General features: G+C 36.1%; 4 protein-coding genes across 5 annotated transcripts in view; 1 reads left to right on the forward strand and 3 right to left on the reverse strand.

Annotated features, from left to right (window-relative positions):
* Window positions 1–4,885: 4,885 nt before the first annotated feature.
* Window positions 4,886–71,599, reverse strand: LOC130242403 (protein Atg16l2-like). The gene is made up of 18 exons (XM_056474509.1): window positions 71,304–71,599; window positions 70,009–70,078; window positions 66,211–66,271; window positions 65,580–65,653; window positions 62,378–62,629; window positions 59,586–59,651; window positions 59,294–59,383; window positions 55,408–55,461; window positions 53,524–53,629; window positions 48,852–48,957; window positions 42,761–42,831; window positions 40,901–40,972; window positions 38,469–38,589; window positions 38,225–38,330; window positions 23,396–23,545; window positions 14,898–14,945; window positions 9,842–9,943; window positions 4,886–5,801 (listed from the first exon to the last, which is right to left on the reverse strand). Exons 1-18 carry the CDS (start codon window positions 71,431–71,433, stop codon window positions 5,708–5,710), a joined length of 1,773 nt encoding a protein of 590 aa, XP_056330484.1. The 5' UTR covers window positions 71,434–71,599; the 3' UTR covers window positions 4,886–5,707.
* A 2,306-nt stretch (window positions 71,600–73,905) lies between these two features.
* On the reverse strand, window positions 73,906–116,512 carry wdr62 (WD repeat domain 62). Of its 2 annotated transcripts, none has more exons than XM_056473304.1 (31): window positions 115,944–116,512; window positions 115,454–115,545; window positions 113,798–113,860; window positions 113,653–113,710; window positions 110,010–110,180; window positions 108,375–108,512; window positions 105,939–106,121; window positions 104,807–104,967; window positions 103,726–103,915; window positions 103,498–103,650; window positions 101,892–102,055; window positions 101,717–101,808; window positions 99,147–99,272; window positions 98,926–98,996; window positions 96,756–96,877; window positions 96,204–96,279; window positions 96,013–96,124; window positions 95,855–95,918; window positions 94,789–94,911; window positions 93,645–93,775; window positions 92,944–93,005; window positions 91,865–92,131; window positions 89,409–89,563; window positions 87,292–87,413; window positions 87,069–87,194; window positions 83,852–83,963; window positions 83,611–83,689; window positions 82,070–82,124; window positions 76,695–77,372; window positions 75,928–76,022; window positions 73,906–74,292 (listed from the first exon to the last, which is right to left on the reverse strand). In XM_056473304.1, exons 1-31 carry the CDS (start codon window positions 116,088–116,090, stop codon window positions 74,032–74,034), a joined length of 4,449 nt encoding a protein of 1,482 aa, XP_056329279.1. In that variant the 5' UTR covers window positions 116,091–116,512; the 3' UTR covers window positions 73,906–74,031. The 2 variants fall into 2 exon arrangements, with proteins under 2 accessions (XP_056329279.1, XP_056329278.1); XM_056473303.1 differs by having other exon boundaries at window positions 83,611–83,692; window positions 115,944–116,511.
* Window positions 116,513–117,958: 1,446 nt separating this feature from the next.
* LOC130242259 (melanocortin-2 receptor accessory protein-like) lies at window positions 117,959–118,834 on the forward strand. The gene is made up of 3 exons (XM_056474312.1): window positions 117,959–118,293; window positions 118,366–118,462; window positions 118,662–118,834. Exons 1-3 carry the CDS (start codon window positions 118,197–118,199, stop codon window positions 118,720–118,722), a joined length of 255 nt encoding a protein of 84 aa, XP_056330287.1. The 5' UTR covers window positions 117,959–118,196; the 3' UTR covers window positions 118,723–118,834.
* Window positions 118,835–120,299: 1,465 nt separating this feature from the next.
* The window catches only part of urb1 (URB1 ribosome biogenesis homolog), a 54,190-nt gene continuing 47,417 nt past the window's right edge, over window positions 120,300–127,072 (reverse strand). Inside the window, exons 37-41 of the mRNA XM_056473447.1 lie at window positions 127,055–127,072; window positions 124,659–124,856; window positions 124,145–124,386; window positions 122,240–122,800; window positions 120,300–120,623 (exon numbers count right to left, since the gene is read on the reverse strand). The exon at window positions 127,055–127,072 is cut by the window's right edge and continues 92 nt beyond it. Coding sequence (XP_056329422.1) covers window positions 120,451–120,623; window positions 122,240–122,800; window positions 124,145–124,386; window positions 124,659–124,856; window positions 127,055–127,072 — 1,192 coding nt within the window. The 3' untranslated portion in view covers window positions 120,300–120,450. The remainder of the gene's footprint in view (window positions 120,624–122,239; window positions 122,801–124,144; window positions 124,387–124,658; window positions 124,857–127,054) is intronic.

A 127,072-nucleotide genomic window follows, 5' to 3' on the forward strand; every position in this document is an offset into this window, starting at 1 on the left:
AGACAACAATGCACTTAATCTTATTTTCTCGTTCTTTACTTCATGTAAACAGCAGTTTGGCTTAGTATAATGCATTTTCTTTAACAGTTGCATAACACAAAGACAGGGGAAAAAACAATATGAACTAAAAAAACATTTTACAAAAATAAATGTGTTGCAAACAAACATACAGCAGTTCCCCTGATACTTGTGCTAGTTTGAGAACAATCCACATTTAGAAAGGTCAGGTTTACTGCAGTAACATCATTAAAAAACATCCTTTTTACAGTTATTTAGATCAGTTGCTCCAAGTATAGTGCCAAACACTTCTCTGTTTTAGTTATTCTAAGTGAACCAAAATGTCTAATAGAAGTTTATTCTTGTCAACAGATCATCTCTGTCTAATCTTATAAGGTGGATTAATCAGTTTTAAAAAGCCATTTTAGTAACACAATTATAACACTATGAATCATTTATTAAGCATTAGCATCTAGTGAATTCATTATTTGTTAAGCATTAACTCTACATTAATAAACGTTAGTAAGCAGTTTATAACTGCAGCTACAAATGCTGTATTCTTGACTTATAAACACATTTATAATGTGCTTAATAGCTGTACTTTCATACTTTGTTAATGATTTATTTTTTTATATTATTTATTTTTAAGATAATTTAGAATGAGTTAGTAAAATATTCAAATTAACATTTATGATTCTTATTATTCAAGCCTATATTAATAGTTAATTTGTATGTTAATAAATGCTTTTTTGACTCAACTTCATGCAGTTTTGTGACCTAATCTAAAGTGTGGACTATTTCTGCCTTATAAATCTGTTATAAATGACAATTAAAGGCTCAGTTAAATTCTAAACAGGAAAAACAACTTAACACTATTCATTTCTATTCATTTAAAGATACAGAAATTAAACTGTAGCAAATAAAAATAAATCTTTGTAACCTTATCTAAAATAAAATTACTGTACAGTTTCAACATTGCATTATATTATATTGTTAAATTATGATATTGTTGTTTTATCCAATTTTATGTCATATTTTGACACAGTCACAGTGATACAGTAATTTTACTTTTTAGATAAGATTGCAAATATTATTATTCATTTGATATTAAGCCTTTAATTGTCATTTATTAGGGATTTATAAAGCATAAATAGTCCACACTTTAGATTAGGTCACAAAACTGAGTGAAGTTGAGTTACTGAAGCCTTTATTAACATACATTGTCACTATTACTATATGCCTGAATAATAAGATATATGAATGTTAATTTGAATAATTTATTAATCATTTACTAACTCATTCTGAATGATCTTAAAAACCTCCAACTACTCTTAAATACAAATGATTGTAAACATTGCAATACTTCATTTAGTAATGAAAAATCAGCCAGTGACAAAGTATGAAAGTACAGCTATTAAGCACATTATAAATGTGTTTATAAGTCAATAATAGAGCATTAGTAGCTGCAGTTATAAACTGCTTACTAACATTTATTAATGTAGAGTTAATGCTTAACAGATAATGAATTCACCACATGCTTAATAAATGGTTTTTGGTATGTACAGTAGTTATTATAAAGTGTTACCACCATTTTATTCACTAATTCCATTTCAAGTTTTCAATAAGATTGTGGAAAACATGGCAAGATCATATTTAATTAGTATTCATATTTATATATTTACTTTGTAATTTACAAATTATTGTAAATAATTGGTGTGATAATGGAATGGAATGTCTCTTATTAATATTGATGTTAACCCTCAAAACAAAAATCTAAAATCTAAATGAACTTATACAAAATAAATGAATTAAAAATGGAATGAAAATGTGCAAATACTTTATATTCAAAATATGTTTTGTTTGTATGGATCAGGAGTGTTGCTAGACATAAAGCTCTACTGGGGCACGCACCCCCTTCCGCCCCTAAACTATATATATATATATACAAAACAAATATTTATTATAAATAAAAGTTATTGTTATTATTGTTTTATTATTGTTATTCTACAATTATTATTCTAAATAATCTTAAATGTAACTAGAAAACAATGTTTAGACACAACTGGAGTGATATGCTAAGATCATTTAAGAAATCTTTTGCATTAATATAAAAGCAGAGAATAAGGTTTATTAAGTCTTTACCTCCCTCACTCCTCATCCCTCCTTTTTGCTTCATACAAATAAATCTATCAGGAGGCATGCTCAGTAAGATCTCCATCAAATTATTTAAACTTTAGTTTTGTCGACTCGCAAAACAAAAAAGGCTGTTACGCAGGTTTTACAACGCATGAGTGGCACGTGAGCCTACCTTTTTGGCGTGCATGTTAACTACCGTGGTGCGAGAGGCGCGCGGCTTCTCTGCGCACACGCGGAGATGCGTCAGTTTGCTTTTTGATTGAACTACATTGCTTTCACCAGCGTTTGTTCGGTTGCACATAGAGAATAACGTCTTTATTTCGGAATTACCACCCTTAATAAATACACTTGCATATGAAGTAAATCATATCTCAAAGCATTTACTGGGGCACTGGAGATTCTTAAGGGGGCACGTGCCCCAGTAAATTGGGTGTAGCGACGCCCCTGGTTTGGATGTATTTGTATTATCTGTCTTTTGACAAACTAGCATGAATGTTGCTAACTTTTTTTTTATCTGATTTAAATAATAAATCATTACAATTACAAAGGGTGAATGCAAATGCTGTAACACAACTGTAAAATATGGTGAGATGCAAAACTAAGATTATTATTTTTTAATTGTTTTTAGAATTCACTCATTAGTGGAAAAAATATATGATTTAGTACAAAAAAAACATAAAAATAGGTTAAATTAATTACATATATATATATATATATATATATATATATATATATATATATATATATATATATATATATATATATATATATATATATATATATATATATATATAATATATAATATATTTTTTATAATAATTATTTTATAATAAATATAATAATTATTAAAAAACAGTTTTTAAAAAATTGCATCTTGACTGATATTAAAAAAAAGTCAAAATATTACTGTTTATCATCATCATTACTATTATTATTAATGAATGAATTAGTTGATTTTTATACTAGGGTAATATATGATCTGGGCATGTTCTTACTCTTGCTTGTATGTACAAATCAGTGATTTTGTGTAGCATATACTTAATCATTGCAACTGTGACATCAGTCAGTTTTAGGTTAATAAATATTCCACAATGAATCTCACTGATTCACTGACAAGTACAAGACGGACATTAGACTTTCCTCTTCTAACCTGCAATTAACATGCAAATGAATGCAGCAGATGGAATCATGTGGCGGTGTGTGTTTGTATGTGTTTGTGTGTGTGTGTTCTGCTGGATTTGTGTATCTCTGATGGCAGTGATTTGGGTGTTCAGAGTCAGCCAGAGCGGTGCGGTGTGTGATCCTCTTTTAAATGCTAATCTGAGTGCAGCGTAGCTGAGAGCATACTGGGTCTCTATGGCAGCGCTAAGAGTGTGGCGGTGAGCAAGACTTCCTCTCATTCATTTTTAAAACACGAGTCCCTTTTTTATAATAAATTAGCACTGTCGATCCAGTAGAACAGAGAACTTCCCTGGGGGAGCGATTAACAACGTACAGCAGGGTCTAAATGTTAGAGACCACCAGTGAAATCGCTTCGGTTTTGTACTTGATAATTAGATTTATTATTCACTTTTTTTTGATAGCGAAAAGAGAGTATTAGAGCTAAACATCTCTTTTAGTGTGTTTAATCGCTCACTGTCACTCTCTGATTGGTGGAATTTTCTGTACGGCATCATGGGTACTGTAGTTTTCCTGAATTGAATTAGTGTTAATTGATTCAATAGAATTAGTTAGGGTTCAATAAAAGATCAATTCACAATATCTGGGTTTCAATCACCCTGTTTTAATGCACATTATGAAGTTTCGCATGACAATTGAGGGATGAATAAAAATACCGTAATTTGCACCAACTTTTTTTAAAGGGCACAAAGTTTACCTCTTTTTTATGATTTAATATTAATATTCTGGTTCTTCTGAGTGTGCCAGTTTAGGTTCAGTTTAAAATATAGTTCAGATTGTTTTATTATAATGTGTTTTAAAAAGTGTTATTTTGGGGGCGTGTCCACAGCTCGCTGATTTATGGGTGTGTTGCTTCACATGTAAATTAGTTTCGACTTCCCGCCCAACGTAACAAGGGGGCGGAGCTAAGAGCTCCCTCTGTGTTTAGCAGCAGACAGACAGAGAGAAGAAGCAACATGAGTGAGAGGACCAGCACTCAGTCGTACATGTATGACTCGGACACAGACCAAGCAGAGACTGCAAAATCATTTGTGTCTTTGTACAGTTTTACAGCCAACTGTGTGCTAGTTTCAAGTGCTGAGCTTGTACACTGAGACTAATAATCACGCAGACTGAATTAACTTTTGACTGTTTACCACTGTTTAATGAATCTGAAATAACTGAGCATTTTTGTTTTGCATATATTTGTTTGGCAATACAGCAAAAAATAGATATTGTTAAATAATATTTAAATCAAACATTATAAATTAACAGTTTACATTCAAAGTTTTACATTAAAAATGTTTATTTTAAATCTTAAATAATATTTTCTTGATTTAATGAATAAATCCTTTATACCATAAACTAAAATAACAAAACGTGCCAGTTTATTTTACAAATATTAACATAAAATGATAATTTAAGAAATAAAATAATATTTTCTAGGAAAACATACATCAGTAATACTTATCCATGACTGTGACTTAGTTAAATAAAAAAAACTATATATATATATATATATATATAACATTGTAATATTAATCTAAAAAAATCTAAGTCGTTGATAAGCTATAAAGGATTTATTCATCAAATCAAAACAAAAACATTCAATGCAAATGGAAAATAAACTTTAATTTAAATGACTAATTTAAAACATTTGATTTAAATATTTTTAAGCATGTCTATTTTTTGCTGTATCAATTTACCTTGTCCTTGCTGAATATAAATACAATAATAATAATAAATGTACTGACCCCACTTACTTTGGAATGGTAGTGTGTGTATTTATATATTTCTATCTATAATATTCATCACATTTGTATTGCATTCAAGATTCAATGTCATTGTATGACAATATACAATGGGCTCTGGTCAGGCATTCAAAACGATGCGTCTGCTCTCTATTTTGGTCTCTAAAAATAGGACTGACATGTGAAAGTACTGGGGTTGAGTTTCCATGTAATCACAAATGTGTTGTCGTGTTTTTTTAAATACGCTGCTCCCGTTTTGTCCATGTTTCCCTTTGATATCAAATCCCGGAGGCAGAAATATCTGGTGTGCGTCAAGCGACCTCAGATCTCCACGTTTGCTGACAATTATAGCAAGTCATCAAGAGGCAGGAAAGCCTACAAATGCTTCGCCACGTTCTGCATCAGTAATTCATTTGTAACAAGGTTTCAAAACAAAACCCAGCCAGCTCTGCTCGACAGTCGCCAGAGCCCTGTATCATCAGCGCATGTGTTTGTGCGTTTGAATGACACGGCTTCTTAGCAACAACGACCATCACAACACTACGGCTCTTACTAATGACGGAGTGCAGAGCGTGAGCTTTTCCCAACATGGCTGTGTTTTGATGACATCCCAGCGAGTGCATCTGCAGACTTCATGATACGATGAAGGTGGCCGGTGTCTGTTCTCAGATATCACTCCACAGCACAGCTCGACGGCTCTTGTCCACGCTTACCACATATTCACCTGATAAAGACCAGGCCAAGGCACTTATCGGAGCACTGCAAACAGAATTAGGATGCAAAGTTCAAGAGATGATGATCATTTACACACAATTTACACTGTAGAAAGACTTTTAATGTCAATTTTCATCTCACATTTACCTAGTTGGCTCTACAAAAAGAAATACGTAGTGCATGTGGACTGTTAATTTGTATTTAACTGTTATTTATATACATATGGAAGTTTTCCTAACAAAGTTAACATGAAAATTCAATCGCCTAAAATATCAAATAATAAATCGAACTTTCTAAACAACAACCCAAATGATAAATCAAACGATCAAATAATAAATCAAAAGGCATTCTCAAATGAGAAATCAAATGTATCTGATATTTAATTTTTCATGAACAAATTCTGTAATAATTAAACGACAAATCAAATGCTTAAACTATATTCAAATGGAGGAATCAGTTTCTGCTTCCTCCTGATTACACACACACACACACACGCATGCATGCACGCGCGCACACACACACATACACAGCTGGAAGCTCACGATGGACTGATTACTTGGACTATAAAGACACCTCATTCACAGACTCTTTGCTGAGTCTTGTTTTTCCCTGTGAAGCATTACAAAGTGGTTTTCCCTGTTTGTCCTGCCATGTTTTGATCCCTTTCTTGCTGACCATTATTGTTGTTTTGCCTCTTGTGCTGTTTCTAATTCTGTGTCTAATAAATGTTTTGTTAACATTTGTCTCTGTTTTAGTTTTTTATTTTCAATTGACCTATGTTTGTTTGTTTGTTTGTTTGTTTGTTCTGATAATGTATTATTTCTTAGTACCAATTTCCAAATGAGTTTTTTTGTTCACTCAACTTCAGACATTTTAGATTCAGATGTTTTAAAAAAAAAATTGAGTAAACAAGAAAAAATGAAAAGAATTTTTTTTTGTTCATTCAACTTCAGTCAGGCATTTCGGTTCTGCAGACAAAAAATGTTGAGTTGGCACAACTTAAAAAGTTTCATTACAGAGGAGTTCACCTCTCCAAAAAACTAATAATCTTATGTTAACCCAACTAGTTTTTTGTATTATTCATTCATTCATTTTCTTGTCAGCTTAGTCCCTTTATTAATCTAGGGTTGCCACAGCAGAATGAACCTCCAACTTATCCAGCATTTGCTTTATGCAGCGGATTCCCTTCCAGCTGCAACCCATCACTGGTAAAACATCCACACACACACACACACACTACAGACAATTTAGCCTACCCAATTCACCTATACCAGATGTTTTTGGACTAGTGTGGGAAACCAGAGCACCCGGAGGAACCCCACGTGAACACAGGGAGAACATGCAAACCTAACTCCACACATAAATGCCAACTGACCCAGCCGGGGCTCAAACCAGCAACTATCTTGCTGTGAGGCGATTGTGCTACCCACTGCGACTCCATGCTGCCCGTTTTTTAAATTAAAAGTTGACTGAACAAGAAAAAGCTAAATGAAATAAGGATTCTATTGTTGTTGTTGTTGTACTGGCTTAAAATGTTTTAACGTGTATATATAGTGCAAATCATGGGCAAATCTGCTCTAGCAAACTATAAATATGTTCCTATTACGGATGTTTGGAGTTCACCCACAAAAACTCAACAGCGAACTACACTAAAAGATTGGTTCAGTTCCAGAATGAAAATGTCCAGATAATTGGCTCTCCCCACTGTCATTCAAGATGTTCATTTCTTCGGTCAGTTCATTGACTTCATTGAGTCAAAAAAAGGTTTTGGAGAAAACTTTCCAAGATTTGTCTTTATATATTCGACTTCTGGCGACGCAGTGGTAGTGCTGTCGGCTCACAGCAAGAAGATCACTGGTTTGAGCCTTGGCTGGGTCAGTTGGCGTTTCTGTGTGGAGTTTGCATGTTCTCCCTGCGTTCGCGTGTGTTTCCTCCGGGTGCTCCGGTTTCCCCCACAGTCCAAAGACATGTGGTACAGGTGAATTGGGTAGGCTAAATTGTCCGTAGTGTATGAGTGTGAATGAGAGTGTATGGATGTTTCCCAGAGATAAGTTGCAGCTGGAAGGGCATCCGTTGCATAAAACATGTGCTGGATAAGTTGGCGGTTCATTCCGCTGTTGGAACCCCCGATTAATAAAGGGACTAAGCCGACAAGAAAATGAATGAATGTATTGGACTTCTTTGATGCACATCCACCAATGAGGTTTTGTGCAGCTGAACGCACCAGGGCTCTTCCAAAAATGCTCAGCTCTGGAGAGGGGTCTGGCTGCAGACCGGGTGCAGGTGCAAGCTGAGCTGCATACAATGCCTAACCCTACCCCTCACAGTGACATCCCTGCCTCCATTGAGTACATTGTGTCTGTAAGTCTCAGCTTGCATATGTCTGCAGCTACTTCAGGGATGGGCTACTTCAGTCCTGGAGGGCCACCGTCCACAGTTTTTCTCCAACACTAATGAAACATACCTGAATAATGTAATCAGCAACTCAAGATTGCTAGAAAGCTACACTAAGGTGTGTTTGATTAGGTTGAGGATAAAATCTACAGGAAAGTGGCCCTCCAAGACCTAAGTTGCCCATCCCTGGCCTACTTTATTCTCTTAATGTGTTATGGTATGTTTTGTGCATAACATGCATTAAAACAATCAGAGTCTCAGCTCCCTTTAAGAGCGACTTGTGGTCACACCACTCAGCATTCACTATTTACAAGGTGGACTTTGTAAGTGGAAAAAAACGAACCCTTCACTAACAAGGAAATGGATCTACTCATATGCAAGGTTAAAGTGCATGAGGAGACCATCTGTGGAAAGAGCCGTATTCCACCATAGCCCCCTGTGGCGGAGAAGGCATGGGAGAAGGCAGCAGTTTTTAATTATGTAAACAATAATAATCTTTTACATTTTAATCTATTAGTTTTTAATATTTAAAGATGTTTCCGTGCTGCTGTGCATCCCTGTGTGTGTAATTAACAACATGTATGCATATTGTAAACCCTACAGGTGCATATCACTAACACACACACACACACACAAAAACAACAACTGTGCAGTCTATTTCAGTTGCCTCAAAATAGCAAAACTACTGGATTTTAAGCCTGACTTGAATCTGATTTGCAAGTTAACAAGCTTGCCGACAGAACGTGCTGTGATCTTGGGAAAATCATAGGGTGTATGGCACTCGGTAGACTTTATGTGTGAAGTCATGAACTACACATCAAAGAGGTTCGCAAGTGCATCATTAACCCCTCTCAGACATGCTAAATATTGTGGACCAGTCAGCCGACTCGACGCTAAGCATGGTCAGATGTGGTGACGAGCTACAAGCCAATGAGAGAGCTGTCTTGGGTTGACCGGCCATTGTGTTCACAAACTCAACAGAAATGTCTGTGATTGGTCATCGATGCACTTACTTCAACCTGCGTACACCAACACGAATACATGTTAAAGCCTATCTATCAGCAGAACTGTGCAGATATATGAGCGATCCATCTGCTAACAGATCAGCTGACTGACGATGCTTTCAAATGGTCCCTTGAATGCTTTGAGATGTCAAATGCTGCGTGTCAGTGATGTCATCGTCACACAAGCAGCCAATAGTGTTCTGCTCTTTCCGGTTGTTACTCCCTGAACATTTCATTCATTGTGGTTTGGGGGTTGGAAAGAGTTGTTGGATGACAGAGTTGTTTTCAGATTGTGTAGTGTGTGACCCTGTCTTCTGTGTTGTTAACATAGAGTTACATACTGTGAAATATCACATCGATTTCATTCATTCATTCATTTTCTTTCCAGCTTAGTCCCTTTATTAATCTGGGGTCACCACAGCGGAATGAACCAGCATATGTTTTACACAGCGGATGCCCTTCCAGCCGCAACCCATCACTCATTCACACTCATTCACACACATACACTACGGACAATTTAGCCTACCCAATTCACCTGTATCGCATGTCTTTGGACTGTGGGGGAAACCCACGCGAACATGGACAGAACATGCAAACTCCACACAGAAATGCCAACTGACCCAACCGAGGCTCGAACCAGCGACCTTCTTGCTGCGAGGCTAATATTTTGACTCATCCCTAACTTACCTGTGCATGTCAGGAAGGTGTTTTTCCAGGTTTTCTGTGTTCACGTTCCATATGTACACGGCACCATCTGCAGATCCAGCTGCCAGGAAACTGCCATCCGGACTGAAACAGAGAATATGTGACTGGTGACTTCAGACTGAAAGACATTACTCTGAAACTGATTCTCTCTTGCTGTACAGATCCCCGAGGCAATTGATCTGATATCACATTCAATAAAATGTCAGCAACCTAAAAAAGACACAGCCAAAGTCTGTTCCTAAACCCGATGAACAACCTTCCAAGGCTGTACTGCCTTCAACGATACCTTGTTCTGGACAAATTAGAAAACTGAGATTGTGTTATCATGAGGCCTATGAAAAAAGTATAAGATGGTGGAGTCCATGAGTAGTTGAGGCTCCATTTCAGAGAGTATGCTGTCTTAAAAGAAAGTTGTAGTCAATAACCATCTGGACTAGGATTGTAATGGTACACAGAAGTCAGTTTTGGGGTTACAGCTTGATATGGGTTCAGTACAACAGGAATAAGCAACAAATCCCAAGTGCTTTCTTTTCTCTCTTTGTTTTAATCAATCAGCTACAGGACTGAAAAGCCTCTTGAGATGCAAAGGTGCAAAATAAATAGAATAAGGAAAAGGAACCTTAGGAATTAGGAGATTGTGTATTAGACTTTCAATGGTTGAGCTTAACCCTCTCCTAAAACAACAGATAACAGTAATTGTGCATAGATTCAGTAACATTCGAAACTGAAATCTCTTTTAATCTTTTTTAGTGTCCATTCATAGCAATGAGTGCAGTGGACAGCAACTGTTCAATCATATGAGTGTATATAGAGACTGGACTTTACATGCACAGGAGATGAGATAAAATCATAATTGTTTTTTGTATGTAAACACAGTTGACAGATAGACATGACCACTATACATTCACAGTAGGGATGTTCATAATAACTGATTCACTGTTAACCAAAGGGGTGCGTTTTTAACCGATGAATGGTATTAGTTAAACGATTCAAAATTATTATTAAAGAATTTTTTATTGGCTGCATAAATGCGCAACACATGTTTGTTAACTCGTGGAATGGTAACATATGCGACCACACGTGCCTACAGACATATTTTGCCAAAGAAGCAAAATGATAGGATATTGCTGGTTATAGTTTGACACAGACGAGTTAAGATCAAACAAGCGCTGATGCTGATTGCCTTTGTCCTGGATCTGCGTCATAAACACTTCTGTTTCTTTGCACAACTGGAGAAAGAAGCCACCAAACAAAACTGAAATGTGCGCTGCTTTGGAACAAAGCCAGCCACAAGTCGGAGCGTCAGGATTTTCTCTCAGTTATAGTTATAGTTGTGATGGTTTAGTGTACAACCAACAAACCAACCTTTTCTCCATTTGGACAATTACAGTTATTAATAGTTCTTCTAAAATATACATTTTTAAAATACCCTACATAATCTACGAATCAAAGAAATCCAAAGATTTTCTTGATTTTTGCGTTAATAATAACCCCACACCAAACTGAACGGCTTTCATTTTACAGCTTATAAAACATGTATGCAAGTTAATGCAATATCATATGTACACAACAAAATTATTATATGCTATAGTAGCCTATACTTTACAAAAAGTCAACAATGAGCCTTGTCATTCATCACACGCAGCGCGCGCACATGAACCACGAGTGCGAGAGGAAATAAAAGCACACAAGCATAAACCACATGCTCAAGACATAATCTTTAAACGAATGACTTCTATTAAAAATGTTGACAGAGGTTTATGATATAAGAATAACAGCGGAGCAATAATTAAATGCATATTTTCCGCAGAGTGATCGATTTGAGGTAGCCTGCTATTTCTATTTGATGGGAAAAAAAAAACATCCGATGGGAAAAAACAGCCTATGCCGATTCTTAAACAGGATTCAGTCAGTGTTTTCGTTATTTATCGTCATTTAAGTGAAAAATATTTAGGGCAGGACTATTTATTTGATTCTTTTTATTTAGCTTATTCTTTTTTTCTATGCTGTTGGAAGATGTTCTGTTGTTAATATGTTGGCATGCTAAATAAATCAGTGTTTTAAGTGAAGTTTATTTATAAACAGATTTGGAGAGGATCACGTGCTTATGATTGTTCACAGCTGTTCCAACTTTAGCTCATGACTAATTATCCTATCAGACGATCCTTAACTGTAATTTTACTATAAATAACCAGAGTTTTCTCATCGCAAAATCTTCGTCTTGAAGAACCACCCCCCCACACCCACCCACCCCTACTTTCCCTCCTTTCAAACGGGCGACACGGTGGCCAGTGATTAGCGCTGTTGCCTCACAGCAAGACTGCCCCTGGTTTAATTCCTTTCCAAACCAGGCGACATTTCTGTGCGGAGTTTTGCTCTTTCTCCCCGTGTTTCCCCAGGTCCTCCGGTTTCCTCCGACAGATCAAAAACAAGCACCCTAAACAATTAATCCAAAATATTTTAGCCAAGCTCCGAGCACACCTTCTCAGCATCCATATCTGACTTTTAACTACACTAAGCAGGAGGGGGAGTCATCGAGATCTACCTGAGCTCAAACTCCCCTCTCGCCCTGCAACAGGAGGGAGCCCAGGGCTCTAGGATCTTATAAGCTCAAGGCTCTCTCCCGGGGCAGCACACCAAACAAGCTTTATTATCAATCATCAGCTAAGTGTGAACTCTTGAAAATGCAATATATCAGACACAAAATAAACACGTCAATTTTTTAAATTAAATAATAATTTAATATTAATCTGAGCTGTTAACGGTTAATATTTGGCAAACGAGCGGCAGTTGTCGTAGCAATACTGAAATGAGCTTCCCTGATTCACATCTTTTACCCACAGCACAACTCAATGTCAGTACCAAATGCAACGGACCATTCAGAAGAACTCTGCTTCTCTATAGAAGCAAGGTGGAGTGATACCATGGTGAAAATCGTCAATCCGACGCAGCATGAGTTCACGTAACTGCTCTTTTTTCAGTGATTTGTGCAATAATTAGGAGTTCACTTTGTGAAGTTTAGTTATAAACTAATTTGGAGAGGATCACGTGCTTATGATTGCTAGCGGCTGGATCCGCATTATCCAATTCTCAATGCACCAATCAGACGACTACTACAAATACCCTGGGTTATGTACCACCGCTATCTTCGTTTTGAAGAATCCCCCCATCCACCCCTACTCCTCCTTCTTCCTAGATGGGTGACACGGTGGCCCAGTGCTTAGCACTGTTGCCTCACAGCAAGAACGTCTCTGGTTCCAGGCTTTACCAAACCAGCAGACATTTCTGTGCAGAGTTTGCATTTTCTCCCCGTGCTCACGTGGGTTTCCCCCGGGTTCCCCGGTTTCCTCCCACCGTCCAAAAAACATGTAACATAAGTTAATTGACTAATCCAAACCGGCACTATAGACATGCTCCTAGTAAATGGTTATCTCTCAAGAGCAATCACTGGCTGTTCATTGGTTATTACAGCGGGGGAGTTCTCCAGATCTACCTGAGCTCAAACTCCCCTCTCGCCTTGCAACGGGAGGGAGCCCCGGGCTCGAGGATCTCATGAGCTCAGGGCTCTCTCCCGGGACAGCATGCCAAACAAGCTTATAATTAATCATCAGCTAAGTGTGAACTCTTGAAATATTAAATGTACTCGTTTATGCTGTATTGCAAAACATTATTAAGGTTATGAACAGGTTTAATGTTGGGGTGGGTTTAAGCAGTAGATCAACAGTGCGAATAAAAATGCATTTACATATTTACATATATTTAACTCCAGCTGGAATTACACAAAGGAATTTACAAGTATGATGTAAATAGACGATAAGTGCATTGTATCATATGATTCACTTCAATGTTTGCACAAAGTAGCTGTACACTTAATATGAAGCGTGTCCACGGTTCATTTGAGTGATGTGCACAGTCTCCTGTTGGCAGTGAGCTGTTTCTACTGTTGGCTAATGGAGAAGGTGTTGAGTTATATGCCTGGCGCACGAGATTGTAACGTTGCAACGTGAAGGTGCTGATGAATGATGAAGCAGCCATTAGGTTTGAGTTTACGTCTGTCTCTCTCTCTCTCACTCTCTCCTCTTTGAAGTGCTTTTGCCAGATCCAGCCGTGAAAAATGCAACAGCACAGTGCATTCAGGCCATAAAGTCTCCATGGAAACTGTATATGTCTATGCAGAGAGGTGCTAAAAGACTCATCTGTACGACTCCTTTCTCATCTCACATCATACGGAGTGTGTTGCATTTACTTTGTAACAATGCTGAGAAAATTGCGGGATCAGACTGTGCATGAGGATATAGTGGCTGCAAAGAATCTGGAAGCGTTGAAAATGAATCAGGGGCCATATTCGCAAAACATCCTAAGACTAAAAGTAAAGTAATTTATGACTTGCTAATTTAGGATATAAATGAACGTGTCAGTACTAAGAGTATCTTAAAAAGTGTTCAATGAAATAAATCTGTGAAACATTAGGAGTAGTGAAAAGGACAGCTACAGTAAGTCACTATGACCCAATCCCAAACGATCATCTAGATGTCAAATTTGCTTCTGGACAAAAGTGGCAAAGCTGAATTTATTTGCATATTTAATTGAATTTTTGACCTAAGACATGCACATATTTGGTAGAAAATCTTGTGCAACTTCTAGAATAATCCATATTTCCACCTGAGAGAAAATAAGACATGACTCTGGCTGAAACTAGTGAGTGACAAGAGTAACAAATAAAATCCACCTCTTCTTGCTGTCTTTACTCAGGGGGGCAAAGCCTGTCCTTCGTTCATTACAACAGCGGGATTGGATTTTCCATCTATGTGTAAATCCTCATGACCAAAGACTAAAGCAGAGCCCTGCAAGATAGAGCTGGTACAGACACTCTTAACAGCAGCCAATGTGTTTCAGTGCTTGTGAGCATTACTCGGCATGCCATCTTGAATAAGACACAGTACAGACATTTGCTGTTACAGCACAGACAGCGCTCTGCAAACTGGACATTGACGGATTGTTAGCGACAGCTCGTAGCGTCCTGTTTGACTTCACTCACCTGAAGATGGCCTTGGTGCTGTCACTTCCACATTTGAAGCCTTCCGCTCTGAAACAAGCAAGAACAGAGAATTTTGTGATTGTTTAAAAAAAATAAAATACAATAAATGTTCTACTCCAGGCTTTAGATGAACTTTTTTTTTGTTTGTTTTGTTCTGATTCTATTTATTTTGCTTCCTTTTAAGTGATTTGGCTCATGCTCAGTCTATATAACCAAAGAGCTAAGGATGACCAAGAGGCGACACTCAATAGAACGTTCCATTGCAACAGCAGCGCCCAGCAACAGCCTCGCGATTCCACCATTTTGGAGTGAAAGCGATCGGCTGTCCATTGGATGTTATTGCTGTCTCGATGGCAAGCAGCTGCTTTGTTTTTTATTTATTTATTTAAAAACTGCATGAAAGCTGAGATACAACCTGGAAGACGACAATACAACACTTACTATCACAATCATCAGCACTTTTAATAGTTTATTTTACAGACTTATAATACGCTGTTGTTCTGTTGGAGTTTTCATTCTAAAATGGCCGCCGCACCATCTAGTGGCTGTTTACAAAAGTGCACTAGAGTGTCGCCTCTTGGTGATTCTATGCTCTTCTGTGCTTCTGTGTTGACTTACTTGAATTAAAGCAGCCATTCTGCAACTAGCCTGGTTTCCATTCAAAAGTGAAGCAAAAAAAATACAAAAATCCAATCAGGCTATGTTCACACTGCCAGGCTTAATGCTCAAATCTGATTTGATCTGCCTCAGATTAGTTATTTTGCATGGCTGTTCACACTGCCCTTATAAATGTGGCCAATATCAGATTTGCAGTGTGAACAGATCCTGTTCCTAAACTGACCCGCATGCGCAAAAGTAGTTACGGACAGCACAAAATGTCTAATTATGCACACAGTGTGTATACTGTATGAAGTAAGCATGTTGTCAGATCATGCTTATATGATTATTGCCATTTTCACAGACAACCGTGGTGTATTTCATGAACTGTAAATGATTATTCTGCTATTACTAATGTGTATTTTGACATTTGAAATCTAAAATAAGTCTCTTGTGATTGAAAACACTGATCATTTGTGATTTATGACAACCGCGGGGCGAGTTTGTTTGACCACCAGTGTAGTGAACTCATCAAGGGTTATTGAGCATCCGCAGACTGAACGGTGAAGGCGGAGTTGTTTTATCTCCGTTTGCATCTAATTTTACTTGGTTATAAACAGCAGACACGTATAGAAGGGGGGGTTTGGGTGCTCGAGCACCTGCCCGTTTTTCTGTCGGAGAGAAAGTAATCCCTGCTTTGCACACGGATCCCCTATCCACAACACGCAAGACGCTCTTCAGCTTCGCGATTAACCCGTGCCCCAATTGTTAACAAGCACCAGTTTTGCCCTCAAAATCTTTTTCAAAATGAACAACCAACATTCAGTGGTAAAGTAATCGCCATGTGTGCCATTCTACTGTGAATTCTACTGTGAATGGCATCCAGGCCATCAGCAACTACAAACCCAGCCAGTCCACCCCCACAGCCACTAATGTCTCCTTCCTGAACGAGCTAAATGACTTTTATGCCCGCTTTGAAAGAGACAATACAGAACCCTACACCAGGAACACTACCTCAACCGACCACTCACCTATCACACTCACCTCCTCAGAAGTCTACACTGCACTGAGTCGGATCAATGTGCGTAAGGCTGCTGGCCCAGACGGTATCCCTGGGCGCGTCCTCAAAGCATGTGCAGAACAGCTCACTGGGGTATTCACAGACATTTTCAACCTGTCACTTAACCTAGCAACTGTGCCAACATGCTTTAAAACCACCTCTATTGTGCCAGTGCCCAAACACTCCAGCCCAACATGCCTGAATGACTACCGCCCTGTAGCACTCACACCCATCATCATGAAGTGCTTCGAGCGGTTGGTCCTGGCACATCTGAAAGACTCTCTGCCATCCACACTGGACCCACATCAGTTTGCCTACCGTGGCAACAGGAGCACAGAAGATGCCGTCTCCATAGCACTGCACTCTGTCCTCACACACCTGGACAATAAAAACACTTATGCACGAATGCTGTTTGTTGACTTCAGCTCAGCATTCAACACTGTCATACCCTCTAAACTAATGATCAAACTCAGAGACCTGGATATCAACACGTCTCTCTGCAACTGGGTTATGGACTTTCTGACTAACAGACCTCAGAATGTTAGATCAGGCCACATCTGCTCCACCACCGTCACACTCAACACTGGTGTACCCCAGGGCTGCGTGCTGAGCCCCTTCCTCTACTCCCTTTTTACCATCGACTGTAGGCCTGTGAACAGATCCAACACCATCATCAAATTTGCAGATGACACCACAGTGATTGGTCTAATCAGCAATAATGATGAGACTGCCTACAGGGAGGAGATACAGCATCTGGCCACTTGGTGCACCGACAATAATCTGCTCCTTAACACCAGCAAGACCAAGGAGCTCATTGTGGACTTCAGGAAGGGACGAACAGGCTCGCATGATCCCATCCACATTAATGGGATGGCCGTTGAGCCTGTCTCATCCTTCAAGTTCCTGGGGACCCACATCTCTAAGGACCTTTCCTGGACCACCAACACCTCCAGCCTGGACAAGAAGGCTCACCAGCGTCTATTCTTCTTGAGGCAACTTAAGAAGAACCAGCTTTCATCAGCCGTCTTGGTGAACTTCTACCGCTGCACAATAGAAAGCATCCTGACCAACTGCGTCACAGTCTGGTATGGAAGCTGCTCTGTTGCTGAGCGTAAGGCACTGCAGCGGGTGGTGAAAACTGCCCAACGCATCACAGGGACTACACTGCCAGCCATAGAGGACATCCAGAAGAAACACTGTCTGCGCCGAGCACGCAGTATTCTTAAGGACGCCTCTCACCCTGCTCACAGACTGTTTTCTCTCCTGCCTTCCGGCAGGCGCTTCAGGCTCCCCCGGACAAAAACCAGCAGACTGAGGAACAGCTTTTTCCCCAGAGCTGTCTCCCTTTTGAACTCTGCCCCTCACTGACTATTTTGCCCCCCCCAATACACCCCCCACACTCCTCTAACTTATACTCCTCACAATCACTGCACTATTTAACATTTGCACATTTAAATTTGCACATATTCATTGCACTGATTAATTTATTTGAACTGGACATACCCACAGCACATGGACATTTGTAATTATGTTTATCTATCTGCCACTTCTGATTATTAATAGTATCCTGTACATATATTCATTTATTGTAAATCTGTTCATAGCTAATACAACCTGTATATGATGTTGATAGTACATCCATCTGTAAATATTACCATAGTTTTTCTATAACTGCACTTTATAACTTATACCTGTATCCTGCACTTGCTGCTATTGCACTGCTGGTTAGACCTAAACTGCATTTCGTTGCCTTGTACTTGTACATGTGTAATGACAATAAAGTTGAATCTAATTTAATCTAATCTAATCTACTGTGATGCTGAGGAGTAGATGATGTTTGCAGCACAGAATGATGACGCATGTCGCTCAAAGATTATGTAAAAGTCACATGAAATCCGACATAACGGTAAACACTGTAAAACATCAGATCTGTGTCTGATTTAAGACTACATATGAAAGTGGCAGATCTGACCTGAAAAGATCAGATTCCATGCAGTTTGGGTTGTTCACACTGTCATCACCTGAGTCACGTGGGCACAAAAAAATCAGATTCCGGCCACATTCGGCTACAGTGTGAACGTAGCCTTAGGTGTGTTTCCATCAAGTTGTTGGAGTGGCTTGCTATAGTATTGGTAACCTAGTAACCAACAATAAACAAGGCAAGCTCAATGGAGACAGCTGATTGGTCACATAGGTTTGCTATGTCAGAGTTTATTTGGCAAATGTGTTTCCATCTCCGATTGTTTTGCATGAACCCTTTTTCAAGTCCAAAACCACCTCAATTTTTGTTTAAAATTTGGCATTTCCATCAGTTGTTTCTCAAGCAATACTCCAAAATGTGCTTTAACACAATCTGAAGGAAATCCAGCTACTAAGTAGAGCGACAGGTGTACTGGGGTACTGAATATGCATGACTGATCCTTTAAGGTGTTCCTCAAGGTTCCATTTTGGACCCAATTTTATTCATTCCTTCCCTTTTTAGTGTTTACGGCTTATTCCCTTTATCAATCTGGGGTCACCAAAGTGGAATGAACCATCAACTTATCCAGCATATGTTATACGCAGCGGATGCCCTTGCAGCTGCAATCCATCAATGGGAAACACCCACCGCTCATTCACACTTATACACTACGGACAATTTAGCTTACCCAATTCCCCTATAGCGCATGTGTTCGGACCATGGGGGAAAGTGGAGCACCCGGAGGAAACCCACGCGGACACGGGGAGAACATGCAAACTCCACACAGAAACGCCAACTGACCCGAATGAGGCTTGAACCAGCGATCTTCCTGCTGTGAGGCGACAGCGCTACCTACTGCGACACCGCACCACCAGGACCCAATGTTATGTTCTCAAAAAATAAATGAGCTTATTGCAAGAGTAGAATGGCCACAGTTTATTGTAAAGATCAAATATCACTGTAAAACAAACCATTTAATATGATTTTTGTAATAAACCCCTAATTTGCTGTTTAGTACTTTAGTCACTAAGGTAGTGTTTAGGTTTATGCATCGGGTATGAATGAGGATGTAGAATAAGGTCATGTACAATATGTGCTTTATAAATATTAATAAAGCACTCAATCTATGATAATAGGCATGTTAATAAGTAATTAGTTATTGAGAATTCATCCCTATGTCGAAGTGTTACCAGTACAATCAGCATGTTGTAATGAACTTTACATGAAGCTGTTTAACTTGGTTAATTTGTTTTGATCATTTCAGTGTTTATGAGTATTAAACAATAAAAATATATCAAAGGAACATGCACCATATGATATTTAGGCAAATAATTATGGTCATACACTGTATTTGCATCTATTTTTGATTATGCAAAAACAATATGTATTCTATCATGCTGACATGAGTATTCAGATGTCATTATTATAATGTGATATGCTGATCTGTTTATTACGTTTATTAAGTATCTACAGCTGAAGAATTATTAACCCCCCTAAGAATTTTTTTTTCTTTTCTCCCCAAATGATGTTTAACAGAGCAAAGAAATGTTCACAGTATTTCCTATAATATTTTTTCTTCTGGAGAAAGTCTTATTTGTTTAATTTCGGCTAGAATAAAAGCAGTTATTAATTTTTTTAAAAACATTTTAAGGTCAAAATTATTAGCCCCTTTAAGATATATTTTTTCCGATAGTCTACAGAACAAACCATCGTTATACAATAACTTGCCTAATTACCCTAACCTGCCTAGTTAACCTAATAAAGCCTTTAAATGTCACTTTAAGCTGTATAGAAGTGTCTTGAACAATATCTAGTCTAATACTATTCTGTCATCATGACAAAGATAAAATAAATCAGTTATTAGAGATGAGTTATTAACACTGTTATGATTAGAAATGTGTTGAAAAAAATCTCTCCGTTAAACGGAAATTGGGGAAAAAAATAAATTGGGGGCTAATAATTCTGACTTCAACTGTATGTTGAAAACTTATTTCCATCTTCATAGTTTCCAAAACCTTTGACGATTAGTGTACATCGTGCTGATGTCAGAGGTGATGTGGCAAAAAAAAATTCCAGTAATTAATGGTGCATCAGTGTGTCCTAATTATTCATGAGACTGTGTGTTCGTATCCTATAAGGACACTTTGCTAAATTATTCATGACAGCATGTGCTGTTTCGCTTCGACAGAACTGTGAGACACATTTTTATGGTTTAAAAGTCAGTGATTTGTAGTTTCTGCGTGTCATTAATTCTTGTCTACAACAAACCCACAGTTAAAGAGTTCACTTCATGAGTGTAACTGCTTTTGAACTGTTTCTTGATATAATCCGACTGATTTATCATGTTAATATTATCTTATTATAGGTCTTACGTGTTCGTTTTTAACATTGTTGCCTTTTCTAGCCACTGCTAGTATGTTTAATGCATGCTGTAACACATTTCTACCATGTTTTACCATGCTTTTATCATGTTTTAGAAATTAAAAAATCAGTTTTTTGGCTAAATGAAAACATTAGAACATCAAAATACTCATTATCATATATTGTGCATATACATACAGTCAAGCCTGCAATTATTCATACCCCTGGCAAAGACTGGAAATGACACTAGCTTCTCTGAGATGATGTATAAGAGACATCGTTGTGAATAAAAATATATCTCTCAGCTTTTATTTACATTTGAACAAAAAGTGGCATGTCCAAAATTATTCATATCCTTCTCAGTAATCAATAGAAAAACCTTTATTGGCTGTACAGCAATCACGCTTGCTATAATTGCTGACCAGCTTTTTGCATGTCTCTACTGGTATATTTGCCCATTCATCTTTAACGATGAGCTGCAACTCTTTTAGGTTGGAGGGTCTCCATGCCATCACCCTGATCTTAAGCTCCCTCCACAGATTCTCAATTGGATTTAAGTCAGGACTCTGGCTGGGCCACTGCAAAACGTTAATGTTATTGTCTGCTAACCATTTCATCACCACTTTTGCTGTGTGTTTTGTGCCATTGTCATGATGAAATGTCAACTGGTGCTCAAGGCCAAGTTTCTCTACAGACTGCCTGATGTATTGCTCCTTGGTTCCGTTGTCCACTGACTGAACATGCACATGGGTGATTTTTGGCTTCCGACAACATGCGCTCAGATTTTCAGTGAAAAACATGATAGTAATAAACCTTTGCGCTGTAGTCACTGGAACTTAAAAACACGTATATATGGTGTTATGTTCCCTGACTTGCGAGCAGCCATAATGCTCAGCCGCAGGTTCTCAATGAGCTCCTTCGTCTTAGCCATGACTGTCCGCAATCCAACAGCAGAGAGCTTCTGTTTTTCACCTGTTGAGTTGATTAAAACAGCTGCTCCCAATCAATCAGGGTAATTAGGATGCTGTAGAAGCACTTGGACTATTTGGAATGATACAGAAATTTTCATATTTTTGGGGGGAGAAGCCTGTTTCACTTCTGGTAAAAACAAGTAATGAGTAACTTTAAGTTAGAATTGGCCAGGTATATGAATAATTTCAACCTGGATTATTTATATACACATACACACAGTTGAAAACAAAATTAGAAGCCCTCGGTTAAATTTGTAATTCTTATTCAAATATTTACCAGAGCAAAAAAATACACAGTATTTCCAGTATATATATATATATATAAATGCATATATTTGTAATGATTTTTACAAAAAGATTAAAAGGTCAACATTATTAGCCTCTATAAGACATTATTTTTTTAATGTGGCAGAACAAATGGTAACCCTTTATTTTGATGGTTTATTTGAGTAATTGGGCGTACTCGCACTATCTACAGTTGCCTTGAACCATGCCGAAGCACACTTGTCCCCCCTCCCTCCCCTCTTCCCCGACAGCCTGCCCTCACATTGAATCCAAGCCTGAACACACTTCAGTTTAACAGAAGAGAAGCGCTCTCGCTCAACTCAGTGGAGACTTCTTTAGTTATATCCTTTTAGTGGTTTGATATGCAGTGACATGCAGTCAAATATTTACCGAACAGATCATCCACTTTTGACGCTCATAAATAATCAAGTCCTCGTGCTGCAGGTATTAGGTTTGCTGAAGGTGCAGCTGACGTGCAGTGAGGGGTTTGCGTCTTTAATAAATGACCACAGTTTGCGTTAATTGAACAGTAAGAATGATTATTAAATCCTTATGAAACAGCCCCTTAAAAGTCACGTCAAGTGAACAGCGCTCTGGCAGCCTCTTCCGACCGGGCCAGGGCCGGCCAACTGAACCGTGCCTGAGCCTGAGCCTGATTCAGAGCACTCACACTTCTCAAACGAACCAGGAAACGTGCCTGGGCACAGGTCGGATAGCATAGTGTGAGTGCGTCCTTAGTAAACTGTCTGCTTAATATCTGCTGATTCTGCTCCTTCAACAGACATTTAACTGACAACAAGAAACTTTGCAAGTACATGTCAACTTACACTAACCCCAACCCCAACCTAACAGTCTACTGATAATCTAATGAGAATTAGTTGGCATGTAGATGCAATGTAACTTAAATTCAACAAACGGACCATCAGAATAAAGTGTGACCGAACAAAATACTGTTGTCCAGTGACTTGCCTATTTAACCCAACTTGCCTAGTTCACCTAATTAAGATTTTAATTGTACTTTAGGCTGAATACAAGTATCTATAGTATAATATCATATGAAAATTATATAACTAGATAATATAGAAAATAATATAAATAAAGAATATATATATATAGACCCTCATTTATCAGCATTAGGTTCATTAACCGTTTTAACTGGACCCATGTAAGCTGCAGTTATAGAATCTTACTGGTCAGCTCACTACAGCTTTCACTTATATTTGGTGCATTTCTGTTTGCATGTGTCTCAGATGTGTGTTTGTACCTGAAGGCCACCCTGTCGTTGCTCTTTCTTAGGTCCACCAGCTGCAGGATGTTGTCCCTGGAGCAGCTGAGCAGCTGTCTGTGGTTCGGGCAAAGGTCCAGTGATGTCACTCTGCCCTGAAGAGGCACTTCCTGTGTGCAGGTCGCTGCCCTACAAACACATATTCACCACACACATTTACTTTGACTTTAAAGGCCAAAAATTAATCTATAGTAATGAAACAAACTATATCAGGCGAATCATGAAGATAATAAAACAATAAAAGATTACAGTAACAATTCACTCCACTCAAGTATTTATTAACACAAACTAATAATGAACAACACTTGTACAGAAGTGATTAATCTTAGTTATTACAGTTTTTCTCGATTGCTTAAACAAATTTCTTGAAAACAGTAAACACAAATCCTTAACGTCAATTTCCCAAACATCCTATGTTCAGGTCAAAATGAAGCTCTGCAATCAGAACCATTCACTCTTGCCTAAAAATCAAACTTTGCCCTCAGACATCACACACAAGACCTCAAAACACACACACTACAACATAGTCCTACACACTGGTGCAATAAATTAAAAACAATATTTTCAAAATGGGTGGCGCAGTAGGTAGAGCTGTCGCCTCACAGCAAGAAGGTTGCTGGTTCGAGCCTCGGCTGAGTCAGTTGGCATTTCTCTGTGGAGTTTGCATGTTCTCGTGGGTTTCCTCCAGATGCTCCGATTTACCCCACAAGTCCAAAGACATGCGGTACAGGTGAATTGTCCGTAGTGTATGTGTGTCAATGTGTGTGTATGGATGTTTCCCAGTGATGGGTTGCAGCTGGAAGGGCAATCGTTGTGTAAAACATATGCTGGATAAGTTGTTGGTTCATTCCGCGGTGGCAACCTCAGATAAATAAAGGGACTAAGCTGAAAAGAAAATGATTGATTTCCAAAACGTTTTCACATGATGAACACAAAAGACGCGACCAATGTTTATTTACTAGCATAATATTTATTCAAGTACTATAAAGTACACAGACATAATTTTTTTATTATTTATATCCACATCGCAAAACCATTCAATTCCTCTATGCTAAGGATACATTCTGAACTGAAAAACAAAATATAAAACAAAAAACACTGAAAACTGTGTGGTGATTCAGGGTATTATTTCATTATTATTTGTCTGAATTTTTCTGTAACACTGTACGCTTTCTGTAAATTTTGGCCAAAAGCATGTTTATGGTAGCTCTCTTGGTCCTCTGTTTATAAAGGGCCCCTTATGTTCTCCACCCTCAATCTATCTAAATAAATTTTACTGTAAGACAGCACACAAATTTCCAACATGGAATAGAGTGAATACCAAATACTGCAGTACTGATAGCTAAACATGATCCTATCCTAAAAGAAACACACATCAATGGAAAGCTTATTTATTCAGCTTTCAGATGATGTAGAAATTGACACTTCTGACTGGCGTTGTGGTCTGTAATAACAAATGTCAACCCATGGATTACAACGTGGTCAATCAAGGTTGATTGATTCAACAATTTTTCGTTTTCTTTGTCTAGGTCCTCCAACAGGTCTACCTCTTCCCCACCCCCTGTCTCCTGTACTCATCTTCCTCTTCCACTTATTATTGAAGACAGATAAACTCACCTGTTGCTTTGTTATACTGCTTACACCTGACTGGTAAGAGAATTAACAAATTACAAATTCTCTGTTTTAATGCATTCATCAGGGGTTGCCAGAGCAGAATGAACTGCCAACTTATCCAGCATATGTTTTACACAGCGGATGCCTTTCTAGCTGCAACCCAGAAATGGGAAACATCCAAACACCCTCATCCACGCATATATACTACGGCCAATTTAATTTATTCAATTCAACTCTACCGCATGTGTTTGGACTGTGGGGGAAACCGGAGCACCCAGAGGAAACCTACACGGGAGGAACATGGAAACTCCACACAGAAATGCCAGCTGACCCTTCTTGCTGTGAGGAGACAGTGCCCAATAGAATAGAAATGGGGCACAAGCTAACAAACACTTCTCATTACTGCAATCTGGCCTCAAATTCTTGTGTATCAAATATTAAGCACCATTGATGCTGAGGGCACATCTGCAAGTCTGAAATCTGACAACTGCAGCTCTCCATCAGGTTTAAGCAGACTGATGTCATGATAGTTGTCTCATTGCACCATGAGTGATGGACTTAATAAGACAAGAGAGGCGACTGCAGACGTGCAGCCTGAGGGTCAGTCTGCGGTTTCCTTTTATATGCTAACAAGTTATCATCTGGACAAGGACAAGACAAGGAGGTTTAATCTCAGGGCATTTAAAAGGATAGTTCACTAAAATAAAGAATAAATAAATTAAAATAAAATCGCCCTTTTACTCACCCTCATGATGTTCCCGTGTTATATAAACTTGTTTTTCGGTAACACTTTGAGCCCTATCATACACCAGGCGCAATATGGTGCCAGGCGCATCAGATGTTTCAGGCCAGCGCATCATTTTCATGTTTTGTGCCACATTGTTTAAATAGCTAATATATTTGCGCCATTTTATGGACTCATGGGTGTGCTGGTCTGAAAAGGTGTGTATGTGTGTGTGTGTAAAGGCAATTGTTTGTGGGTTGCTATTCTGAGGCAACAGAAATAGACTGCACCATTGACCAACTGAAAGCTGCTCTAAAGTCAATGGCAAAGAGTTTTTGTCATTTAAAGAGTTATGCACCTATGAAGGTCCAAACCATGCGTACACATTGCTTAATACACACAGGATGTACAGCAATACACAAATATCTTTAAATATGAAAACAATTAAAAGATTAAAATGTAAAAAATATAGTATTTTCTACATGAATATAAAAACCAATACCTCTACGCCTTCTTCACCTCAAGGGCTTTGGATTCCGGCTCTGTTGTAGTCTGTTTATTCTAGATAATTTGCATTTGTATAATGTTATTATTATTAGTAGTAGTATTTATTATGTACATATTTATATTTGTTTTAATAAAAACAAGTTTAGATTTGTTCACCTGTCGGCTTTTGGAGATGTATGCATCCCCATATGGGGCATAAGAATAGGACGTGTGTTTGGAGAAAATTCGTTTATTGACCGTTATTATTGTTCATTTATTCATTTGCTGGAAATATATATTATAAATAGTTTTGAAGCAAATCTTTGCGCTTAACAAACAAAATGACAAAATTGAATATTTAGGCTAATGGATGTTTTCAGTGGAGTGCGTTTCCTTACTCCACGAAAGTAAACGAGTAAAGAGTAAGTCCCGTTCTGTACAGGGGACAACACTGACAGATTTAGTTTTAGAAACCACCTAAAGTTACTAATAATGGCACATCTGATTAGTGATCATGTAATGAATGTCAATTCATCATTTACACTTGACGAAGAGTGGATTAAAGACTTCCAGTGGTTAAAGTCCGCTATGAAAATGACTAAAGCATTCACTGTAAAGTCGGTGGGACGAAGTTTTAGGTAACAGCAATTGCCATATCCACACATTTTAGGCACGAGATGTTCTATTTAATCCTTCATTTAATCGTCACGATGCTGTCATTTAAAGAGCTAAAGATCATGCATTCACTGAGATGAAACTAATATTGTAGCTCATGAAAAGACTAATGCTATTAAGATGGCGTATGCAAGTCAATATCATGTGTGCAATATCAGACACCACCCATGAGAACAGCACAGTTATTATCATTAACTCAGTTCATCTCATTCACGTCAAGCAGTGTGTGCAGGGCCGGAGAGCGCATGCAGATTTTAGTTTATTTGTTAGCTTTGATTAGTGTTGATTTCAAATGCAATAAATCTGTTCATATAAAACATGTAGTAACTGTGCTCATAATTTTTGGTGGGTGCGACTAAATTTTGAGTGGTGCGCCTACATTTTTAAAGTTAGGAGCACCTGTGCTACCAAGAAAAAAGGTTCATTTCGAGCCCAGATATATATTTATCTATATATATATTCATTTATTTTCTTTTTGCCTTAGTCCCTTTATTAATCTGGGGTCGCCACAGCAGAATGAACCGCCAACTTACCTAGCATATGTTTTACACAGCAGATGCCATTCGAGCTGCAACCCAACACTTGGAAACATCCATACACACTCATACACTATGGCCTATTTAGCTTTCCCAATTCACCTGTGCCACGTCTATGGACTTGTGGGGGAAACCGGAGCATCTAGAGGAAACCCACACCAACACAGGCAGAACATGCAAACTCCACACAGAAATGCCAACTGACCCAGCCAAGTTATATATAAATATATATACTACTTTATAGTCTTCGTTGTGTAAATAATTCAATAAATGTAATTGTTATTAACAAAATAATCGTTATTAAAGTTAAAAACAGTAGAATCTCTTATGCCTGATTGTTTTTAACATACTCATACAGTTACAGGCATCTAAAACTAAATGATAAATTATTACTAAATTCATTTTCTTTTTGGCTTATTCCCTTTATGAATCAGGGGTCGCCACAGCGGAATGAACCGCCAACTTATCTAGCACATGTTTAACGCAGCGGATGCCTTTTCACTGGGAAATTATTACTAAATTATATTATTCAATTATTATCCACACTCAAATATTGCGACTGATCACATTGTGATACCAATGCTGAAACAATATATTGTGCAACCCTATTGTACACAATTAAAACAGTTTAATGTAAATATTAGCAGTAAATAATCTCTGATTTTACTTTTTTGGATTGAACCATCCCTTTACAATATACGACATCTGAGCTGTCGTTTGGTAAACCACAGAAGCCTCATCCTCCTAAAGGTTGCATGAGACAATGATCTGAATTTCAATCACAGCAACAGGGTCGAATGTTTATTGGCTCTTCAGTCCTGTAAAAGCCACACATTTAGTATGTGCGCATTATAAGACATGTTTAGTGAACACGTCTGTTATTAAACTGCCACTTGAAAGTAACTCTTGCAAAAACAATTAAAAAATGGTCAAAGCACAGCATGGAGAAAAACACAAATGTCATAATATAGCACAAATCCTATTACAACAAGATGAGAGGAGAGACAATTATGTGGGCTGCCGGTTGCTAGGAGACAAGCGAGCCGTCGGCTCCTTGGCAGCTGAAAGCTGTGGTTGCTGGGAGTGAATGAGAGATGTCAAGGACTGAGACGTGGTGTAAATAATGGCTCTTTTTTCTACTTCTCTGGCGTCATCTATATTGTGCTGAAAGGTGAATTACGCGTACTGTGAGGCTTTGTGGCCTACGGAGAGCAGAACTTTGCTGGACTGACATCCTTGGTGCTATTATTTTACACCTCTCATCCAATCAGAGCAATCAAAACCCACTGAGATGCTGAATAACGGGGGTTATGCAACCAACGTGATGCATTATTACATGGCTGCCGAGATCGTTATGAAGAGACTTCCAGCGCAGCTTTACACAAGAAAGTCTGACCGGCTACATAAGATTTATGCAGCATTATGAGTATGCAGTGGCAAATGATGTAAGCTGTTGTAATGGGAGAGCTGTAATCAATCAGGGACATGTTTGATGTTGTAAGCAGCACTGGGAATGTTACTTTAAAGAAAGTAATTAGTTACAGTTACTTCTCATAAATAGTAACTGAGTTACACCATCATAACAATAATTAACTATCAGTGAAAGTATCTATTGTGTTTATTATGAGATGGCTAATAAACTCAATCAATTATAGTCATTAATAATTTTAGGATTGGAAAAAAAATATCTCATAAATCATTTTTGGTTTCAGCCAAGTTTTTCGCGGACCCCCTAGCGCTCTCTTGCGGCCCACCAGAAGTCCGCAGACCCCAGTTTGAAAAGCCCTGCTCTATATTGAGGCTGCTGTGGGACAATGTGTGACACACCTATTAAATATAATGTCTTATTATAAATCTCATTTCTGTACTGGAACAATAAAACAATACATTGTTTAGAAGTTGATAATATTAATAATTAATATAGCTGCAAGCAGCAATTAAGGGGCCAGGCACTTCAGAGACACAGTGAGCAAAGCTGTCCAGAGGCAGAATGGACATTTGAGCACATTTGTCGGGTCTGTAAACAAAAACCGTTTCGCCTATTGACACAACACTGGGTCAACATGATCTGACAATGATCTGAGTTAAATTTGGTGATATTTCGGCAAACAGTCTAGGAGGAGTTTGCAAAAGATTTCTTAAATAAAACCAATGTGGCGGAAAGGAAGTTTAGCCAAATATGGCATATTTGGTATCAATATTCTTAGCACGTCCTGAAGAATTAGTTGAGATCAATTTTTATCCCAATAAACATATGCAGTCTAAAGTTATTAGGAAATTTAAGAATCATTATTGATGGTTAGTGAACGGTTTATAACTCCTGACCACTAGGTGGCACTGTTATCAAATTTATGTGTTGGGGACATTGGGAGCTGCCAATGACAGACCTAAAGATCAGCATCAATATGTTTAAGCATTGCAGAGTTACAGCCGTAACGACATCCATTTTGCTGATCAATATGATTTCCATAACTTTTTGTCAGCATAGTCTGAAGATGATCAGAGTCAATTTTTTTTACAATTGAATAAACGGTGGAGAAGTTCGCAAAAGAATGTTTTTAAACAAAATCAATATGGCGGACAGGAAATTTGCCCAAATATGGCATGTTTAGTATCAATGTTCTCAGAATGATCCAATGAATAATTTGCCATCATTTTTATTACAATAATCCCATGCAATCAACATTTATTAGTCATTTTGGAATATTCATTATTGATGGTTAGTCAAGGGTTTATAACGTATGACCACTAGGTGGTGCTGTTATCAAATTTATGTGTGGTAGTTATTGTGAGGTGCAAGTGACACAACTAAAGTTCAGCATCAATATGTTCAACCATTTCAGAATTACAGTCTCAGGTGATCTTTGACATCGTGCCAGCACATTTGTCAGTGGCGTAACCGAAAACCGTGTCGCATATCAGCAATAATTTCCATAACTTTTTGTTAGCATGGTCTGAAGAACATATGAGTCAATTTTGGTGAAAAAGAAATCGAAAAAACAAGAAGAAGTTCAAAAAAAGAGGTTTTCAATCAAAAACAAAACAGTCTCGACAGGGAAACAAGGAAATTTAACAAGACACATGGCATGTCAATGAGGAATGTTAAAAAAGTTATTAGCACTTAAAAAAAATTGCTTATAATTTCTGGCCACAAGGTGGTGCTGGTCCAGAAGTTTTTGAGTACCTTCAGGGCATGCTGTCGAAGATGTTTTGTAATAATACGTGAATATGTTTGTAAAATGTAGCATTTTTTGACAAACGTCTAAATGGGCGACACCTAAAACAGCTGACCTGGGAAAATCAGACATCATTCGACTCGGAATGCTCTGTCAGATGTGAGGAGACCAGTTTTATGAGTTTTGGACAAAGGGTTGAGAAGTTATAAGCAAAAAAATAGTTTTCTTGTATCTCCAGACCACTAGGGGGCAGTGCACAGAAATGCGGCAGATAACCTCAGACCATGGTTGTCATAACACACACCAAGTTTGGTGTGAATACGTCAATGCGTTATGGAGATATCGTCTTAAGTCCATTTTCGCAAGCTCTAAGTTAGATTTGTTCGCAAGTTAAACGAAAATGGTCTGTAGAATCATCTGGAATTCCATAACTTTTCGTCAGCATGATTAAATGGGTTTTGCAAAAAATTCGAAATGTAGAAAAAATTTTCATGATGGATGCGTTTGAATCGGCTTGAGCCAAGGATTCAGAGGAAAAAAGAAATTATTTAGCCCATTCGGTTAAAGACTTATAAAGATAAACAGAAGTGAAACTTTGGACAAGTGGTGGCGCTAGAGAGTTTGAGTTAGAGACTTCAGGTTTGCTGTGGCTCATTTTGATGCTGCCCTCTATCATTGTGCCAAATTATACAACTTTCCTGCATGCAGTTATATAGGCTGCCATTCACATCCGGCGGAAGAAACAGAAGAAGAATAATAATAATAGGAACGCTAACAATAGGTGCCTCTGCACTTGCGGTGCTTGGCCTCTAATAAATGCGCAACTTGCCAAGTTTAAAAATAAATTATGCTTGTTAAAAAATGTTACAAAGATAGACAGTATTAAAAGACACAGTATAAACGGTCGAGATTAACGATAACGATTTGTAACAGCGGGAACTTTTATTTACTGTTATTTCTATCAATGATTTCTATCAAGTGCACTAACATGAAAAATGACTTGTCTTTTACAATTTATCATCACTTACACAACACAGTTATGCTTACATAAAGCATAAACTCAACTCTCTTGTAATGGTGTATATGACAGTCTGCAGAAAAGGATGGTTTACAGTCAAACAAGTTTACATGTTTAATTGCTTTTATTGTGTCCGTTTTTCGTATTTGTACTCACATTTGAACTTCTCACGAAAACGTTCCATTGTGCTATTGAATGTGCTATATTTTAAAGAAGTCTCTAGTTACTTTTCAGCCACCCTATATGTAGGGTTCTTTATATATGCACATGCATGCTTTATATCAGAATCAGAATCAGAAAGAGCTTTATTGCCAGGTATGTTCACACATATGAGGAATTTGTTTTGGTGACAGAGCTTCTACAGTGCAACAGGATAACAGAGACAGGACAAAAAACAGATCATAAATATATATTTAAAAAATAGAAGTAAGTAGTGAGTGCAAATATACAGATTGACAAGTGTATGTACATGTTTATTACTATATACAACGTTATATGTGCAGCTGTTATGTGCAAATTGGCATGTAAAGTGTGTTGTTAAATAAGTGTATATGTGTATAAAAGTGTACAGCAAGTAGTGATGCTGGTTCCAGAATTATTATCATCAAGTGTTCATGAGATGCATTGCCTGAGGGAAGAAACTGTTTCTGTGTCGGGCTGTTCTGGTGCGCAGTGCTCTGTAGCGTCCACCAGAAGGTAACAGTTTAAAGAGGCAGTGTGCTGGGTGTGAGGAGTCCAGAGTGATTTTGGCAGCCCTCCTGCTCGCTCTGGATAAGTATCCAATATCCAATATAAGTTGTAAATTTTTTGTTCTTAAATTTAGAATACATTTTAGTACAGACATATTTGATTACTCATGACTTATTTGTGAAAATGTTCGACAGCACATTTTATGAATGCTTAGTGAAAGAGACCCAATGACTGATACTACACTGTGGTTTTAAGAATTACTGAGATATTATCTGCTTTTTAGAAGTGTCAAACACATGCAAATTAGGTATTTGTTGACTATATGTCCTAAAAATCGCTGTGCATCTGAAGAAAAAGGTCAAATACTTCTAGCATGCTGTGAGGATGATGAGTTAATGATGGCAAAACATTTGGGTGAACTGTAGCTTTAAAGAATCATCATGGCAACCTAAAGCGTTGAAACATTTGGCCTAAAGTGGAATAAAAATCACATCTGGAAAACGAATTCCATGCAGAGCAGCACGAACGCCTTTGAGCATCAACTGTCAACATGGGTTTAAGAGGTTCTGTCTGTCCAAATGGGCCCATGGAGAAACCAATCTCACGCATTACCACCAGTGCGTTAACAAGCCGTCTCTCGCCAGCGATGACACCACACACACACACACACACACACACCTGAGGCTGCACTCTTTTAGGCCATCACATTAGCCAGACAGACATGTTGTGATGGACAGCGCTCAGTGCCAGTTTGAGCACTGCCAGCTGGGTTCATTATTCACATTTAATTAAACCAGACTAATCTCAAGCGAGTCCTGGAGACCTGGACGGTTGCTGTGAAAAGCACTATGGTACACATTTATGATGTCAAATTTTCTAACTTTCAGATCGCTACAATGCCAATAAACCACTGCTTGTTGAACACATCCTCCTCCTCATTTCAAGGCTATAACTCTCCAAGCAGAAAGAAATTTAATAGATGGTCAGTGTACACAAGCAGATTTAAGCCCTGTTTACACACAGTATTAATATCCGTCTCAGGTGATCTTAAAACAGAACAATTACAAGTTATACCATCAGTGTTTAAATCACAGATGCACAATGACCATTATTTAACACTATTTATGGTAACTTCCCTGACACATAACTGACCCTGATATAGCACTGTGCAAAAGTCCTAAACACTATGTGAAGTTTCATAAACTAATTTGGAGAGGAGCACGTGATATGATTGAGCACGTCTGGCCACTCATCTGTAATCAGTAATAATCCAATCAGAGTGATCCTAGTTTACTATAAATGGATCATTTTCTCCCTACTGCTCTATCTTCATTTGGAAGAATCCCCCCTTCCACCCCATCTCCTCCTTTTCCTCCCTTTTCTAAACGGGGAGCTCTCGAGACCTACCTGATCTCGGATCTCCTGATATGCTTATCAAATATCTCCAAGCTCAGGGTTCTCTCCCGGGACAGCATGCCAAACCTGCTTTATACGCCAAGCATATCTAAGTGGGAACTCTTGAAACCAGCTTTGTTAGCCTAAGACGTTGGCACAAAATATAATCAATACGTCTTTTTTAAATTAAAACAAACTGAAAATATAGGAAATATGTACAAAAAAAACAGCAACAGTAGAACATTTCCTCTTCAAGCAAAAGTCTACATTTAATGGGACTTCCCTTGACTTGAACTGTTTTGTTCTAACTGTCCTGATATTTTCTGAAATATATCTGCTGTGTAATTTCAGGCTTCTTTTAACTTTTTCCAGAGTTCTTCTTTAGGCTTAGAATGCCTTTTCCTTCTTGTTCTCTCCAGGTAATCTCATTCAGCCTCTATAATGTTCAGGTCTGGACCCTGTGAAGGCCATTTCATGACTGTCTGTGTTTCATCAGCTGTTTTCTGTCTCCAAAGAGAAATTTACTGCAATTCGCAGATCATTATCATGCTTAAAATGAAAACTATTGCCAGTGAAGTCCTTTCCGGATAGAATAGCATAATGGATTAAAACCAGCCTGATCTCACGAGGAAACGTAACTATTTTACGATTAGTAAGTTTAGTGGTTAATTTGTATAAATTCAGTCGTACGAAAATGTACAATTTTTAAAAGAAGGTGTGGCACGCAACCCCACCCATAAACCCAACCATCATTGCGGGATGAGCAAGTTATACTAAATTGTATGAATACAAATTAGCCGCTGAATCAAAAAGTTACAAATTGCCATGAGATATTCCTGATTAAAACCTATTTGTACTTTTCAACATTCACAATTCCATCAATTCAGACAATATTGCTAACAACACTAGTAGAAATGCAGCTCAAACCAGAACAGACAGCCTCCCTCCAATATTCTTTTACATGTCTTAAACAATTAAACCAAAATAATTCAAACTCTAACCAAACCTAACTCCTTTAGTATTTCTGTCGTGTTTCGTCTGGTGCAAACAGCCAAATTGCTTATCACTGCAAATCTCGTCACATAGCATGTCGTTAGGACACGGGGTTACAATGTAACCTGCTCACCTGATGTTTACATTTGTAATATTTATATTATTTGTTAATTAATAACCCCCTCATGTGGAACTCTGAATCTGCGGCTCATTTCAGAAGCTGCTACTGTCCACTGGAGGTCGCATTTTGGTCACGGCCTCATATTTTAAAAGCCTTTCTGACTAAATGAATAAAATACGCTATTTCCCACAAAAGGCAACCCGGGGTGCTGTAATATAATTGGCTAAAGTGGCATTGGGCAGGTTAAAGGGACCAAAACAAAGACAGATCTTCTTTCTAAGAAAGCACATTTTCAAAGCAGAATAACTGACTTTAGCATTGTTTTTCAGACAAACAAATGTGTTCACTGACCATGTTTCTTAAATATTATGCTTTATTATAGGTATTTTATACTTTAAAAGAATCTAAACTTACATAAAGCACTTTTAGGAGTTTCTAGATATTTGGAATAAAAACAGGACAAAATCTCTATGTAAGAAAACCATTTGTTGTAGTGCAATCAGCCATTTCTTGCCTTCTGGCTCTAGAAGGGACTGGCCAGTGGGTGTTGAATCTGGCATGTGGAGAACTGGATCCAACGCAGACATGAGGCTGATCAGATTTGTGGTGGTGAAGTGCAGGACCGCCTCCACTTCACACATGGTGAAGGAGGATCCTCCATATCCACTCCTGAAATGTCCCTCAAGGACCATTTTGGAAAAGATTGCTTATTGAGACCTAAATGATAGAAGACACTTCTGGAGAGGCCAGCATAGAAGCTCGGGTACTCCAGAACTATAAATATCCCTTGTGCGTTTCTTGAGGGAACAACTCTCTTGTTCAAAGCACTGACAGATCTGGTCTAGGGTCATTCTACTGTCATGTATGATTGCAGGGGCAAAGGAGAATTAGGGTGGAATCTTCAATTGAAATCTGAAACATGCTTCCTGTTTGTTTTCCGTTAAATTGGTATTGGGCGTGGCTACCATAATTAACCACGCCCCTCCAACTGTCAGTTTAGACAACAAACAGAAATGGTGAGGAGATGTCTCTTCGGTTGTAATAACTCTTCTCAAACCCAATTCCCGATCTTTCTGAATGAAATGCCTACTTTACTACATCCAATCAGCTCGCAGTATAAAAAACAAGCCACACCCACTGTTTTCTCATTTAATATTCCATTTCTCTAGAAATTGCATCACAATATAAAAAACCGCTTGCAGCTTCCAGTTTTCATGTGGACTTTAAAGATTAATATTGTAATGTTTACTGGGTGCTGTTGTTCAGTGGTGGAGGCAAATGACAGTTTCACACGTTTCAAAGAGATGGAAAGTAAATGAACGGCAGGCGAACATGATGCAGGTAAAAGCATCTTACATACGTGCGCATGCGCAGTCCATGAACGAAAGTGTTTTCAGTCGTTTTAGTGTGGATGAAGAAAAGAATTGAAATGATGGAGCTTTTTTTTTTAAAATGAAAACACCATTTTTAAATATATTTAAAAAAAATATCGCCGTTAATCTATTCTCAAAGTTGGGTTGGGAGCCGGGTCTATTCTACGAAAACTATGATGACTTTCACCTTGATATTTTAGCGCGGATGCCCTGGCCGAATTACACTGTAGGTGGCAAGAACGAGTCTTCGAACCTGTGTGTATTCCTACTGTGAAATTACCACATCAAACTTAACGTGCAAACATGGATGCAGTTCACTAGAGTGAATCTGATTAATGTTAGCTCCACATAAAACTATCAGGCACATCTAGAGTTGTTACGTTCGAGTAAAACATATACAAATAAAATGGACCGGGTGCTTTTCTTATTGGAAAATATGGCGAAAAGTCCTACATGACGGTAATAGTTTGATTGCAGTGTTTACTTCAATAATGCCTCTAATATCTGCCTACTCCACATGTCTTAATTCCATTTCTGTTTAGTTCAGTGATGACTTTAGTTGGATTAAGGTAATCAAAAATGGCTGTTTGGAGCTTATGTAGACCTACAGTTCAAATTTCATGTTTAACTGAATGAACAGTTAGTAAACAAGTACATCTTATTGAACATCATTTATTTTCATCACCAATTATCATAGTAGAACAGTTTCTCAAGCAGTTTTTGATGCATTTTGGAAACAGGAGATGAGCCCCTGGTCTTATGCGCCACCTGGCTTGAGAAACTCGTTCTCATTTAGTCATTATTTGGGTAGCACGCATATTCTGAATGCCTTCGGCAGAATTCAAATGAGCCATTTTAATCTAGATTACTTCCAAGATTACAGTGAGATTAATCTAGATTAAAAAATATCGATGCCCACCTATAATTTAAATTCTTGTCATTATGGTTGTACATGGAGAGTTGACTATTTTCTGAGGCAGTACTTGTTTTAATGATGTTTTCAGATCTAATCAGTAGGCATCAAACCTCTCACAGAGTCACACGAGGAACTGCTAATGATGACTGTCTAGTGCCAAAGCGTATGACCTCTTTTGATCAATCTGTTTTCTCTGTTAAGGGAGCCAGATTGTGGAATGATTTATCTGTTAGCCTAAAATTAGAAAGTAATATAAATATTTTTGTAGTGTTCTTAAAAAGTGGTTAAAAACAAAACACTTCAATGCATTTGGTTGTCCAGTGTAATTGTGATGTCCATGTCAAATAAACAAATAAATAAATTAATTAATAAATAAATAAATAAATAAATACAGTAATTAATTAATTAATTAAATAAATAAATAAATAAATTAATTAATTAATTAATTAATTAATATTTAAATAAATACATTAATTAATTAATTAATTAATTAATTATTTAATACATTTATAATTAAATAAATGAATACATTAATTAATTAATGTATTTATTAATGTAATTAATAAATATTTATTAATATATGTATTTATTGTTTGTAAATATGCAATAAATATACAATATTTATTTTTTATACAAATAATTTTTTATACAATAATTTATATACAATATTTTATATATATATATATATATATATATATATATATATATATATATATATATATATATATATATATATATATATATATATTTATATTTATATTTTATTTTATATACAATATTTATTTATTGTATGTAAATTTGTATTTATTAATGTAATTAATTAATAAATAAATTAAATAATTAATAATTAAATAAATAAAAACATTATTTAATTAATGTATTTATTTAATTAAATAATTAATCAATTAATTAATTTATTTATTTATTTATTAATTAATTAAGTATTTATTTAATTAAATAATAAAAATAATAATTAATAAAAATTTATAAAATTCAAGTTTTTTCAAGGATTTCCAGCAGCTGTATGAATCCTCAAAATCAGTTGATTTTACGTAACCAGAAAAATAAGCAGAGGGTGGTGATGTTCTTACCTGCTGTCCCAAAACCGTATTTTCTTGTCATAATGGCTGCTGATGATAAGGTATTCGGAACACACCACGTCGCTACAGAAAGACAAAACCTCAATGGTCTGTATGCCTGTGAGTGGTGCAGAGAGAAGGATATGAGAATTAATCATCTGTGCTAAATATGTTGAGCAATTTATTCCAGACGGATGTGAAATGTGCTCTTTGTTATAGTTAATGCATGAGGGGGTTTTGTTTTTCTGGCACATACAAGCTGCTCGCTGGAGGTCCCATATCTTCACAGTTCTGTCCGCACTGCCCGTGACCACCTGCCTCTGACTGTATTTAAATCTGGCCGCGGTCACTTTACGAGAATGACCCGTCAACGTGACCTACAACCACAATAAACATTCTTATTATTGAAGGTTTAACAGAATCTGAAACGTGTCAGTCCATTTTTAAAAGCAAATGAATGAGAAATTAGGATACACTTATTCAAAAATTACTGCTGCCTTTCATTTTTTAGTTGAATCAAAGGAACTTTTCTTTAGTCATCTCAACTTACATCAATTAAATGGGCTAAAAATATCAAGTTCAACTTTGCATAACTTCAAAAAATTAGTTGAAACATAATTAACCTGTTGAAATGAGTTGAAGCAACATAAAAATATTTGTTGTCTTGACTGTTTGTCATTATTTTTTTATTTTCAGGTGACAATGTTACAGTTTAAATATTCATTTAAGTGCATGTACTTACTATATGGTTAGGGTTAGAATGCCAGTTAATTTTACGGTTATTTGCTTAAAATGATGCATAATTAGTTGTCATTACTAAATAGAGGATGTGTAACACTTTAATTACTTTACCTTAATTAAAGTGTTACCATAAATTATATTTTGCATAGCGAAATTTAGGACAATTGTGTTTTGAATTGGTTAATAATTAAATATGTGCATACATGAGATTATTTGACTTTAATTATCCAATTAATGTTCAATAAATGAATTACTGTGGCTGATTCTTTTCAGGATTACAAAAGGACATTTTTGTAGAATCATAAATGCTGTCAATTTTAATCAACTGAGTTCATCTTTGCTCAGTAAAAGTATTACTTTTAATATAAATATATACATTATAATTGTATAATAAATATAGCAGTTCTATTTCTCTCCTTATCTCTTAACACATACATGCACACTCAGATGACATATTCCAAATATTCTGCATTCTGTGCCAACTATGTTTTTAAAATGGTGTCATTAAAATCTTCTCTCAAGAAATTCAGTGTGATTAATTATTTTGAGTCGAATTTCTGTGTGTAGCCTCACAGCAAGAAGGTCGCTGGTTCAAGCCTTAGCTGGGTCAGTTGGTGTTTCTATGTGGAGTTTGCATGTTCTCCCTGTGTTCGTGTGGGTTTCCTCCGGGTGCTCCGGTTTCCCCAACAAGTCCAAAGACATGCGGTACAGGTGAACTGGGTAAGCTAAATTTACCATAGTGTATGTGTGTGAATGAGTGTGTATGGATGTTTCCCAGTGATGGGCATCAGCTGCGTAAAACATATGCTGGATGAGTTGGTGGTTCATTCCGCTGTGGCGACCCAAGATTAATAAAAGGACTAAGCCGAAAATAAAATAAAATTACTGAATAATAATAATAATAATAATAATAATAATAATAATAATAGACAACGTAGTGGTGCAATGGGTATCGCTGTCGCCTCACAGCAAGAGTTGCTGGTTCAAGCCTTAGCTGGGTTAGTTGGCGTTTCTATGTTGAGTTTGCTTGGATGTTTCCCAGTGATGGGCTGCAGCTGGATGGGCTTCCGCTGCGTAAAACATATGCTGGATAAGTTGGCGGTTCATTCCGCTGTGGCGACCCCAGATTAATAAAGGGACTAAGCCGAAAATAAAATAAAATGAATGAATATTAATATTAATAATAATAATAATAATAGGAAAACAACAGCATACTGTTTCTCTTACTTTAGACATTATTTTGTGATTACAATTTTGTATTTATTTGTTTTGGAAGGTCTCAGTTTTAAAAAAGAATTATTGTTGACCCAGTTTTTCCTCTTCCGCTCTTTTATGACCCCTTTTTATTGACCTCCCTTTTCAGTCGTGACTGTTTTTTCAGACCGTTTCATAAGTTTTATAAGTCATATGTCTCATCCCAGTTATGCAATACCTTCTGAACTCTGTACCTAATAAAACCGACTATGTAAAGTGGTTTTTCTGTAAAAGGATATATTTAAAAGGCTGACATTTTACATGGTTGTAATGGTCAATGTATTCATTAACATGAACAAACAATGAACAATACATTTATCCATCTCAGCTAACATTAGTTAATGAAAATAAAGCTGTACAACGTTAGCTCATCTTAATGCATTAGTTGAACTATAATTAATAAATGCTGTATAGATAAATGTTCATCATTAGTTCTTGTTTGCTAATTAGCTTCATAATAAATACCCATATAATTTGTTTGCATCAGAAATCATGTGACATGCTGATTCCTGGGGAAAAAAAAACAAAAAAAAACTCCCCCATGCCAAACTGCCCTGTAAAACACTATGTAATCTGAGCAGGCGCTGCAATAAACATCAGTAACATGGTTCATACTGCTCCGTCTGATCAGATGATGCTCTAGAGTAATTCAGAGAGACAGGTTTGGGTGGGAGAGAGGTAAAGCGCTGTTACCTTGGGAACGCTGTCCTCTATCCTCCAAAATAAAGCCGACTTGTCATATGACGCAGCTAAAATCCGTGTTCCCTGATGGAAAAGCACAGTGACACGTCCCATAATGCATTAGAGCAGCAGCCAAAGCACAATCAACTCAACAGCCTTGCAGGAACAGTCTACTTATATTACTAGTAAAGATCAGTGGCTGAGGGCTCTTGTGGATCTAAGAGCTCATTGGTCGAGCGCTAATTAACAATGACTAAGTACAGATGCTCTTCAGATCAAACTAGTGTTTAAACTAGGGTCCAGACGCACACAGGAAGACACTTTGTAGATAATTTGATTTGATCATTTGAGTTTTTGTGGACAATTTGAAAGTTTTTAAGAGTAAATGCATGAGCTATGACATTTAGTTTTTTCATATCTGTAACTTTCAGCACATGCTTATTGGAGATATGTGCCCAGGGCTACATATTTAGGAAACCATATGTCTGGCTGCATTTTGTGTGTGAAACAAATGCCACTATATTGTATGACACAGCTGATGACTTCTGTTCCTTTACGCACTAATACTGATCTCTGAGCTCTATATAGACATGGGTGAAGTCACGGATACTACGTCTATATCTTTTACAGTCTATGGGGAGCAGGTGTGTCACAATCACACAATGACAAAAATACTTTTCATATTTAATGTCTTGATTCTAGTCTAAATATCTAAAAAATATTAAATCAAGAAGAATTTTCTAGACAAGCAAAACATATTGTCTTGTTTTCAGAAATAATAGGTCAAAATTAAGTGAGATTTTCCTTATAACAAGCTAAATAATCTGCTAATGGGGTAAACAAAATGATATTTCAAAGCCAGAACTAGATTTTTTTTGCTTACTGTCTTGTTTTAATGAATAAGTTTTAATTTTAAAGTTCATTTAAAGTTAATTTTGACCTACTATTTCTGAAAACAAGATGATATTTTTTGTTTGTCTCGAAAATTCTTCTTGATTTAATATATGTAGATATCTGTACTACAAACAAGACTCAAACAAGAAAGAAAAGCATTTTTTTGCAGTGCATCTACAAGTAGTTTAGAAAACATATATACATTTATAATACATATTGCATTTAATTTTAACTTTTGATGCATTTTCCTTTTTTTGATGTCACTTTTTGTTTGCTTAGTAGTTTTAAAGGCAACATTGTGTATAAAACCAACTTACGGCAAATTATTAGACATTATTTTCAAATAGAAATTCATATCATCATACTTTCAACGTCTTTGAAATCAACAAGTTTGAAAACCCCTGAACTGAAGGATCATTTAAATCATCAGAAATCACAATAAAAGCTTATAATCAAACCTTGTAACTCAGCAAAAACAAAGTGCTAATAAGCTGCTGACAAGTGTTCATTTAAATCTGTTCTTATTGTGTTTCTTATGTACTTTCTGCAGCACCTCAGCATTGTAATCTCAGACACGCGCGCTGTCTGCATGAATTTAAATGAGCTAATCATAACAATTAGTCTTAATGAGTGCATTTGAATTAGCCTGATGCACAAACCCAACTTTTATGTTTCATTTCAGGTCCCAGAGCGCGCTGAAATGATCGTAGGCACAAAAACCTAAGCAAAATTGCATGTAATAAAACACCTAATATGCACTAAAAGCGAGCGGCACAACAAAACAAGATGCTTCCATTACAATCAGCAATGCGTAGATCTTTTGAGAGCTTATGCTAAGCCGCAGGGTTCGTATATTATGATGCTGTGTAAAAAACTGCAGGGAGTGACAGATCAGTGATAACAAGAAAGCCGTTTTCTTGCGTGTTGTCTTGTTACATTGCTAATTTTCTGTGTGTATTATATTTATTGTATAAATACCGTCGGGTCAAACTCAATGCTGGTGATCCCCTCATTACTTCCATCTAGAGTCCCTCTGTTCTGAAGAGTTCCTGTGAAGATAAAACACTGCAATAAATGAAGAGTTGCTTTTTGGTTTCTAAAGTGATTAAACATTGTGCATTTTGATTAATACATCATTTAAATTCTGCATTTTATATACATATATACATATACATTCTATATACAGATGAAGTCGCTATTATTAACCCTCCTGTGACTTTTTTTATATATATATTTCTCAAATGATGATTAACAGAGCAAGGGATTGTTCACAGTATTTCCCATATTTTATTTAATCATTTTAAGGTCAATATTATTAGACTCCTTAAGCATTTTTTTCTATAGTCTACAGAACAAACCACTGTTATACAATGACTTGTCTAATTACCCTAATTAAGCCTTTAAATAGCACATTAAACTAAAAACTAGTATCTTGAAAAATATCTAGTAAAATATTATATACTGTCACCAAGGCAAAGATAAAAGAAATCAGTCATTAGATATTAGTTATGTTTAGAGAGGTTTTGGAAAAAATCTTCTCTACGTTAAACAAAAATTGGGGGGAAATATGCTGGGGGCTGTAAATAATTCTGATTTCAACTGTTCATGCATTTATTTGTTTATATTTTTGTAATTGTATTTTATATTTATATATATATATATATATATATATATATATATATATATATATATATATATATATATATATATATATATATATATATATATATATATATAGTTGAAGTCAGAATTATTAGCCCCCCTGTTAACAGAGAGCAGATTTCTTCAACACATTTCTAAACATAATTATGACAGTAAATAATATTAGTCTAGATATTGTTCAAGACACTTTTGTACAGCTTAAAGTGACATTTAAAGGCTTAAGTAGGTTAATTAGGTTAACTAGGCAGGTTAGGGTAATTAGAAAACTTATTGTATAACGATGGTTTGTTCTGTAGACTACTTCAGCTGTGTGTGTATATGTGTATATATATATATATATATATATATATATATAATTTTGTATGTTTTCATTTCTTTAGTATATGTTAAAAGTTTGTAAAGATTAATAAAGGCAATATTTAAAAAAAATCATTGTGCATTATGTTCTTCTGATGATTTAATACTCAGCATTACACATCATGTAAACTATTATTTTATTATTATTATTTAAAGCATAAACCTCGTTTACATTTATCTGAAAACAAGACATCTTAAGACACTGAATTTCAAGTATGTTTCTTGATATGTTTACTAAAAGAGTGCTGCCATCTGGTGGTGGTAGCAGTGACTAATTCATTTAGTATCACATTTTGTTTTTTATGAATATGTATGTGTGGTTCATTTTGCGTTGCTGCGCCCCAACTTGCATACTCATTCATTCATTTTCTTTTCGGCTTTGTCCCTTTATTAATCAGGGGTCGCAACAGCAGAATAAATCACCAACTTATTCAGCATATGTTTTACGCAGTGGATGCCCTTCCAGCTGCAACCCATCACTGGGAAACACCCATACACTCCCATTCACACACATACACTATGAACAATTTAGCTTACCCAATTCACCAATAGCGCATGTGTTTGGACTGTGGGGGAAACCAGAGCACCCGGAAGAAACCCACGCGAACCCGGGGGAGACATGCAAACTCCACACAGAAATGCCAACTGACCCAGCCGAGGCTTAAACCAGCAACCTTCTTGCTATGAGGCGACAGGGCAACCCACTGCGCCACACTGCCGCCCCAACTTGCATACTATCCTTCCTGAGTATATTTGAAAATAGAATCAGTGTGTTGCAAATCATAGCATGCTGAAATGAGTCTTCAACAGTTACCCAGGTGGTCTAATATTTGTGGTAGAAATTTTGGTAGAGTGTATCTGTACTTAATCTAAGGGCAAACATTGACAGTGTTGCCAAGTCTGCAGTTTTCCCACAGAATCGGCCTACTTTTAACCACTTCCCCACAGGTTGTTTTTTCATTTCACAGGTTAAAGGTTTGATATTTATATGGTTGCACTGAAACATTTTACAAAGTTCACACAGTTTTGTGAGGACACAGGAGCAGCATTAGAGGATGTGTGTGCGGCTGTTTTTGACTCAATGGAAACAGATTGGCAGGATTCTCCAGGGGAATGCTTCAGAAAGGAGGTTAAGTGAAAACTCAGAGTATGTTCTTGTTAACCCTGAAATGAAACTAGGGTTTTTGTTTCAGAATGGGAGGTATGACAAACCAGTGTGTAAAATGGGTTTGACCTACCCCTCTTTCCCAGGATTAACATATCTGTAATTCTAAAGTGCCATCTTAGCACGTTTCTCTCGAGGTTTTTTATCCTTCACTTTCGCTAATTGGTGAAGTTTTTTCCTCGCCGCTGTCTCCACTGGCTTGCAAAGTTCGGGATCTGTAGAGCTGCGCATTGATGGATTACTCTTCAATGTTTGGACTCTCAGCAGTGAATATTAAACCACACTGAACTGAGCTAAACTGAACTGAACTTAAACACTACAAACTGAACTGACACTGTTTCAATTCACTATAATCTTCTATCTGAAGCTGCTCTGACACAATCTACATTTTAAAAGCGCTACAGAAATAAAGATGAATTGAATTGAATTGAATTGAATTGAATTGAACTGGATTGGATTGAATTGAATTGAATTGAATTGAACTGAACTGAACTGAATTGAATTGAATTGAACTGAATTGAAATGAATTGAATTGAATTGAATTGAATTGAATTGAATTGAATTGAATTGAACTGGATTGGATTGAATTGAATTGAATTGAATTGAATTGAACTGAATTGAATTGAATTGAATTGAATTGAATTGGATTAGATTGAATTGAACTGAATTGAATTGAATTGAATTGAATTGAATTGAACTGAATTGAATTGAATTGAATTGAATTGAACTGGATTGGATTGAATTGAATTGAATTGAACTGAACTGAATTGAATTGAATTGAATTGAACTGAATTGAAATGAATTGAATTGAATTGAATTGAATTGAATTGAATTGAACTGGATTGGATTGAATTGAATTGAATTGAATTGAACTGAATTGAATTGAATTGAATTGAATTGGATTAGATTGAATTGAACTGAATTGAATTGAATTGAATTGAATTGAACTGAATTGAATTGAATTGAATTGGATTAGATTGAATTGAACTGAATTGGATTGAATTGAATTGAACTGAACTGAATTGAATTGAATTGAATTGAATTGAATTGAATTGAATTGAATTGAATTGAATTGAATTAGCCCCATACATATTCCTACAGATCATTCTCAACAAACAATGATCCGATTTAGGACAACAACAGCAATTGGGACAAATGACTTTTTCTAAGCATTTCTTCAGGCTCTAGGAATTTTAAATCTACATCCTGGTGGCAACATTTCAAAAGCTGAGTGGAGGAGATGTGTATGATTTTTAAAAATCGTCAAATTAAATCTGCAGTGAATAGATATCCCATTTGCCTGATTGTTTTGCAATAATTTGCTATCATTTCTTCTTCTGTTTAAGTGTTGTATTAAGAATACTCTCTGCAGCACAGTGGCTCAGTGGTTAGCACTGTTGCCTCACAGCAAGAAGGTCACTGGTTTGAGTCCCGGCTGGGCCAGTTGGCATTTCTGTGTGGAGTTTGCAAGTTCTCCACGTGTTGGTGTGGGCTTCCTCTGGGTGCTCCGGTTTCCCCCACAGTCCAAACACATATGCTTTTGGATGAACTAAAGTGGCCTTAGTGTATGAGTGTGTGTGCAAATAAGTGCGTATGGTGTTTCCCAGTACTGGGTTGCGGCTGGAAGGGCATCCGCTGTGTAAAACATATGCTGGATAAGGTTCATTCCGCAGTGTAGACTCTTGATCAATAAGGGACTATGCCGAAGGAAATTGAAGAATGAAGAATACTCTGAATTAATGTATTTATGTATTTAATTAATGTAATTATATATTACCAAAGTGATTACTTTGAATTTGAATGTCATTTCTTCTTTTAATATTTCAGCAAACATGGGGATTTTAACTAATAATGCCACTGAATCTCCATTTCAAAAACCGTGTGCAGTCTTATCATCACAACACAAAAATCAACTACATGGAAAGCCAGACATGGAAGGTTTTCCCTCATGGAAATTCTCATGTTTTACTATAAATCTGCCCTTTTGGCCTCTTGAAAAAGTGTCAGTTTTCAAGTAAAGTTGACGATAAAGCTTAACTTCACTTGACTCGTCTCAGTAATAACTGAAAATGGAAAAATGACAGAATTCTCCTACAATTTGTAGCTTTGAATTCAGTGAACATTTCCACATGAATCGTATATGAACATGTATAGTCAGACAATGTGTGTGCTTCAGAGATTAACTTTATTAATGTGTAATGTTGGTGCTGTAATGTGAGCTCAGGATATGATCTGTTGTAAACTGATGATTCTTTTGAGAATCTTAAATGAATCATTTCTTTTGTTCAATGAAACTAGTGAGAATGATTCACAAACTGGAGAGATCAGGGGCTTTACTAAAACATTAATAGCCAACTGTGCTGGGTAAATTACAGTGAACTGTAACTTCATTGCTTTGCTTTGGCCCTGTCAATTGTGACCTGCCGATTCTTTAGTGCCAATCAATTCACACATTTTGATTCAGCGATTCTTTTGTGTTGATCAGTTTCCTGACAAATTTGGACTCAATGGTTTTTCTGTGCCAATCAATCGCATGACGATTCTTTTGTGCCGATCACTTCTCTGAATAATTCTGATTGAATAATTATTTTGCTTCAATCATTTCCCTGACAAATTTTGATTCAGCGATTCGTTTGTGCCAGGATTATCGGAGAAATAATCACTTGATGTTTAATCATTATACAAAATCTTACAACTTGGAGAACTGTGCCAGTTGTTTTGGTTACTTTCATAATTCGTTTGGTGTGTTTGTTTTTGTTTTGAAGCTTGGAATGCAGCATATAACCACACACACTTGTGTTCCATATCTTTAGTATTTTAATATATTCTAAATTCTTATGATTAAGGCGACCTATTATGCAACAATCACAATTGTGTGGCAACCGTGTGTGATTATAGCCCTAATGGGTGAGGCTTTCCCCCTTGATGACATGTACAAAGGGAGAATGTCAGTCAACATGTTTTTATGAAGTGTGGTTATTGAAAATTAAAGGAATAAATGTTTACAATTATAAGCTGGTTATATTCGCACACTGCTGCCACACAACTGTGTTTAAACCCCCTGTAAAAGTGATTTTTGCGCAATAGGTCCCCTTTAAATACATTTCAGTTTGTTTAAGAAGGGAACGAAAATGAGTGAGTGAATTTGGATAGTGACGTAAACAGTGTGAGCCAGAAAACAGCTTGTCATGGACAATTTCATCATGACCATTACACCTACCATCATGTGATTGTCCTTATTGGCATTATAAATAAAATGTCAGTTCGTTTTTATGCAACAAATTTGCAGAAACTGTATGATAACTTCATGTCAAAATCTTTGAGGAATGTTCAGCACTTTATTGACTGTATGCCACAATGTATTAAGCCAAATGAATACAAATGATAAATTAGTAATGAGGTGTAGCTAATACTTTGGCCACTGCGTATATATGACTAAAGCTGGATTGATTTGGAAGGCTGACGTGAATCAGAAAAATGATATTTCCACATGTGTACCTGCTTCAATGTCCCACAGTAAATGATATTTCCACATGTGTACCTGCTTCAATGTCTCCTAGTAAATGATATTTCCACATGTGTACCTGCTTCAATGTCTCCTAGTAAACGATATTTCCACATGTGTACCTGTTTCAGTGTCTCCTAGTAAATGATATTTCCACATGTGTACCTGCTTCAATGTCTCCTAGTAAATGATATTTCCACATGTGTACCTGCTTCAATGTCCCACAGTAAATGATATTTCCACATGTGTACCTGCTTCAATGTCTCCTAGTAAATGATATTTCCACATGTGTACCTGCTTCAATGTCTCCTAGTAAATGATATTTCCACATGTGTACCTGCTTCAATGTCTCCTAGTAAATGATATTTCCACATGTGTACCTGCTTCAATGTCCCACAGTTTAATGACTCTGTCAGTTCCTCCTGTGGCCAATAGGTTTGTACTGGTGCTGAATCTCACAGCATTGATTCCCAGATCATGAGCATCCTAAAGCAAAATACACACACAATTTAGTCAATTCTTCAAATTTACATTCATATACTTCAGTGACACTTTTGCCCAGAGTAATATGCACGCTATTTATTATATTTATTTGTTTCATGCATTTTTATATCCACCATGAACACACATGGAACACTCTGGCAATTTTTCTCGGTCAAAAGACTGGAATACCTAATGTAGAATTCTTAAATATTTTGGAAATAATAAATAATAGACATAGCACATTTCTATTAAAAATAATTAAATCTCATAAAAAATAAATAAAATACTGTGAGAACTACAAATGTGGAAATTTTAAAATAAATGTATTTTTTAATGTAATAAAAAACTGATTTGTTTAAATGAAATATTATTAAAAATAAATGTTTTTTTTATAATTTTTAGTTTTAATTTTATACTTTATGCTCATAAAAAGTAAAGCTGTATTGTCAACTGAAACCATTAAAAACCGTGTAAAATTATAGTTATAATTATCACATAACATTTTAAATAAAATACAAAGAAATCAAAAGTCTACAGTTATTTTAAAAGTAATAAACTGACTAAAATAATAATTCTGAAAATTCAGCTTTGCTGTTACAGGAATACATTACAACTTAAACAGTTTATACAGCTGAAGTCAGAATTATTAGCCCCCCTTTGATTTTTTTTTTCTTTCTTTTTTAAATATTTCCCAAATGATGTTTAACAGAGCAAGGAAATTTTCACAGTATGTCTGATAATATTTTTTCTTCTGGAGAAAGTCTTATTTGTTTTATTTCGGCTAGAATAAAAGCAGTTTTACATTTTTTAAAACCCATTTTAAGGTCAATATTAGCCCCTTTAAGTTTTTTCAATAGTCTACAGAAACAAACCATCATTATACAATAACTTGCCTAATTACCCTAACCTGCCTAGTTAACCTAATTAACCCAGTTAAGCCTTTAAATGTCACTTTAAGCTGTACAGAAGTGTTTTAAAAAATATATAGTCAAATATTATTTACTGTCATCATGGCAAAGAGAAAATAAATCAGTTATTAGAGATGAGTTATTAAAACTATTATGTTTAGAAATGTGTTGAATAAATCTGCTCTCCATTAAACAGAAATTGGGGGAAAAATTAACAGGGGGCGAATAATTCAGAGGGGCTAATAATTCTGACTTCAACTGTAGTTATTTTAAATTCTAGTAATATTTCAAAATATTCAAGTGAAACCCACCATTACACACCTGCTGTCAGGAGACACTATTGGCAAATATGGTATTCAGATGACACTTTGAGGTAGAATATAATATTAATATCATAACCCAATTGTACACTTGGCTTGACTGTGTATTTCTGTGTGTACGCATAACCATGTGTCTGGCTTTGAGGAACTTCACTTCCTCCTATTTTCACCACAGCACAAGTATTATTAATACTAAGAGATTAATAAGATGTAGTGCAGAGCACTAAAGTGAGACAGCAAAAGAGGAAGAAGCTTTACTAGGCCGTGCAAAAAACTATTTTAAAAAGCAGCGGATGATTTTACTCTACAGGAAATGAAACCTGCAGGTGATAAACATTGTAATAATAGTGCATTAGACATATTGAGGAAATAAATAACATTGGTTTGGGTTTTATTGTTGAAGCAGTCTGATACGGATTGTGCTGGTCAATATAAAGTAGGAATTTTAGGTTGCGTTATGTTGTTAAATGGAATGATATTATTTTAAGGTAGTTAAGCTCTTATTGTAGGTAAGGACAGGGATTATAATTGAAATTTGACTTACAGTTCAAGTCAGAATTATTAAACCCTCTGAATTATTCGCCCTCCTGTTTATTTTTTCCCCAATTTCTATTTAATGAAGAGCAGATTTCATTAACACATTTCTAATCATAATAGTGTTAATAACTCATCTCTAATAACTGATTTATTTTATCTTTGTCATGATGACAGTAAATAATATTAGACTAGATATTTTTAAGACACTTCTATACAGCTTAAAGTGGGTTAAACTGGGTTAATGGGGTATATGCCGAAGGACTTTTAATTTGCCAGTAACCTGGGTTAAGAGCTTCCGGTGAAGTGTATGCAATTGCAAAATCGGAGTGTTTAAGTTCTGTTTTCTTTAAAAATCAGCGATCTCCACTGGCTGAGTGATATCCGATATAAAGTGGGTCTCAGATTGTACAAGAACCACTGCATTATATTACATTTTCCCCCGTCATGTCTTTATAATATGAGCATTTATTTTACCCCAGTATATTCAATGGAGCTTCTGCGCTAGCCTGCCGATTCTGACCGGCGCATGTGAGTAAACGGCTTTTTGTCTCGTTTTAAGCTCGAGCAACTAAATAAATGCAAAGTTGATTTAACTGATTGTATTGTAATTACATTACAACATTAATGCTGTAAAAGTAATCGTATAAAATGGAAAAAAACTACGATAACTGGTCACCGGAAGTTTATCAGTATGGGAACAACACTAGCTCCGCATATACCCTATTAGTAGGCCCACACTGAATCTGCGCACACAGAATTCTGCAGATTTTCCCCAGAACTCCACAGATTTACCCTATCATTAATTCTGTTTATTTACTTGAGTAAATGTGTGTAAATCTATATTTATTCAGTGTTTAAATTAATTTCAGTAATATTATTGACTAATATGAAAATGTTCAGCTGATTTATGTACAGTGCAGTGTGTACAGTAATATTTTCAGTCTTTCAGTAGAGATATTATATGAGAGACTTGCTTTGTTTACCAAATGAAGTGAATCTAATTGGATTTGCATTTTAAACATTAAATAAAAGTTAAAAGCATATTACTTTTTATTTTACATATTAAGGTTTTAGTTATGAGACTCCCAAAATAATTCAGCAGAAATCCACAGATTTACCAAAATTCTCCGCAGAAATAGCAAAGAACGTCCGCAGATTCCGTCTGGCCCTACATATTAGGTTAACTAAGCAGGTTAGGGTAATTAGGCACGTTATTGTATAACGATGGTTTGTTCTGTAGACCAGTGTTTCCCAACCCTGTTCCTGGAGGCACACCAACAGTACATATTTTCGGTGTTTCTCTTTTCTGACCCATTAACTTCAGGTGTTGGAGTCTTTTCTAATGTTCTGATGAGTTGATTCAGGTGTGTTTGATTAGTGAGAGGTTGAAAATGTGGACTGTTGGTGTGCCTTCGGGAACAGGGTTGGGAAACACTGCTGTAGACTATTGAAAAAAAATAGCTTAAAGGGGCTAATAATTTTGACCTTAAAATTGTTTATAAAAAAATGTAAACAAAAATGTTTATTCTAGGCGAAATTAAACAAATAAGACTTTCTCCAGAAGAAAAAATATTATCAGACATACTGTGAAAATTTCCTTGCTCTGTTAATCATCATTTGGGAAATATTTTAAAAAGTAAAATAATTCAAAGGGGGGCTAATAATTCTGACTTCAGCTGTTTGTGTACAGCACTGTGGTCAGCTTTTCTTGTAATAACATGTGCTTTATAAATAAAGTGAACATTGAACATACTAGAACATTCCGACACACCAACTACCAAGAGATCAACGGGAAATGCAAATCAGTAATTGTGACACAGTTCCATTTAAGGAAGTGGCAGGCCACGGAATACCACAAGTAGGGCTGCTTGCTGCTGTCAGCTATTCAGATGAAAATGGACGTGTGAAGCGAGTGGCTGCACATGACAAGAGCTGCAGTGTTTCACAGTCACACACTGACGCTTTGTTCCACGACTGAGTCATCATCCACAGACCTCCAGCCACAGGGAATGTGCTGTACTATATGATCATGTCAAATTGGCTTAATATGTTTGTAATGAGGCAACTGATGCATGAAAACTGCTGAATGGGAGTGTTTAATGCACATTCATGCAATGGTTTGTTCTGTGGGCAATTAAAAAACCTTAACCCTTAAGGGGTCTAATAATATTGACCTTTAATCATCCACAGACCTCCTGCCATCACGACTGGGAATGTGCTATATACTATATACAGTTAAAGTTAAACTGATTTATTTTCTCTTTGCCATGATGACAGTAAATAATATTAGACTAGATATTCTTCAAGACACTTCTATACAGCTTAAAGTGACATTTAAAGGCTAAACTAGGTTAATTAGGTTAACTAGGCAAGTTGGGGTAATTAGGCAAGTTACTGTATAATGATGGTTTGTTCTGTAGACAATCGAAAAAAATGTTTGCTTAATTTTGACGTTATTATTCTAGCTGAAATAAAACAAATAAGACTTTCTCCAGAAGAAAAAATATTATCAGACATACTGTGAAAATTTCCTTGCTCTGTTCAACATCATTTGGGAAATATTTTTAAAAAAATGCAAAGGTGGCCTAATAATTCTCACTTCAACTGTACATGGATCATTTGAAGCATAACCGTATTTATTCAAAAGGATTTGTTTTAGTGTTTTGCATGCAAGTTCCAACCAGAAGTGGTAAATCGCAGTAGTGTAAAATGTGTGATATTCTACTTGCTTCACAGCACCATAATTAATCACAACATGACATCTGATATGAGAAGCACATTATGTTGTGGATAACAGTACGCACCAGTGAAGAAACTGCTTTGGTTGGAACTCTGGCAACCAGACAGACTCCTAATGGTATATAGAGATCCTCCTCTGACCGGCAAACTGATTTACCTCGAATCTTCCTCCTGGACACACAAACAACAGAAGAACAATCAATAATACTTATGAGCAGTTACACACACACATACACACACACAAACACACACACAGAAAAAGTATAATCTGAGTTACAGAGCATAGTGTAACGTGTTACACGTACAGTTGAAGTCAAAATTATTCGCCCTCATTGTGATTTTCTTTTTAACAGAGCAAGGAATTTTTCACAGTATTTCCTGTAATAGTTTTTATTCTGAAGAAAGTCTTATTTATATTTACTTATCTTATTTGTTTTATTTCGGCTTCAATAAAAGCAGTTTTTAATTTTTTTAAAAACATTTTATGGTCAATATTATTAGCCCCTGACAGAAATATATATTTTTAGATTATCTATTGTTTTGATTATAATGTTTTTGACATGTTTAGCATGATTTGTTGCTATTTTCAGACCAGCGCAACCCTAATTTTCCCGTTTTGCGCCACGTTTTCTAAATAGCAAATCCATTTGCGCCACTTTGTGGACTCATGAGTGTTTCGGTCTAAAAAGGAGGTGTGTTTTTTATTATTATTATTATTATTTTTAGAGGGTTTCACCTCTATTCGATAGGACAGCAGAGAGAATCGACAGGAGAGTATGGGGAGCAGAGAAAGGGGAGGGATCGGCACATGACCATGAGAATCGAACCCAGGTCACCACAAACACCAGAGTGCATATGTCAACGCACCAACCACCACACCACCAACACCGACAAAAAAGGAGGTGTGTTAAGTCGTATTGTTGGAGCGTTGCTATTTTGAGAAACTAAAATAGACTGCGCCTTTGCCCAAGTAAAACCTGGTCTAAAGTCCAGCGCAGAGCACGTTAGTTATGCGCCTATGCAGGATGAATTGCTTGCACATTGCTTAATACACACAGGATGTACAGCAATACACAAATATCTTTACATATGAAAAAAAATAAAGGACATTACATAAAAAACACTAGCTCCATGCCTTCTTCATGTCCGGGGGGCTTTTTTCAGTTTATTCGTGACAATTAGCATTTTTATTATGATGTTATTATTATTAGCTTAATAATTCTGACTTCAACTGTATATATCTAAGACTGTAGACTGTGAAGATAAGGGGTTTCATGTGTCGCAGGACGAAAGAGAAAACAAACAGTCTTGATCCTTTCAACTTTCTGAACAAATACTGAATAAATGTAAACATTTCATACTCAAAATCAGTCTGTAGGTTACATAAGAAACAGTGGAGGTCTGATCTTTCATCTTTTAAGGTTTTTAAGTGATTGATACATGAAATGTGCCACAAATATCTCCTTCATGTTAAGATTTGCATTCAGAGCATTCATTTTATGAAGGTTTTTCTGCTATTTAATCAATACTGCTGTATTTTACTACCGTTTAAATACTTCTTAGTATTTATCAATGCTTTATTTAAAAAAAGCTTTTCTTACTTCGAGTTTAAATATCAAACATTTCTTAAATCAAGCAACATTTTCAGAAATAGTACGTTAAAATAATGAGAGTTTTTCTTTAACTAAACAATCTTCATATAAACAATCTGATAATGGGGTAACAAGGGCTAAAAAGAAAACAAGTACAATATTTATAAGCTTAATTTAAAAAATGTTGCACTCCAGGGTCATTTTCTTTCTGTGTCAGAGAGACACTTGTCTTAACCCAAAATGAATGAAACGCAGTAATAAATAATGTTCCCCAACACCAAATGGTTTCTGAGGCGTGATCTTAAAAAACAAGAAGCACTTGTGCTGTGCATGAGGAGCTTTCAGTGAGAAACTTACTCAAAAAGACCCCTGATGGAGCTGATGATGCGGGGGGACGTAGCTGAAGCAGATCTGAAAGAGTAAAACAATTACTAGTTCAGCATTTTACCACCTGTTTACATCTGGTATTAAGATGCTTTTTCATCAATATAATGCAACACAGGCTCATTGTGAAAACATAGCCCTACAGACGTTTCTGGAGACTGCGAATTACATAGCCAGAGGTACATATGGCTGCATTTGATTTTTTTTAAACGAACGCTACGGGGCGGTGTGATGCCATTCCTTTTCGCGCTTACCAGCTTACCTTCATTTGGATAGCATTCAAGCTACAACCAGTTTGTCTTGTTAGCGCGCCATGTACGTCGGCGGACTTGAGACGCAGAGAAGAGTTGACCACGATGACGGGATTCGAGTTCAGTGAAGAACAGTTCCAGAAAGCAGGTAAGACAAAAACAGAATCCAAAAAATGAAATAAACAAGTAAATAGCAGGGTGAGAATGTGGTAAAATCTGAAAACGTGGTAAAAAAATCAGACGAGGGCTTTTCTTTTTCGGGATTGCTTTTGAAACGTGTTGGTTGGGTTTAGGGAAGTGGGTGGGCGGGTCCATTGATAAAATTGGTTGGGTTTAGGGAAGTGGGTGGGTGGGTCAGTCTATCATTCGCTCAGTCAGTCACAAAGTCTGTCAAAAAGTCAGTCGACAGCGGCCTCTGGTGGGTTTAAGTGAGAACAGCAGGCGCAAATGGCACTCGCGAGGGAAATTTGAGATCTCAAAAAGCATACACAGCGACCTCTTATAGATTCTGCAGAAAATTGTGCCACCGGGTCGTATTTCACGGTCTCCAGAAATGTCTGTAGAGGTATGTTTTCAGAATGAGCCTGGGTTGATCTAATCACATGTGTATGACACTTAATGTGGTCTAAAACATTTTGAACAAACTAAAAAAAACTATTAATATGGAAGTCAATGGTTACAGGATCCCAGCATTTTTAAAACATCTGTTTTTGTGTTCAACAGAGAAAAGAAACTCACACAGATTTAAAACAACATAAAGGGTGAGTCTTTTTTTGGTGAACTATCCCTTTAAGTTAACTTCATTTTTATAATTATGCATATAGTTTTATTCAGCTTTTTAAGTTAAGTCAACTATTCACTTTAAAAGCAACAGCTCACTTTGTATCATGTAGACTGGTAGTCATTAAGGTCAGGAATTTTGTTCAAAAACTTTCATTAGAATACAGATCGCAATGAAAGCTTCTTATTTTCCCCATAATATTACAACAGTAGTACATGTTAGACCCAACAACATTCACTATAACATATTAGGGTTGTTTAAGCCTAACGCTGGGTAATTCAGCAAAACCAAATTATTGGGTTACATTTTTTTACTACATTTTTAACCCAACTGGTTATTTGACCTAACTGGGCTAACCCAATGTAAAGTGAAAACAACCCAGCATTTTTTAAGTCTACAGTCTCTCTCTCTGTATATCAGTGTTGCCACGTTTGTGGTTTTCCTGCAACACTGGCCTACTTTTATCCACTTGCTATGGGATGGGTTGGTTGGTTTTTGTCCGTGAAGGGTTAAATGTTTGATATATTGCATTAATTACATTTATATAGTTGCACTGAAATGTTTAACTTCATCATGTTTATTCCACCAACCACATATATATTGATATATTGCATTAATTACATTTATAAGGCTGTGTTGAAATGTTTTACTCTACCATATTTATTCTACCAACTGCAAAAGTATAAGTAACCTACTGTAGAAATTCTGTCAAGTTACAATTTAACTAATATCTTAAATGTTTACTTTAGACTTATTTATAAATATATTATATTGCAATTATATATTATATATACACAGTTGTTTGTCAATCTGAATAGATAAAAAAATGGTTCAAGTCAACTTTTTTAACTCTAGGAGACTTGTAAAAGGAGCCTTTCAAAAAAAGTGTTGTGTTCCACCTTTAGGTAAGATGACTTTAACACTAATCTTTATAATTACTAATATACAGTTTGAGTTTTGATATTATTGAGCTTGTTTTGACTACTATTGGGCTAGTTTTTTAGCGAACACCTGGCAATCTGTTGACAAGAATCAGGATTTTAAAGGTTTGTCCCCACCTCTTTCTCTCTATAGGCCTACACTGTAAATCGTGGTTAGTTACTTTAATTTAAAAAGTGAGTAAATCCGTTGCCTTAAAAGCAATAGGGTGAGTTTACTTTAAAAAGTGAGTAAATCAGTTGTAACTCAGAACGCACATATACACATAATTGATTTACTTCAATTTTAAGACAATGGGCTTAATCAGCTTTTTTAAGTAGAGTCAACAAAAGCGACAGTTATTTTTAAACAGAGTTATTACAGTTATTATAACAGTTTTTATTGGTTTACTCAATTTTTGTAAGTAAATTCAACTAATCGCTTTAAAATGAAAGAGTTTACTCCCTTTAAAGGTGCAGTAGGTGATTGTCTTCAGTAACATATTTTGTTGTGCTGGGTGAAAGTCTCCTCACATTCCAATAGTAATGACTAAAGTAAATGACCTACCTGTATTTATATGTATTCTTATATTCTGGATAATGTAGAAGACTAAAATATGTTCGTCCAATTAAAATAGTGTCAGGCCGATTCTGATAAGTAGCTCAAACTGTCTGTCAGCATATGTAGATTTGAGTTATTGCACGCATGTTTTTACGCAGATCCGAGAGAGCGAGAGGAACCTTTTAAAAACCTGAATAGTACTGGAGCTACTTTTGCACACTGGAGGATGGACGACACCATGGCTGATGTATTTCTTTTAGACAGGTAATGTTCTGTTCTATTTTAGTCACGCAGAGCTGATGTAGATTGTGTTTTACGAATGGGTTATATGCACAGAAGTGTTGTTCAGCCACTGAAATCTTTCATCGATAGATTGATGTGACTAATGACTAATGATTGATGTGTCATGATCATTTTACAGCATCGATAATGTAGATTTTGATTTAGTTTAACATCAAAACATAAGTAAATAGCGCTATTCCGCCTAGCCTGCTTTACTGAGGTGTAGTTGCTTTTATATTCACATCACATTGGTTCAAGTCAACTTTTTTAACTCTAGGAGACTAGAGTATATTTCATTGTTCGTTTTTCAACAATGACGACCTGTGATGAGTTCCCTATATTGTTTACCTCTACTCTGAATATTCGGTCAGAAATAGCAAGTATGGCTTAGAAATGATTGTAATTCCTGCAGGCCACCGGCCAAGCTTTAGCTTTAGCTCAACACATGAGAGGATTCTGCGCCGTCGTGTTTTCAGGAGGCGTGGCTTTGGACGGCAGGGGAGGGACTGTGCTTCAGAGATTTATGCTAACAGGTTAGCATTGTGGCAGATCACCTACTGCACCTTTAAGTACAGTCAACTAATCGTTTTAAAAACAATGTGTCCACTTACTTTTTTAAAGTAAATTTAACTAATTGATTTAAAAGCTACAGTTAGTTTTAAACATGCAGTTTAACATACAAAGCATACATTTATTTTCAGTTTACTCACTTTTTTAAAGCAAACCAATCGCTTTTTACAGTGTACATATTTTTTATGATTACGATTTATTTCCATTTCTTATTTTTATTAATTTTCTAAATTACCCCCACACTGTAAAGCTTCGAAAGATTTATGAAAAAACTCTAAATATATACTTTCTTAGCTGATCTTCAGTACAAACCAAAATATATTGACAGCCGTCAGTTTGAAAAGTGGTCACTTCTGAACGCTAATACAAGACGAAAACACTAGCGATTGGATCACTGTGAAATGCATGTTAATTCCAGTGACGAATAGATCAAACTGAATGATAAAAACAACATAAAATCACTGCAGTAATAGAGCAGAAATGCCTCTACTGTCACCTGAAAAGCGGCCCGTGGGATCTTTCCAACCTCTCTGCAGTTTCACTTTGTGGAGATGATGGATTGGGAGGTGAAACATTTCCAGACTCTCTGACAGGTGAAAGCAAAACCGTTCATGAAAAACAAACGACCAAAAGCACACGCAATCCCCATGAACAGGCATATTATAGAATTGTGAAAGCTCAAAACAATCATTTCTCCATTTGAGCTTCACAGAAGAAAGTGAATTAAAAGGGATTTGATTGGAAGTCACATTCACGTTGACGTATCGGTTTATGAAGTTGATACTCACTCATTAATATTGACATTCTTATTGGCAGCCTCCTGAAGCTCTTTGTGAATGCTGGCCTCTCTGGCTCTAGGAAATGAAATAATAAAGATGAGACGTTCATGGAATGGGCAACATTTGAGACCAGGGAAAAGCCTGACAAATTATTTGCCAATTCAATTCCACACGAGAACAAAAAGTAAACTTTGAAATACAGTTTTGGTTTAACAAAACACTTTAGTTAATTCATTAACTACATTAACCATCTTTTAAATCATTTAATTTGAACAAACAATCTGCTGTTTGACAGGGACTTGCTGTTCTTTACGCCGCTTAAACTACTAGAGGGAAATTATTAATCTGATGTCATGCTATTCCAAGTCTTTGTTTGATAATAGCACTCTAATAATCACATATATATATAATAATAATTATAATCACAAATATATAATAATTTCATATATATCATATTCATTTCACATATATAACCATACACATGGTTATATATATATATATATATAACCATAAACATATATAACTACACATGTAAACGTAACTGCACTGCCAAAAGCTTTAGAAAAGTAAGATTTTTAATGTTTTTTCTTTATGAAAAAAGTCTCTTTTGCTAACCAAAACTGCATTTATTTGACCCAAAGTACAGGAGAAACAGTAAAAATAAACAATACAGGGTTCCACACAATTCATTCATGTTGTGCCAACACAAAGTTGTCCCAATGAAATCTCAACAATTGTGTTGTTTCAGCTCATTTAAACTATTAAGTAGTTTGAACGAGCAAATATATATATATATATATGTGTGTATTTAAAATAGATGTTTTTTGTTTGAATACATTTAAAATGGCATTTATTCCTGTGATTTCAAAACATCATTACTCCAGTTATGATGCTTTAGAAAACTTTCTAATTAGCTGATTTGCTGTTCAAGAAATGTTTATTGTAATTATTATTATGGCAACGTGGTGGCGCAGTAGGTAGTGCCGTCGCCTTACAGCAAGAAGGTCGCTGGTTTGAGCCTCAGCTGGGTCAGTTGGCGTTTCTGTGTGGAGTTTGCATGTTCTCCCCGCGTTCACGTGGGATTCCTCCAGGTGCCCTGGTTTCCCCCACAGTCCAAACACATGCGCTATAGGTGAATTGGGTAAGCTAAATTGTCTGTAGTGTATGAGTGTGTATGGATGTTTCCCAGAGATGGGTTGCAGATGGAAGCTGCGTAAAACATACGCTGAATAAGTTGGCAGTTCAGTCTGCTGTGGCGACCCCAGATTAATGAAGGGACTAAGTCGACAAGAAAAGGAATGAATTATTATTATTTCATGTAAATAAACAGTTCTGATGTTATTAATTAAACAGTTGAGTGGGTTTTTTTCAGCATTTGATGAATAGAAAGATCTAAAGGTCAGCATTTATCTGAAATGTTCAATTTTATTTTGATTATTACACACTATTGATTTTAAAAGCTTGAAGTCAGTATCTTATTTATTCAGGATTTGGTAAAGAAATTATGAAAAATTAAACATTTCTTTAGCGAGGATGCTTTAAATTAGTCAAAGGTAATGATAATAACATTTATAGTGTCAGAAATGATTTCTGTTTTCAGATAAATTCAGCTTTTTCTGATCTTTCTTTTTATCAAAGAAAACTGAAAGCAATCTGAATCAGCTGCTTTCATTCATTCATATTACTTCAGATTAGTCCTTTATTTGTTAGGGCTCGCCACAGCAAAATGAACCGCCAACAGTTCCAGTATGTGTTTTACACAGCAGATGCCCTTCCAGCCGCAACCCAGTACTGGGAAAAAATGAATTTATTAATACTTTAAGTTCTCTGAACTTAATATTTTAATTTGTTAAAATTATTCACCACACTGTAAACCCTTATAAGTTGAGACTACTCAAATGCTTTGAGGAAAGTGATTCTCTCGGTTTATTTGATAAAGGGGAAATCGACAACTCAATTAAATGAGTTGACCAAATGTGGTCTCTTCATTGAATTAACTTAAATGTTTAAGTACAGATAACTTAAATGTTTAAGTACAGATAACTTAAAACGGCTAATAGACTAAACTTCCAATTTTTTTAGCTTTTATATTCTTTACTTGCATTAAATAACTTAGAAAACAAGTTTTTTTTCACATGAACCATTTTATTAGGCTTATGCTGCACTCACATTACAGTGCTTATAAAAGTAAGCTTCTATTTTGTAACAGCAAGCTCATTTTAAACAGAGACATGGTGAATCGTTTAAACAAATCAAAATGTTAAGTTCAGAGAACTTAAAATAATAATGAAAATTTATTTATTTATTTAATGAGTAAGTTAAACACACCGGTTTAAGTTTTGATGCCACAACTTGGTATTTTAAGTAATGTCAAGATTCATTCATTAATTTTCAGCTTAGTCCCTTTATTAATCCGGGGTCACCACAGCGGAATAAACCACCAACTTATCCAGCATTTGTTTTACGCAGATGTCCTTCCAGCTGCAACCCATCTCTGGGAAACATGCAAACACATTCATTCACACTCATACACTACGGACAATTTAGCCTTCCCAATTCACCTGTACCACATGCCTTTGGACATCCAGCCAAGGCTTGAACCAGTGACCTTTTTGCACTACCTACTGCGCCACTGTGTCGCCAGACAACAGAAGATTTACTTTGTTCCACTTGATGACATAATTGGGTCTCTTGGGTATATTTTGATGTGAAATATTTGCTCATAAAAGAACTAAAACTTCTAATGTATGGGAAACAGAATGAGCCTGTTTCATCTTTGACCCACATGTGTCCCATCTGACCTCACTCTCTTCTCATTGCGATGGTTCATGCGGGCAGCAGCCTGCTGTTTTGGTCGGATCATGTTCTCCAGGACCTCTGCGCTGTGGAGTTTCTCCTGCCGGTATGTTTTCTCCATATTCTGGTGCTGCTCCAGGAGAGAGTCATATTTTTGTTTGAGGAGTCGGTTTCCAGTCCGCACCTCCGTCACGCGTTCCTGAAGCTCGCTGTGTTCTAATGCCATAATACTAAGATGGTTTTGAACCTCAAACAACCTACATGTAGAAGAAAAGAATGCTAAATACAAGTTGTGCCAGATCCACAATAAAGGGCTAACACTTTTACAACATTTGTGACATTCAGGAATTTGATTAGCCACACTATGGTTTCCATTGTGAAGATCTAGACCAGGGGTGGGCAAACTCAGTCCTGGAGGGCCGGTGTCCTGCACAGTTTAGCTCCAACTCTAATCAAACACACCTGCTTATAGATTTCTAGTGATCTTGAAGACACTGATTGGCATGTTCAGGTGTGTTTGATTAGTGTTGGAGCTAAACTCTGCAGGACACTGGCCCTCCAGGACCAAGTTTGCCCACCCCTGATCTAGACTAAGCTGAAAGTCTAGTAATTAAAACTCATTTTTAAGACATGTCTCCTGCAATTGAATTTATTATTATTATTTTTTTGTCTTTTGCAGGCTATTGATATCCACAGTTTAGCAGCTATCTTAATCAAACTCGCCTGTACAAACTAAGCATCTTCCAAATTACTAGCAAAGCTGTTTTTGCTAAAGCTAAGCTAAGTAAGAAAAGCATTTTTTGGTAAATGTCACCTGAAGTCGTTTGTTAGATATGTGGCCACACTTTATTACGTTTTTCCTTTTTTTTTCTTACAATTGTTGCATATAATTTAGCATTGCTTGACATTGCAGCCGCCATTATCAATGTAAAAGGCATTCAAACAAACATCTGGTGCTGGATTTAACAAATGCAAAGCTGCACAAATCCTTATCTACAGACCTCCAAAATATTCTCCAACATTTACTAATAATTTTACAGAGCTGCTATCGATAATAATCTCTGACTGTGACTATTTTACTATTGCTGGTGATTTTAATATCTGCATTGATAATCCAGAAATCGATGCAGTAAAAGAATTCATGAGGTGTTTTCAACATTTTTAAATTGACTCTGCGTGTACAAGCACCCACACACAATTTTGGAGACACTCTGGATTTATTTATTTATTTATTTATTTATTTATTTAACTAATGGTTTACACATTTCATCGATTGTTGTTTTTGATCATTTCTATATTTTCTTTGATATATTGATCACTCAGCCATTGAACACAGATCTGTCTCGGTCAGAAAGAGATGGATGAATGAGAACACTAGTGGGCAGTTTTTGGTGGTCATATTGCTAGCACCAAGTGTATCTGCAGACTCTTCTTGTGCATCAGTGCATGAGAAATCAGCACCACACTAACAAACACAGCTCTGGACATGAAGGTTGATGATTTGATTCTAAACAGAAGTGATTTGAAACAGATCCAGTGCATCCGGAAAGTATTCATACTCATAGCGCTTCACTTTTTCCACATTTATGTTCCAGCCTTATTCCAAAATGTGTTAAATTCATTTATTTCCTCAATATTCTACACACAATACGCCATAATAACAATGTAAACAAAGATTTATTGAAATTATTGCAAATTTATTAAAAATTAAAAACCTAAAAAATCACATGGAAAAAGTGAAGCGCTATGAATACCATCCGGATGCACTGTAACTATAAATTAAATGAAACAAACACACATTATATATAAAAAACACTTGCGTTTCAAATTGTAGATACAGCTACATCTTTTAAATGCAATTGTGATGTTTTGTAAGGCAGTCAGGAGTTCTTGGATATTCCCTTCATATATAAAACTAATTCATTTCACTGCTGCCTCTTCTAAAGCAGCGATTCTGTGTTAAGACACATGTGAGTCTCTAAAGGTACATCCAAACACACAGCAGAGAAACAACATGCAGCATTGTCGGTGTCTTTTGCTATCTGTTTACAATAAGGGGCTGGAGGAGGGCGGAGTCTATAGTTTGCTCAGAGGTGGGCACGTGTAACCCAGACCCTATTCCTAACTAGCTGGTTAAATCTAAACAGGCACAAAATTGAAGCAGGTCAATGATGGTGCATAAATACACTCAGACAGTTTAAAAAACAGGCTGCATATTTTCCTTTTAACTTGACTGAGCTGGCAGATACAACAGTGGTGGATGAGAAGATTTCCCCTAATGTGTAAGAGTGTCCAGAAAAGCGCTATATAAATATAAGGAATTATAATAATTATTATTAACAGAAGTAAAAACACAGAAGAAACCTACAAACAAACAAATAAATTCCCATTTTTACCTATAAACGCAAAATTGCTTGGCGGGGTTGTAGTTTTAACAATTATTATTATATACTTATTATTTTTGTATGTTATTTTCTATAGTATAGAATAGTAATAGTACTATTTACTTAACTTTCTAAGCTTCTAAAGCAGGGTGACACAGTGGCTCAGTGGTTAGCACTGTCGCCTCACAGCAAGAAGGTCACTGGTTCGAGTGAGTCTGAGTCAGTTGCCATTTCTGTGTGGAGCTTCCATGTTCTCCCCATGTTTGTGTGGGTTTCCCCTACAGTCCAAACACATGCGCTATAGGTGAATTGAATAAACTAAATTGGCTGTAGTGTATGTGTGTGAATGTAACAGTGTATGGGTGTTTCCCAGTGCTGGGTTGCAGCTGGAAGGGCATCCGCTGTGTAAAACATATGCTGGCTGAGTTGGCGGTTCATTCCGCTGTGGCGACCCCTGATGAATAAAGGGACCCAGCTGAGGCCCGAACCTCGACCTTCTTACTGTGAGGCGATTGTGCTACCCACTGCGCCACCACGTCGCCCATACATAGTTATTTCAATAATAAAACAACGTTATTTAAGATACAGTGTGATTTTCATTCTTATTTAAAGGGTCCTGTCCTCCTCCTAGCTATTCCCCCACCGTTATTTGTCTATTTAAATGGTCAAATGCAGTGCCTTCAAATGTAGTACCTCGGTATGACAAAAATCCTTTAAATGCATTAGATTAAGAAGCTTTAATTGAGCCTAATATGGCCACTTTAAAAGGGTGACGGTATTTGAGGTTTCCTGTTTTACTTTTATGTCATGAAAGAAGGTTTACTTGTTATGCTGTTCATCCAGTGTCACTTCCTTCATCTGGACTCTCTGCTGCAGTTCCACCACTTGGTATGCAAGCTGAAGGAACAAAAACAACCGTCTTAGCCAAAAGAAGAAATCCCATTTAAATGAAAACAGCTATGAAGACAAAACTCAAACTCTGCAGCAGCTTATAATCTGACCATTGGAGATTTAATGTGCTAGATCAGCTACAGTATATATGGGTCAGAGGACTTTCGTGTCGATAAAGAGCAGGTTTTATCACATACTTTTGATCTTAGGACAGCTTCTACACAGTATTAGGTGTGAAAACCGGTTTTACTCGATCATATTCCTGGTGAAGAGCAGACAATTTATTTTTTTGCCCAAATTATGTGCTGAAAAAATCATGTCAGACTTTATCTTATGCTCTTTTCAGGTCTTTCAGGTTTAGGTTTTGCTTGTTGGTTTTGACGACTGACTGTCTGCTAACATGATGAGATAAAAGCAGGCCAACTTGTAAACCTGGTTACCGAAGCAGGTCACGACTTGCACCATAAAATTGAGTTTGTTATATAAAGGTTCAATAGTAATCCAATCGGTCCAGCTGCTTTTCCTATAGGAGAGGCAGATTTTTTCCCCATATTGTTTCCTACCTCACCGGTGGTGGTCTTTAGGGACGCCAGCGAATCTTCTGATGAGGGAACTGGTGAGATCCTGCACATGCCAAAAAAAGCATTTTGAGATCAAGAGTATGTGCAAAATTACACTATACTACATACTATATACCAGTGGTGTAGTCCTAAAAGAAAAAGGTGGTGTATTATTATGCTGTATTATAATTTTACCTGAACATTTCAGCGAGACGTGAAGTTTCATAAACTAATTTGGAGAGGAGCATGTGATATAATTGAGCACGTCTGGCTGCTCATCTGTAATCAGTAATAATCCAATCAGAGTGATCCTAGTTTACTATAAATGGATCATTTTCTCCCTACTGTTTCTATCTTCGTTTGGAAGAATCCCCCCTTCCACCCCATCTCCTCCTTTTCCTCCCTTTTCTAAAGGGGGAGCTCTCGAGACCTACCTGATCTCGGATCTCCTGATATGCTTATCGACCGGGCGGGAGCCCTGGGCTCAAATATCTCCGAGCTCAGGGTTCTCTCCTGGGACAGCATGCCAAACCTGCTTTACACGCCAAGCATATCTAAGTGGGAACTCTTCAATGCTGTTTTATAATGTTACCTGAACATTTCAGCCAGACATCATTCAGTTAACTTTGAAAAACCCACGAAATTTTCTCACAGCTGCTGTGGTCAGGGGTCAGGGAATGGTGCAAAATATAAACAAAAATGCACCAATTGCAAAAAATTAGGATGAGAGTTAAAAAAAATTGGTATACAGTTAAAGGGGAAGGCTAAACAGCAAAACAAGTAGTATACTGAGGGTATACGCAATTATTGATCCTCAGAAGTCGTAAAACCCAAACAGCTAGTGGAAAAAAGTAGGCATACTGAGTATACGTGCGTATAGCCCCGACTACACCACTGCTATATACTATAATATATATATAATTTTATAATATTTCCACATTTTTTTGTCTCAAGGAGATATTTGTATTTCTTCTAGTTTGGCTGGAATATTAGCAGAACACTTGTTATTTAATGTGTTTATAAACTTTATAAAAATGCTGGGTTTCACACAATTGATTTGTGTTGAGACAACATGAAGGAATTAAGTTAACTTATTAGTTTGTACACATTTGATGATTGAAAAAAAATTGTTGTGGCAAAAAAACTCAAGAATTGTGTTGTTTTATCTCAAAGTAGTTTGAACAAACACCAAATGTCATTTTTCTGAGTGTAAATTTCAGGTCAATATTATTACCCATTTACTAAATATTTCCCAAATTACGTCTAACAGAGCAAGGAATTTTTCACAGTATTTCCAACAATCTTTTTTCTTCTGAAGAAAGTCTTATTTGTTTTATTTTGAATAGAATAAAAGCAGTTTTTAATTTTTTAAAAACCTTTCTTAAGGTCAATAATAATAGCCCCCTTTAGCAATATATTTTTCCGATTGTCTTCAGCAGTGTTTCCCAACCCTGTTCCTGAAGGCACACCAACAGTCCACATTTTCAACCTCTCCCTAATCAAACACACCTGAATCAACTCATCATAACATCAGAAGAGACTCCAACACCTGAAGTTAATGGGTCAGAAAAGGGAGACATCCAAAATATGTACTGTTGGTGTGCCTCCAGGAACAGGGTTGGGAAACACTGGTCTACAGAACAAACCATCATTAAACAATGACTTGCTTTATTGCCCTAACTTGCCTATAATTAATATAATTACGTTTTTTTTAGCTGCACTGAATACTAGTATCTTAAAAAATATCTAGTGAAATATAATGTACTGTGATCCTGTTTAAATCTTTTCTGGCTTGCAGATTAATTTTATTGCATTGGAAATGTACAAATCTGCCAAATGCATCACGGTGGCTTCAAGACCTGATGTTCTCACAAAATCTCTTATATTTGGCAACCCTTCTTATCAGATTTCTCTTGTGCACTGTTCAAATGTACTACCTTTTGTCATGTTAGGGATGAATACATCCACTAAATTTAACTGCTGTAAAAATGCATCAGATTCATATTTTTTCAAGTTATTTCTGCATAAATCTGTTAATCAACCCCAGTCCTGATAAAACAAAAAGTATAGGATATTTAACTCTTTAATTGCCAAATTTATAAATGATGTCACTCATTTGGTGAAAAAAACACACAAAATTACTTATTTTCAATATAAAAAACAATTGTGGACTGAAGTTTTTTAACCTTTTATCACATTCTTTGACATGTGAAAGATTGATAACAACATTGCCTTTGATGCATAATAAGATTTTCATTTTTCTTCCTAATTTACAGTCCGTGACTGTTTTAGCTTCATTGACTTCCATTATAACCACATTTTTTTTATTGCAAAGCCATGACAGCATCTAATCATGCATTTTTGATTGACAATTTAGTAGTTTTGATCAGGATTGAGGTTGATTAACAGATTTATGCACAAATTTTGAAAAAATATATATATTAATCTGATGCAATTTTACAGCAGTTTAATGATTGAATATTTTCATCCCTAACATGACAGAGGGTAGTAAATTTCCCCAGAGTGCATTGTTGAGCTTTTGTTTTGAAATTCAAAGCATTTCTCATCAATCATTCTGCTAGCTGAACACAGAAAAAGTTACAACCAAATTAAGACTCAAAATCATACAAGAGTGGATTTAACAGCAAGGACTTAAGAGGATTCATTTCTATGTAATTTCTTTCTGTCCTTAGGCAGCGACTGTAAGATAACACAGCACTTCCTTAATGTAGTATCTATTATTATCGTCTAATTTTTTTACTTCATTTTATGACACTACACAACTTTTGCAATTCTGCTGCTTTTACTTAATATTTTTATAATTATTACTGTTGATATTAATAATAGGCAGTGGATTAAGGGTTTATTGGGGTGGGTTTATAAAATGGAAAAACCGTCTCTGTGTAAATAATCATATTTATGGCATAAAAAAATTATGAAATCTCTCTGTTGAATAACATTTAGGATAAATAAAAAAAAAGTTTCATAAAGGGGGTAATTATTTGGACTTCAACCGTACGTATGTGTAATGAATAAGAAAAATGGAACGGTTTCTGCATTGTACTCCACAGAAATATTAAGACTAATCGATCACTCATTATGATCGGCCAAGAGTTTGCTTCCTCTAGTTTAAAATGTGCTTCGGAAAAAGAAAGTCTCATCATTTTAACAGTAAAAGATTAAAGACAATCTGATTTGCCATATACAAAATCAAGGCAAAATAATGTTTGGTTTTAGGTTTTTTTTCTACTGCTTAAGCTGCTTAACTGTAAAAATAGCAGTTTTTACTGTACAAAATAGTGTAAAATACTGTCAAAATAATATTCTACAATTAAAACACCTTTTTTGATCTGTAAAATATAAAGTTTGAGACCAAATTAACATGGCAAACTGCACATTTCATTTCTTGGTCACATTTTAATTTAAGCAACAATTTGCAGCTTTTACTACTGGCTTATTACCTGCTTATTATTAAGATATGAACTGTTTATTAGCACTTATAAAGTATGATCTTATTTTATACCTCTAATCCTAGCCAATACCCTAACCTAAACCCAAATAACAGCTTACTAAATATTAATAAGCAACTAATTAGCAGTTTATATAGCTAAATAGTTTAGTTAATGCTTTGTTAATAGCGTGAATAGTATATTAAAATAAAGTGTGACACATTTTTTTTTATGTAGCTTCTAAATTTATTTTAGCTTTAGGTTAGGGTCCGATCAGGTAAAAACCCCTCTGCACGGCTTCCCTTTTTACAATGTAACATTAAAGCATGTTATGACTCAGAGTAAAGGTTACCTTGACCCTGATCCCAGAATGCCTTTGGTTATGAGGGCTCTTTGCTTGGACTTCTCCAGCAGGCTGTGATCTACAAACACGACAAGACAAAAAAAATCCACTTACAAACAAGCACGATTGTAATATTTGCTTTAAAAGAGGCCGGCTGATGTTTACATGCACTCACTCCAAGTGTGTTTGTTAATGAGATTTTCCATTGGCACCTAAGTGTGAGGATTCACGGAAACAACAAGGACTCTAAATTTTGAGAATTATGAATCAGTACGAATGCAAATTAGAACTTCAGCTTGCCGTACTTTGTCAGATCAGTGCTAATAAGTTGAGCGTAATCATATTTCGTATATAAATACTTAGCGATAGTTCATTTAAAATTAAAATTTACTTACTAGTTATTCACCCTCAAGTTGTATCAATCTTTTATGAGTTTCTTTATTCTGTCGAACACAAAAGAAGATATTTTGAAGAACGTTGTAACCATTGACTTCCATAGTAGGAAAAGCAAATACAATGGAAGTCAATGGTTACAGGTTTCCGACATTCTTCAAAATATCTTCAGTTGTGTACAACAGAAAAAAAGAAACTCAGCCAAGTTTGAGACAAGTGAAAGCTGGGTAAATGATGACTGAATTTTCAGTTTTGTATCAACTGTCCCTTTAATTATTTGTTTTATTATCAAATAAATAAAAATACACACACATCCTACGTGTTATAGAATTATAAATATAATTTAGATATCTTTTTAAAAACAGTATCTAAAAATGTGTGTAATAACAACATGTAATAAATATTACAACATTATCACTAAACGTATTGTATCTTAACAAGCATGCCTCATACTTAATAATAATTGCATCCTATACTTAAAGGCAAAGATAGTTTATTTACTCAGTTTATATACCCTCGGGTGGTTCCTTTATTCCATTAAACATAAAAGAAGATATTTTGAAGAATGTCGGAAACCTGTAAGCTTTGACTTCCATAGTAAGAAAAGCAAACACAATGAAAGTCAATGGTTACAGGTGTCCAACATTCTTCAAAATATCTCCTTGTCTGTTCAACAGAAGAAAGAAAACGTGAAGGGTAAGCAAATAATGACATAATTTTCAATTTTAGAGTGAACTATCCTTTTAAATGCTTAATCATACTGAAAACACCAGCTTATATTACAGTAAATGGATAACCCATTGTGCCAACGTCAACTTCTGCATCAAAACAACTATTTCCTTCTCATGTATTGTTCATAATACTGCATAGCTGACACAAGTGACACGCTATTAACAGTTAATAAAGCTTACATGACTGTATAATGTCCTGGAAGAGGCTCGTCTGAGTCCTGTTGCGGGTTTTCAGCTGTCTGATAATGTGACGCTTCCATGTTTCGTTCTGGCGTTGAAGTTCAGAGTTTATCGCCGCCGCCATGATCATAAACACTAATAAAAACCGCAGTAACAACGGTACAATTTCCTAGTCATAGTTCCTGGTCGTCATCCTGAACCCGTGTGTCTGTTTTCCATTGTGGAAAGCGCACAGGAAAGCGGCGGAAAGTGAGTTGTTGCGCGGCTGTAAACACATGGAGACCCGCCTGCTGTCATCATCATCATGATGAGTAATCATGACACAAATCTCTGAGCGCGTCTCAAGCGGACAAACACAGCCAGTAGAGCAGCCAATAGGATTAATCCGTCAAATCAAGCATGGGCGTGGCTATGCGGGCAATGTTTATTCTTTGACTGGTCACTATGGTCTCATACTAATAATTCTTCTGTTATAATAATGTGTATATATCCTATTATATAATTTAATAATAATAATATAATATGTATCTAATTATAGCCTACTGTTTTGAGTGTAATAAACAATTTAAATATAACTTATTAATCAATCTTTCATAAAGACACGAAGTGCATACCTGTACAGTTCGAATAGATTTCTGTTTTTAATTAAATTAATCAATTCCAGATTAACTTAACATACTGCATTTTAAGAACGAGTAGAGCAGCCAATAGGATTAATCCGTCAAAGACATGGGCGTGGCTTTGCGGCCCAGATTTATTCTTTGATTGGTCAAGTACTAAATTATAATTCGCTATCTTTTAATCTTGCGAATTTCTTATTATATGTTTTGTTGAGTGACACATGCACAAATGATTTAAATACAACTTATTAAAATCAATGTTTCATAAAGACACAAAAAAACATGCCTCAAATCATTTCCTTTATAAGGTATGAAAGTTTCAGTGAATTGATTTCTATTTTTAATTAAAGCATTATAATCAATTATAATTATAATAAATTCCAGATTAACCCAACATACTGTATTTACGGATTCTTAAAAATCAAAATGGTTTCTTCAGAATTTGATTATAGATTTATAGAGGGGTGGACGGATGATTTGGCTTTTTTTTCATTAATATTTCTTTCAATAACAATAATAAAAAAAACATTTTAATAATTTTTTTAAATACAACAGAAGTTTTATAGTAAAGTCAGGTTAAGATTTATTTATCCCTTCTTATTCACTAAATTAATGTTGTTGTTTTTTGCTTAGTTCATCCAAAATCAAATTAGTCATCATTTACTCATCCTTCACTTGTCACGAACATGTTTGAGTTTCTTTCTATTGTTGAATAAACACACAACAGATGAAGATTTTTGACTTCCATAGTATTTGTTTTTCCTACTGTGGATCAATGATTACTGGTTTCGAACATTCTTCAAAATATCTCATTTTGTGCTCACCAGATGAATAGAAAATCAGAAATGTTTGAAACAACTTGAGGGCAAGTACATGTTATGTTTATCACCAAATGTTAAGCGGCTTTTCTCATCGATTACTCAATCTGGAGCAATCACAGTAGAGGTGAATGGAAGGTGCAGACAATTGAAATCATTTTAAACTAGTTCTGGCATTTTTTAATTTATTATGAGGTAATAAATGAATAAAACAACACACTAAATGTTAGATACTTACTAGAATTCATCGACTGCAGTCAAATTAAAAGCGGCTGCTCATTACAGAGACTCATTACGCCCTCGGTCCTAAAAACAAAAAAAAAAACCTTTCTATTTCTCCTTTGTTGTTGTTTCTAATAAAGCCCAGTGAAAAGCTACAGCTGTACAATCACTCCGGCCTTCATTATTTAACACTCGCAGAGAAGCCACAAGTCACTCAATGACGATTCATGTGCACGACTAAACTCTGATACTTCCAGTCACACCTCCATGACTGTTCTGGATGACAACAAAGCACAAAGGCTACAAAATCTCGCGCTAATTTTGAAAGCTGTTATGTAATACTTCAAATTACAAAAAGGTGAGATTGAATAAACATGCACATTTTAAAACATTTATTTAGATATTGTTCAAAATCATTAATAACCTCAAAAAAAAAAGTCAATTTCAAGGTTTAATATTAAAACACAAATGGCTGATTAAAACATATTTACAGAGCATTCCTAAAAAAAATAAGGTTAACTATACACGCTGTTCAGTGAAAAGAAAACAACAATAGATTGCACATTAAAGCATAATCAGCACACCAGTGCAGGCAAATTGTGAGTCAGAGCCTGATGCTTCAGAAACCATCTACTCAGCACTCGTCAGAAAGAAAACACTCGAAATAAGACAACGGAACACCCTGTAGAAATGGTGAAGAGCTACAAAAGCATCAAACATCCTGAACTTCAAGAGAACTCGCTACATAATTCTATTGTGTGCATTCAAAAGTAACACGGTTTCAAAACTGTACATGACTTCACAAACACTTCGAAAAACAGGCCTTGATTGAAGTCTTTTAAAGATAAGAAGTGTGTGTGAGGCTTAACACACACTCGTATACTGAAATGTAGTGTTAAAAACAAATATAAAAAAGGCAGAGGACTCGGCACCGCAAACAAGTTTCAAATATGCATTTACAGGTTTATTTAAAAAGGTAAAACCAAATGTAACACGTTAAGGTTTAAAGGTGCTTTTTGGGGGATTTGGCAGCTGATTTTGGCCAATCATATGACAGGAAGTGAGCCGTTACTCCAGCGTGGCCTGTGCTCCTTTCTCAGTCATTCGCAGTAAAAGCATTTCAGAGTATTTCTCCAGAAGGGCCACGGCTCGGTCATCCCGCAGCTGACGGCCTGGAGAGTCCTCGGGTATGGGACGGATGCTCTTGGTTGATGGTTGCGTCTTTTGTGGGCAGATTGAATTCAACTCGCTCTGTACGCCCATAAACACCTCCTGCAGAACGCCCTTCATCTGCTCCTGCTGCTCTGATAACTCGGGGACGGAGCACAGCTGTGGAGAGTAGGACAAGGAACACTATTGAATATATTAATTTTTTATTGCTGCATTTCTTGTACGTTAGACGTGATTTACTTTAGATTTTGAAGGGATAGTCCACCCCAAAATGAATATGATTAAAGGGATAGTCTACCCCAAAATGAATATGATCTCACCATTTACTCATACTTGTATTTCCAAACATTTATATTTAGTCACAATTGAGGAGGTTTTCAGCGATTCAACAAGAAAAGATAGAGACAGTACACACAAGGATGCCGGGATTAAATCCCTACTCTTTTTTTTTAAAGGCCAAGCTGGGATTTTTCATGACCACAGAGAGTCGGGACCTCGGTTTAACGTCTCAACCGAAAAACGGCGCTCACTGAGCAGTATAGAGTCCCCTTCACTACACTGGGGCGTTAGGACCCACACAGACCGCAGGTTGAGTGCCCCCTGCCGGCCTCACTAACAACACTTCCGGCAGCAACCTACCTTTACCATGTGGTCTCCCATCCACATACTGACCAGGCGCAGCCCTGCTTACCTTCAGTGGGCGACCATGTGAGAAGTGCAGAGAGCTAGCTGCCGGAAGAGAGAAAAGTGTTTCTACAGGTGGTCTGTCAATCCCACTCACCTGTGTCAGGCACACTTTATAAATGCAAATCTTTTTTTAGAGATATGGAGTGATTGTTAGGAAGTGTCAAGTGCAAATGTGCAAAACTGGTCAGTTAAAGAGTCAGAGAGATGAAAGAGTGTGTTTTCCACACATCATTTGTCAAGAAGAGTGGGTCCTGATTTATAAGTTTCTTTATTTTTAAACACAAAGATGATATTTTGAAGTATGTTGGAAAAAGTTTGTGTGTAATTTATAAATATATCTTTTATATATATTAAAAGTAATATAGGTGTGTATATATATATATATATATATATATATATATATATATATATATATATATATATATATATATATATATATACACACACACATACATACACACATATATACCCACACATATGCACACACACAGTTGTAGTCAGAATTATTAGCCCCCCCTTTGGAGTTTTTATTTCTTTTTTTTTTTATATATTTCCCAAATGATGTTTAACAGAGCAAGGAAATCTTCACAGTATATCTAATATTGTTTCTTCTGGAGAAAGTCTTATTTGTTTTATTTCAGCTAGAATAAAAGCAGTTTTGAGTTTTTTTAAACCATTTTAAGGTCAAAATTATTTTTAACAGCCAGCCAACCATTGAGTCTATTTACTTGTGTAAATTAAGATTTATTCAGTTCTTAAATTAATTCAGTAAAATTATTGACTGATATGCAAATGTTCATATGATTTATCTACAGCACAGTTTGTAAAGTAATATTTTCTGTAATTCAGTCGACTTATGAGAGATATATTGCTTTGTTTATTCAATAAGTGGATCAAATTGGATATGCATTGTGAATATTAAATAAAAGTTAAAAGTTTTTTCATTTTTTTTATTTCATGTTAAGTTTTAAGTTATGATATTCCCAAAATCATTCCACATAAATCCACAGATCTTTTATAAAGATCTGTGCAGAGATGGCAAAAAAGTCTGCAGATTCTGTCTGGCCCTGATTATAACTCCCCCTAACACAGATGTAAGTAAATCACCTTGCTGTAGAAGTCAGTTGCTTTATGGATGGTGTGCCAGAGTTCATTCACCATCTCCTTACACATCTGAACACTCAACGCCTCCACAGAAAGACCTTAAGACAAAAATCAACATTTTCATCAGTGACTCTGGTGGCTTGCAAATGCACATCAGTATAGACAACTGACAATGGTAAGCATTTGAATTTGTATTAATTAGAATATTAAACAATATGAACTGCCCTCATGTACACTACCTTTTCACTTTAAAAGCATTCTAGTATATAACTGAACTCAATGAAAAGGAGAGAAAAAAAAATTAGACCACCAGACCTGGTTGAAACCCACACAGGCAGCGAACACAGAGTACAGCAAAGCACATCAAATCATCAGTAATTAAAAGGGGAATTAGACACACATCTGATGCTTGGATTTACACTAGTTCCATGTCCATAACTTCATGCATTGGGTTAAATTAGCCTTTACAGTCTCCGGTTCAGTCCTTCCACTGTATCTGTTCAGCTGAGGGAACGGAACCAACTATGTGACGTCGGACACAGCGATATTCCAAGATGGCTGCACCCTAGGTCTAAAATCTATTGACTGAGTGCTTCATTTCCCCTTTAAGTCATACAACAGCCACTTGTGTCAAGCTGCTGATAAGCCTGTTGGGCTTTAATCTGCGATAAAAATCACCTGAATGTACATTATCCCTCATGTAATATACTCCGTACAGCCAAGTTAAGCTGTTTCAAACAAAGTGGGGCATTTGTGTGTATTTAACGTACCTGCAGAATCTTGACTGTTCAGAGTTACTGCATTGGTCATTGAGATCTGACCAGATGTCTGTGAATTCTCCAATGACTGCAGGTCTTCAACCACAGTATCACTGGTTTCCCTCGTCGTGGGGCTCCCGGCAAGCATCCCGGCCCCTGTAGAGAGTCTGTCTGAAGGGACTAAACTCCGCTCAATATTAGAGATTTGCTTGCGACTCTCTTTCCCCAGTGACCTCATCTCTGTGGGCGTCACTAAAGCCTGGCGCCGCGGAGAATCGTGATGCTCGACCTTCCCTCGGCGGCTCTTCAGTGACACAGGTGACAAACTGGCACGATTGGGGCCTATGAGGTCCAGTCGAAGAGCTGCCCGGGCACTGTGGTTTCCCAGGGCAGGACACTGATGAAGCGGTGCAGATGAAACAGCAGGAGAGGATGGAGGGATCATGTTCTCTTTGCTGTGCTCTACATTTGGCAAGGTGTTTATTGGCGTTTCCTCTGATATACAGAGGTTTAGACCCTCCACGGAGTTGCTTTGGTTTATTTTAGCACGTGAGCTTGTAGTGGGACCCATGTAGCTTTGGCGGGAGCGCGTGACAGATGCATCACATGAGTTGCTGGTGGATTTGTTACTGAGAACACCTGGAGCACTAGTGGTACTTTGAGTTGAGGACTGATTTCTGTTTGTGATTTCTGAAGAAAAAAGAAAAGTTTAATAAACGTTAGAAGTTTAGCAGAAGGAAAAATACCTAAATCAGTTTAGAAGCAGGTAGCTCAAACCCCATATGCACAACCAGGAAAACAAATACCAAGAGGTGTACACTAAGCAAAATGAGCCTGAAAGCACCAAGGCTGCATCCAACAATCACAGTCTAGATAGGCACATCATTTGAACAGGTGATTACTTTGCATAAAATAAGTATACTGTATTTAGTATTAGAGAGAATAATACACACAACTGTATTGAAACATTTTATGGAGCTCATAATATGCCAAAACAATCTGAATTGTGTTCATTTGTAATGTATTAAATCTGCCAGTGGTGTAGTGGTTAGTGCGTCTACACATGCACTCCGGTGCTCACGGCGACCAGAGTTCAATTCCAGTCTCGCGGTCCTATGAAAACCCCTAAAAAAATATTTGATGAAGTGTGTGCATGCAAATGTCATTTACCACAGTTGCAAAATCCTGAAACAGTTTGAAAATGCACCTGAAAAGAGCTCGAAAAGTCCTTAAATGTGACTTTGGTAAAGGTGTATCTGCTAAAATAACCCATCAGAAATTACAGTATGGGTCAGAATCAGCTCTTTATCTTTCAAACACCAAAACATAAGTTTGATTAACCAATGAGATGTAATTGAATTAAATATATGAATTTGGTTCACTGAAGCATGTGTACATTTATTACACAAACTGCTGAAAACAGCTGACCCCCGATAGTCAGCTTGCAGAAGATTTGTGTCCTCCCGAGCCTCACATACACCGGTAAACTCATGCAGCTCTGTGATTGGCCAAAATGCTTAGTATGACTTGTCGGTGATCGTCCACTCTTCCCTGTTGATGACCTCTGACCTACTTTCTGCTGAATCTGAATTGTACGATCTGATTTTGAATTTCAGGATATTGAATTATATGTTCTGAATTTCTTCATCTTGAAAATTTGAAACTGTATTTACACAAACCCAATATCTGCAGTCTGTGAATTCAGAACGTCTTTAAAAATACGTCTCTAAAAATTAAATCAGCCTTGAAAAATTCAGTTGTCTTAAATTTCAGATGTTCAATATGAAAGTTATGAAGATCAAATTCAAAACCTTTTTAACGACATATAATAATTCAGATTTATTAAAATGCATGTGAATAATTCAAATTCAGATTGTTTTGGCATATTATTAGCTCCATAACATTTGGTATGAGGTTTTTGGTTTGGTACGCATAACAAACCGAACCATTTGCTGTGGTTATTTGGAAAAGCAGTGCCATTGCACTCAACAAGGCAACCCAAACGACATACTGTAAACACAGACAATGTGAGGTCTGCCCTTTCCAAACTACTCCAGTGAGGCATATGCAGGATAACTTCATTGTCCTGTAAAACTAAAAGTGACATCAGATGTTATTTTCCCTTTTGTGTGTGTTTACTTCGGTTTCTGCGATCTGCTAGCTCAGACAAGTTGAAAAAGCATGCAGCTTGTTTTTTTTTATCCGTCAGTGTATTTATGTGCCATACTTGACCTGTGTGAATCCCGTGCCAATTTATACATAACCAGATAGTTCTTCACATGTGCCCAACTCCAAGCAAACTATGGACTCTGCCCTCCTCCCACCCCTTTTTGTAAACTGATAGCAAAAGCGGCTAACTAAAGTGCCTTGTTTTTCTGGATTTATACACTGATTAAGGTGATCCTGGCATGCTGTGTGTTCGGATGTAACTTTAGCAGCTCAGATGCCCTTAAACAAAAGTAAAGCTTCAGAAAAGGCAACAAGGAAATGGATTAGTTTAATACAAGAAGGGAATATCCTAGAAGGAGTGGGGGACAATACAAAGCTGGATCCACAGCAAAGTGACATTTAAAAGGATGTAGCTGTACCTATAACTTGTCTGAAAGATGTCCATTTTCGTGTATAACTTGTGTTACAGTTATCAAGCGTTAGTTTCAGGTCATTCAGACCAATTCATCAACTGATCCATTTATCATCCATCATGTGCAGAGCTGTGTTTTTCATTATGGTGCTGTGGTATTCACATTAACCAGCTCACAGATTGCGCAGCTTTACATTAGTTAAAACAATCAGTGTCACACTTCTTATATGTATAGATGTTTGTTTGAATGATTTTACATTGACAAAGGCAGCCGTCAAGAGATGTTACATGTGAGTTTGGGCATCCCTGGTTTAGCTCCTCTAGACTGGATCAGTACCACAGAAGCTGCATCTCATTAGCATTTAAAGAGATATTATAAAAAACGACTTGCTGTGATCCGAGGTATTTTCGACAGGGTAAAAAGAGCCAAAGTATGTTATAGATTTTATTAAAACCCTATAGAATCATATAAAGTTGTGTAAAATGAACATCCAACGTCACCTTTAATGAAATATTAAAACATGCTTAGGGCTCACACCCAATAACACTTTTGCGCAGCTGAAGACACCAAAACTTCTAGAATTACTTCACTGTGAGCACCGGAGACTGCCTTTACAGCACTGCAGTTATTATTTCTTCTATTTGCTTTATCAAAAACATACCATGATCACACTGAACCGTGAATTTCATAAGTGATTTTTTCTGTCTATGAAAAAAAAGTGACATTTCAGATGCAGCCCAAGACACCCTGGTGAAATGTTTGTAATTTGGTGACTTGAGAAGCCCAGAGTCAAAGTAAATCAACATTCTCTCACAGACCTCCCAATGCATTTTTCCAGCGTAACAAAGAAGGGTTTGAGCTTCTCCGAGAAGACAACGAGGAACGTCTCTTGATAACTGGAGGACAAGATTTCAGCATTTAAAAACCCACAACATCTGATATTTTCTTATTAAACATCATTTCTGAGAAGAGAAAAATTATCCAGTTTAAATTTGTGCAAGGTGAACTGTGATATTTCCCCACACACTGCAAGAGTTAAACAAATACTTTTGACCATTAATGTTTAAATTCCCCATATTTCCAGAGAGCTAGCAACTCTTGCCATATCAGAAGCTTATTAGATTATTATACGGAGCAAGTTGATTATATATTATATGGAGCAGGTTGAACCCAGGAGACTGAGAAGGTAAAATTAAATGTGAAATGGCAGTCTCAATTCCATTTAATAACTTGATTCATTTCTTCAGTTCAAGTAGTTGCTTATGCTTTTGTAAACAGACACTGCAATGATACAGCAGTAGGCCTGCTCGATTATGAGATAATCAATCATGATTATTTTAGTCATGACTGTAAAATCACAATTATTCAAAACGATTACAGATGAAGTATTTCTGTGAATTTTTATTAATAAACATTTCCCAAATGATGTTTAACAGAGGAATTTCTCAGTGTTTCCTCTAATATTTGTTCTTCTGGAGAAAGGCTTATGTGTTTTATTTTGGCTAAAATAAAAGCAGGTTTAAACATTTTGAAACTTATTTTAAGAAACTACCGTTACTAAATGACTTGCCTAATTACTCCAGTTAAGCCTTTAAAACATTGTAAAACACAGTAAAGCATTGTGTACTGTCATAATAGCAAAAATATCTAAATGAATTAGTTATTAGAAATGAGTTATTAAATCTATTACGTTTAAAAATTGGGGGGGAAAGGGTCGCTAATAATTCAGGAGGGTTAATAATTCTGACTTCAGCTGTATATATACACACAGTTATTTTCCTCTCTGTAAATAAGGAAAGAAAAATAAATACAATAGAATACAAATATGAAACAAGCTGTGCTTTAAGCATCTTCACTGTAAGAAAAACACTTTACTTATCGCTCCAGCCGTCCTCTAGTCAGAGCAGTGAATGATTCTGTCCTTTTGTTGTTTGATTAGTGATAAAAACGTCAGCAGCAGGAATATAGTGCGCTGTCACTTTAAGAGCAGTGCTGTTCTGATTATGGTTTCACTTTCACATGTCTTCTGATTCTCAACTCCTTTATTACATAAATGAGGGTTAATATGAATCACTAAACACCGCGTTTTGACACAAATGAGCATGTATTTGACCATTAAAGAGCTCGCATTGAGATGACTTTAGATGTGTGTGCTCTGCTCGTCTCTGAGGCCGAGCGCACACGCACAACAGCTTTAAAAACATGAGTGATCCGAACGTACATCAGTGAATGATGCGATGTGCATCCCATGCTGCAAAAGTTACATTACAGCACAGGATTTTAGTCATTTTTACGTGAAACTGAGCAGAGCAATAAATGTGGACACCTGTAAAGGGGGTGGTATGATGCAATAATTGTTTTTTCATAATCGTTAAAAGCCAAAAGCAAAATTTCGATTAATTGCACAGCTCTATTTTGTAGTAAAAACAGAATATCTAACTCCAGTTATTTAACAGTGCAAAGCTGCTTGCCTTTCAATCTATTGTATTTTATAACCTCTATATATTTTTAACTAACATTATGTGGCATGACCGGAGTGCCAAATTGCTAAGCTTGTGAAAACTATTTGCATGAACAGATCATATCCTTTTCTTCTTAACTACTGTTGTCACTATATTGTTAGTGTTTTTGTGTGTACCATTGACAAGAAAGTGTGCAGCACATATTAAGATACGAGAGTGCAGTCAAGTTTAGTTTTACCTTCAAGCGGATAATAGGAAAAACATTTATCAGACACATTATTACTCAAGTCAGATCATCTCACACTAGGGTAAAATGCTTTCTAGGTACTGTAACAGGACATACCAGTCTTCTCTTTCTCCTCAACGCTTCCACTGTTTGAAAGATGCTTGGACTTTTCCTTAGAAGAAAGAGAGAGAGAACAAAACAAACAATATAAATAATGCAGAACATTTCACGTGTGGTCACCGCAGCTCAGTTGTACTTGCTTGATGTGGTCCAGCAAACCTCAATGGTTCTTAAACATCTAGCAAATCTTCAATGGTGAATACAGAAATTATGACGTATCGATGTCTATACTAATAAACATCTAAATTACATCTGAAAGTGAACAACTTTTAATCAATGAACAGAAATGACTTTTAATCAAGTTAAGTCAGTGTGTAAAATGTTTAGTTTAGAATCAATCACACAAGAGGGAGTGAATGATGTTATTGTCACTTTTGGGTAAGAAAACCATTTCTAGGAGTTGTGAAATCTGGTTATTAAGATTAAATGTTGAAAATTAAATGTTTAACCTTAAATCTTGAAAACAATGACATCACACATTATTTTAAACAACATGGAAGTATATAACTGACTTATAAAGTATTTATAAATATACAATGTAAAAAAAAGCATGAGATTTTTGTTAAAATAATATTAAAGTTACATTTGCAATTCTACACAATGATTTTCTAAATGGACATGGGAAATTTCCTTAGTTAAAAACAAGAAAACAAAAACTGATATATGCATCTACCATGTCAAACATGCATGTAACAATTTTCCTTCATTTGTACAAGTTTCAGATTTGTAAAAAAAAAAATGCTCAGCATTATTAAGAAAAAATCTAAAGAAGACTTTAAAAAAGAAGATTAATTTGCTTTAATAATCTTTTAATTAATAAACATTTGCCTGCACACTATGTTAAGTGTATTATTGGATTAGTTTTTTCTTTCTTTGATATAAAAAAATGGCTGCAGAATTGTTTGCATGCCAGAAATGTCCAAAAAATAAATGACATGCCAAACTGATGTTCAGTCGAAGATGTGATCGGTACTAGAGCTGCATGAGATTGGAAAAAAACTGACATTGCAGTAGTTTGCTTTTCTGCGATATACTGTATATTAATTTCACAGGTTGACTCAGTTTGGAAAGAATCCCTAATTTTATTAGTAATGCACAGATTAATAAAAATAAATAAATAAAAATAGAACATAGATAAAAAATTAAGGTGCAAACTTGATCATTTCGTGTGTTTAAAATAGTTTAAATTCACTTGAAATTGCTTGACATCCTGCAATGTGATGACATATTCTGCAGCCCTAAGCAGCACTAAAACAGGGCCAGACAAAATCTGCAGACATTTCTCACTATTTATGTGCAGAGTTTAACAAAAATATGCAGATGTGGAGTGATTTTGGTAGTCTGGTAACTAAAACATGAAAGAAAATAAAACTACTTTAAGGTTTATTTAATTAAGGTTAAAAATGCAAATAAATTACATCAATAAACAGACTTCTTGATGGGCTAAAAATCTGCTGCCTACGAATAACAACTGGGATCCTGTTGTATACATACCATTCAGAGTACATAGCATTATTAATGAAAGTGAAGCTTCTTACCATGGTTTGGTCCAGGGTTTGGCTGTCAGTGGACTCATCAGGTATACTGGACAGGCATGCTGCAGGCCGACAAGCAGCACTGCTGAAAAAGCAGATGAAAACATTTTACTACATCATCTACACCAAGAAACCCTAATCCATTAAGATCTGAAAGGGGTATGAGAAACTAAAATACCTATTTCTCCATTTCATTATTTGATCAAAAGGGTCACGATGTGGGAAAAAGCTGATGTTGACTCACCGGAAACGGCTCTGAAAGCGGGAGAGGAAGCGCGTAGAGATGCTGAGACGAGGATTGAGGAAGTTGCTCTCTGTCGTGGGCTGCAGACTGCTCAAGTCTGTGTTGAACTTTTCTGCAAGAGAGTTTCCACAGAAGTTTAGTAGAGAAATAAGCATTTCACCATCACCTTGAGGATTAAACACACTAAAATTAGATTTTACCACACTAAACATCATACAACTGCTGAGTAGCTACAGAGGAAAGCATCGTGTCTAACACTTGACTTGCGCTCACCTCAAACTTTAAGATTCGCCAGAGTCTATATGACTATTTTCATGGCTAGAAAAAGTATACCACAAATATAAATTATATTAAGGTTTAACAATTTATTTGTGCTAAAAATCACTAAAACTACATTTGGATTAACTGAACAGAGATCAAAAGGATGAACTGAATAAAAGAAGTTTCTCACAGAATTATAGAGTAAAGCAGTGTTTCCCAACCCTGTTCCTGAAAGCACACCAACAGTCCACATTTTCAACCTCTCCCTAATCAAACACACCTGAATCAACTTATCATAACATCAGAAGAGACTCCAACACCTGAAGTTAATGGGTCAGACAACGGAGACATCCAAAATATGTACTGTTGGTGTGCCTCCAGGAACAGGGTTGGGAAACACTGGAGTAAAGCATGCTTGATGGTCAGAATCCTTACATTTACAAATATAGCATGTGGGAGGATCTTCTACACCTATTAAAAACTTGTGTCATTAAAAATCATCTGATCCCACAGGTTGGAGAAAATATACTAGCTTGACCAACGTCAAGACTACTTTTACGGACTTTGTTACAATGTGTAGATCCTGTTCTTTTTGCCATTTGTTATTAGCATATACAGTAAAACACAACATATGTTGGTTTTTGACCAAAGGAGGTTCCACAATTTGGTCATCTGAGTTACGTTTGGGAATTCTTAAACTAATCCTAGACTAAAATCAGTGGTCTTTAATGAGTTATCTCTTTCAGACCCTTTCCTGCAGTGTGACTTCAGCTGCAACGAGCATCAAAACCAAGAACCAATAGGAGAGCTGAAGCCAATGATGCAATCAGCAGAACATCTTTAAACCAATTTGGGGAAAAGGCTGAAACAGTTGATTTGTTTCTCTGGTTTATTATTGAGGCATGCTAAGTGTAAAATGAGCACTTTAGATTATGTTTATGTTTGCTGTAAGGTACCATTTCAGAACACTGGTTACTGAATGTTTCAGATCGATGGGTTTGGGTATCAGAATTTTATCGACACCGATTACAACGTCAGTGCCAGTTTTGATTCCAATGTAGTAAAAACTAAAAGTCAAAACATCTTAATACCAGTGTAAACAGGGCCTAACCCTGTTTACACTGGTATTAAGATGTGTTTTCATCCGTCTGATCAAGAGTAGACAAAGGGAGACACTGCAGATGAAGAATTTTATTAAATGTTCAAGATCAACTAAACACGCTTCATGAATAGCAGACTATGTGTTAACTAACGAAATTATAAATCGATGTCTTATTTTCGATCTACTAGCTTTACACACTTTATTCTGCTTGATCATTTTAACATCTATATATGCTTTTGTTCTTAGCAAATTGGTTTAACAAATATTTTAGCACGTTGCAAGTACTCAAAATAGGTGCCTTTGGATCTTTTACTCTTGGTAACTGATCTCTGGCTAACTTGGTTCTTCAAACGAGTTCGCTAATCAGATTATAATGTGTGGATAAACTGATCTGAGATCACTGCGTGTGTTGTGAAGGACAGATCTATTGACCCTCGAAAACATCAGCAATGCAAAGACTGGCTGACGGCACAGCAGCGTAATGATATTATCTGATTAATATTCAATTATCCATGCAAGTAAAATGACGTCAAATGTGCAGTAAACCGTTTGTTAAATATGACACGCAACAACTCTCCACATTTGCTGTGAGCTGCAGGCTTTACACCATCATGTGTCAAGTGTTCATCACGTACTTCAATGCATATTCATGTAATTAGCTCTACATTTAGAGAAGATTTTCTTTATTATAGTAGCCTAGGCCTACTCAAGTCTTTTAATTGGTGTAAGGAATAGCTGTATAAATTAATTTAGCATTTTGATATTGGTAAATGCGTCTGCAACTTATGCGAAGCATCAAATCACCGGCATATTAGTGGTCAAAACACGTGCATGACTGTATAAATAATGATCCTTTTTGTAGTCTAATATTGTGCATGTACGCATTTTATCTAAAAAGTTCAGATCAATAAATTCTCTTTGAACCAGCAGGTGGCAGTCTTTGTACTTTTATTTCAAAGTGCAGACTGCATAAGTTTTATTAATATCTACATTTTAACTTTATATATAGTTAATTTTCCAAGTGTACAACTACTGTAAGAAAATATCACCATTCGGTACATACTTTCAGTATTATCTTTGCTTGAACTGACCCGATCTAATTCTGTTTATATGAAATAAACCTGCTCCCAAGCAGGTTTGAGCTACCAGAACTGTTGCTATGACAACAAGTCTCAGATGAGTTTTGAAGAACGAGAAGATCCTGGATCTTGTCAAATCGTCAATATCCAAATGCAACTAACGGAGCTAACCAGGAATTGATCATGCGAGTGAAAAAAATTAAAATAAATACCAAAACATGCAACATCATCACCTGATGTTTAAGACTAAAATCGGAGAATGTTTCTTTAAATAGAATAAAATTATTCAAAGCACATTAAAGATTTCACACATGAAATAAAACTATTCACAAAGCTGTGTCTTATGAAAAACAGGCGCTGTGTGAGCTGCTGTTAGAAGAGAATCAAGCAGATTTCAAAAATCTAATTTGCAGTCAAATACGGGGTTGTTTTCACAAAAGAAAGATTAAACATAACTGGACCAATAGGAGAACATTCTACTTTTTTGGACTCCAATACAAAATCTATGATTAATCAATGCCGTTTGAATCTATCTCTCCTGCCTGTTTCAGCAGTGTGTCCCGCTGCTTATGAATGTTCTTATAGTCTAACAAGCCTTAATCATAAAGGAATATTAAAAACGATGCGAGTTGGGCTTTCTAAAATGGTCTTACATAAAACCTACGAGGATACTCTGATAGGGTGCAAGTAATTAAGTAACCAAACAAAGTAACTATGCAAGTACCTATGTAGCAAACCAACTAACTAAATAGAGCTGGAAACAAACATCTTCTACCATTTGTGGCCACACCCAGAGTGTCGAAATGTTGGCGAAGCAGAGTTCCAGATTCTTCTTCATCCTCTTCTTCTTCAACACCTGAGCTTCCCGTGGAGCTCACCTGACTGAGGGAATCTGTGTCCTCTAAATCAAAAAAAGGCAACAAAACAGATACAGTCAAATTAACGTGGACCTTTAACTCTTCAGGGTGTTTCATACTCTACAGTGTACTGAAACTCACGGTCATGCGGCTGGTCACTATGAGATGCTGGGCTTTCAGCAGAGCAAGCACTATCTGGACTTAACTCCTCTTCCTCAGGATCACCAGCAGAGCCCTCACACAGAGCTTTAACATCAAACTCCCTGCCAGGAAGAAAAAGAGCAAGATTAATAAATGAGTGATGCTTCATATCGCTCACGTTTATACAGCAGTGTCTACCTTTCTCTGGGTCCAGATGTAAAGTATGTCAAGAACACACTTATACTTATTGACCTTATTCTTGACGTAAGAGCAGGCGCAGCCTTTGGAATTTTTTTTTGGCTCGAGTCTTCTGGTCTCATTAATTCATTTATTTTCTTTTCAGCTTAGTCCCTTTATTAATCTGGGGTCACCACAGCGGAATGAACCGCTAACTTATCCAGCACATTTTACGCAGCGGATGCCCTTCCAGCCGCAACCCATCTCTGGGAAACATCCATACACACTCACACTCAAACACTATGGACAATTTAGCCTTCCCAATTGACCTGTACCACATGTGTTTGGACTGTGGGGGAAACCGGAGCACACAGAGGAAACCCACACGAATGCAGGGAGAACATGCAAACTCCACACAGAAACGCCAACTGACCCAGCCATGGCTTGAACCAGTGACCTTCTTGCTGTGAGGCGACAGCTCTACCTACTGCGCCACTGCGTCGCCCTCTACTAGTCACATTAACTTGCATTGCTTTTTAGAAGTTAAGAAACCTTGTTATATGCCGCTTGATGTTGCAAACTGAAATATTCTTATTCAACTTTGTCAAGTCATAAACGTTTGCAGAGTAAGTAGTTTGACTGTTTTCTGCCATTTACAATTACTGGTGATTTCTCACATAGGCAACACAATCACACGTTCTAAAACAATGTCAAAAAAGGAAACATAATAAATAAATAATGCATAAAAAAAGCCATCCCAAAAACACTGTACCTCCAACCAAATGAACTCAAGTCAAGCATGGGGTGATGGTGACAATCTTTGGTATACCTCAGGGCTGAATGCTTGGTCCCCTTCTCTTTCCAGTGTACACCACAATAGCTTTCATTACTATCTAAATAAATATGTTTACAATCAAGCTGGTTGCTCAGGGATGAAAAGTTTCAATTTTGAAAAACAAAAAACTAAACAAATATAAAAGCATCAATCTAAATGGACATGAATTGTGTAAAATTAAAATAAAAGGATTGGTGTAGATCTGAAATAATTACATCATAAAAAAATAGGCATGCTTAAAGGGACCGTTCAAAACTGTTGTCTTCATTTACTCGCTCTTGTTCCAAATCTGCTTGAGTTTCTTCAGGATGGAGCTCAACCATGCAACAGAACTCGGATGAGCCCAGAAGAAACAAAGCCTAAAAAATAAACAGGCTTCAGCCACTGTTTAAACTCGTCTTTCTCCAACCAGGAGAACAAACTTATTTTGCCATCCATTTTGCTCTGTGATTTCACTACATGTGGAGAGCGTCACATCACCTTCCTGCGTTTTTCGCAAATTACGTGACCTCACCTGGACAGAGGAGCTTGGCCGGACGCACCCCAGGCCAATCGCGTGGATCGAGTTGTTAATATTAGAAGGAAAATAAATATATTTATGCTTTTTTGGAGTCAAACTCTTTGGACAACGCTTTAAGATAAAACATTTAAATGTAAGACCTCGTAAAAACGCGATTAGACTTTTTAATACCTTTTAAGGACCTTAATTTTCTCATAACTGATTTATCAACCTTTAATACTCAAGACCCCGCGGACACCCTGCTCTTTATTAGAGGTTTCCAGCTTTCTTTAAAAGATCATCTTTTGTGTTCAACAGAATAAAGAATCACTCGATGTCGAGGTAAACAGTGAGTAAATGTTCATTTGTGGTTGAACTCTCCCTTCAAATCAGTCAAACTGGAACAGATTAAAAAATGAAAATTGCACATCAATATACATTTCTAATGTCCTTCATCCTGGCATTTCCCAATACTAAACTAAAAACAAACTGCAGAGCAGCAATTCTTGTGTTGCTGGATAAGCATCTGCTAATTGAATGAGAGTAAATAATCTAAGGCCCCAAATGAAAAATGAACCAGGCCAGAAGTCATTATAAGAGGTTTACCCTTCACCAGTGGACAGAGCAGTGCTGTTGGCAGGATATAAAATGTATCCGGTCTTTTCTGAGGAGCTGAGCTCTGGATTGAAGTTCTCCTCTCCATGCGGAAACTGCAGAAATTCTGGCCCTTGGAGTGAAGAGCTAAAGGCATCTCTGGAAACCTAAAAATAAACAAACATCATGTTTCAGATATGACACCAGATGATTGAGTGGTTACAATTATCGAGGCTCGTCAAGACAAGCATCACTTCCTCATATTTTGAGTTCTACATTTAATGTTGTTGTTGGCCTCACTTGACTTTTCCAAAACACTTTCTGTATTGGCTGCGCTGGAATCTTGTGCTCTCCTGACTGAAGGTTTATCATAGTGATAAGAAAGGAGTGAGCCAGACCATAATGACTGCATCTAGCAATTTCTTTTTGATATTTGGTCACTGGAAGCTGAAATACAAGACCAACCAGACACATTCACTCATGACGAGTTGATTAAATGATACAACAAGCCCCAACAAAGTGCATGCAAGCTTATAAATTGCTCAAAAAAAAACCTTCATTAAATTAATAAATTAATGTCAAATAGAGACCGAAGACGGTAGCATCAAGAAATCATTGGTATGCTAAGGTCTAGGTGGTTGTTCCTTTTTAGCGTACACAGTTATTTTTATAATATTAACCAAACAACAAACTGAACTGCATTTCTGGAACAGTTTCCCTATTTTAAATGACATATTGATGTTTCTGGTTAAACAACACAATATTTGGAGCATACAAATTCCTTATTTTTGAAATTAAAGATACTTAAGTTTATTGATTTGGTTAAACTTAAAATGGCACAACTTATGTTTAAGGCTAGGAGTAAATAACTTCCGAAATGCATACAAATTTGTTTGAAGAAAAGGCAAGGGGGATATAATCAGCGAATGAGATGTTGTGTCTGTATGTGGTGTGAACACATTCTAAAACAACGTCAGGATAGTAAGCGATTTAAAAAGTTGCATTAAAGTGTTTCATTAAAGGAATACATTGATTAGAGATGATTGTAAAAATACGGAAAATGTATAAAATAATGTATAATATGTATTATTAAAGGAATGTTGATGAATTGAGGTGACTGCAGAGAACAAACTGAGAATGGTATGATGAAATTTCAGTTAATGGCTGTTTGCAGTACCACGTTTGCTTTTGGTCTGTTTTAAAAAGCAAACGTACATATGGTGAATTAAACAAATAATATGTAAAAGATGCAAAAATTATTAAATATGGCTCATGTTAATAAAAAGGAATAAGTAATAAGTTGAAGTAACAGACAAATGATGGGGAAAGATGTAGTAATTGAGTGAGGAAAATAATAAGCCTGTGCTTTCTCCCGCTCCATTTCCATATTTTGGTTCAAAAATTGTTTTAAGTGTGTGACTTTTTGTTCAAAACATCATAAAAATACTGCGGTCAACCATAATGAGTTAGATTTCTACATTGGTGTTTGTCGATTAGTTCAATCAGCACTGACTCTGTTTATATCAAACTCTGTGTCCTCTGCATAGAGTTCACCATCATGGGTTAAGTCATCCTCAAAAGGCAGTTTAGGTTGTACACTGATTGATCATTAATCTGGTTTATGGTTTAATAGACAAGCAACACTATAGTCTTTATAACAGAATGACGTTACTCTTAAAAGGTAATGAAACCCTGGATTAAATTCAGAGATTAACAAATTTGCGTTGAACATAAATTAAGACAATGTTAGCATCTGTTAGCTGCAATTTTAAAGTTTTCCCCCTAGTTATCAGGGTGGGATCACTTGAGGTACCATATTAACATTGGACTAAGAGTACTTCGATGACATGTCAGTGATAGTAGCATTTCCAGCTTTCATTTTGAGCGCTGCTGAGTGGATTATTGAACACTGCTGATTGGCCATTGTGTTCATGTGCTCAACAGATATGACTGTGATTGGCTGTAATGATCATTGGTTTACAAGAGCATTTACAATGACACTGCAGTGTTTGCAGATTGATCAGTAGATTGACACTGTATTCAGACGATAACAGACACGACATTCAAACAATTCAGTGACGAGGAGTTTAATGTCCCTTTAAAGTAGAAATGGGGGTCTAAAGTTGTCAAATCTAAAAGTTTTTCATCTGTTGCTCTCTCTCATATTTGTCCCCTGCTTTGCTTAGTCCCCTACTTTCTGCTCACAGCTTTCCACGCCAATTTAAGTTGCATTTTCTTAAATTCTGAGGTAGACTTGAACCGAGATAAGGGAGGGGGGAGAACATTCATAATACACACTCAACACATACACTACAGACAATTTAGCCTATCCAATTCACCTATAAGAATTATTAACCATATAAAACTATTGGCTATATTCCCTGAGAAAAGGATAAGATTATGTTCAACAGAGGGTGTACTCATTTATGCTGAGCGCTGTATATTAAAAACTAGTAGGGCAAACTTACACCACAGATCTTTTCCTCCTCCTCTTCTCCATCTTCAAGATCTTCATCCAGCAGACTGTCCAGGCTCTGCGGGTGGAAGCGAGGGTCTTCCTCAAGCTCTTCCTCCCCCATGACTCTGCTGGGAGTGTGTGAGAGAGGAAGCTGATTGCTCTTCATCTCCAGCACTGTGCGGATGGCGAGTGGATCTGACTGCACTGCCCAGCGTCCCTGTGGCTGGTACTGCACTCTATTAGCAGCGCTGGTACCATCCTTTTCACCTTCTCCACCCTGAAATATTCAGGAGATCCATTCGGCATTAAAGAACGCAATCCATAATGGTATTTTATTGTAAAGGGGAGCCATTATGCCCATTTTACAAGATGTAAAATAACATTTTACATACATTTAAAGAGTTTTTTAACCCTATAAAACTGCCCCTTTTACACTTTGATTCTAATTATGCCATTTTACAGACTGTCGCTCTAAATTCACATGAGATTGTTCTCCCAGCTCACTTTTCAGAAGGCGGAGCTTCAAACACCTCTGTGTCAGCATAATGGCAGATTTAAAAACAAGACTAATATCTAGGCCAGTGTTTCCCAACCCTGTTCCTGGAGGCACACCAACAGTACATATTTTGGATGTCTCCCTTTTCTGACCCATTAACTTCAGGTGTTGGAGTCTCTTCTGATGTTATGATGAGTTGATTCAGGTGTGTTTGATTAGGGAGAGGTTGAAAATGTGGACTGTTGGTGTGCCTTCAGGAACAGGGTTGGGAAACACTGATCTAGGCCCACGTGGAATCTGTGCGTGCAGAACTCCGCAGATTTAGCTCATCATTAATTCTGTTTATTTACTTGAGTAAATGTGTGTAAATCTATATTTATTCAGTGTTTAAATTAATTACAGTAATTTACGTACAAAGGCAGAAGCGTTTCTATAAACTGTTTTTATAAAGTGTGATAATAAAAATAAAATTAATACATTTTGACCATTAGAAGCTGGTTATAATCATAGATTTTTTGCCACACAACTGTAAATAAACCTCTTATAAAAGTGATTTTTGCATGATAGGCCCCCTTTAGGAGGAACATACATACCAGTCTGCGGACCCACATTGGCATTTTGCCATTGGTTTGGAGCACCACAGAATCCAAAGATGCTAAAACAGAAAAGTCAGTCAATTTTCTTCAGCGCACATTATTTCCTGTGTTATTATTGAAAGGCATAAAGCTCTACTCAGAACTAGTTCTCAATAATGACATTTGAGTTACAATTCTTTGACATCATTCGGCACATTTCCTTGCTTATTACGGAGGTAGGAGTGTTGTGTTTGCACTGGACCATGTGTGTTCAAGATTCAAGATATAGAAACTTAAATTTCAGGATGTATAATTAAAAAAAACTGCCATTTAACACAATTAATGAAACTTGATCAGATGCGTTTGACATTAAGTAGATTTATATTTAAGCACTTTGAAGTGTAAAGTAAAACACGCTAGGTTGTTTAGTGTTGAAACATTTAATAAAAGCTAAAAAACAAAAACAATAAGCTTATCAAAATTGTAATATCATGGTTTTATAGAAGTTTATAATAAATGAAGTGTAACAAATACATTTTAACTGTAATTTTCACGTTATCTAACTTACCGCAGAAATTAAAGTACCCTCAGTACTTTAGTATCACAGTATCCAGTCTTAACATTTCATATACACACACACACACTTCATAATTGTAACTCAAGCATCTTTTGGAAAATCAGTGCCATAAAAAAAACACCAAAGAGATGAAATAACCCACCATCTGTGGAGTCGAGTCTATCTGGGGTTCTGCAGTCCTCCAAACCATCTTCAGGATTTTCTTCAGCTATCAAGCCATCCTCCTCCATATGCGGCAGTGCATTAGATGGCACGGTGATGTAGGTCTCTCTTCTGTCAAATTGGGGAAAAAAATAAAAATAAAAATCAGATTTCATGCCAAGGGGAAAAAATGTGTCAAACACACTTTTTTTTTAACTGAGTAAATGAGCTATGATTAGGATGCAAGGAAGGAACAATATTCAGCCAAAATACAGCTACTTGAAAATTTGAGGGTTCAAACAAAATAAATAAACGGAAAGAAAATTTGCTTTTATGTTGGCCAATTTAAGTACATGCATACATGCATGCATACATAAATACATAATTAAGAAGAAAAAATCATAATAATTTACTCATACAATCTATTTGTTGGCCATTCCTACAAATATACCAGAGCAAATAAAGACTGATTTTGTGGTTGATAAAGATCCTAAACACACACACACAGTTTTCTTCTTGCCTCTTCCAGTAAAAATGTCTAAACGTTCTTAAATTGTAAAAAAAAACCATTGTTTTCTGTATTTAAAAACAGCATGAATGAATGAATGAAGCACAAATTGATGAGCAAAACAAAGTGATGACAATCAAATTAAATTAAAAACATGTGGAAGGTATTACTCTGCCAAAAGTTTACTAATTTAACACTTTTGCATTAAGATCTGCATTTGCCTACCGGTGTACACTGAAATCCATAAACCATATGTTCATTTGAGAATATCATGAACACATCATGTGAGAATCATAATAATTTGACACAAAGCTTAATAATTTTTTTTTTTAAATACAGCGATTTATAAATCTGAATCACAATTAATATTTAATGCACACCCAATTTTCCACTATAATTTAAACATGTTAAAATAATTATCTTTAGCATGGTGTATTGTCATCGATGTGGGAGAGTTCACACAGAAAAGAGAAATCCCACCACCAAGCAGCTTTTTACAAACACGATTGGCAAACTTCCCAACGCACACAGGTTCTACTGGAAGTTACTAATGCTGCAAAACGTACGCAAATGGCAAAAACATCAACTAGTTGTCAACAACCCTACTGTAGACATGAGCTAGCAGACAGAGCTCTACCTGATGGCTTCCGGTTTTGTGGGAGCCCGCTGGAGCCGCAGGCCTGCTTGCTGCTTCCTCTCTGCCAACCTCTTCCTCATTGAATTGGTCATCTGAGAGTCCAGCCGCCATACAAACACACAGCTGGATATACACACAGAGTGTGAAGAAGGAGAGAGATTAAACTAATGTACAATGGTCTAAAAACTAGTAGGAGAGTTCACAAAAGTTCACCCAAAAGTGTTAGTCCTCATTTACTCTTCATCATTACAATACAAACTTAAAATAATAATAACAATAAAAAAAAAGAATGTAGGATTTTTTTGGCCAAATAATGGACCTTAATAGAAACAGAAACTCCCTTGGAAGCATTTTTAATAGCCTTTATAATAATTTGGTTCTATTGTAATAAAAAAGGCAGCTTTGAAATGGAAAATAAAGAAAAAGTTCATTATACCAATTGAAAATTTTGAGTTAACTATGCTATTAACACTCCTTGGTAAGGTCAACCAATACTGGATTTCTTGTGTTCAAAAGAAAACTGCAAGGCAACCAAAAGGTTTCAAAACTCATTAGAAACTATATAATTTCATATTTTAGTGTTCACTTCCTGTGACAGGGCAAAATGAACGCCCTACTAAGTTGTTTACATGATAAAAATGAGCAGAAATAAATATTTTGAGCATAAAAGATGAATCAGCCAAACTTAAACCATCTTCAGCAAATTAAGACAGTGCAGTTGGTATTGAGAATGAAAATTATTTTGAATAGCAATCGAGTGGTTTGAGAGATAGCTCATCCAAAACTGAACATCTTCATATTTGGAAGTTGGAAACCGATAACCAATGATTTCCATAGTATTTGTTTTTCGTACTATGCAAGTCGAGACTGTTCTTTAAGTGATCAACAGAAGAAATGAACTAAAAGGTTTGGAACCACTTGAGGGAGAGTAAACAGTGAGTAAATTGTCATTTTTGGGTGAACCGTCGCCTTAAATACTTTACATTTTGATTAAACTGAATTTAGATCATTATTATAAAGATCACGCTGGAACTCAAGCCAACATGTGGCTTGAAAGCAGTTTTACCTGTCACCAGACACAGTGATGAGATGCCTGCAGTCCTGGCTGAACTTCATACCTGTGACAATTTCTGTGAGGAAACAAAAGTTTGCTCAACATCAAGGAAAACGGTTATTATTTTGATTAAGCTCTGCGAACTCTGTGATTAAGCAAGATAATCTCACCTGAATGTCCAAATAAGGTGGCCACACATTCGCCTGACTCATAATCAAAGACACAGATATTTTTGTCTGAACAACTGGTGGCCAAGAACATCCCCGAGGGATCCAACTGAACCTAAGAGCCGAAAAAACAAAGTTACTGCCATAAACGAAGTTACTCTGCGATATCAAGAGCATTTTGCACAAGCACACACCTTTAGCAGTGTCCCGTCATCATTCATAGAGCCCTTGAAACACTTCTTCATCTTTCCACTTCTCACATTGTACACTCTGAAAATCCAAAACAAGTTTTTAAAATGACATGCATGCCAACGGTGGATCTAATAACGCACAAGCTCAACGCAGACAAATATTGATAGTATTGGAGCAAGTGAGATGGGCACAAGAGCCGTGAAGGCATATGAGGTGGGTGGCAGGAGAGCTAATTACCGACACCTGCACACATCACCTGTCTCCAGTCTCACAGAAGAGCTCTGGATGGTAAAAGGAGGGAACACAGCAGTGGAAGACGGGAAGACCAGGCCTGGACGCTGTGTTTTACTTTTGCTTTCAGCTTGGCGGCAGTCTCAGTGAGGAGCTGCTGTCGGTTTGTTTTATTTTCCCAAATATTAAAAAAATATTGAAAAATTCATCTGTTCTCTGCCTCCTCCCCGATGGCCAGTAACTTCATTCCAGTAATGTTAGCATTAAAAAAAGCATTATTAACAAAATCACAAGCAGAATTACCATTTCACACAAGGACCTACCTGATGTTGCGGTCCTGGCACGCAATGGCCGTGTGTGTACGTGTGGCATCCAGGTCCATGTCATACAGCGTTGTCTTCTCCACTATGTGATGTGATCGTGAGAAGACTAAGCCATCTGAAGTCTTTAAAAATAGACATAAAAACAGTGCATTTAATAAATAAATAAATATAACAGCTGTGACTATAACAGCATCAACTGGCAAAATGAACTGACCCTTCAAAGGTAATTTAATTTGATTGGTAGGCGATTTGGCAAATCATAACAATAATCTGTTCCCCCGTCACAGTCTGCCATGTTGTATTTTCCTCTAAACTCCAGTTGATTTCCCTCCAATATTTTCATATTTTGTTTAGATTTTTCTGGATTTTGTTTTGACGGTTAATTAAATGTTATCAAACTAAAACATTTTTAAAAAGCAATTAAAGTTATTGATGGAGCGATTCACCTGACTCACGATGTGATACGACTCACAATACTAATCTAACGAAAAACGATTATCACAAAATTATGAGACAAAACTAAAGTGAACAAGTACTTCCTTTCGGTTTTTTCTCGAATACTGCACAATGTTCTTTACCAAATAAATTCTCTGTAATAACTAAATTGCAATCTCAAAACAAAATCCAAATAATAAAGTGAACAATACAAACTACGGAGACTCTTTAATATAAACCAACCTAAACTTTGTGCAGCTAAATTATACATTTAAAATGAAGTTCAAACCAAAAATGAACAGTACAAATTGCTCTAAAAAATAAAATACAGATTATAATATGTTATATATGATATAAGCAGCAAAATACTAAAGGCTGCATCAACTAAATATAAAAAGGAAGGGGGGAAAGGAACAATCCAACACCTGGATCTGTAACAGCACAGCTTTCTCTTTTCACAATTCGATCTCCATAATGTTAGCACTCGGAGCAAGCGGAGCAGCTAATCCTTCGGTCAGAGTGGTTTGGCCTGTTAATAGCTTTTTGTGTTTAGATGTTTGTGACTAGTTTGTCACTGTGCTGCATCATACTCTTTGCTCTGTTAGTGTAAGTAAACCTCTTTTTGCAGTATTTGCATACAGTTTGTGTTTGTTTGGTGCACCGCATGGCAGTCTGTTGCTTGCTCGCCGCTAATGTGCAGGTAAATCAAAACATGTAATCGCAATTTGTTTGACATTTCTACCGGTCTGAATCGTGGCATATTTGAAATCGCTCAGAGTATTCAGAGTTTCATCCTTCATTAAAATCATTAAGCATATGCAATTAAATAATGATTTATTTTCTCCTTTATTTTATTATTATTATATTTTTTTATTTTTTTATTTAGTACTACTTGAATGTTATAACAAAAACATGTCCAGACATTTGAATTCATAAAGCTACAATTTATTTTATTATCATTATTATTATTTTACAAAATTAAGCATGTATAAAGATTTATATAATTCTTATCTAAAATCTTAATTAGAGAATAGTGGAAACACAAGGGGGGGGGGCATAAAGAATTTTACATTCAAATAGAAAGGCATGTTAAATAAATATTCTGTATTAATAATACTAAAAAAAATAACTGTTAAAAATCTCCACAAGCATGAAAATACTTTGAATATCCTCCATGGCAGCCTATTGATTTAATGGTGGTGTAAATAGTCCCAACTACTCGAACACACACTTAAGATGCGGTCACACTGCACTTTTCCTCCCAAAGACTTCCATTCATACACGCGCGAATGCGTCACACCGGAAACACAAGCTCGTGCAGAAAGTTTGGCAATTTGCTGCGCTAGAAAGTTAAAGCTTGGTGAACTCTGACCTGTGAAATCGCATCACATGATTGCATGAGACCAATCGAGGATTAAAACATGACCTCTCTGGACAGAAATTTAAAACATGGAGCAATCGCTCGCTTTTTTACATGTCTAATCATCTTGTTTAATCCCGCCCCTTTTCACAGCACCGTACAACAGAATTAAGCATTATCAAACTCCAGTGTGGCTAAGGCATTACCTGTAGGTTTCAAATAAGCCTCAAACACAATTAGTTTGATCAGTTGTGCTTAATTAGGGTTAAAACTAAGCTGTGCATATATGTGTATTCGCCATAGTCTGAAGTAAACCTAGTAAAACACCTCATTACACCTCATTCTGAAATGAAAAATCTCCAAAAGTATGCTTACTTTCTCAGCAGATCGAAAATATACACTCTTGTCTGCGCCACAGCTGACCATACACAACTCTGAATTCAAGCCTGCAGACAAATATGACAAGTCAGAATAAATGTGTTTCCTTTTACTATAATCTTGTAATACAATAAATCTTGTCTACATTGTAAAAGCGCTATAGAAATAAAGATGAATCGAATTGAAGATATAGGAGCACCAATTCACTATGAACTCACCTGTAAACTTGACAGCAGTGATCGAGGCTGAATGATCATAAACGGTCTGCACTAGGTTACATTTGCTGTCCATGTCAAAGATGTGAATCAGTCGATCGCGACTCGCTGAAGCCAACAGATGCAAACCTGACAGCAAAAACACATTCAGTTTCACTGGGGTGTGTGAACATGGACAACAATATTCTGATACGAACACAATTAAGACAGGAGCATTTGAGCATTGGCCATTGTGTGCCTCCAATAGGGCCGACTATGTAAACACCACAAACACCACAACTGAACAACACACTCATATTTTGGTGATTGTTGCTGCAAATAGGCTGCATTTACACTGCAGATCTTGATGGTCAATTCCGTTTTTGTGACTATCTGATTTTTTTGATGACCTGCTTACATCTTTTAAAAGTGACTCGTATCAGATCGTCTGCATTTACACAGCACACGACAAAGATGCAATGACCAGAAAAAAAGAGCAGGCGCTGACTGACAGCTGATAATTACCGAGTGCTCTTTTCTCTATTCCTGTATGTAATCTGTTCGCAGCTTTTGACAAGCTGTTTTACTATAGTTTATGACAGAAAGGTTCTCATTTGTCCATCTTTTCTTGATATATAGGTTTTTTTAAGCCTTTAGGCATCTTGTAATGTCCATGGTGTGATTTATGCACGTGATGTATGCACTAGTTTTATATTAGTTTATATTGGTTGAGTGGTGGACATTGCGCTCTCTCTTTCTCTCATTAACATGCTTAAATACTTGTGCTATATGACAATATAAACGCTGTTTTAGTCCTTGTGTTTGAGATTTAAGGTTTGCGACTCTGCTGAAGTCTGTTCTGAAAAGAAAGTGTCAGGCTTGACGTCATTCGCTATGGTTTTTAATGACGCACGACTCGCATTGACAGGTGAAAATCTGATCTACCTGCTTACACTGCAGACACGAGGGCACAGATCCGATTCATATCGGATACATTTCCACATATGAACAAGGCCTGAATCTGATTTGAGTAAATCAGAATCCATGTGATTTGTTCCTGCTTACAAGTACATGGACCATATCCGATCTGTGCCACATGGGGGAAAAAAAATAATAATAATAAAATAATAATAATAATAATTTCCTCCGGGTGCTCTGGTTTCCCCCACAATCCAAAGACATGCGGTACAGGTAAATTGGGTAGGCTAAATTGTCCGTAGTGTATGTGTGTGTGAATAAGTGTATATGTGTTTCTCAGTGATGGGTTGCAGCTGGAAGGGTATCCGCTGCATAACACAAATGCTGGATAAGTTGGCGGTTCATTCCGCTGTGGCGACCCCAGATTAATAAAGGGACTAAGCTGAAAACAAAATGAATGAATGAATGAATAATAATAATAATAATAATAATAGGAATTGGGTCACTTGAACAGTGCAGTGTAAATGCGGCCATAGCCATGTTTTGGCCTGTATAATCAGTCAGATGGGAAAAACATTTAGAGTACTATATAGATCAGCAAAAGTTTAAAAAATAAATAAATAAATAAAAAAAGTTGTTTGTGCTTGTCCAAACTGAAACAAGATTTCCAGCGCAAGAATCTTGACAACATTCATGTTTGTTCTTGTCGTTTCAGTGAAATATTACAATTAATTTCTTGTGAAATGTTGTACAAAGCAAGAAGTCCTTCTTGATTTGCTTTAGTAATTCTTTCCACACATTTTAATGGTTTAGAGTATCAAGTTGTACATTAACTATACAATCAGTGCTGTTGTTTACAATCTTGATGCAAACCCTGTCCTCTGATTAAGAGTCTACTCTGTACACAGAGATTTGATTACTTCAAGTGTGACTTTTTAGCCAGATTAAGGTAAACACAAATGGAATAAAGGCATGTGGATTACCTATTACAGTCACATATAAAGTCCAATATAGACAAACACATCTTAAATCACACTACTACCATCAATGCACCTTTCACTGGATTTTTCAGTTGGCCGACAATTGAAATAGCAACTTTGAGCAAGAATTTGCATCAGTTACAAACTATAGCATGACAAAAACTGCATGAACATGCACTTGAAGCTGCCGTGTGGAAAAACAAACACCCAAAACTGTACAATTACACCACAATTAACTGTACAATTACACCACAATTAAGACAAACTAAATGTTGACATGACATTCTGGAGGTGACATTGGATGGGAAACAAAAAACATGCGACTTTAATAGATCTATATACTAGTGTTAGTGGTACTTCGGTACCAAGTCGATACTAAAAAAGGCTTTCTTGAGTATGAGTAGTCAGAGATGTGGACAAGTCTATTACTAACATATCTCTTTCTATGCCAACGTTTTAGATATCAGAGAACAATTTAACATTGCATCAATGCATTCTATAACACAGTTAAATCAACTCCACATTAATGGATGTACTGAGGGAACTGTGCACAACCAAGATACTAAGATTAACTGCAACTATAACGAAAACTAAATGTTTTCAAATGGTTACGTCAGTGATTCAGTATTAACAAATTAAATGACATTACTTGTGCAATCCAAACATGCATTTGTTAAAAAGTAAAGGATTCTGTACCGGTCTCAGCAGGGGAGAAGGCTAAACACAAGACCTCTGAATCGTGAGCTTCAATTTTCTGTAACTCGTCCATAAACTGCAAGCCGAAGATTCTGAAGAGAGCATTGATTCAGCATATATGATTCAGCATTTACAGTATGATTTATATGTCTGCGTTGATTCCCTCACTCTTTACCTCAGGTTTCCACTGCGGTCTCCAGCAGCCAAATGTTGGCCATCTGGGCTGATTCCCAACACCCGGATCCCAGATTTGCCATCCTGACCCCCTCCCTCTGCTTTCTCAGATTCAGCTTTGAGGTACTGCGTGTCGTCATCCACATACACTATCCGTACAATGTCCTGAAACACATCCACACACTAAATCAATGAATTCAGGAAGAATATTTATTGTCAAGGTAATTTCTCTCCCTTATGTAGTTACTTTCGTTCATCTTTAATCAGGGGACCCACACCATAGTTAACTTGACATTAAAAGAAACTTTCAAAGACTTTCCAGGTCAATAGTGTCAAATTAAAGGACCTAAAGAGTCGACACATTTCAAGTCAGAGCAAGGTTACATCATGCTAACTTGACAACGCAAAACACAACTATACAACTTTTTGGCATTTAATTTGGCAACATGGACTTGTTGGCTAAAACCAGGCTAAATTTGAGCTGTCGGTAAACTAAGAGAGTATAAAGCATTACAAATGCATGACATGGAGGTAAAAAAAAAAGCCTGCCACCCAGCGGAGTCTATTTAAGTTGCTTTAATGCAAGCTGTCGATTATCCCCCTTATTCCACGGTCATTTGCCGAGTTAGAGACCAGTTAAAATTAGTTTTGCACTTTGCAGCACAATATTTAGTTGAATTTCCATCAGTTATGTTAGATCTAGTCCCTATTGAATCAGCAGAGACATAAAGAGAGATTTCATGTGTATGTAAATGACACTGACATCTAACGGCAGGGTGTCTAATACTGCAACAGCTTACAAAATTTTCACAATTTACCAAATGAATATCTTGTAAAAATGGACCAGATCAATTGAACATGCTTTATGAATAGGAACTGTATGCACTGACTAATGAAATTAAAGATAGATATTTTATTTCCAATCCAATTATACACTTTGTTTTAAAGTGATCAAGTATTTATGCTTTTTATTATGATCAAACTCATTTAACACGTTTTAGAACATCAAAAGTAATCAAACTAGGCGTCTAATAATAAAACTAAATTATTCTTACTCTGATCAATCATTTTGCATGATCAATTACCTGAACGCATGCAAAATCAAACCATTTTGTTCGCGTGTCATCGTAAACTCCTATTTTTTCCTTTGTTTTCATTCTGGCTTGCTGTGCTAGCGAATGACGCATCTCTGTAAACCAATAGCGTTCAGCTGCATGTCTAGCTTCGCCTTTTGGTACCCTTTCTCGTGTTTGGTGCCCTTTCGAAAGGGTGCCGAAAAAGTGGTACGGTACGCCTTTTGACAGTGGACACAGCCATAAAAGCGTACCAAACTGAACCGTACCACCCAGTAGAAACGGGCCATTTAGGTCTGTTATTTTTACTAAAGAAGATATATTATTTGAGCACCAGAACTATAAAAACTGTATTATGTTTAAAAAAAAAAATAATAAAAATAAAAAAATCGAATGGACATTTAACAACAGTGCAATCTGATATGTAACAGACTTCACGTGTAATCATTCATTCCTGTCTTTAATGTCTATTTTAGGACCATTGTCAGATTTTAGACAAGCATCCATGTTTATGATTTTTGCAGTTGTCAGTACCTGGCTATAAAGGTTGTGACGAAGGCTGAGTCCAGCGTTGTGACTCTGCGGGGACTCGCTTTTCCATAAGCGGATGGTGTTATCAGATGAGCAAGTGAGGAAAGAGCCGGGTGACAAACAGGCCGCTGAGGAATCTTCAAGCTCTGGATAGGTCTGCAGAGAATATTTAGACATTATTGCAATATTTAATCATTGATCTTACCATGAACTGTTCTCTCACGAACGCACCTCCACACTCCACACACATCCGCTGTGGTACAGGGCTGAATAGACCTTTCCTACGTTCCTGATGTCCCGCACGTCCCAAACGTACACGCTGTGGTCATTATACACACACGTCAGGTGCTTAGTCACGGGGTCAAAGGTTAAAGCCAAGGTATCTGGATACTGTGCTTCTGGATTTGCACCAAACAAATGCCTAGAGGTCAAAGAAAAATGAGAATATAAAATTAAATAAATAAACATACAGATGATATTGAAAACAAGTACTCAGGCGAAGGGTTTACTTGCACTGTAGAATCACTCAAGTAACGGTGTTAATTAGATACTTCATTATAGCTGGTCTTTGTTGTACTTTTGTCATTAACATTTTTGTTCCCTCAATACACCATTTAGATTTTAATCTTCAGTTGGTTTAAAGGTGCAATTGAGTACATCGAATTAACATGTTAAATTATTCACTGATATCTATTTAAAGGGTCACGAAACGCCAACACACATTTTTTTTTAGGTGTTGACAGTCATACAGGTGTCCCACGCTGCTATAAACACTATTAGGACACATATTTCACACAAAAAAAAAGCCAAAATTGGTTGTTTTTACGTTATTTCGAGCAAATTCGTTCTTGCGGTTTAAAAAGAACTTTTGAAGCTGCGTCACGGCGATTAGATACTTGCGTGTATTCCAGTGTGTAGACTGGATATCTGCACTGACGAGTACAACGTGACGTCTTTGAGCTTTCAGTATTAATTCATGAGGAAGACTTGGTAAAAACCAAACAGCGTGCTCCATTAACTTCATTAATACACATGACAGCTTCGAAGACTGTTTTCACCTGTTACAGTGTTCAGACGGCAGAGAGTTGTGTTGCCAATCGTATTTAAAACAAGTGGAAGAAGAATTGTTTGGAAACATGGGTCGTCAGTGTTGTGTTTATTAATGTGCAGCAACGAAGGTTTTGTTTTCAATTCCTCGCTATGAGAGCGCAGCTGGACTCACGTGTGGATTACAGATTAAAAATATCCCGTTACAGGACACTGGCCCTCTAGTAGCACAACTGGACACCTGCTTTACTGTAAAGTGTCTTACCCAGGCTGTGTGCCCTGGGACACATCCACTCCCAGACAGTGTGGCCGGTGCAGAGTGGTGATGTAGCGCAGGTCCTGTGGGTTGAACACACGAACCGTCCCATCGGCACAACCGCAGAAAACAAACGTCCCGCTCACTGATAAACACTGTGCTGACGTCGTCTACAATAGCATAACAAATAGACACGAATCAGTATACAAGGTGCGGTTAAAAGCTAGGATAGGAGAAGCAACGCCAGAGCAGAATCTTTTTATTCTTCTTCTAAAACTCAAGATAACCAAGACTAAAGGTGCATCCCAAATTGCATATTTGTGCACGATTCTACACCATTTTGTAGTATAAATAGTGTAAGTAGTGTGTTCACACTGAAAACTCTAAAAATAATCAGAGCACTTTAATTACCCGAATGATGCACTTATTCAACCAGTAATATAAAGTGTGTTGTGTTGGACACTTCACGAACTCAACGACCGCTGCTTTGCTCATGTAGCAGAAGAGGCAGAGCTTTCAGCAACAGTTTGGTTACTTTATTTTGGATTGTGAAAGCAGTCTTCGCCTATGAGTGATTATAGCACCTCCGGATGGTGAATGCGGTTATACTCATGGCAGATATTATTTGGTAGTTTGGTCATTTGTTTCACTATTTTGGCAACCATCAAACGTCATCAGGGAAACAGTTTCAATTTCCTCTTAGTAAAAAAAACATTAGCATTCCATTTGGGACAACATTACACACATTTACTATGCTGCTGAGTGTGTAAGTACATAGTGCAGTTTGCCATTTGGGATGCATCTTAACCAAAGATTCTTCAATGGATTACTAACATCGATTAATTCCTGTAGATTAGCAATTCAAGCTAACAACGCAAGCAATGTCGATTTATGGGTTTAGATTTGTGCAAAAAAAAATTAGCAAAAATATATTAGGGATCAGTGTTGTCAAAATAACCGGTACTTCAGTATTAAGTTTGTACTAAAGATAAAAGAAGAAAAATCAAAATAACACCAAGTTTTCTTAAGTATCAAGCACCCGGTCAGCCCGGTTCTATACCATAAGTAAACGTAAAAAGGGGGCAAGAAGGGGGCGCAGAAGGTAGTGCTCCAAAAAATGGAGACAAAGTGTGTGACTTGCCTTGAGATCAACCCAGGAATCCAGCTGTCTCTTGCTGTTGAATTGGCACAGCAGACCTGTGTGTGTGATGCAGTAGGTGCTGCTGGCCATTGAGCCACGGCCACAAGCCAAACCACAGAACTGACTGTTCTGATGCTCCCCCAGCAAACCTGAACGGCCAATCAGAGGCACCGTGCTGTTTACCTGCACAAACAAACAAACATAATCTGCTCACAATCTTCACTAATTCTTCAGATATTGGTGACATATTTGAACAGAAAAAATAGGCGCTTCATTTGACAAGAAAACAGAAGTCATGGTAATATAAGGATGTGGGTAATCACAGGAAACGGCACAGAGTACTTTAGATCAACAAGCTTAACATTCACAGACTGTGTATAGGCTGTGAAGACTAAACCAAGGTGAAAGCCAAAGCCTAAAATAATCACTGACCTTTTCACTTCATCATATTTGCTTATTTATAATATTTCTGACATGAGCATCTTTTATGCTCAGCAGGACTGCATTTTCCTGATATAAAGCAGTAAAAATGGCAAAATTGTGAATTCAGGGTATTTGCAAAAATCCTAAAGGTAATTTCAATACCTTTAAGACCTTCTCAGAATATTTGAAGACCTCATCGCCACTTCAAGTTCTAATCAGTATCAAACCTTTAACTTAATAAATAGTTGTAACTAAACAGTTGTAGTTAAATAAATCAATGGAGCTCAACCATGCAGCAGAACTCCGATAAGCTCAAAAGAAACAAAGCTTGAATAAATAAGTTTCGTGGTTGTTTTCAGCGACAGGCTTCAGCCACTGTTTAAACTCATCTTACTCCAACCAGGAGTATGCAAACTTACATTTTCCCATTTTGCCGTCTGTTTCGCTCTGTGGTTTCACTACATGTGGAGAGCGTCACATCACCTTCCCACATTTGTCACAAATGACATAATTACAAATGACATCAACCGGGCAGAGGAGTTTGGCCAGACGCGCCCTGGCCCAAACCAATCGCGTGGATCGAGCACGCCGTTGTTAATATTAGAAGGAAAATAAATATAATTTATGCTTTTTCGAAGTCAAACACTTTGGACAACGCTTGAACAAAATGTAAGACCTCGTAAAAACACAATTAAGACTTTTAATACCTTTTAAGAGCCTAAATTTTCTAATAATTGATTTATCAACGTTTAATACTTTAAGACCCCGCGGACACCCTGTAATTATCTGAAGTTAAGATGTTGTCATCTACAGAAATAAAAAAAAGTTTCAATATTTAAGGTAATCAAAAGAAATTAAGTTCTCAATGTTGAAAACCATTTTATAATAATAATAATAATATATTTTATTTATAACGTGCTTTTCTAAAACCCAAAGAGCTTACAAGAAAGTAAAAACAACAAAGCACAGTAAAACAATAAGAAAATACAGTAGAATAAAAGATATCACAAATTAAAAACGGTCCTAAAAAGATGAGTATTAAGTAGCTTTTTAAAAGCGTCCAATGAACCGGCATTCCTAATAATAGTGGGAAGAGCATTCCACAGTTGGGGGACACGGAAAGAGAATGCTCTACCTCCCATGGTGCGGAGTTTGCAGCGAGTCTGAAACAGCGTAGGACCAGAGGCAGAGCGTAGACAGCGAGAGGTAGAGGAAATGGATATCAGGTCACAAATGTAACCTGGAGCTGCTTTTTGCTGCTTTATACTCATTTAGAAACTACACGGTTAGCATTAGCAGCTTAATCCACTCCATTAAATGTGCCAAGTGTTCTATTAAAAGTAATGTATAACATGTAATCGGTCACAATTTACAATAAGGTCCATTAGTTAACGTTAATTAATGCATTTACTAACATGAACAAACAATGAACAATACATTTACTACAGTATTTGTTCATGTTAGTAAATGTTAGCTAATGAAAAAACAGTTGTTCATTGTTAGTTCATGTTAACTTACAGTGCATTAACTAATGTTAACAAGCATGGACTATGTTAATAATGCATTAGTAAATCTTTAATTATGATTAATAAATGCTGTATAAGTGTTGGTCATGATTAGTTCATGTTAGTAAATGCATTAACTAATCAACCTTATTGTAAAGTGTTACCATGTAATCCATTACCGTTTGCATTTTTAAAGAAATGAAAGATTACTATTGCAGAGCAGCAAAAACACTTAAACACCAATAAAAACATTTGAGTTCTGATGTGGAACTGAAGACTGGAAAAAACAATGCAGATGTTTCAGACTCAATATTTATTCAATATTTAAGGCAATATTTATTAGAATATATATTTATATAGACAATATAATAAGCATTAGACATTCATTTAACAATTCATAAAATGTAAACAAAATAAACAAATGTATATTTATAACATGCATAGATAATTATTGTTATTTACTTAAAAAAAAAGAGCAGAAATCAGAAATATAGTGAATCTGTCTTACCCTTCTTTCCTTTGAGGCATCAAGGTACCAGAACTTCACATGTCTGTTGCCTGCAGTGACAAAGTAGCTGTTGTCCTCTGAGAAAGATACACCAAGCACACGGCTGGACACCTTATTAGATGCGATAACAGTCCCCTTCTACAAGCAAAGAAGAAAAACGGGTATTATTTAAATGTTCTTGTAAACCATCCTCACATTTCAGGTCACACACACACAATCCTCTGCTCCAATCCCTAAGCATGTACACTCAACATGAATCAATTCTGAGCACCCTCAATCATGACCAAAGAGGATTATTAAAAAAGACAGTTCACACAAACTCTCAAGTGATTTCAGTTCAAACTTTGAGTTTTGTTTATCTCTTGGTATTTTGAGAAATGTTGGTAACCAGTAGACTATGACAAACAAGAAATAAATACTATAGAAATCAATGACTATCGGTTTGCAACATTCTTCACAACACCTTCTTTTGTCTCAAGGTCGGAAAACCATGGAAGGAGAGTAAAAGACAACGAGGTTTTACTTAATAGTTGAGGAACTTGGATCATACACCCATTGTATTGTTGTTGATTAAAACAAGGTGTATATATATATATATATATATATATATATATATATATATATATATATATATATATATATATATATATATATATATATATATATATATATATATACATATATACACACACATATACACACACACACTTTAAATGCACAAAATATTATATTTGAAATTAACATACAGCTATTGAAAGGCAAGTATGTAGGGAATTAATGGCTTTTAACTTATTGTCAGCTTACATAAACATAACGACAATCTTTCAGGGTGCACTTACATAAATATTAAAGGGACAGTTCACCCAAAAATGAAAAATCGGTCATCATTTACTCATCCTCTCTTGTAACAAACCTGTTTGAACTTCTTTCTTCTGCTGAACACAAAGATATTTAGAAATTGCTATAATCCTGTAACCATTGACATGCATAATATTTGCTTTTCCGCTATGCAAGTCCATGATTACAGCAATCTAACATTCTCCAAAATATCTTCTATTATGTTCAACAAGAAAAATAAGAAACTCAAAAGATTTGGAACCCCTTAAAGGAGAGTAAATTTTTGATTTTTGAGTGAACTATCTTTTTGACTCAAAACAAAAATTGTTTTGCCAATTGAAAAAAAGATTTACACCCATTTACACATATCTACATGAATTAACTCAACATGTGGTTTAAAGCCTTTATGAGTTTCTTTTTTTGTGGCTTGAAGAAAGCTGAAAACCTGTAACCATTGACTTCTATCATAGGAAAAACAAATACTGTGGAACTCAATGGTTAAAGGTTTCCAGCATTCGTCAAAATATTTTCTTTTGTGTTGAACAGAAAAAAAAAAGTACAAATAAAGGCTGAATAAATGACAGAATTTTCATTTCTGGATAAACCATCCCTTTAATGCCAAGTCAGTATTTAGGTCAGGATTCAGTTTTAAGATTTCCAAAACTTTGAACCCTGATTGAGATTTACAGGCTCTCAAAACACTTGGATCATGTAAAAGAATGCTCAAAATCCATGAAGCGTTTAGCATTATTCAAGGTTTAAACAACTCTTCATAGCAGTCGGGCAGATAACACCCACCTTCCACTCCCAGACGCTGACAGTCCTGTCGTGTTGGTATCCCACAGACACTATATAGCTCCCGTTGGGGGAGAATGCCACACATGACACCCCATACTTATGACATTGGACCTCTGCCACCTGCGTCCTCTCCGCCACATCCCACACTCGCACACAGGGCATGTGCCCACTCTGTCCAGCAACGGAAGAAAATAGAGACAAGGAGCAAATATTAATATGAATATCTAAAACACATTCACACCATCTATTATTGTCTATCTACAGAAAGTAGGAAACTGAATCAAATCTATGGCTTACTACTATTCTTAGAATTGTTGAAAAGTTCGTTACAAAAGGCTTGCAGCAAATTATTAATAATAACAACAAAAAAAAAAGGATTGTGACACCCTGCCATAACGTATGCTGATCTGTTTAGACTATTTGGATTTTTTTTCAGGAGACATCCTTTTGTGTGCATCCTTTGCGGACACTTCATAAAAATTAATATCCAAAAACAATCATTTAAAATATTTATAAAGAAAACATAAATAAACATTAAACTGTTTTTTAATTTTTATACATTTATCATATGTATTTATAAAATATTAAATCAAAAAAGATTAAGTTCTTTTCTTTTCTTAAATGATCAAGCTTATTTATTATATAAAGCCCTTTTGGACATTTTCTGGAATAACAAGCTTTAGAAAAAAATTAATAAATAAATAAATAACTATCATGAAACTCCATAACCGTGAATTTAGTCATATTTAGGCATGGGATGACAACCGGTTTCAGTTTACCACAGTTTGGAACAGTCAAGAAACTGCAAAAGTTTTCTCTTATATTACAGGATATGCAAGGGTTTTTTTATGACTGTAATTTAGTATTTTTATGACTACGTTAGTAAAGTTTTACAACCAAGTAATTTAGTTTCGACCCTCCACACGATCTTAATCCAGCATCTCTATGATTCAACCAATTATATTTTCAGCCAATGATATTTGAGAAGCATAAAGGCGGTCGCACAATCTACACATTGTTATATATATATATATATATATATATATATATATATATATATATATATATATATATATATATATATATATATATATATATATATATATATATATATATATATATATATATATATATATATATATATATATATATATATAAACAATGTGTAGAATAAATAGCTCAGCTACGTGGACATCTCCAAACGGTGTTAAACGTGTCAGATACCGTATTTATAAGGTATATTTCAACCAAAAATGTCATTTCTGTCTTAATGTAACGATGTAGTCTCAGCCACGAAATCATGTATGCGCTGTTTGTTTACTACAGAGAGGACACACACACACACACACACACACACACACACACGAGCCCACGAATGATGTAATGATGTATAAGTGAACAGAACCTGCATAGGCTGTGAATAACAGGTAATAAAGTTGTAAATAACATTCAGTTTGTTGCAGAGTGATTGTTTGGGAGCCGCGTGGGAAGTATGATTTGCAAGTATGTTTTTTTTTTTCCAAGAGTTCAAGCTGCCATGACATGAACCGCATCCGACAGTGAAAGTGAAACCAAAACTGTGCACATTTACAATGTCATATCGCATTGTAAAATTAAGATTATGACAAGCATTTGATATGGTTTTGTTTCTTTCATAGCGAACAAAGTGAAAATAAATGTTTGTGTCAGTATAACTACTCTAGCCTATATAATGCTGAATTTAATGCAAGAGGGAATCTGATACTGACAAATGTCTCATTTCCCCAGTGAAAAAAAATGATCTAATAATGTTGTCAATGACAAATGACAAGCATATGACTCAAACATAATAATTCAACTTCAGTATTATGTAGAGTTGTATTCTGATGTCAACACTTTACTGTGCATTAAAGACTGGGACAAATTTAAAGTCTATTCAAGATCACCATTTCAAGTCTTGTAGCATTTTAACCAACAGTAGACCTACACGCAGGCCTAATAATATTAATGTTGTTTTACCATATGTTTGATAAATAACAATAATAATAGCCTACTCATATTAACATTTATTTAACACCTACAGAATCGTGAGAAAATCCTGATCTTTATTTTAGCCAGAATTGCGTAGCCCTAGACCCTCCACATCAAAAGCTACTGGTCAGCCCACGATTCATATAACACTTGAAAAACAAAATCGCTTATCCACCAACACCCAAGCATGCTATGAACCTGAACAGTGCAGTGGTTTACTTAATATCCAAAGAAAAGAAAGATATCCAAAGATGCCTTTTGTAAAGTTGTAAAAAAAAAAAATCTGTGTTTGAATCTAATGAAGATGACAGAAGTCAATGATTTAATTAGTTATTTAGCTTAACATGTTCCAAAGTATTTTAAATGTTTCTTAAAATAAAATATATCGTGTTCAATGGAGGGAAAAGTTGTTGTTTTTTACCCAGAGATGTAAAACGATGATATTTTAGAGCAGTAATCACAATACCCTGATTTTTAATTCAAGGTTATCATACTATCACAATCTTATAGCAGCCCATGTCTAGTCATGCCACCCAGCCCTATTTACTCCCACTTCTAACATGGTCTAGATGAGGAGGAAAAAGGCAGAGTGGAAAAAGCAGCATCCAATAAATAACGGCACGTCAGAATGTAGGACAACATGTGCTTTTCACGAGTTTAAATGGTGACTAATACTCATCTAAACGCAGCTGTGGCTGATATCAAGACAACATTACAATCATATGATTCTGCACAAACCAAAACAATCACAGCAGTAGATCCCAACAACAAAAACCCATCTAATATCCTTCCCTCTGCAAAAGACAAAACTATTTCTGAAGAATCAGATTTATGTCTGAAGGACCATTTAAAATGTCCGCCAGCTCCCCTATGCAATAAGCCATTATTAGTCACATGCCTAAAATAAGCACTGCGTTTGTGATCTGCCCGTAGCTACAACGATTCTCTGTTGGTTTACTAAGCTGGGACGGACACTGGGCCTCACCATGGAAACCGGGGAGCTGGAATGTGTCGGAACGCGCGGCACAGATGTCTGAGCAACCCAGACACAAGGCCACATATACAGCTGAAGCCAAAACTATTAGCCTCCTGTGATTTTATTTGTTTTTTCCAAATAAAAACAGAGCAAGTAATTTTTCACTGTATTTCCTATAATATTTTTTCTTCTGGAGAAAGTCTTATTCGTTTAATTTGGGCTAAAATAAAAGCAGTTTTTTATTTTTTTAAACCATTTTAAGGTCACTATTATTAACCCTCTTAAGCATTTTTACATCTACAGAACAAACCACTGTTATCCAATGACTTGCCTAATTACCCTAACCTTAACCTAATTAACCTAGTAAAGCCTTTAAATGTGACTTTAAACTGAATACTAGTGTCTTGAAAAACATCCAGTAAAACATTATGTACTGTCATAAAGGCAAAGAGAAAATAAATCAGTTATTAGAAATGAGTTATTAAAACTATCATGTTTAGAAATGGGGGGGGAATATACAGGGGGCTAATAATTCTGTTTTCAACTGTACATAAGAACCATATGAATCAATGGAAGATGCCTCCTGTCCCGTTCAGAAGGGCATTTAGTGCACTCGTCATTCTTTGGCCCTCAGAAAACAAATCTCAGAGCACTTACCTCACCGGTGACCAAATATTTTCCATTCTGAGAAAAGGCCAAAGCGCTGAAGGTTTTCCTGAGGATCAGACAAATAACTCAATCAGTTACGGTTTACAAGCTTATGACATCACACGACTAGAGATGATAAGATGATGTCATTTACCTGGATGTATTAAATATGTGCGTCTGCTTGTTTTTCTTTGGGCTCAGGATGACTACAACACATCTGAAACACAACAGCACTACATTTAATAATAATAATAATAATAACAACACCAACAAAACAAATATTTAACAACGTGTGTTAGTATAATTAAATACATTTACATTAATGCAAAAAATGTACGAGTCATTGTCTATGCAAAGCTTATTTAATCATAAATATTAAATAGATATTATTGTAATTCCATATAGCTGCTGTTTAGATATACTGAAAAAAAAAATCTGTTATGTATTTGTCTAGCAGCCATGACACCAGTTTATGGTCACATGATCATTCAAAATCATTCTGATTTGCTGCTAAACAAAATTGACTGTAATAAAAAGTGAATTACAGCAAGAAATAAACATCATTTGACTTATTCCCTCAGGTTATTACAATCCTGTATAATAATTCTTCCATTATACCACAAAAAAGTGCATTTCTGAAAATGTCAAGTCATAAGACGATTAAAACTAGCTGAACTTAAGTCTTTAAGCTCTGAAAAACAGGCTAAAAGTTAAAGCAAACAGTGCTTGTGTGTGTGCGCGTATTTCATAACAGTATCTGATGCAAGCTACAACAGACGATGCATTTGTTCAGTCAACACAGAGCTTTTATGGTTAAAAAATAAATAAATATACAGTACACAAATCATATGGGACTAATTTGATGCTGTATTTTCAATGTTGTTTTAAAGGGGACCTATTATGCCCCCTTTTACAAGATGTAAAATAAGTCTCTGATGTCCCTAGAGTGTTTATGAAGTTTCAACACAAAATACCCATCAATTTTTTAGCACTCTCTGAAACTGCTCCTTTTAGGCTTCGATATAAACTGCTATTTTGGTGACTGTCGCTTTAAATACAAATGAGATTGTGCTATCAGCCTCTTTTTAAACAAGAGTGGAGCAATGCAGCATATTCAAAACTAATGCTTCCCACTCAGGGCTGTTTATGTTAATGAGGGATATTGTCACTAATGGGCGGGGCTTTGCCCCCTCTGATAACATTCTTTCTTTGTAGATGTCAATCGAAGTGTTTCTACAGACACTTGTTTTTATCAAGAGTGATTAGAAAAAGAGAATTCATTAATTTTCACCATTAGAGTCTGGTTATTTCCACCCAACTGTGTTTAAACGCATTTTATAAAAGTGATTTTTGCATAATAGGTCCCTTTTAAAACCAGATAACTCATATTTATTTATTTAATTTATATATATTATAATCTACTGGGGTGCCCCAGTAGAGCTTTATGTCTAGCAGTAATGATGTCTTTCAGTAATTGGCGGATATTGGTGGGGACATGTCCCCTCCGTCCATGCCAATTCTACGCCCTTGGTTGGTTTTATATTCACACATTCGTTCAGTGACAACTAGTCTACTTTGAATATTCGGTCTGAAATCCCTTGTATGATTTCAAAACAACATAAGCACCATTTAATTGACTGAACAATGATGTGCTTTGAAAGTAAATGGCTGCTAATGCGATTTCCCTGTTTAGAATTGCCTAAATACTTTTCTGAAGTCAGACTGTGCGAATATAAAACCTACTTTATCTTCATTTAGAACTTCTGCGGTGGTTTCTATTATGACAACCAAAACATAGATATAGTCCTACCCTGCAGGATAAGCCACTGAACCGGTGTTGGGGTCACAGGTTAAAGCACTACTGCTGGAGGCAGTGATGCCAAGCACCTTCTCCAAGACAACCTGCAATAATAAAATCATCATCAGCTCTTTTTTTACTTACACACAAATACATACATATATAAATATAAAGGCAATCTCTCTATCTATCTCTATATAGATAGATAGATAGATAGATAGATAGATAGATAGATAGATAGATAGATAGATAGAGATATATATATATATATATATATTTAGATTTATAGATTGCACTTCAACATTTCACATGCAACTGGTAAACACAACAAACAGGGCGTATAAGTTAGTGTGCATTTCTTTCTGGACAATACAAAAACTGCAATGACTAATCGGCATGAAAAACTTCAGTAACGTTACGTAAAAACAGGAAGAAGTCATTCTCTGGCCTAATATAAAGTTGGAGTAAACAGGACCGAGTGAGTGTGTAGCGTTAATCATACCCGGTTATGAATGTCTCTTCTGTGGCTCTGTCGAGTCTTTCTCCTCGTGTTCGCTGGAACTGAAGTGATGTTGTTGTTGACTCTCTTTGCTCGAGAGGTCAAACTTTGGTTTATACTAGCTCCAAAAGCCACGGCTCCATCCGCCATAATGTAACCCTCTTCTTTAAAACGGTTCAGCAAGTAAACAAGACTTTATAATCACATGTTAGTTTGCGTTTAAATATTTGTTGAACGCCGTCCGGAAACGCGAACTTTCCGCTACTCTGTCCGACTCTATAAAACTGAATGTAGATCAAATAAAAAGATTTTGTTTATTAGTATTATTTTTTAGAGTACAATTCAATAACTTCTAACGTTATATTTTTCCGGCTGAAAGCGAAACTTCGGCAATGTACACACAGGACAGCTGTAAGCAATGAAGTCCATGTAATGTGATCTGATACAGGCAGTTTCAAACATACACCGTCTCCGGTGATTGGATGAGACGCTCGCTGGAGGCGGGATCATTCGTGCAGCTCTCTCGCTATTGGCTGACTTGATATGACATCGTTTATAGTTCAGCCCACACTTCTATCCATCGCTGTAAACTGTGGTGATCAGCAGCACACTATCATTAAGTGTAGCCATAATGAAAGCTAAAGTACAGTAACATAAACAATAGGATAAACGCTACATTAACAGGGTTATTTATAACAGCATGACTGAATTTCCGAACAAAATTGGGTCAATTTTTATAATTCTGCATATTTTGGATGATGATGATGATGATGGCGATATTGATAAGAATGATACGAAGAAAAAGAACAACAATAATTCAGATTACAACTATACAACAATGGGTAAGCGTTAATAAATAAACATGACAAATACATGAAAATAAATCAGTAAATTAATGAGTAAAAGGGCCTGTATGTTTGCTGCTATATTGTCCCGTCTGGATACTTTAAAAATATGGATTCTACAATTATTAATAATGATCAACTTGCATGAATTCATTCATTCATTCCTTTGATAATAAGTATATAAAATGCAAGCCTATGATGTCTTGTGAGAGACTAGTTTAGTTTAATGGTATGGTGCTTCACATATAGCACAATTGACACGCTTAACACGATATATACAGTACATCCAGAAAGTATTCATAGCGCTTCACCTTTTCCACATTTTTTATGTTACAATTTCTGTTTAACGGAGAGCAGATTTCTAATCTGCATTTCTAATCATAATAGTGTTAATAACTCATCTCTAATAATTGATGTATTTTCTCTTTGCCATGATGACAGTAAATAATATTAGACTAGATATTCTTCAAGACACTTCTATACAGCTTAAAGTGACATTTAAAGGCTTAACTAGGTTAATTAGGTTAACTAGGCAGGTTAGGGTAATTAGGCAAGTTACTGTATAATGATGGTTTGTTCTGTAGACTATCAAAAAAATCTATAGCTTAAATGGGCTAATAATATTGACCTTAAAATGTTTTAAAAAAAATTAAAAACTGCTTTTATTCTAGCTGAAATAAAACAAATAAGACTTTCTCCAGAAGAAAAAATATTATCAGACATACTGTGAAAATTTCCTTGCTCTGTTAAATAACATTTTATTAAACAAATAACAATTTAAAATGTTTACATTAATATATCAGGTAAATCTGAATGTTAAGGATGAATAATTTCATCCATATTTTGACATTTCTACAAAAGTTAAATAAAAGTAACCCATTCATTTCATTTTATGTACACTGACTTTAACTAAAGCGAGTAAACCTACTGCTTTAAAACTTTTATAATACTGTTTAAAACAATGTATAATTATGCAGTTAATTTAATTAACACATTAATTGTGCATAATTAAAAAAAAGTGAGTTTAACTTAAAGCTATGACATGTTTACTCGCTCCAAGTAACTCGTCGCATTTTACAGCAAATACTCCCATGTATATAAACTGACTTTTGTAAATATATACCATATGTATAACAATTTCACTATATAATGTGGACACAGATGTACAGCACATTTCTGAATCTGAAATTTCCCCCCAATCAAAATAGATTGGACAGGTTAGATGGACTGAACTGAACCAATAACATGTAAGAGAAATGTGAACCTTCAAACAAAATGAAATAAATGAATCTTCTACGAAGGGGACGTGGCTTCATTGTGTTTTCGTAACCGTGATTCTCATGGGCGGGATCAAGGATTTAAAATCACTCAGGCTTCTGGTGCCGTTTCACATTCACAAACTCCAAAGAAAATGAAAAACTCATCAGAGTACGTGTGGGGTTATGAGTACTACTATGATTACGTGGATCCAGTCTTGGTGAATGCGAGTACACTGAAGTACAGCAGATGTAAGTGACTCTGACATTAGTTTATTCATCAGCTGCTATGATATCTAACAGTGTTTTTTATATACAATTTAGATTCGATTGTGCTGATATTCTGGATGATTCTAGCTGCGTTCATTGGCTTCTTCTTCTTGATTTTGTCACTTATTTCACATTCAGGACAACTGCCAAGGTAAGAATAAAAAAAGCTAGTTTCCCTGCAGCTTTTTATTAAATAATTATGGTGAGTGTATGAAATCTTGCTATTTTTATTTTCTATTGTGTTTTTATTTTATAGCCTTGCTTATTTTAGAGAGTTGTCAGTACTCAAATAATTGATAAAACCGCTTCTTTAATTCTATTTTACACAGTGAATGTTTGTATTCATGCAGGGGCCCTCGAGTCCAAAAATCTGGTTTGCCACTGATGAAAGGTTATGGATCTCCTCAGTAAAGACACTATTAAGGAGCATCTTCAAGAAGCAAACCCATATCCTGGTCTTCACAAAGCTTAAAGTGACAACAGATAATGATTAATCAATCACAATAAACAACTGACAAGATCATGATGGATAGCTCTTCTTTTCTCTGTCAAAATGGATTTGCAGCATCAAACTGCAATTTTACCTAACCTAAAAATAACCATTTCAATATTTATAGTTTATATATTTTAGTCATTTAAAGTATAATAATACAATGTATTGTTATAAACATTAATTAATCTTTATATATATTTGAATAAACTCACTTTAAGTACTTTTACAGAAATATATCTGGTAAACTGAATGTTGACGATGCATATTTCATCCATCTTTTGACATTTTTGCAAAACTTGTATAAAACTTATTTGGTTTAATGTACACTAAAAAGCCTTTCGCTTTAAATGTGACTGCTTTACTCACCTTTTTAGGTTAAACAGTCACTTTTAAAGTAATTAGTTGACTTTACCTAAAGTGAGTAAGTTATTTGTTAATATTCATGTAATTTGTTATAATTATGCACATTTTATTTACTTAATACATTCTAAAACGTAAACAGTTTCAAGTTATAACAGGTTTACTCAGTTTTAGTGAAAGTAACTACTCGATTTTTTGTGTTTACTTCTATGTACAGCTGAAGTCAGAATTATTAGCCCCCCATTTAATTTTCTTTTTTAAATATTTCCCAAATGATGCTTAACAGAGCAAGGAAATGTTCACAGTATGTCTGATAATATTTTTTCTTCTGGAGAAAGTCTTATTTGTTTTATTTCAGCTAGAATAAAAGCAGTTTTTTATTTTTTAAAACCCATTTTAAGGTCAAAATTATTAGCCCCTTAAAGCTTTATATTTTTGATAGTCTACAGAACAAACCATCATTATACAATAACTTGCCTAATTACCCTAACCTGACTAATTACCCTAGTTAAGCCTTTAAATGTCACTTTAAGCTGTATAGAAGTGTCTTGAATAATATCTAGTCTAATATTATTTACTGTCATCATGACAAAGATAAAATAAATCAGTTATTAGAGATGTGTTATTAAAACTAACATGTTTAGAAATGTGTGTTTAGAAAATCTTCTCTTCGTAAAAATAAATAAACAGGTGGTGTGGGGGTAATAATTCAGGGGGGCTAATAATTCTGACTTTAACTGTATATAAACTCACAATGCAAGCAATATAACAATTGTATAACTCTATTTTATTATATATTTGTGCGTATATATATATATACCGCATCCAAAATAAAAGTTTGTTTTGTTAGAATTTAAGTGTGTATACTGTGTACATTTATCATACATCTATTTGAGCATCTTTATTTATATTTAGATATAAAGCATATGTATAGGATACAAACTATACATCAATTTAAATCTGTCACTAAACTGTTTTGTTATATATAATACACAAACATAAATTAGATCAAAACAAACTGAGCGATTAATTGGGGTTAGCCTTTACCCAGCACTACTTATACATAACGTGGACACAGATGTACATCAATATTGGGAATCTGAAATATCCCTACATCAAAAAAAACCACTCAGAATGATCCAGACACCTTTTATATTCCTCTTTAAACAAATAAAGTACTTATGAAAGACTCGCTCATCTCTTTTATTATTAATAATTTGATTAAAAAAGGCCTGTTGTCATACAGAGAGATGATGATGATGATGATGATGATGATGATGATGATGTCATGAGTGCAGCGCAGCCAGAATGTCCTTGCAGATGTGCAGTATGTGTGACTTGGGCTTTTTGCTGGACGTCCCGCTGCAGATGAGTCTGGCGTGGGTCAGCAGGAGGTCAGGTGACTGGGCTTCGCTCCACAACTCGTACAAATACAGCGACAGCAGATTCAACCCCGTTTCTGTCAATGAACACAACAAACAGAAAGACATCAGCGGACAGAGACGAAACACTGCAGAACTCAAACACTTGCTCGCTTTATACAGGTTTAAAAACATTAGATTTAAGGTTATGAAGTGAACAAAGTGTTTTAGCACATCTCTTTTTGCAAACAAGCTAGTTTAAAGTTAATGTTAATCATTTAAGCAGAAGCAATCCCCTATAAAATAATCCCCCCAAACAACCTGAAGTAAATTCTTCTCAAAAACAGTTACTCAATCCATCTGGTGAATTATATTTCATATCACAATGTATATTGCTGAAAAACTAAATATTACCATGTAGCCCTAGCTAACGCCTGTTTCACACCGCAAGCGTGAGCAGAGCGTGCGCAGAGCAGATGGAGTGCAGAAGCAGCACGCAGGCGTTTGCCTTTCACACCAGCTGCGTCTGCAGCACTCAGCTCTACGGCAGCTGCTGCAGAGATCAATCTATCTCTGTCTATTCTATCTAGTTACATATCTCTCTCTCTCTCTCTCTCTCTCTCTCTCTCTCTCTCTCTCTCTCTATATATATATATATAAATACACTTTAAATAACTTGTCATATACACCAAGGCTCGCGGCGACCTCCTCCTGTGCTGTTTCTTTAACCTGCAAGTCTTTATTTTACTAATGATACAGATCATACAGTACTGTGTGCTTCTCAAGCTCTATGAGGAGTGTCATTCACGTCTAGTGCACTCAGAGGACAATCGCCTGTGTTATCACGTCATTTGGTTTTTGATTGTCAGGTTGTTTTAGGCCTAGTTATTATAACATTTATACAATATAGTTATAATGATATTACATGATCAGACTAGTGTTTCTTTCTCCGTTTCAGTAATGTCCAGTAGCAGAGTAACAGCACGTGCAAAGGATGAGACGGACAAAAGTAATCAATGCATGCGCTTCTTTTACTTATTTCCGTGTTGTCAGGTTGACAGTGCAAAGCAGCTCCCAGGTGGAATAACTTGAGTGAACATAAAACAAAGCCGAATAAAGCTGTCTTCCTCTGCTTCAGCTGCACAGCACACAGCGAGCTCACATCACCCAGCATATGTGTTGAACTACACTACCCACAATACACTTCACTATGGACTACAACTCCTGTAAATAGCAGTCTTAAAGCGGCCACTTTCTATTTCCCCTCTCCTGCAACACTAGTGAGCAACTTAAGCAGAACTGATACTAGAGTTGTTTTACAATTGGCTTTGTAGTTCAGGCTTCATAAATGTTTATTGCAGTTTTTAATCGTTTAAGTTAATTTAAATGACTATATATAAATCAGTGGATATTATTAGCGCATTTATTGGGTAAAATTGGTACTTTTTAATGTCATTCAATGTGTTTTGGGTCATTATCAATGCACTGTCACTTTAATTGAGCGTGAGCAGCACGGTAAAAATAGCCTATCGCACTGCTGCTTCAGCGACGCTCACGCCTCGCACTGACACGCTGCTGCTGCGCGCAGTATAAAAGCTCTAATCTGTTTACATGGACGTCAGAAAAACACGCTCTGCTCACGCTTGCAGTGTGAAACAGGCTTAAGAGTCAGTTTCTAGTGAATGGGGCAGAGTGTTGAGGGTTGCAGTCTTACCTTTCTCGGCCTCATCATCTGTGTTTGTAAGCAAGCAGGTCTGTATCAGCGTCTGATGTCCAGCATTCAGACGGTCTCTGTGAGCCTCCAGCAAATCAAGCATGACTGTGGAGAAGAGTTCAAGTGTGTTCAGCGTTCCTTCCTGAGCGCTGAGGTGAAATAATCTCAGCAAATCTTTTCTCACTCCTTCATCGGACAGCACTGCGTCTATAATACTTCTGTGCGGCAATATGGTGCTGTGCGTCCATTTTAAGAGCGCTAAGGTGCATTTATCATCATACTGCCTCTCCGTCAGTGTCTTGAGGGCCCACTTAAAAATCACACATGCAGTTGTATTGCTTAAACCACTTGAATCTGGTTTGTCTGGGAGGGTTTGAGATTTGGAAGTTAAAAGCTCTTTCTCTTTGGGTTCCCAGTGTAAGAGGATGTTTCTCAGATGCGGTTTACACTCGTCCAGCACAGCCTGATCTTGCACGTCTGCATTTTCGCACTGTTTTTCCATTGGAAGTGGGCCGTGCTTCGTCGAGTGGCATTTTCCTTGGCCTTTTTCTCTTCCAGAGCCTGAGTAAACGCATGAAAGGTTTAGTCAGGAACAAGAATGTGTCATACGCGTGTGATCTGTGTCTAACATTCATCAAGCTTCCACAAGGTCAAGGTCAAAGATTGGCCATGTGTACACTACTGTTCAAAAGTTGGGTATCAGTAGGGTTTTGAAATGATGATAATAATAATAATAATGATAATAATAACAATAATAATAATGATGATAATAATAATAATAATAATAATAATAATGATAATAATAATGATGATAATAATAACAATAATAATAATGATGATGATAATAATAATAATAATAATAATAATAATAATAATAATGATAATAATAATAATAATGGTAATAATAATAATAATAATAATAATAATATGATAATAATAATAATATGATAATAATAATAATGATAATAATAATAATAATAATGATAATAATAATAAGAATAATAATGATAATAATAATAATAATAATAATAATAATGATAATAATAATAATAATAATAATAATGATAATAATAATAATAATAATAATAATAATTATAATAATAATAATGATAATAATAATGATGATGATAATAATAATAATAATAATAATAGTAATAATTATAATAATTATAATAATAATAATAATAATAATGATGATGATAATAATAATAATAATAATAATACTAATATTAGTAATAATAATAATAATAATGATAATAATAATGATGATAATAATAATAATAATATTAATAATATTAATAATTATAATAATAATAATAATAATAATAATAATAATAATAATAATAATAATAATTAGTAGAAGTAGATTATGATTTTTTTCTTTAATAATAATAAATTGCCTACTGTAAAGTACAAACACCAACCTAACAATCTAGATGAGATTAGAATACGTGTTAGCTAAGTGGTTTTATGTTTTAGCATGGAATATGGCATATTCTCAAATAATATTTGTAAAGGAAACATTGGTCTTATATGTGCCGTTTACTTATATTTTAATTAATATGGAAAACGAGTGCATGTTATCATCAAAACTAATATTGGACCTTGTGTTAAATGCGTTACTTCACCCCATTTAGAGTGTCATTATGGGCGTTTTACGTTATAACTAACACCGTTCAAATGATGGATCTGCGACAAAGCAGCACAGTTTTGGGAAACACTCGTCGCTACATCATTCATTTCCCAAACGATGCATTGTACTATGATAGTTCAGCCGTGAGTTATATCGTTGTTTTGGGAAACGCACCCCAGTTCGGTTACCACTGACAAAAAGAGACATTTATTTCAAAAGAATAAACTACTCCTACAGCTTGTACTGATGCTATGATCCCTTTATAATCTTACCCATCAGCTCTTTGACTTTGTGTTTGTTTCCAACAGTCTGAAGTGCAGACGCGAGCGAGGCATCATGGGAAAGTGCTGTCCAGCGCTGCAGGAGACTGAGGACTTCAGAGCAGGAGAGTTTGTGTGGGTGCAGCGTCAGCCAGCCGGCCTCTTTATGAGCGTTCATAGCTGTCCCACAATGCACCAGTACAGAGGAGAGTGTGTGCAGGAACTGCTGCAGCTGTAGACTGCTAACTCCACTCCTGAGCAAAAACACAACAAGATCAAACAGTACATAATATTTGACTTTGAACTTTAAGCAGAGATGCAGTCAGTAAACATCTCAATTAAATTAGGAAGCAAGCAGAATTCAGGATTTTGTGCAGTTATAAATCCTGACACGCCGTGTTTATAACAGAACGTTGAAGCATTGTAGAGTTTTGAGTCCAGCTATTACACAGTGAGATCAAACTGCTGGTTTATCCTTGTAAGAAGCTCGTGTTTGTGTGTAATGAGTGATATGTTCAGCTCTTACCGCAGATGCCTAATGACCGAGAGCAGTGTGCACAGGAACTCGTTGATGATGGGCAGAGGAAGACACTTTCCTGACGTCTGCAGCTGCTCTGATGTCGTGCTGCTGGCTTCTGTTTTACTCTCCTTATCACCCAGGTTAGTGAACCACAGAGCATGAAGCAGCTCGATGACCGAGCTCAACAACTTGCTGTCCACATACCTACAGGAAACCAGCACAGTCAGTTTCTCACTTGACTTCCTCTTAAAGGTGCCGCATAATGATAATCTGGATATATCTTGGCATAGCTGAATAATAAGAGGTCGTTACATGAAAATGAGCCTCAAACACAGTTCTGTTCCTCATTCTCATGTATATTTGAGTGTTTAATCTGAGTGAAATCCATGCCAATCTGAACAAAACACTGAGTGTTACATTGCACGTGGGATCATTAATATGCATGTTCCAGGCTGTGTTTGATTGGCCACAGAGTTTCCCAGTGAGATTACAACAATGATCATTTTAAATCTAAATACTATTGAATAAAGAGACTTTGCAAAGGCACACTGAATCTTTAAATTGTTTGGTAAAACTTTATTTTGATGGTCCCTATTGCATATTTTGTTGACTAAAAGTTTCATTGCAACTACATGCCAATTACTTCTCATTTGAGTATTAGTAGACTGTCTGCTTAATATCTGTTGATACTGCGCCTTTAATAGACATTTAACTGACTATAAGAAACTTTGCGAGTACATCAATTTACACTGACCCTAACCCCAACCTAACAGTCTAATCTATTGAGAATTAGTTGGCATGTAGATGTAATTCACTAAAAACTTCATTAAAGGGACCATCAAAGTAAAGGGATACCCATTTTTTTCTTTATGCTGCTAAGTGACGCACAAGTATGATGGCACCGGTACAATCCAGTCAAACAATGCTTAGAAGTTTAAAAAACATGAGACAGCGCTTTGCATAAGACATGCAATAATGGGCTTACTTCTCTTCACAGCTGTCAGATTGTAAAATGCAGGATATACGGATTATAAATGTATTCATCGCCACCCAGATCAAGCATAAGGTCTGTTTAGCTCCATCTTTTCATAATTTAACATGTATATTGTTTGTAATGAGGCAACACATGTAAACAGTTGAGCCTAAGTGTTCAATGCACATTTATTTATTTATTATGTCATATCACTTAGGTCTTCCTCTTATTTTTCTTGACTGAAATAATTCCAATAAACGTCAAAAACGAATATGTTTACGCAGAGGTATATTAATTCCTGTCTGTGTTTTCATACACATTACACCTTTAAAATACATCTCTAAATACATCTCTGCCTATCCCTTTTGTTGAGTTTAATTATAATTCAACCTCTATGTCATCCACATTAAGTTACCCTGGTGGTTTATATTAAATATCTCACTACATCTAGATAAATTAATCTCTAAATCACTTCAGTTATAACGATTTTAAAAAGGCATATACTATATTTGTTAAAATGCAGTATTTTTGACAAATGAAATATGATTATTAGAGTGCATTTCACCATGAAGCTGCAGAGCTCATTTATACTTACGACCATTCCAAATATGGTCAATAAGGACCTTCTGATTCTAGTGATAGTGATTCCATGGTAATAAATGAGCAAATAAAACAGGTGATATAAAACATTATCCAGAAACGAAGCCAAATCCTTACTATGTGGATATCAAGAACGATTTAGGGTGTACTCACACTATATACAGTTTCCTTGAACCGGGCCAAAGCACGCTTGTCCCCCCTCCCGTCTCCCCCGACAGCCCGCACTCACATTACATTTGGGCCTGGGCACGCTTATGTCATGTCAATGATGCACTGGTCAGAAGCGCTCTCGCTCAGCACAGTGGAGATTTCTTCAGTTTTATTGTCGTTTAAATCATTTGATATGCAGCGACACACAGTCAAATATTTCACCGAACAGATCATCCACTTTTGATGCTCATAAACAATCATAAAGTCCTCGTGCTGCAGGAATTAGGAGAGGTTTGCGTCTTTAATAAACTATGACAGTTTGCGTTCATCAAACAGTAAGAATGATTAATAAACACATATGAAACAGTCCCTTAAAAGTCCCGTCTCGCTTTCAGTTTCGGGCTTGTTTTGCACTCACACACAAGTGTACCGCGTCAAAGCCCAAGTGAACCGGGCTTTGGCACACCTCTTCCATCCGGGCCAGGGCCGGCCAAGTGAACCGTGCCTGAGCCAGATTCAGAGCACTCACACTTCTCAAACGATCCAGGAAACGGGCCTGGGCACGGTTCGGATAGCATAGTGTGAGTACGCCCTAACTTACTGAATCAATGCACTATATGGCTCCTTTAAAATATCTCATGGCCTGTAGATGGTATGTTAAGACAAATCCAGTGCTCACCTCTTCTCTATTAGCTGT

Source organism: Danio aesculapii, chromosome 15 (assembly GCF_903798145.1).
Source record: "Danio aesculapii chromosome 15, fDanAes4.1, whole genome shotgun sequence".
Taxonomy (NCBI): Eukaryota; Metazoa; Chordata; class Actinopteri; order Cypriniformes; family Danionidae; genus Danio; species Danio aesculapii.

Coding starts and splice junctions, on each gene's coding strand:
- LOC130242403 (XM_056474509.1), bottom strand. CDS start 71,433: ATGATCATGGCGGCGGCGATAAACTCTGAACTTCAACGCCAGAACGAA. Junction 53,630..55,407: donor TCCATCAGGGGTCTTTTTGA/GTAAGTTTCTCA, acceptor TTGTGTGTCCAG/GAGGAAGATTCGAGGTAAAT. Junction 23,546..38,224: donor ATACGGTTTTGGGACAGCAG/GTAAGAACATCA, acceptor ATGTGTTTGTAG/GGCAGCGACCTGCACACAGG.
- wdr62 (XM_056473303.1), bottom strand. CDS start 116,090: ATGGCGGATGGAGCCGTGGCTTTTGGAGCTAGTATAAACCAAAGTTTG. Junction 108,513..110,009: donor TCAGCGTCTGGGAGTGGAAG/GTGGGTGTTATC, acceptor CTTTGCTTGTAG/AAGGGGACTGTTATCGCATC. Junction 82,125..83,610: donor AAACCCTGGACCAAACCATG/GTAAGAAGCTTC, acceptor CTTTCTTCTAAG/GAAAAGTCCAAGCATCTTTC.
- LOC130242259 (XM_056474312.1), top strand. CDS start 118,197: ATGAAAAACTCATCAGAGTACGTGTGGGGTTATGAGTACTACTATGAT. Junction 118,294..118,365: donor TACACTGAAGTACAGCAGAT/GTAAGTGACTCT, acceptor TATACAATTTAG/ATTCGATTGTGCTGATATTC. Junction 118,463..118,661: donor CATTCAGGACAACTGCCAAG/GTAAGAATAAAA, acceptor GTATTCATGCAG/GGGCCCTCGAGTCCAAAAAT.